Source organism: Schistocerca nitens, chromosome 8, assembly GCF_023898315.1.
Source record: "Schistocerca nitens isolate TAMUIC-IGC-003100 chromosome 8, iqSchNite1.1, whole genome shotgun sequence".
In the NCBI taxonomy this organism is placed as follows: Eukaryota; Metazoa; Arthropoda; class Insecta; order Orthoptera; family Acrididae; genus Schistocerca; species Schistocerca nitens.
The window spans coordinates 498,959,806-499,103,984 of record NC_064621.1 but is presented as its reverse complement, the minus strand read 5'-3'; the positions used below and the strand labels follow the sequence as shown (position 1 = coordinate 499,103,984).

At 39.9% G+C, this 144,179-nt stretch overlaps 1 protein-coding gene across 2 annotated transcripts; it reads right to left on the bottom strand.

The window, feature by feature from the left end:
• Positions 1 to 24,991: 24,991 nt before the first annotated feature.
• On the bottom strand, positions 24,992 to 99,182 carry LOC126199082 (TBC domain-containing protein kinase-like protein). Of its 2 annotated transcripts, none has more exons than XM_049935819.1 (15): positions 98,953 to 99,182; positions 98,655 to 98,858; positions 84,083 to 84,329; positions 77,615 to 77,840; positions 67,914 to 68,191; positions 65,908 to 66,057; positions 62,434 to 62,551; positions 62,182 to 62,343; positions 61,784 to 61,961; positions 61,288 to 61,494; positions 61,047 to 61,208; positions 60,734 to 60,855; positions 57,326 to 57,471; positions 29,295 to 29,454; positions 24,992 to 27,401 (listed from the first exon to the last, which is right to left on the bottom strand). In XM_049935819.1, the coding sequence occupies exons 1-15, from the start codon at positions 98,957 to 98,959 to the stop codon at positions 27,294 to 27,296; spliced, it is 2,475 nt and encodes an 824-aa protein (XP_049791776.1). In that variant the 5' UTR covers positions 98,960 to 99,182; the 3' UTR covers positions 24,992 to 27,293. The 2 variants fall into 2 exon arrangements, with proteins under 2 accessions (XP_049791776.1, XP_049791778.1); XM_049935821.1 differs by having other exon boundaries at positions 98,655 to 98,855.
• Positions 99,183 to 144,179: the final 44,997 nt, after the last annotated feature.

The following is a 144,179-nucleotide window of genomic DNA, read 5'->3' as shown; positions in this document are numbered from 1 at the left end:
TGATGCTAACAGCAAAACTCACCAGTGAGCGTTATACTGGTGCCTTGCGTGATTACTCATGTAATTCTCTTTTACAGATAAACTAATCAGTCATGGACTGTACGGCTGATCACGGCGGAGGTTCGAGTCCTCCCTTGGGCATGGGTCTGTGTGTTTGTCCTTAGGATAATTTAGTTTAAGTAGTGTGTAAGCTTAGGGACTGATGACCTTAGCAGTCCCATAAGATTTCATACACATTTGAACATTTTTGATAAACTAATAACGTAACGACAGCAAACTAATAATGCCATGAAATCCTCTGTATGTTCTTAGGTCTTGTTACTGTTACAACCTGCAATCTGGTGGTGGCCAGAGTGCTGGACTAGGACACCCAGATTTTCCCGCCTGAACCACAGCAGCAACCACTCTCCTCAACATGTCTTCCTGAACTAGTGTCGTTCAGCCGTGTAGCAGCTCAGCCCCAGCAGTAGCAACGAGCTCTTGACCCAATACTGGATGAGGACACTCAGGTGTTATGCAACATACTAAAGTGCACGTCATTTATGTTGGCGGCTGAGTTTAGGTTCGTTCTGCGCATCTGACGTCACAAAACACAGGCAGCCAATGAACAGAGAACGACGTTGCCAGATCTCGACTGCAGTGCAGAGCATGGACGAGTGTCCAGTTTTAGAAACATTCAGTCATAAATAAAGTAATAGAACAAAAGCAATGTCTTGATAGCAGACTTTATTTTATAGAAAGTTTGGAAAAAGCATTCTTTATACCAATTGCTTCATATTCTATTAATTAATTAAACCAAACAAGCAATAAGACTCCTAATTCAGGCGATAGCAGGGAAAGGTGTTTGTATCAATCACACGAACCGCTTTTTCGCAATAAAGAACAGCGGTAATTGTTTATTTCCTATTGTACTTCGACGAAGCGTGAGTAATTCATAGTCATACCAACAGTGTTTGTCAGTATTTTGTGTGAGGTGTTAGAGTATTCATGGGGTTCTGCAGTTAAACGAGTTGCGATAGCGTAACGGTTAAGGTGATGGGCTCAAACCTTGTGTGGAGCGTAATATTTTCATTATTTAAAAACAATATCGAAGTGCGTTACTTCACGAATTATATTCGTTTGAATGCAATTTTTTGAAATTTCTAGTGCTTTGTCTCTTTATTTAAAATAAAGCCAAACGTGCTCAGTGTAAATAAAACTTTTGTTACAGTCGCGAAAGACGGAATATTTCTCAATATTACATACGACACCTATGTGGTACTTAAATGAGATATTGTTATAGAGTAAATTTTATATGAAATTTAGGTATCTCGTCCACATTTCATTCTCAACATTGTGACAACTAAAATCGACCATACGGAAAGTATGCTCTATGGACTTTTACCTCTGCAAACTCTTCAAAATTTCGTGCAATGGTTTACTATATTTAATGCTGCATAATAACTGCGTTGAACATCGAAACAAAATTAAGTCATTTATGGGGGGAAGGTATCAGTCAAGAAGATGTGTAAAAATCTAATTTTTGGGCCAAATAGTTTTAGTGGAATCGAATGATAAGACTGTCAAAGCAGTCGGAACACGATGTGTCTGCACAGGCGAGCAGTGCAGTGACAAAATCGCGCACAGCGCGGAATGCGGGGAGCACGTCTCTGTAGCAGCGAAAGGTTTAATGAAGCCGTGGTGGCTTTACTTCATGAACTGCGCGCTCCCCCCTAAACGTAAGTTTGCGAACTATACTATACTATGGCGCTGCTTCTATTGGCGCGTGCGTCGTTTGCAACTGGCAACGCAGCAATCTCGCGCGTCTGGCCGGGCATGCGCGAGCCTCCAAGAGAAAAGAATTGAACTATAGTGCCTCAGCAGCAACAGCAATCACCCTCGCCGGCCAGGATGGCCGAGCGGTTCTAGGCGCAACAGTCTGGAACCGCGCGACCGCTACGGTCACAGGTTCGAATCCTACCTCGAACATGGGTGTGTGTGATGTCCTTAGGTTAGTTAGGTTTAAGCAGTTCTAAGTTCTAGGGGACTTATGACCTCAGCAGTTGAGTCCCATAGTGCTCAGAGCCATTTGAACCAAGCCAATCACCCTCCACAGTATTTAGCAACGTTCTGTAGTTTGTCAACTGAGGTAATAAGTATACACGAAAATTGATCAGAATACTAGCAAGTCTTCCAGACACTCAAGACCAAGAAAAACATATAAACTATGTTCTGTCTGCATAAGCTTTTAATTATAAAAAATTGCTCTGAGCACTATGGGACTTAACTGCTGCGGTCATCTGTACCCTAGAACTTGGAACTACTTAAACCTAACTAACCTAAGGACATCACATACATCCATGCCCGAGGCAGGATTCGAACCTGCGACCGCAGCGTTCCCGCGGTTCCAGACTGTAGCGCCTAGAACCGCTCGGCCACTCCGGCCGGCTTTTAATTATATACTTGTAAACTACTTGATGATTCTTAACGCCAACTTGGCGTTGCATCAGAGTGGGGGATCCACCACTTCGCAGCTACATTACTGACAAATCCAAAATGATACCGCATTCAATCCATTAAGAAGAACTCTCAGAAAGAAATGAGAGAGAAACTGTAAGTCTGGCTGTCCCAATTATCTGATCACAACTTATCCCAGCTGAAACGTCCACGCCTAACCTGCGTTTTTTACTGTAACTACCTGCGCCCGTGGATTTTCGTCCGTCCAAATATGAATGTTGTACGAGTTTAAAATGCCATCTCGAATGAACGTGTCGTCCTCAGTGAATAGTCTTACATTCGGGAACTGTGGAACGAGTAAACAACGCTGCACCAGAAACATTTCGCAAGCCGTACTCGAAGTGCGCAATCCTCTGCTATAATTACCGGGATTTTCTGCATACTTTATGTATGTAGCTGTTGTTTGCAGACAACATTCCACGCGTTTAGTGTGACGTGTCTCCACCGCTTGCGTCATTTGACAAGTGCAGGGGGTGGAGAGTTCATCTTCGAAGCATTTTTAAACGACGTCCCCAAATGCAGTTGTTAAAACCGAAAGGCTCTGTGTACTGTTTTATATCACTGACTGGTAACAAAGCTATGATTTCACGAAGTACGCGGACTGTTCACAAAAGTGCGGATCTTTGTCCACAATTTTTTTTCGCTTACCTGCTTCTTATTGTGCATAGTCTCCTTCGAAATACTCGCCTCCACAACTGATACACCGCTCCTGACGGCGTTTCCACTTCCGGAAGCAGTCTTGGTACATCTCTTGCTGGCTCGCGAGAAGCGCCGTCTGCGAATTTTCTTTTATCTCGTCTGTCGTTGCAAATCTTCATCCTTTCCACGGGTTTTCAACTCTGCAAATAAAAAAAAAAAAAAGCCTGCAGGGGCCAGGTCTGGATAGCACGCAGGATGTGGCAGCACAGTGATCTCGATTTTTGTGCAACAGCCACGCACCAACAAAGATGAATGTGCAGGTGCCTTATCGTGAGGCAAGAGCCATGAATTGTCTCGCCGCATTTCAGGCAGTTTCCTTCTCACACTTTCTCACGTCCCGACAGTACCATCGATTAACTGTTTGTCCTTGTAGCACGAACTCATGATGAATTAATCCTTCAAAGACAAAGAAAATTATCAGCATAGCTTTGACATTTGACCTGATCTGACGAACTTTTTTTGGTCTTGGACAACCTTCCCCGACCCATTGTGATGACTGAATCTTGGTCTCTACATCATAACCGTAGATCCACGTCTCATCACCGTTTATGATTTTTTTAAGGAACATTTCATTCTCGTTCGAGCGATCCAAAAGCCCTTCACAGTCTGCGAGGCGAAGGTCTTCCTGGTCTTGAGCCGGCCTTTGTGACCGAGCGGTTCTAGGCGTTTCAGTCCGGAACTGCGCTGCTGCTACAGTCGCAGGTTCGAATCCTGCCTCGGGCATGGATGTGTGAGATGTTCTTAGAGATTAGATGAGATTAGATTAGTACTTGTTCCACAGATCACGAATACGACACTTCGTAATGATGTGGAACGTGTCAGGTTAATAAAAGGTGTCTATACAAGATATTACATTACACAAAATATTACATGACACTTAATATTTTTAATATTTTTTTTGTGGGGGTTGGGGAAATTGCCCACTTACGATATCCAAAAATTCGTCTAATGAGTAGAAGGAGTTAGCATTCAGAAATTCTTTTGATTTCCTTTTAAATGCTATATGGCTATCTGTCAGACTTTTGATGCTATTAGGTAACTGACCAAAGACTTTTGTGGCAGCGTAATTTACCCCCTGCTGAGCCAAAGTTAGATTTAACCTTGAGTAGTGAAGATCATCCTTTCTCCTAGTGTTGTAGCCATGTACACTGCTATTACTTTTGAATTCGTTCAGATTGTTAATAACAAATTTCATATATATATATATATATATATATATATATATATATATATATATATATAACTGCAGGATGATCTGGGATGAGCTCCAGCTGAGATGTATATCGCCAAAATTTGCAATGACCCTAATAGCATAAGTAGCTGAACTCAGACATTTCAACATATCCTCAGTGTGTTTTTTCCAGTTCGACCCCTTATCAATGCATACACCTAGAAATTTTGAATATTCTACCTTAGTTACCGATTTCTGATCAAAGACTATTTTTATTAATGGTGTCATTCCATTTACTGTGTGGAACTGTACATACTGTGTTTTGTCAAAGTTTAATGAGAGCCAATTTGCAGAGAACCACTTAATGACTTTCTGAAAAACATCATGTACAATTTCACCAGTTAATTCTTGTCTGTTGGGTGTGATAGCTATGCTTGTATCATTGGCAAAAAGTACCAGCTTTGCAGCTTCATGAATATAGAATAGCAAGTCATTAATATAAGAACAGCAGAGGACCTAAGACCGAATCTTGCGGCACCCCATTCTTGATTGTTCCCCAGTTTGAGAAATCGCCAGTTTTTTGCGTATTATGTGAACTGCTTATTTCAACTTTCTGTCTCTTCCAGTAAGGTATGATTTAAACCATTTGAGCACTGTCCCATTCATACCACAGTACCTGAGCTTATCTAGAAGTATTCCATGATTTACGCAATCAAAAGCTTTTGATAGATCACAGAAAATCCCAACGGGTGACTTCTGGTTACTCAGAGCATTTAATGTTTCTTTAGTGAAAGTATATATAGCATTTTCTGTTGAAAAACTCTTCTGGAAACCAAACTGACATTTTGTTAAAACTTTGTTTTTACAAAAGTGTGAAGCTACTCTACAATACATTACTTTTTCAAGAATTTTGGATAAGGCAGTCAGAAGAGAGATTGGGCAGTATTTGTTGACATCAAACGTATCCCCTTTTTTATGCAGTGGTTTAACAATGGCATACTTCAGTCTATCTGGGAAAATACCCTGCTTCAGAGAGCTATTACATATGTGGCTAAGAATCCCACTTATTTCTTGGGAACACGCTTTTCTTATCCTGCTGGAAATGCCATCAATTCCATGTGAGCTTTTATTCTTAAGAGAGTTTATTATCTTCCTAATTTCAGAAGGAGAGGTGGGTGGAATTTCAATTGTATCAAATGGTGTGGGTAAGGCCTCTTCCATTAACTGCCTTGCTTCTTCTAATGAAAATTTAGATCCTATTTTCTTTACAACATTTAAAAAATGATTATTCAAAATTGATTATTATTTTGGTCACAACCCTCTTCAGTGACTGTCTGCCATGAACACGCAACACTTTTTCATCCACGCTGTGACATAGCAGATGATCGTTTACTGCTTTCCTTGTATGCGGTGTAGATCTTCTATACAGTACCTCTTCCAAATCCACACACTTTGGCTACCCCAGTGACAGAACACCCGGGCACAATTCGAGCATCAAGAATTTGGCAATGTACGAATTCACTTAACTCTGACGTAATGCTGTCACAAATATGCAGCACAGTGTTCTGACCACTTGCAACATATCGAGGGCATTGTATGGGTGCCGTCCATGTGACAAATACAACAACGCAACCTGCAGGCTTGGCTAGCAACTGCATTTATATTAAAGCATGCATTTCTCATAGTGTTTTTATATTTGTGTCCATCCGCTGAGTATGGAATATAACTAGTAGGGTGAATATCTAACCAACAGAGCCCAATACATTATACTGGACAGCAGGTGTTCCACAGAAAAAAAAGCGATCCGAGAGGAAGTGTAATAGAACTCTGATGTTGTCAATAGAGGTATTGTATTTTGAAATGTTCCCACACCAACACTTGCACAATACCTGTGGTAGCACACACTAAAGAACAACACAAGTGCATACACTAGTTATGTGGATTCTGACCAGTAATAAGACAACTGACTATCGCAGGTTCAAAATGTCCACTGTCAACAGCCATGCATGCTGCCAGTCTGGTATGGAATGACTGCTGCACACATGCTAGCAATTCAGTGGAGATATCCGAGCAGATTGAAGTAATGTGTTATTGCAGATGATCAGGTGTAATTGTCATGTCCTTGTAGACAGCCTGTGATTCTTACAGGAAAAAGTCTACAAGTGTCAAATCCAGGGAGTGGGTCAGCCAAGGTACAGGTCCTCTGCGTACAGTCCAATGATTCAGAAACAATTCATAAAGACATGCTGTAGTCTTCGTACACTATGAGCTGGACAACCATCACGCTGGTATCACATGTTCCTCCTAGTCTGCAGGGGAACATCTTCTAGCATCTGTGGAAGATGGTCAGTTAGAGGCTACAATATTTGCGTACATTCAGAATCCTATCTACGAAAAATGGGCCTATGAGCTGACAGTTCACTATCCCATACCTCGTGTTTACACTCCACGGACACTGGTGTTCCACATGCTGACACCAGTGGGAATTGTCACATACCAATAGTGCATGTTTCAGCAGTTGACCTGACTATGATTGGTAAATGTAGCTTTATCACTGAATAAGATATATGATACATCTAGAGTATCCTGTCTTAATTCCCATGTACAGAAGTTAATGCAAGTCTCATAATCATTTCCATCATGTGGCTCTTAGTGGGAGAGATGTGTTAAGGATGGAACCTGTGTCAGTGGAGAATGCATAGGACACTCGTCTGACTTGTGCCAGTTCCTTGTGCAATGGCGTGGAAATTATCATGTAGATCAACTGCAAGAGTAGCAAAACCATTAACTTCTTCCTCTTCTGTTGCCACTTGTTTCCTTCTGTTACATTGTCTAGGTATTAAACTCCCACTTCCATGTAATTGGTTGAAGAGGATGATATAGTTATGTCTATTGGGCTATCTTGCTGCATACATTGTACAAGCACAAACTGCATTCTTCCTACTCTTTCCATATGCCATGAGCATGTTGGCTTTTTCTGCACTGATATATCCCATTGTCTTATCATAACCTACTCCTTGGAATGTCACACACTAACTGACTAGCAAGTTGCAGTGTACTCAAGAAACACACAAGCACACTGTAAGCAGGCATAACAACAACATACCTAGCAACTATGCAGGTTGAATGGCAGAAACAAGTGTTGTGTAAGCTTTTTGAAATGATATCTCATAAATGGCTCACACCAGAATCCTGCAACAAACACAACTCACATTCTGATTTACTATACTTTTAACAACGTAGGAAAAGACAGATTGCTACTTACCATAAAGAAGACACGTCAAGCTGCAGACAGGCACACTCACTTCATTAGCATATATTCACTTAAATGTATCAGTACTAATTTGTTGCACTGTAGTGTTGCCACAGTTGTTCAGTGTTATTTTATACATCAAGTTTAATGATCAAAGGTACAACCGCAACATAAAATCATGAATCTTCTAAATGTTATGAAACAGAAAGTATATGGTTGATCATGCTCGGCATTCACTTACATTACTACTTTACTTTGTGCAGTTTTTTTGCTCTAGATGGGATACTGTGTTTTGTTTTTCACAAAGATTTTGATCTCACTAACAGGGGGGGGGGGGGAGGGGTGGTGGGGGTGACACTGGCAGGAACACAGGAGAGGGGGGAAGGAAACATCGGGAATCAGATGAAAACATGTGTCTACTAGCACAAATTTACAACTTGACCAATTACTCCAACTGAATAACAGGTCTCAAGTGTATCTTTAGTGTTAGTTGTCCACCACTGTAGCTGAATAGGCAGCACACTGGCTTGTCATTCCGGGGGCCCGGGTTCAGTTCCCGGCTGGGTTGGAGATTTTCTTCACTCTGGGACTGGGTATTTGTGTTGTCTTTATCATCATCATCATTTCATCCTCATTGATGCACAAGTCGCCTAAGTGGTGACACCTCAAAAGGGTATACCCACTTGGAGGCCCTCACCACAGGACATTTCATTTCAGTGTTAGTTCACTTGCAGTCACTGTTTACAGCTTACGTTGAGGATCACAATCAAGAGCTGTATATCTGTGCCATTTTTTCTATACAGAACCTACTCTCTAGTCTTCCTTCAGTAATCATCAACTATCGAAATCAATCAACAGACTGGTAAAATAGCTTGCACAGACTGGTGTAAAGTTTTTTATCTCTTTTTGTCAAATTAAATTGTAAATTTTTTATGTCTTACTGGAACTGAAAGGGGGAAAGCTAAACAAGGAAATATGGTACAGTTCTTGTACTAGATATGTGCAGTGTATGTTATGTATAGTTACGTGCCATCAATAGTAGTTCTGGAGCAGTTTTGGAGTTATTGAATGCCCAAGTCCCTTACATCCTCCAATTCTCTTACAATGGCACTGCGCCTACTTGCCCTCATTGATTTCATCCAAATTTATGGTATATGCAGGATTTACCCAGAAGTGAAAGTGACAGAAGTAGGAGCTTCAGAGAGCATTTTGGCAGGGGTCAATCTTTAGCAGGGGTCAGCCAAGATACTAGCCATTTATGTTAGTACAGTTCCCAGGCATCAATTGGTGCACTTAAAAGGCTGCAAAACTGTAATCCAGAGGTTGTCAGGTTGACTTCCTATGTGTAAACATTTTTATTTTCAATTTATATGTTACTTACCTGCACTGCAAAAAACTGAAATTAATGCTCAGTATGTTGCATTTATTAATATTTTCATAAAAGGCATGAAAAATAAAGGCAAAGGAAAGTTTGGGATTGTAAATGAATTTCTAAGGAGGAGTCATAAGGCAAACACAAGAACTTTGTATGTAAAATTTGATACTTTTATTATTGTACAGTTGATGATTTACACCAGTTGGGCTGACATTCATTGTAAGAACAGTGAAAGTTGTAATCTTCTTGGGATCTTACATTCATTATTAATGTCACATTTTTACAACTGTAAGATTACTTTAAAGTTTCTATAGAAAAACAAACTTGGTTTCCATTCACAAAAGGTTCTCTCTCATTGCATGGTTTGGCAGCACACCACAAGTAACACATCATTTCACCAAATACTGGTGGGGATAGCTGGTGATGTATAATGGAATGTGTTTTTATTCAGTCTTCTCACGATGGGATTCTTTTTATCTCTCAATGAGGTATGAGCAGTTATGACTCCTTTTGATCAAATTCTTTACCCAATAAGACATAATAGGATTGCATTAGCTGGTGGGGGTTCTAGAAGCTCACATAGAAAATAACTGAATTAAAACTTCTGTACACTTTAACTACAATCCTTTCTGGAACATTATTTGCACAGTCCTCGCGAATGCTGGAAGTATAGTACTTCCTTGGAAATTCATTTGCAATCCCAAATTTTCCTTTTCCACTGCTTTTCACTCTTTTATGAAATCATTCATAAGTACAATATACTGAACATTACTTCAGTGTATATGCTGTGTAAGTAACATGATAAAAGAAGTTTCTGCATAGGGACTCGACAATATGACCTCAGATTACCATTCTGCCTCTTTCTGCTATGCCTGGAACCTACACTAACCTAAAAATGCAAAAATGCTTAGCCAAGCTACTTCAGTCACTTTCATTTCTACACCCAAACCTACATACACATTTCATAAGGCATCGGTTGGTGCATGGCAGAGGGTAACCTGTACCATTTCTAGTCATTTCCTTTCCTGTTCCACTTGCAAATAGAGCAAGGGGTAAATGACCATCCATACACATCTGTATTAATCCTAATCTCCCTAGTCTTATCTTTGTAGTCTTTGTGCAAAATGTACATGAGTAACAGCAGAATCATTCTGCAATCAGCCTCAAATGCTGGTTCTCTAATTTTTTCTGAGTAGTTCTTGTAGAAGAGAACATTGCTTTCTCTCCAACGATTCCCATCTGAGTTATCAAAGTTTCTCCGTAATACTTCCATGATGTTCGAACCCACCAGTAAAAAATCTAGTAATCTGTCTCTGAATTGTTTTGATGTCTTCCTTTAACCCAAACTGGTATGGATACCAAATACTTAAACAGTACTCAACAATGGGTTGCACTAGTGTCCTATATGTGGTCTCCTTTACATATGAACCACACTTTCTTAAAATTTTACCAATAAACCAAAAGTCAACCATTTGCCTTCCACACTACAATCCTTACATGCTCATTCTATTTAATATTGCTTTGCAATGTTACACCTAGATATTTAATCGACATGACTGTGTCAAGCAGCACATTATTAATGCTGTATTCTGACATTATGAATTTGTTTTTCCTACTCATCTGCATTGACTAACATTTTTCTACATTTAGTGCTACTGCCATTCATCTCATCAATTACAAATTCTGTCGAGATAGCTTGTATTCTCCTATAGTCACTTAACGACAACACCTTCCCGTACACTATGGCATCATCAGCAAACAGCCAAAGATTGCCACTTACCCTGTCCACCAAATCATTTATGTATATAGAAAATAACAGCTGTCCTGTTACACTTCCCTGGGGCACTCCTGACAATAGCCTTCTTCTGATGAACACTTGCTGTCAAGGACAACATACTTTTTTCTATTACTTACTAATTTTTTGAGTCACTTACATATCCTATATGTTTGTACCTTTGTTAACAGTCAACAGTGTGGCACCATGTCATTTCTTGCCTAGTCCTGCATACACCATAAATTTGGATGAAATCATTGATGAATACTAGATGTGGTCCATTTGTTAATGACCTACAGCCAACACAGGAAATATAACTATCAGAAAGGACATTACAGAATATCCAAGATGCCTCCTAAAACTTCCATATTCAAGGAAAGAGGGTGTTAATTAGCTGAATGCTACATCATGTTGGCGTAGTGGGACATTATGCAGCAGTTATGGCAGCGAAGGAGACACATGTTAACCTTGGAGCAAATTGGCATTACACTAGATACTATTGCCTCACTGTTGGGCAGGAAGTTCATGTGTGTGTGTGGCGTAATAAGGTAATGAAAATGGAGAATCATCAGTTCCAGTTGATACAGCCACTGTGGAGAACCTTTTTTCAGTCGCTCAGATGAAAGTATAAGTGATGTTAATCAGACTTCACAACTACATATACATACATTAAACATTCTGTGAGCTACTGAACTATGCACAATGAAGAGTACATTGCACTAATAAAAGCAATTCTTTATCCAATTCCATTTGTGTACTGAGCTAAGCCACATGTTAGATACACAATCTTGGCAGCAAGATAGCTGCATAATCTTCCTTCACTAGAATGTTCCACAAGAACTACATTGTCTTTCTTCTTCTGAAGATGCAGTAAGTTCCCCGAACATTTGTGTTACACTTCACTACACTGTCGTGTTGCAATGCTAGCAGCACATCAGAACTGTTCAGTATCTTTCCTCATTATTTTTGGTAAGGTCTCCAAATGCTGGAACAACCCTCTAGAATTGGTCTCACTTGTATCTTGTATGTGAGTTCATCATCATATAATCTGTGTTTTCTCAGTGCCCTTCCACCTAGTCTAACAATCCCATTTGTCTTCCCCAACACTGATTTCACATAACCACCCTACACCTTATCATTTCATAGTATTAATCCTGAGTACTTATACAAGAAGACATGCTCACGGTGGACACATTAATCTTAATTGGGTATTGCTGCTTCTTTCTCTTTGTTTTAAGCAATAGCTTGTATGTATCCATGTCTAAAGAGAGCTACCATTAATTAAAAAATGTGGTAACTTTGTAAAAGTCTTTTGGATTTCCTTATGTTTGCCTAACAATGACAAAAGCATCAACAACAAATAATATCACTGTGCTATCCATCCTATCTGATAAATCATTTACATGCACTGCGAACATTTGTCGACCAATATAACATACTGGACTCTATTAGTCAAATATCTATCAAGGCAATCAGGTACCTGAAGATATTCCATATGATCATTTCTTTAGTAGTTGATGATGTGCTACATATTTCGTAAATCTAGTAAGACATAATCTACCTTTTTCTATGCATCTGCTATTTGCAAAATGTGTTTGAACGTAGCAAGCTGTTTCACAGCCCAATGATACTTGCCCATCTTCTCCAGTGTGATAACACAGTCAAGTATGTTAGATGTAATGTGCTATTACGGGTGTAATACATTTTTAAGGTAGTGGTTTATGTTCTGACAGGAGAATAATTCTACAACTTCCTAGTAACTTATCTTGCCTCATGCTTAAGTGATTTATAAAAAGAGACTGTGATCAGTTGATCAGTGTGTTGATTACATTTTAAATTTAACCTGTGTATACAGAGTGTCCCATTTATCTTGACCACCCTAAATAACTGTTTGTCCAGATGCAGATTACAAAATGTTTCAAGCAAATGTTCTTTAGCCAACAGGGGGACATCAATCAGCATGACTACCATCATTGTAGCTTTGTTTTTTTACAAAGATATGAACAGCGGTATGACTTTTTTAAATGGCACCCTGCATTTTTTATTCAGTAATTAATTTCCTCTCCTAAAGATCTATTCAAAAATGAATCACAGTGTACCATTCACTGAAACACAACGTTATTAATTACATAACACAACATTGACGTTGACGTTCCCAGCGCTTAGTGCAGGTACTCGGGGTAACGGAACACATCCACATGCTGACGTTGACAGAGGACAAATGTAAACATAAGTAGAATGCACACCCATCATTCCCTCAACCATTGTCAGTTGAAGAGTTGTGTGAGTAGAGAGTACACCAATGAAGAGAAGGTAGAAATGCTACTTACCTGTGGTGAATGTAGTCAGCAGAACAGTAATTGCAATACTGTTTTCTTATGTATGGGTACATTTAGTACAGTTGTTTAGTCCTTTTAAATACTGTTGTGTAGAGTAGACATACAGTGAAGGCTGTTCGTCCTACAAATTGCATCAACATAACGTTTCTTTTATTGTTGTTGTTGAAGGTAGGTGAAATGCTAAGCAGGCAGTGGAACTGTACAGAGAGTGATATCCTGACAAGAACCCACCTTCCTGATGGATGTTTTCTCATCTTGTTGCGATGCTTCAGGAAACGGGAAGTTTCAACCCACGACAATGCAATCATCACAGCACTCACACATACAAAGCTGCCGAAGTTACTGATCTCGCTTCCATTGCTATGAATCCACATGTGAGCACACGACAGCTTGAACACAAGATTGGCATTCCTAAAACCAGTGTACATCTTATTCCTACATTTCACCGGTTCCATCCTTACCATGTACACCTACGTCAAGAATTGCATTGTAATGATTTCCAGAATCATGAACAGTTCTGCCAGTGGGCACAGCAGCAAATCCTCACCAACCCGAACTTCTTCTCCAATGTTCTATTTACCAATGGATGTTCCTTCTCAAAAAAATGACAGGTAAATACAAGGAACATGCATTATTGGTCCAGCGACAACCCACAATGGCTTAGACAGGTGAAACATCAGCCTCAGTGGAGAGTTAACGTCTGGTGTGGGATGCTTGGTACTACAATTATTGGCCCTTATTTCATCAATTGTAGTCGAAACAGCACAGCATATGCCAACTTCCTCAGATGAATTCTTCCTCCTCTTCTGGATGAAGTGCCGCTAACAACCAGGATGCTTATTTGGACCAACATGATAGATGTCCAGCGCATAATGCCTTGCATGCATGTCGTTTTCTGAAACGAAGGTATCCTGCCAGATGGACTGGTCAAGGAGGAACAGTTACTTCGCCTGCTAGGTCTCCTGATTTAAATCCTCTGGACTTTTTTCTTTGGGGATGCATTACAGACATTGTCTCTCACAATATTCCAACAACTCCAGAGGACTTGCACGAACATATCATACTTGGTTGTAATTCTCTTCAGAGGGCAACACTGGAAGCAGTAAATAATTCTTTCATTTAACAAGTGCACCAGTGTACCGATTGTACAGGAGAGTCAAAGCCAATTTATTTATTTATTTTTTACTTGATTTTCATTTTTTTTCTGACAACTCCAGCAAGTGGATGAGTTTGTGATCCCAGTCTCAAAGTCAGTGTTGTGTTATGTAATTAAGAACATTGTTTTTCAGTGAATGGTACACTGCGATACATTTTTGAATAGGTCTTTATGAGATGAAAAGAATTACCAAATAAAAAATACAGAGTGCCATTTAAAAAGTCATACCGCTGTTCAATTCTTTGTAAAAAACAAAGCTTCAAGGAAAGCAATCTTGTTGACTGATGTCCCTCTGACGGCTAAAGAACATTTACTTGAAACATTTTGTAATTTGCATCTGGACAAACAGTTATTTAGGGTGGTCAAGATAAATGGGACACACTATATACTAAGAAACTACAAACAGGGTTTCATTTTTTGCTATTAACATTTGAAACTGACATCAGTTACAAATGACTTGACTGTTATTTGATTCACATTGAATTGTAATAGTTCTCCCTTGGCTGTGGTTGGTGAGAGGTAAAAAGTATATCTTTTAAATGTTACTGGCACAGCTTCTGTCATAAAGACTTACTTGAACTTCAACGATGAAAGTAAGAAATGGATCAAAAAAAAAAAAAAATGAGTTCCAGAAGTTTATATTTCCATAATTAACACATTTATTGCAGGTTGAGGCCTCACAGTGGCCAATTACAAAATCACAAAAATGTCAAGAAAATAAAGAAAAAGTAATTTTTAAAAAATCAGACCACAGACTCATCCTGACCACAGATGCTGCTGGATGTGAATGTTATCATGTGACATTGAAACAGAAAAAATAAAATTTGAGCAAAATTTGAGCTGGCCACTAAAATTGATAGACACCATTGTAAAAACTATGGTAAAGATCTAAAGCATTGCTCCTTTTTAGTTGTCATGACCATGTGAGATTATTTGTCTCAGTTTAGCCTGAGCCAATACATGACGCACAGTGATATATGATGGGTCTAGTCTTGCATCTTACAATGGGGTGATGTAATGGAAGGAGGGACATTTAAGATTTGCTCTGATTTTTGTTTTATTCTTGTTAGGTTACATGGTTAAGTTGGAAGTGTCTAGAGAATTAGTGAATTTTAAGGTATTGTGCTTCAACTCAACACCGTGACAACAAGTGTATTAATTTTGAAGAATAATATGAACAATGGATCAATTAAAGAAAAGTAACGTAAGCTCAGATGAGAAAGTTGTATTTGTAACCATTTATTTTTTGTATGGTCAAGCGACATCAGTAATTAAGATCAATAAGATGTGATTCAATTAAAAAGTTATATATACTTGGAAGTGAAATAATAAACATTGTTCCTACTTGCACAACACTTATGCTGTAGCATCTCCTAAGCAAAGATAATGCTCTGGAGCTACTGACACATTAAAACTTATTATTTTCCAGAGCCAGATCAGGCATCATTCAAATTAAAACTATAATCTATATGCTGTTACTAAGAAAATTCAGTTGTTGTAATAAAGTTTTGATGATAGTGGTTAATATGAGAACACATAGCACTTTGCATAAATCAATAAAATAATTTAAAAAATCTGAGTGATGTATCCTAGTGGCATTGATTATCACTTGACAGTTACAATATCAATAATTATGGAAGTTAAGTTTCAAACAAAACCACAATTTTAACCCACTGTGATCATATTGGTTCCTCAGGGTGTATCAAGTACCACCTTTTAAAATTCCCCCGAGTCTCTTGTTAAGACAAATTGAACATGCCTTATCCAGACATGAGTGTACCTTTTGAAGGAGATATCTCAAGGTCTTTTTGAACTTTTCTTCCTGTCTACATACCAATCATAGCTCATACCACCTTGTATTAGGTAGGGATACAACCAGGAAAACAAGGTACTCTCTTTCGCTGGAGTGGTTGAGTTTGGTTGCTTGAGAAGTATGTTTGAGCCATTAGTGTTCATTAAACTTTCGAACAGCACTTTAATGTTTTTAGTGGTTATGTATGAAAGTCAAAAATAAAAAGTACTAGTCTTGAAATTTCTTTTATTTGGTGTTACCACAATCTGACTTGACTTGTATAACTATTTAGGAGTCTTTTAATGTGTCACATCTGCTGCTTTTTCTGGACACAGAGCTCTGGGGGTTGTGAGGGCACTCTATATAATCTGTTAGAACTATTATTGACAACTATTATCATTAAAACTGAAACCATTACAATGCTATCTGACCAACCAACAGCCAATGTGAACATTCTGCACATTCAGGCACACAGGTAATTCAACGTTAAGTCAAATGTTATGGTATATTCAGAAATTATATTAGTGTTAGGGGCTTCTTGCAAAATGTATAAGGCTTCACAGTAAACATCAAGGCTCAGTAATGCTCTGAAATAATGAATGAAATCTTCGCATCAAGAACACAGAGGTCTACTTCACAAATGAAGTTAAAAATATGCAAACTAGAATCTGTGTCCCCATGAAGGGTTCACTTAGCTAGCTGGCCACAGCTTCACTATATCAGTATTGGTACTTGTGGATCCTCAGCTGTTGTATCTCTGCTTTTTCAACAGCACAGGTTTTACTGAACACTAAGTACAAACCATGAACCATGAACCATGAACCATGGACCTTGCCATTGGTGGGGAGGCTTGCGTGCCTCAGCGATACAGATGGCCTTACCGTAGGTGCAACCACAACGGAGGGGTATCTGTTGAGAGGCCAGACAAACATGTGGTTCCTGAAGAGGGGCAGCAGCCTTGTCAGTAGTTGCAGGGGCAATAGTCTGGATGATTGACTGATCTGGCCTTGTAACACTAACCAAAACGGCCTTGCTGTGCTGGTACTGCGAACGGCTGAAAGCAAGGGGAAACTACAGCCATAATTTTTCCCGAGGACGTGCAGCTTTACTGTATGATGAAATGATGATGGCGTCCCCTTGGGTAAAATATTACGGAGGTAAAATAGTCCCCCATTCGGATCTCCGGGCGGGGACTACTCAAGAGGACGTCGTTATCAAGAGAAAGAAAACTGGCATTCTACGGATCGGAGCGTGGAATGTCAGATCCCTTAATCGGGCAGGTAGGTTAGAAAATTTAAAAAGGGAAATGGATAGATATAGTGGGAATTAGTGAAGTTCGGTGGCAGGAGGAACAAGACAGGGTTATAAATACAAAATCAAATAGGGGTAATGCAGGAGTAGGTTTAATAATGAATAAAAGAATAGGAGTGCGGGTTAGCTACTACAAACAGCATAGAGAACGCATTATTGTGGCCAAGATAGACACAAAGCCCATGCCTACTACAGTAGTACAAGTTCATATGCCAACTAGCTCTGCAGATTATGAAGAAATTGATGAAATGTATGACAAGATAAAAGAAATTATTCAGGTAGTGAAGGGAGACGAAAATTTAATAGTCATGGGTGACTGGAATTCGTCAGTAGGAAAAGGGAGAGAAGGAAACATAGTAGGTGAATATGGATTGGGGGGAAGAAATGAAAGAGGAAGCCGCCTTGTAGAATTTTGCACAGAGCATAACTTAATCATAGCTAACACTTGGTTCAAGAATCATAAAAGAAGGTTGTATACCTGGAAGAATCCTGGAGATACTAAAAGGTATCAGATAGATTATATAATGGTAAGATAGAGATTTAGGAACCAGGTTTTAAATTGTAAGACATTTCCTGGGGCAGATGTGGATTCTGACCACAATCTATTGGTTATGAACTGCAGATTGAAACTGAAGAATCTGCAAAAAGGTGGAAATTTAAGGAGATGGGACCTGGATAAACTGAAAGAACGAGAGGTTGTAGAGAGTTTCAGGGAGAGCATAAGGGAACAATTGACAGGAATTGGGGAAAGAAATACAGTAGAAGAAGAATGGGTAGCTCTGAGGGATGAAGTAGTGAAGGCAGCAGACGATCAAGTAGGTGAAAAGACGAGGGCTAATAGAAATTCTTGGGTAACAGAAGAAATTTTGAATTTAATTGATGAAAGGAGAAAATTTAAAAATGCAGTAAATGAAGCAGGCAAAAAGGAATACAAACGTCTCAAAAATGATATCGACAGGAAGTGCAAAATGGCTAAGCAGGGATGGCTAGAGGACAAATGTAAGGATGTAGAGGCTTGTCTCACTAGGGATAAGATAGATACTGCCTACAGGAAAATTAAAGAGACCTTTGGAGAAAAGAGAACCACTTCTATGAATATCAAGAGCGCAGATGGCAACCCAGTTCTAAGCAAAGAAGGGAAGGCAGAAAGGTGGAAGGAGTATATAGAGGGTTTATACAAGGGCGATGTACTTGAGGACAATATTATGGAAATGGAAGAGGATGTAGATGAAGATGAAATGGGAGATAAGATACTGTGTGAAGAGTTTGACAGAGCACTGAAAGACATGAGTCGAAACAAGGCCCCGGGAGTAGACAACATTCCATTAGAACTACTGATGGCCTTGGGAGAGCCAGTCATGACAAAACTCTACCATCTGGTGAGCAAGATGTATGAGACAGGCGAAATACCCACAGACTTCAAGAAGAATATAATAATTCCAATCCCAAAGAAAGCAGGTGTTGACAGATGTGAAAATTACCGAACTATCAGTTTAATAAGTCACAGCTGCAAAATACTAACGCGAATTCTTTACAGACGAATGGAAAAACTGGTAGAAGCGGACCTCGGGGAAGATCAGTTTGGATTCCGTAGAAATGTTGGAATACGTGAGGCAATACTAACCTTACGACTTATCTTAGAAGAAAGATTAAGAAAAGGCAAACCTACGTTTCTAACATTTGTAGACTTAGAGAAAGCTTTTGACAACGTTAACTGGAATACTCTCTTTCAAATTCTGAAGGTGGCAGGGGTAAAATACAAGGAGCGAAAGGCTATTTACAATTTGTACAGAAACCAGATGGCAGTTATAAGAGTCGAGGGGCATGAAAGGGAAGCAGTGGTTGGGAAAGGAGTGAGACAGGGTTGTAGCCTCTCCCCGATGTTATTCAATCTGTATATTGAGCAAGCAGTAAAGGAAACAAAAGAAAAATTCGGAGTAGGTATTAAAATTCATGGAGAAGAAGTAAAAACTTTGAGGTTCGCCGATGACATTGTAATTCTGTCAGAGACAGCAAAGGACTTGGAAGAGCAGTTGAACGGAATGGACAGTGTCTTGAAAGGAGGATATAAGATGAACATCAACAAAAGCAAAACGAGGATAATGGAATGTAGTCAAATTAAATCGGGTGATGCTGAGGGGATTAGATTAGGAAATGAGACACTTAAAGTAGTAAAGGAGTTTTGCTATTTAGGGAGTAAAATAACTGATGATGGTCGAAGTAGAGAGGATATAAAATGTAGACTGGCAATGGCAAGGAAATCGTTTCTGAAGAAGAGAAATTTGTTAACATCGAGTATAGATTTAAGTGTCAGGAATTCGTTTCTGAAAGTATTTGTATGGAGTGTAGCCATGTATGGAAGTGAAACATGGAGGATAACCAGTTTGGACAAGAAGAGAATAGAAGCTTTTGAAATGTGGTGCTACAGAAGAATGCTGAAGATAAGGTGGGTAGATCACGTAACTAATGAGGAGGTATTGAATAGGATTGGGGAGAAGAGAAGTTTGTGGCACAACTTGACTAGAAGAAGGGATCGGTTGGTAGGACATGTTTTGAGGCATCAAGGGATCACAAATTTAGCATTGGAGGGCAGCGTGGAGGGTAAAAATCGTAGAGGGAGACCAAGAGATGAATACACTAAGCAGATTCAGAAGGATGTAGGTTGCAGTAGGTACTGGGAGATGAAGAAGCTTGCACAGGATAGAGTAGCATGGAGAGCTGCATCAAACCAGTCTCAGGACTGAAGACCACAACAACAAGTACAAACAAAGCACAGAAGATAATAGATCCCAATTCTACCTGAAGCAAAGAAGAACAAAGACCTATAGAGATGGATATCTCTTGGCAAGAAAATTACTGGGAGATTTGCCGAATAACTCAAATGTTAGTGCTGAAGAACATTGCAACTTCTTCTGGCTGGGTAGGACTCTAATATGAAACTCTCTCAATGCACACGTACAAACGCGCGCGCGCACACACACACACTTCAGTGCACTCACAGTACACGATACATGCAATCGAATGGAAAATGGAGACCATACATCATTAGAACAATAGCCACGTCCACGTGCTAGGTAGAATCAACAGCCAGGAATAGCTCAATTCAAACCAATGTGTAGAAATAGTCAAGTATTGCAAGGCCATTTTACTTAAGTCCACCAGAGAACATGTAATACACATCATCAAGCTGAGACCAGTGAAGCCAAGATGCTTTGTGGTAGTTCTTGAATCTGCCACTGTAACTTATCTATGTGAGCTGGCACAGGCAGATGTAAAACTCTGCTACGCACCTAGCAACCTTACTAGATGTCCGCCTAATTATATCAAATGATCAATCAGTACATGTGGTACATTACAAGATCAGCCAATATAAATTTTCTAAATGACAACAATTTGCCGCAGCAGACTGATTTTATAAATTCCTTTATTTTTATACTGTGAGATTTCAGAATAGCAGCCAGATGACGTCATCTTGCAATGATATTTCGACTGACAAGCAGGCCGCCATCTTCAGGCGAATTATTTTACATCACAATATTTATATCAAAAGTTGGTGTATATAACATTGTCATTCCTTGAATCCTTTTCTCAATACACTTTTTAACAACAATGAATACTTTGAACGGATTGATGATGATGCCGGGGTAGTCCCTTCTCCCCTACGGTGGCAAAATTTCTGTGGAAGGCTTTGAGGAGAGGGAACTTAAACCACTGTAACTTCAACCAATAGTCTTGGGGCAATATGTAAAGGATACTTTTGTAGTGCAGCCCCAAAATAAAGAAGAGCTGTCATGATTTTTACACCCTCTAAATTCTATCCACAAGAATATCCAATTTATGAAGGAAATGGGTAAAGGTGGCTCTCTATTGTTCCTAGATCTCTTAGTCAGTCAGAAGACTGATGGACCATCATGGGATTCAGTCTACAATTAAGTCCACATATTCAAAACTATGTTCACAGTCATCTTCACTGCCACCATTGTTTTCAGTCCATGGGCATCCTTAAAATGCTGGTGCAGCAGGTATATGTCTGATAGAGACAGCCTTGCAAATAAGGCAGAATACCAACAACTTGTATTCAAAAACAATTGATATTCTTCAGGTAAGATTAGCACAGCTTTCCTTAGGATTAAATGTGACCACTCAAGATAAAGAAGAAAAGTTGTTCAGGTTTAAGGTGTTCCTTCCAAGTGTGGCCAATATTTCACCTACATTTGGTGGAATCCTAGAGAAACATTATGTTAAATTAACCTTACACCTACCTACAAAGAACTGTGTTGTTCTCAGCTCAGCAAAGGACAATGTGCAACTGCAGATAGCTTAAGTCTACAGAACATTAAGCGAAAGTGGAAACCTGTGAATTGGTCAGACCACACACACAGTACTTGAAAAGTGAATGGAACAAGATTGCCACACTCATCTTTTGTAGCCCAGTAAGTCAGCTCGTAGCTACAATTTTATCTTCTTCAGATATTCTGCGGATTATTTTACCATGCAAATTAATCTGGGATTCAATTATTAGGGAATCAAAAAGAAAATGGTTCAAATGGCTCTGAGCACTATGGGACTCAACTGCTGTGGTCATTAGTCCCCTAGAACTTAGAACTACTTAAACCTAACTAACCTAAGGACATCACACACATCCATGCCCGAGGCAGGATTCGAACCTGCGACCGTAGCAGTCGCACGGTTCCGGACTGCCCGCCTAGAACCGCGAGACCACCGCGGCCGGCTATTAGGAAATCAATTGAAACATATTTGATAGAAGATATTATAAACTGTGATGGCAGCTTTTAATTGACAAAGTATGAGGACCTAGGGATTTCTTTAGTTATCAAAACAAAGACAATTTTATGCTTAATGCCATATCTACTAACTATTAACTTTATTACTTTGATGACTAAATTTTATATCTCCCAATCCAACACATGACATGCTTGCAACATCACACTTATGTATGTGCCTGCACACCTCAGATTCTGGGCATTTACTAGAAGGATAATGTTGTTTTCTCATTCAAAATACGATCACTAACATCATCAAGGGACCTGATGGTAGTGAAATGTACCGCCAGAATCAGTTGTAAATAAAATAAAAACTAACACATACAGCTGTCGGTATTATCATTTTCACATAACATAACAGCTGCTGTTCCAGTACCCATCCGAAGATGGATGTATATAAACTGAATAGAGGGTTGTCAGACAGTCGTGATCTATTCACATGTGGCACTGTGCCAATTTTGATGAGGGGGAATGATGTACAGAATGTCCCAAAAGTAACAATTCATTTTCATTAAAGCATTAATGTAATAAATTACTTTTTCACAGATTTTTGAGAAACTCTCTATAGAAGAAATTTGGTGGTAAAATATTCAAGGAGGTCTGTGTACTGTACATCAAACATATCAGAAAAGAGCCACCAATAAGGATCAATATCAGCCTTCTTGTCAACAAATACAGACACAGAGGAAATGTGCTTAACAAAGAAAGTCCTGGACACCAATCATCATCTGACAACACAGTCCAGAGCATTGAGGAGGCCATTGAAAGGAGTCCACACAATTCGATTTTTTAGATGAGCTATGAGTTGAAGAGTTCACAACCCACTGTCTGGCATACTGCATCCAGGTAATGCACAATCCTGAGGAGAAAGATTATGGACACCAATATAGAAATGTGTGCTGACCTTTTGGAGGCCATGGAAAATAAAACCTGTCACATAATCTCCACTCAGACAGACCACATTTTACACAAATGGTTTGTGAATTGTCACAACTGCCAGATTGGGGCTGGAAAAACTTTCATGAGGTGCTAGAACTGGAGACAAACAACTCTAAACTGAGCACATGGCTAGGGATTACCAAGACTAAGATTTGTCATCCAGTCTTTACTAGAGAATACAATAACATGTACCAGTTACCTCGATATGCTTCAGCTCTCCCTGGAACGGCAAATGGGGTGGTGTATTCTGAATTCCATTGCGTACTCATTTTGCATTCACTGCTTCAGATTTCCTCAAGCTTGTGTTTCCTGGATGATGGATCAGTAGAATCATCGTGTACATGGGCTCCAATGTCACCTGACCACAACACCTTACATCAAGTCCCTTGCATAAAGGCACAGCCGGTTTGAGAACATTTCTCCACCCAAGCAACTTATCATTTTCTCCCCATCTCCCTCCTCCATCATACAATTTCACCTGTGACAGTTTTTGCTACAATTGTGATACACCCTGCACACAAAACTTGCACTTCGGCACCTATGGCACTCCTCTCAGCTTGAAGCCCCAAGTGGTGGCTTGTGTCTTTTGGGCCTTAAACTGGCCCTATGTACAGCATTAAAATCAGTGCCCTGCATTAGCTGTGTTACCGGGCTGTGGAGGTAGTTTACAGCATCACTCCTGATCAAGTACAGAATGTGTTCCACTGTGGAAAGGTGGTATGTGTGTTGACATGGATCTTTAATGATTTCTAATGCCTCACATGTGGCCCTACTGTATAGATATGTGTTCTCTGTATCATGTGTTTCACAAAACTGAATTTTTAGTTTTGGGACACTATATGTATATTACCATTGGCTGTCATGATGATGGTCAGCTGTATAACAATTTTCATATGATTCACCTTGCACACCAATAAACTCGCATACAAGTGGAAATAACACTTTATCAACACATGATAATAGTTCCACAAAAAATGACAATTTATGTGATTTGTTGATTACTTAGCATGATCGCATCAAAAAATTGCTGACTGACACAAAACATTACATGATAAATGTTGCATGCTATGGTCTTTTATACAATGGTATCTGTACCTGATGGCTGCTAGATGTTGAGTGACTGTGGCTTTGTGCACAATTCTTACTTAAAGGAGTGCAGAGTTAAAATTCAAAGATGATATATTTTAGAGTAGCTCTTCCTGGCTGTGTGTTGCTCTGGCTTAGTGTGGTTAAATGGAAAAGAGAGGGAAGGTACATTCCTAATATGTATGGGGACTGTATACATGTTCTAATCTCCTTCTGCCCCCTTTTTCTGTCCTGTTCCTCCTCCCTCTTTCTCTTTGCCAATCACCTCCTCCCCCTCTCTCCATCTCCTCCTGTCCCATCTCTCTGTCCATCTCCTCCTTTCTGCTTTCTATGTCCATTTACTCCCACACCTCTACCTATCTCCTCCTCACCCTCTCTGACTATGAACCTTGTTTTGTTTATTGTTTATTATTGCACATTCAGATTTTGTAATAGTATTCTAATCACAAGCCATAAATTCACCTGTCCTGTTAGCTAATAACAAAGTAAATTTGTCATGTACTTTTTCATATTTTTGGTAACCCCTTTACATATTACACATTTATTTATATATTACATGTCTTTAAAAATAAACATGTGTATTCCAATGTAGCATTGTGCCAAAATTTTGAAGCAATCAGTCAAAAACTTTCAGAGATTAACGATTTTGAACTAATGAACATTTACATTTTTATTTATGTAGACAGATCATAAAAGACTGGAAAAGCATAGAATATAGATACACACTAGGCAAAGACATTATGATTCTATTTTATGAGGAGGATGGTTTTCCAAAAAACTGTCAAGAAAATTGAAATATTTCACAAACTAACATGTTTTTCTAGGAATGTTATACATTTTTGAGAACATAAAAATTAGGACTACAAGACAACAAGTGAACCATAAATTTTAAATATGTTTTCAAATAAATTATTTGTTAATAAACTATTTATACTGTTATTATCAGCAGCTTGTGAGTTATACACCACATAATGAGGTTTTGAAAAACATAGCTTGGTTCTGAATTTGGAGATTTCATTTCACATACTTCCAGTACAGGTACAACGTATGGTACAGAGCTGAGGCGAAAAATGTTACCATTTGTGTTAGGAGTGGGATTATAGTAAGTGCAAGTATTTAAACCTTCTGTTTTTGAACACTGAAATTAACCAACAGTTGGTGGGTGTTACAAGGTCTCCACTTCCACAGTCAGCAGTTACGAAATGGGTAGCTGAATTCAATTTTGGGTGTACTCATCTTGACGGTCATTCATGAGAAGTATATCATGGACCAGCAACTACATGTACCATCAGGAAATTGTACAATACAGTACTGTATTAAAGACACATGAAATGGCTGTAGCAGTTGTTATAACACAATGGGTAGGGCACGTTTTGTGTGGAAACAGAACAGTGAGGAACCAGCTGCCTCAATTCTCTTTCTGCTTTCCTGAACAAAATTTTTTTGCATGCAAAGATATTCACACTTTTTTATGCTGAAAGAGGCAGTGCCAGAGAGAGAGAGTGTGTGTGTGTGTGTGTGTGTGTGTGAGAGAGAGAGAGAGAGAGAGAGAGAGAGAGAGAGAGAGAGAGAGTGGAAATGAAACATGCAAATGGGTTGAGGCCATACATAGGCTTGGGGGGGTCTGGACCTAGGCTTATGGGAATAAGGGAAACATCAACTGGACTCCTCAGAATATTTGAGCTGCCAAGGTATAGTGGAGACAGTAGCAGCAGGAAAGAAAGGCAAAAGAAAACATTGTAAGCAAGAGAGGAGATAGGAGCAGTGAGATATACTGGAAATCAATGGCGGAAAAAGGGGAGAGAGACATAAAAAACAGCAGTGAGAGGGTCCTGATTTTAACTTATCCCTAAAACTATAATCATAACAAGAATTTCCTTTTTTTAATGTTTTCTATCATTCCTTAGTTGCTTCTATATTCTTGGGACCACCACCAAGAAGATCACATATCATAAGTAAAAATGAGTACTAGTTTAACTTCATGAAATTTTTGCTACAGTAAGTTGTTTCTAATGTAAAAGACAGAAAATAAAAAAAAATCTGTAATGTAATAACAAATTTGCAGTTATACACAGAAACAAATCATCATGTATTGCAGGCAACTCAAGACACTTTACAAACAAAAAGAGCAAAATGCATTTGGCACCATATGAACAGCCTTTCATTTAGTTACATAAAATGAACCAAATCCCAAGAATTTTTTATTGTTTACCATACTTTCAGCCTTCATCAAAACCACTATCACATTCTTCTTGTATCATAATACCTCATACATTTCTATACATATCATTTAAACATGGGGAAAACTGGTATGTTAGTACTGTAAGGAAAATGACATACAACAGAAAGAACTACTGTGATACACAAAGACAAATCTGTTTTCAAACATATTTAATGATATATGTGTGTTAATAACAAGTAAATAATTTCAAGAGGAAATTAACAACTACTCTATTTTTTCTTCAATATATCTGCCATAGTAAGCACAGCCATCAGTATATTTAAACCACTGACCTAGTTTTTAATCACTGAAGAATAATTAAACTATGTACAAATAGATTTATGAGTATATCCCTTACTTGCATTTTTCAAACAGGGAATAAATAATTCATCAGCAGAAACATTTGCTGAAGCATATATGCAAATTTCCGCAGTTTATATAACATTTACACTTTGAATTTCCAAAAAAATATGACAGTTTTCTTTGCTTTCAAGACTCTTTACATACAAATTTTATTTCACCAACAACTGAAACTATTAATAAATATACAATTATAAACATATATTAGTTTTCAGCTCAGTCATTAAGAATACTCTGCTTCTCTTAGAAGACTCTTTTATAGCTTACAAATGGAATGGAAAAATAAGGAATAACTGTGACCATCTCAAAAGACCAAGTATTTTGTTGTTCACAATAATCATGTATTACATTGGTAATTTCAGTGAGAACCATATAAATCCCTTGATTCACAACTGTTACACCATTGTGACCTTGAACATTACACTGTGTAGTTTTCTTCCGCACATATCAAGTATACCACTGGCCAGATTACTTTCTCCAATAATGTATCACATGAATTCAGCAACTATCGCACTTTGCAAGTGCCATGTTGTGCCGTCACATGGCTCCTGGAACCAACAAAATGTTGGAAGAACGCAACACCTGTACTCCTCCGTGCAGGACGCAGACCCGTGGAAACCCACACTGAACCAACATGTGTCCAAACTGCAGAGAAAACCTTTATCAGTTACATTTGATATAAATGGTACACAATGTAAAGAAACAATGAGTAAACTACAATTTAACTGCCTGATTTACAGTAGAAATATCTTTCAGTATTTCAAAGTAACAGCTACTGCCATGTAATTTTCAGCAGTGTTACTAGAAATGTCAATTAAAAAGGAATACAACGATCAAGAACATAATTTTAAAATCACAAAAGGAAATGAAGTTCATAGTAACACCATGAAAACTAATGCATTTTTCTTTTCTACATAATTATGATGTCGTGCACTGTGTTCATGTTTGATCAGTGTGAAGTCACACAGTAGCTTGGCTTGTGCTTAACCAACCACTTTTTCCAATTTATGATCCCACCAACCAGTTTTCACCATTGGCAGATGGTATTTCTGGCTTAAGTTATAGTGTATAATTTGCACCACATCATGCCTTTGGTTTTAATTCATGTGTGTGATGTATTGCACAGCTAGTTTCACAAGCTTCCTTACAAAGTTTGCACTTGGGTCTACTACTGATTTCTCAATTCTGGCTTTTGTACCACTCATTTTGATGGGTTGCTACTGACAGCCATATTTGGTTTTGTTTTGTATTTCAAGGGTACATTGGTTAGGCTTGACCAAGTCTTTTTATTGTCTGCTTTGTTTTGCTTGGATCTATAAAAATGGTATTGTCCACCAGCTATCAATGTGAGTTTGCAGTACCAATTCTTCATTTATTACACTTGCAGAAACTCCAAGGTGTTGACTGCCATCAGATCAATTTCCTCACTTTCTGTCACATAGGCTACTAGTGCATGATTTTTTCTTCTCCCACTGTCTGCCTAAAATGCCGAAGTCCTTTGCCACTTGATTTTTAGGGTAAATACAATCTGTACACATTACCCAGAGGATTTAATAAATAGGGCGAGAGGGGGGGGCAGAGTTGGGGGGAGTGAGGGAGAGGGGGGAGGGGAGGAGGGGGGGAGTGGGGGAGTGGGGGGAGTGGGGGAGAGGGGGGAGTGGGGGAGAGGGGGGAGTGGGGGAGAGGGGGGAGTGGGGGAGAGGGGGAGAGGGGGGTGGGGGAGAGGGGGAGTGGGGGAGAGGGGGAGGGAGAGGGGGAGTGGGGGAGAGGGGGAGTGGGGGAGAGGGGGGAGTGGGGAGAAGGGGGAGTGGGGAGAAGGGGGGGTGCGGGGGGAGTCACATTGCAAGATTTCTCACTTAGCGTCGATAAATTTACAATTCTCGTTTCCAACAGAAAGTTCTGTCTTTCAATACTGCACCACATTTTCTGTGAAATTCATTATTTGTCACTCATTATAATGGGTTCCAGGCATTTCATGATTGAAGTCAGGGCCCTTTTCTGAGTTGATCCACACCAAACACTGATTAGCTTTCCATCTCTTTATGTTCTCCAAACTCAAACTTCAATCTGAAGCTGGTCTTACACAGAACAGTTACTTCATTAATTGTCATTGTTGCCGCAGTGATACGATATCATTTTCCTTTGAGTAATCATGAATTTTATAAGCATCTCTGGAACTTGAACATATTGTGTTATTGGCCTGTAAATCACTGTTCCTTTTTCCTTTTGCTCCATCCTCCTGTTCAGTATGCTTTCCCGTTGTTAGCCATTCACCAATTTTTCATGTCTACGGTATATCGTAGTGAAGTTCAGCCATTCCTGCATGCAGGCTGGTTACTGCTAAGGGATGCATAGTTCTTAACTATCTTTATTCTTTTTCTGATAATTTCAAGTGTGACTTTCAACCTGTTACATTTTATTTTTGAAAAATTTCCATTTCAAAAATCTAATTTACTTTTATTATTATTATTATTATTATTATTAGTGGCAGTAGTAGTAGTAGTTGCTCAGCAACTTATGTTCTATAGAAACTTATACCTGAGAAGCATTTGGTCCACGTGATCCAACCACTGTAATAACCTTGCCTTTGTGACTATGAAGAATACTGTTCTCAGGCCCTGGAGGTAACTGATTTTCTGATAAATTTACAGTTGAAAATGGAATATTGATACTTGATGGAATTGCACCTCGGTTGTATCTAAATGCAAATTAAGGAGAGACAACAAAAATAACTATCTGTAAAGCAAAGAAATTTTGTTTGCATTCTTGTTTCAGTTACTAAAAGTAAAACTGAATTACCTTCTAAGGTCTGGATTAAACAGTCCACGGGTGTACTGCCGATCCATAGTGTCCAACGGGCACAATACTACTGTGATCAGACGTGTCACCATCATGAGGTGCCCTCATGAACTGAACTCCTGAGGGTGTTTGGCTGACTTACATCCCCTTCCACTGCAAGCTGTTCCCTCCATGGTCCACACCCAAGTGTGTGCATCAGCAGTTGTGGAGATACTTGTGTCTCTGGTAGTGCTGATGTAGGTGCTCTGTCTGCCCTCATCATCAGGTTGTGTTTGCTGAGTGTCTTTTTAATTAGACACGCTGCTGGCTCCCAAGACTAGCTGAGATTATAATTGCACTCCTGATCGATAAGATTATCCCTGGTACAAATTTTGACAGCTTCTTTAATGATACTGTCCCAATATTTGGAAGTCTGTAATAAAACCCTGGTACATTCTTAATCAATAGCATCATTCTCTGACACAGTGCTCCATGATCTCCAACTTGTTGGGGTGCTGCTGGTGTTCTTGGCATTGATCTTCAATGGTATGCATTGTTTGTCCAATATATGACTGTCATTGTTAGGAATGGCCACACTCTCAATCTCCAATACTACCGCAACTTTTTGCTGTACACTTTGTTGAAAACATAAGGCACTGCCTGATAATGCAATAATACTCCACATTAATGCTACAGTCCACACTGCAGGCATCATCAGCAATTTTGTATAGCAGTGGGGTGGGAAATCCTTCCCCACCCACCCAATTCAGCAGACCTCAATTCATGTGGCTTTGACCTCATTACTCAACTGAAGAATCCAATGTATGGGAGATGCTTTGCAAACAGGGTGGATTTCCTCATTGCATTTCAGTGACAAGTGGCATTCATCACCATCCTCTTCGTTGGCAATGCTGGTGGATGCACTGGAAGACTATTTTGAAGGACAGTAGTGGATTCTGACTCATTTTGTTCCATTTGTACTCATGCACAACAAATTTAGAGAGTTCAAATGTGTGTGTTTCATTTCAAACTTTGCCATTACCTCCTGTAATGGAACCCTATTTTATGATGGCATTCAGATACACACAGCCTTACCGGTTCAATGCTCATCCTGAAATTCCTGTGTTGTTGCATTATTGCAAGATATACCATAATTGTCATGACTCAAGGAATGACCCTCATATATGACCCACTGGCACAGAATCTGATATACCCTGGCCTTCCATGAACCAAGGTCAACTTTGACATTCCCAAATGATGACAGTGTTTTATTTAGGGTGTTTTTGGGTGTTTTTGTTTACTGCTGAATGAGAAAACTTTGCTTCTTATATACCTGCAGACATGGCTGTTATCTAATTCTGATAGGCTGTTTAGGATGAAGGGGAGGGATGTTAGAAGTCTTTTTTGGTGTTTTTATTATTTTTTTTCATTGGTGGAAACCCGAGGTTTTGATTGGTGTCTGCATTACTGCTTGTAATTGGTGAAAACCGGCGAATGGAAAACCAGGCGGCAGCTGTGACACGGCGTTGTTTTCCTCGACATGGAAGTTTACAGAAAGCCTAATGGGCCATACTGTGTATGGGAAGCCAACCAGTACTGACAGGAACCTGCATGCCTCCTCACATCATCTCCCTATGCAGAAGAAATCCACCCTGCATACTTTAACCAAGAGGGCTCACAGGATCAGCGATGAGGAACACCTAAATGGTGAACTAGAAAACCTCAAGTTCACTTTTTGTGCCAATGGTTATGGAATGAAAGGAATAGATAAAGCTACGGTGACAATGAATAAGGGCAATAGAGGAGAGCAAAAGAAACACAAAACATCATTGTTACCTTATGTTCACAGTGTCACTGAACAGGTGGACAAAATTCTCTGCCGATCGGGCATCAACCAATTTTCTGAAGCAGCAACAGAATAAAAGATGTTCTTCAAAAAAAAAGAGATACAATTGACAAAATACATGCTGCTGGGGTTTACAAAATCAGATGCGAATGTGGATTAGCGTATGTAGGCGAGACAGGGTGACCAATCACCACATGGATATCTGAAAACAAAAGATATATCCTACTAAGACAGCACACCAAGTCAGCAGTGGCAGAATACCGGGATGAGTGCGGCAAACAGATTGATTTTGGTGAAGCTCGCATACTGGCGAAACAGCCTCTTACTTTCAGGAGAAAAATCAGAGAGGCAATAGAAATAGCCAAGCAACCGGCCCACATGAACAGAGAAGATGGCTACCGACTTCTGACATCTTGGCTGCTAGCAATAACAGCACTAAGGAACGATAGTTCATTTGAAGCAACACATACAGCCACACAGGAGACTGCAGCGGTCACAGGTACGTAGAGCACTGGCGCACCTCGGCCAGTGCTAGAAAGCGGGAAAACAATGCCATGTCACAGCTGCCGCTTGGTTTTCCTTTCGCCGCTTTTCACCAATTACAAGCAGTAATGCAAACATCAATCGAAACGTCGGGTTTCCACCAATGAAATCAAATAATAAAAACACCAACAAAGATTTCTAACATCCCTCCGCTTCATCCTAAACAGCCTATCAGAATTAGATAACAGCCTTGTCTGCAGGTATAGCAGAAGCAAAGTTTTCTCATTCAGCAGTAAACAAAAACATCCTAAAGAAAGTCACTTGCCACATGGACCGAAACATTGGTAGTTTTACATATATATTGACAATGTGGTCACAAACTCTGAAAATTTTTTATTGAATGTGACAATGGCCGTGGAAGCCTACATTTACAGTTCTGATGTGTCACAGTTCCTGGGGCAGACATTCTACATCTGAGATGGTCTGTGCCCCATGTACTAGTCTTTTTAGTACCCCATTCCTTTGTGCACGTTGGTGGCAACTATCTCTGTGCAAACACAGATCAGTGTGTGTTTTCTTCTGATACACACCTTAGCCCAGTGTGCCATCATCTCTTCTCTTGATCATAACTTCCAGGAATTGTAGTCTTCCTTCTCCTGCAGTCTCCATAGTGAATTTGAGGATGGGCTGCAGAGAGTTCAGATGTACAAGGAAGTCAAGGAGTTTTTCCATTCTATTGGGCCAGCTGACAGAAGTGTCATCCACATAACACACAAAGCAGGTGGGTTTCCAGTTGGATAATGTCAGGGTCTCTTCCTCAAAGTGCTCTACACACAGATTCGCAACCACTGGCAAGAGTCAACTGCCCATTGCAACTCCCTCCATTTGCTCCATTAAACAGAAAATATATGGATGTCAGGACATGCCTGAAAAGGTTGCAGGTCTTCTCATCAAATTTCTGATCGATAAATTCTAGTGATCCATGTTGAGACAACCTAGTAAATAACAAACCAACATCAAAACTTGCTCTGACATCGGAGTTCTTCAGCCTGAAGTTATTGAAGCATTTTACAAAACCCACAAAATTGTGGATATGATGTGGGCATTTACTCACATAGGGACTTAGTATCTCTATCTGCCAGCAAATATGTAGGAGCTCTGACATTGGCGACAATGGGATATAGTGACCTCCAATCTTTGTGAACCTTGGGGAGTGTGTGAAGCCTTGGCAATACTGGTTCTTGTGGTGCTAGTTTTTAATGACACCCTCCAGTAACTCTGATTTCTTGAGAAGCACCCGGGTCTTCTTCTCACCCTTTTTGGTAGGGTCAGGTTGATCTTCCTGTAGGCATCATCATTTACAAGGCCCTACATCTTCTTGGTGTGGTCCTTATGGAAGAGAACAGCCTTTATGCTATTTACCGACATGCTATCAGGCAAAATCAGGTGTACATTGAAAAAGCACTGCATAACAATGGCCTTTTGCTTCCCCAATAAAACACGTGCATTATTGGGATATCAAAGATGACCTAGTTTGTGAAAGGCTGGGGTATATCAGATTCTGTGCATGTAGCAAAACATATACTGGGCAAACTGTGCACATCATTGAAAATCGATGCCAAGAACACCAGCAGCATGCTCGACCAATGTATTCCAACAAGCCAGCAGTCACAAGGCATTGTTTGTCCAAGAATCATGCTATGGATTATGAATGTACCACAATTTTAGCATGGACTTCAAAATACTGAAACAGTATCAATACAGAAGCCACTGAAATTCTCACAATGGACAATCTTATAAATCAGGACTGTGACTATAATCTCAGCAAGGCTTGGGAACCCACACAGAGTCTAATTAAGAAGATGCACAGCAAACACAATGATGGGGCGACCAGGGTAGACAGACCAGCTATATCAACACCACCACACATGCCAACGTAAGCATCTTCGCAACTGCCAACATGCATTCTCGAGCAATGACCACAGAGGGAAAATCTTGTATTGGGAGAGGATATAATTCAGCTGCATGCCCTCAGGAGTTCAGATCGCCAGCACACCTGATGATGCTGGCATGTCTGATTGCCAAAATACTGTGCCCATTGGACACTATGGACCAGCAGTACACCCGTACACTGTGCAATTAAACTATATGCCAGTTGAAATTCAAGAATCAATTCTTAAGACTTGCTCATAAATGAAATATTTGTTACAAACAGCATAATATGCAATTTCATTATGCAATTCACATTTCTCATCAAAAATGAGAGATATGAGATCTTAAATGCTTATCTACATTAGTCCCTCAAATTATGTAGTATTTAGCTTTTTCAGTGTGATAATATTCAAGTTAATACACTGTGTTTTGCATAACATACATAAAGAAAGAAAGGTAGACATAGATAAATATATATATATGTGTGTGTGTGTGTGTGTGTGTGTGTGTGTATGTGTGTGTGTGTACCGCACATTTTTGTTCTTCACTCAAGAGGGCTTTGGCCAAAACCTGTAATGTGTAACGGTCTTTTCATTGTGCATGTCTGCAACTCAACAGGCCTTCTTCACAATGAGTAGCAATCTATCTTTTCGTAACACTGTTAAAATGTACATACAAATATAAATACAGGAAACAGCAACAAATACAGAAAACTGCAACCAGTCACTTTTTGGAATATCTGTTTATTTACATGAACTAATTTTTGAGCCTTTACAGTTTCCATCTTATTTCTGGACACTGGATCTGTCACAAGCAGGCAGATAAAAAACTCTAATGTTTCACAGTAAGAGGGTGAGTTGTGTTGAAAAACAAATTCTTTTACTTACTGCAACACTAAGGGTAGCATTGTAGTTTGTATGGTCCTGGCAACTTCCATTTTGATTGCCTACACACCACATACTAAATAATGGTACCACACTGACATTATAAGCAGAAGAATTCATTTTTTGACACAACTCATGGTGATGCATTCAAGTTTTCTTATGTATCATCTTCTCAGAGATCCAGAGCCCAACATCACGATACAGAAACAAAGATGTAATTTCCATGTGCCCCATCTGAAGCTGAACCTGGAAAGACTGGAAAACTAGTTTATGGGAATTAACAAATATTCAACACACATCCATGGGTTCTAGAACATCCATAATGGATAAGCTTCAGCCATGTTATATATATAGGCTATATTAGGAATGAAATACATTGCATCAGAGGTGAAACAAATCAATTACTATAAAATACAATGACTGCTCAAAATTAAATTAAACAAACTACATATCTAGTAGCCCCCCATGAACCATGGACCTTGCCGTTGGTGGGGAGGCTTGTGTGCCTCAGCGATACAGATGGCCGTACCGTAGGTGCAACCACAACGGAGGGGTATCTGTTGAGAGGCCAGACAAACATGTGGTTCCTGAAGAGGGGCAGCAGCCTTGTCAGTAATTGCAGGGGCAACAGTCTGGATGACTGACTCATCTGGCCTTGTAACAATAACCCAAACGGCCTTGCTGTTCTGGTACTGCGAACGGCTGAAAGCAAGGGGAAACTACAGCCGTAATTATCCCGAGGACATGCAGCTTTACTGTATGATGAAATGATGATGACGTCCTCTTGGGTAAAATATTCTGGAGGTAAAATAGTCCCCCATTCGGATCTCCGGGCGGGGACTACTCAAGAGGACGTCGTTATCAAGAGAAAGAAAACTGGCATTCTACGGATCGGAGCGTGGAATGTCAGATCCCTTAATCGGGCAGGTAGGTTAGAAAATTTAAAAAGGGAAATGGATAGATATAGTGGGAATTAGTGAAGTTCGGTGGCAGGAGGAACAAGACTTTTGGTCAGGTGATTACAGGGTTATAAATACAAAATCAAATAGGGGTAATGCAGGAGTAGGTTTAATAATGAATAAAAAAATAAGAGTGCGGGTTAGCTACTACAAACAGCATAGTGAATGCATTATTGTGGCCAAGATAGACACAAAGCCCATGCCTACTACAGTAGTTCAAGTTTATATGCCAACTACCTCTGCAGATGATAAGAAATTGATGAAATGTATGACGACACAAAGCCCATGCCTACTACAGTAGTACAAGTTTATATGCCAACTACCTCTGCAGATGATAAGAAATTGATGAAATGTATGACGAGATAAAAGAAATTATTCAGGTAGTGAAGGGAGACGAAAATTTAATAGTCATGGGTGACTGGAATTCGTCAGTAGGAAAAGGGAGAGAAGGAAACATAGTAGGTGAATATGGATTGGGGGGAAGAAATGAAAGAGGAAGCCGCCTTGTAGAATTTTGCACAGAGCATAACTTAATCATAGCTAACACTTGGTTCAAGAATCATAAAAGAAGGTTGTATACCTGGAAGAATCCTGGAGATACTAAAAGGTATCAGATAGATTATATAATGGTAAGACAGAGATTTAGGAACCAGGTTTTAAATTGTAAGACATTTCCAGGGGCAGATGTGGATTCTGACCACAATCTATTGGTTATGAACTGCAGATTGAAACTGAAGAAACTGCAAAAAGGTGGGAATTTAAGGAGATGGGACCTGGATAAACTGAAAGAACCAGAGGTTGTGGAGAGTTTCAGGGAGAGCATAAGGGAACAATTGACAGGAATGGGGGAAAGAAATACCGTAGAAGAAGAATGGGCAGCTCTGAGGGATAAAGTAGTGAAGGCAGCAGACGATCAAGTAGGTAAAAAGACGAGGGCTAATAGAAATCCTTGGGTAACAGAAGAAATATTGAATTTAATTGATGAAAGGAGAAAATATAAAAATGCAGTAAATGAGGCAGGCAAAAAGGAATACAAACGTCTCAAAAATGATATCGACAGGAAGTGCAAAATGGCTAAGCAGGGATGGCTAGAGGACAAATGTAAGGATGTAGAGGGTTGTCTCACTACGAAAAATTAAAGAGACCTTTGGAGAGAAGAGAACCACTTGTATGAATATCAAGAGCTCAGATGGCAACCCAGTTCTAAGCAAAGAAGGGAAGGCAGAAAGGTGGAAGGAGTATATAGAGGGTTTATACAAGGGCGATGTACTTGAGGACAATATTATGGAAATGGAAGAGGATGTAGATGAAGACGAAATGGGAGATAACATACTGTGTGAAGAGTTTGACAGAGCACTGAAAGACCTGAGACGAAACAAGGCCCCGGGAGTAGACAACATTCCATTAGAACTACTGATGGCCTTGGGTGAGCTAGTCATCACAAAACTCTACCATCTGGTGAGCAAGATGTATGAGACAGGCGAAATACCCTCAGACTTCAAGAAGAATATAATAATTCCAATCCCAAAGAAAGCAGGTGTTGACAGATGTGAAAATTACTGAACTATCAGTTTAATAAGTCACAGCTGCAAAATACTAACGCGAATTCTTTACAGACGAATGGAAAAACTGGTAGAAGCGGACCTCGGGGAAGATCAGTTTGGATTCCGTAGAAATGTTGGAACACGTGAGGCAATACTAACCTTATGACTTATCTTAGAAGAAAGATTAAGAAAAGGCAAACCTATGTTTCTAGCATTTGTAGACTTAGAGAAAGCTTTTGACAACGTTAACTGGAATACTCTCTTTCAAATTCTGAAGGTGGCAGGGGTAAAATACAGGGAGCGAAAGGCTATTTACAATTTGTACAGAAACCAGATGGCAGTTATAAGAGTCGAGGGGCATGAAAGGGAAGCAGTGGTTGGGAAAGGAGTGAGACAGGGTTGTAGCCTCTCCCCGATGTTATTCAATCTGTATATTGAGCAAGCAGTAAAGGAAACAAAAGAAAAATTTGGAGTAGGTATTAAAATTCATGGAGAAGAAGTAAAAACTTTGAGGTTCGCCGATGACATTGTAATTCTGTCAGAGACAGCAAAGGACTTGGAAGAGCAGTTGAACGGAATGGACAGTGTCTTGAAAGGAGGATATAAGATGAACATCAACAAAAGCAAAACGAGGATAATGGAATGTAGTCAAATTAAATCAGGTGATGCTGAGGGAATTAGATTAGGAAATGAGACACTTAAAGTAGTAAAGGAGTTTTGCTATTTAGGGAGTAAAATAACTGATGATGGTCGAAGTAGAGAGGATATAAAATGTAGACTGGCAATGGGAAGGAAAGCGTTTCTGAAGAAGAGAAATTTGTTAACACCGAGTATAGATTTAAGTGTCAGGAAGTCGTTTCTGAAAGTATTTGTATGGAGTGTAGCCATGTATGGAAGTGAAACATGGACGATAACTAGTTTGGACAAGAAGAGAATAGAAGCTTTTGAAATGTGGTGCTACAGAAGAATGCTGAAGATAAGGTGGGTAGATCACGTAACTAATGAGGAGGTATTGAATAGAATTGGGGAGAAGAGAAGTTTGTGGCACAACTTGACTAGAAGAAGGGATCGGTTGGTAGGACATGTTTTGAGGCATCAAGGGATCACAAATTTAGCATTGGAGGGCAGTGTGGAGGGTAAAAATCGTAGAGGGAGACCAACAGATGAATACACTAAACAGATTCAGAAGGATGTAGGTTGCAGTAGGTACTGGGAGATGAAGAAGCTTGCACAGGATAGAGTAGCATGGAGAGCTGCATCAAACCAGTCTCAGGACTGAAGACCACAACAACAACATATCTACTAAAATGAACCCTCACCTCCAGGTGAATGATGGGTATTGTTTACAGAAATTAAGCATAGAAAACTACACTAAATTTTGTATCTACAGTCATTCAAATTGAAACTACTGTGAACATAACCACTGATGTAAAAGTGTCTTAAAACCATGGTAGAATAATGGTAAATAGGCTAATGATCACATTAAAAATCTACATCTATACCCTGCAAGCCAGTGTCTAGCAGAGGGTACTTTGCATATCACAGTCACGTCCTCCTTTTCTTGCTCCAGTCACATTTGGTTAGCGGGAAGAATGATGCTGATAAGGTTCCGCGTGGGTTCAGATATCTCTAATTCTATCTTCTTGGTTTCTTCGCAAGGTATGTAGGAGGAAGCAATATAATGGTTGATCCTTCTATGAATGTACATTCTTGGTGTTTTAACAGTAGAGCATACTGTTATGTAGAATGCCTTTCTTGCGGCATCTGCCACTGGAGCTGACTGAGCACCTCTGTGACACTTTCACTCTCATTAAATGATCCTTTATCTAAACACGCTACTCTTCTTTAGATATTCTCTATCAGTCCTATCTAAGACTGAGGAACAATACTCAAGCATTGGCTGAAGGAGTGTTTTGCAGGCTACTTCCTTTGATGAAGGACATTTCCTGAGGATTCTACATACAAAACTTTGTCTAGCATTTGCCTTAGCTGCGATTAATTTTAAGTTGTTGTTACACTTTAAATTGCTCCTCGCACCTGCTCCTCCATATTTTATGGAAGTAACTACTTCCAGTGATTGTTCTGCAGTCATGTAATCATACAATGAAGGGGCTATCTATGTATTCGCAGTATGTTATATTTTCCTATATTGAGGGTCAACTGCCACACTCTGCACCAAGCGTCAATGCTCTGCAGTTCTTCCTGCTTTTCACTACTTTTTTCTACAGTTGTGACTTCTCTGTATGCAACAGCACAATCCATGAAAATCCTTATGGAATCTTCTCATGTGGTCCACTAGGTCATTTACATATAGTGTTTTTCTAAAAGAATGACCCAATTTTGGACAGTAATAATTACAAAACTTAGGGCATGTTGGTGAGGAAAAGTGTTGTTTGAATGGGTGTGGCCTGGAGTTTCAGAAAATCGCCATTGGATGTCAATCAATGTCTCTTCTCAGTTTACAGTCAGTCAGAAGAATGATGGCATCCGCTCAACAAAAGGCATATTGTATGCTGCATTTTACAAAGAGTTAGTCAATGATTTTGATCCAGTGTGTTTGCCATCAGCATTCTGGCATTGATCTGCCTGCACACAAAAACATTCATCATTGGTATCGCCAATTTGAAGAGAGAGGATGTTTGCACAAAGGTAAAAGTCAAGGACAACCTCACACTTCAGATGATATGCTGGAAAGAATTTGGCAAACATTTGAGCGAAGTCCACAGAAGTCTACTCATCACACACGTAGAGTACTGGCAATGCCTCATACAACTGTCAGGCAAGTGTTAAGGCATCGTTTGATCTATAAACCATACAGGCTAAAATTAGTGTAAGCTCTTCGGGTTAGTGTTAATAAAAGGAAACAGGTTGATTTCAGCAATGCTCTACTAGAGAACATTTAAGATGATACCATAGTTAATTTCCTGTGATGAAGCAACATTTCACGTTAGTAGTAAAGTAAACTGACGTAATGTGGACTCTAGAACCCTCCTGACATAACTAAGAACAAAAGACACTCATCTAAAGATGGAAAAGTGTGCAATACTTTTTTGAGGAAAACACAGCAACAAGAATGCAGGGGGAATTTAAAGCAGACTGAGGTGGCAGTGAGAATTTGGATCAAGGAGGGAGGCATGCCAGGGTAATCCACGCAGTTGAGTGAACTGCTATGCCAAGGTGGCTTAGGGATAATGCACCTGCCTAGTAAGCAGGAGACTGGGGGTTCAATCCCAGGACTTTGTACAAATTTTCACTTTCCACTTCAGAGTGCATATATAAAACTGAATCGTCAAATGCTGCAGAATTGGCTTTTATCCACAACTGCATGAGAGCTCCGACGACTTCATTTTCCAACAGGATGGAGCTCAACCACACTGGCACAACAACATACATCTGTTTTTCAATGACACACTGCCTCAATACTGGATAGGGCAGATGGGATCCTAAGAGACTGCCCTGCAATCTTGGCCTCCAAGATCACCAGACATGATCTCATGCAAATATTTATTTATTTATTTATTTATTTATTTTGGTGCATATGTCAAGGAAGGAGTGTTTATCTCCCCTTTAGCCTCGTGACACAGAATAGGCGAAGAACAGAGTAACAGCTGCCATAACTTCTGTAAAAACAGATACACTGCATAAAGTTTATGACAAATTTAGCTATAGTCTAGATGTTGTTCATGCTGCTGCTGGTGGACGCACAAAGCATTTGTAATACCAAAGCTAAAACTTAAAGATATTTTGAGTATTTAGCAATTTACCTCATGTTTGTAGTAAGTTTTTATCAATAAATAGTGAGTTTTGAAATCAAGTTACACTTTTCAAAACACCCTATCTATTGTGAAAAGTAGAAGTCCTATAACTGTTCCCTAGGGCACACCAGAAGTCATTTTTATGGCTAAAGACTTCAATCTGTTCAGAATAATATGCAGTATTCTGTTTTCCAGAAACTTTTCAACCCAATCCATAGTTCATCTGATATTTCATATGCTCATATTTTGTTCATTAAGTGGCAATGCAGAATTGTATCAAACACCTTCTAGAGTCAAGGATCATGGCATCTACTTGCTTGCCTGTATTCTGGGTCTCATGGACAAACAAAGAGAGCTGGGTTTCGCACGATTGTTGTTTCCAGAACCCATGGTTATTCCTAGAGAGGAGATTTTTGGTCTCGAAAAATGTCATAATGTGTGAACATAAAACATGTTCCAAAATCCTAAAAAAGACCTATATCAGAGATGTAGACCTACAGTTTTGTGCATCTGTTCAATGATCCTTCTTGAAAAGAGCGATGACCTGTGCTTTTTAAAATCATCAGGAACGTTTCATAACTTCAAAGACCTGTGGTACACTGCTGTTAGCAGAAAGGCAGATTCTTTCCCATACTCTGTGAAGAATCAAAATGGTATCCCATCAGGTTCGGGGGATCCCTTCTGTTGAGCAATTCCAGCTGCTTTTCTATCCATTGGGCACTTATTTTGAGACCTGTCATTTTGTTCTTTATGTGACAATTTAAAGGAGGAACTACAGTACAATTTTTCTCTGTGAAACATTTTTGGAAAAAGACGTTTAGCATTTTGGCCTTTCTGTATCATCCTCCGTTTCAATGCCATTACCGTCACAGAGTGTTTGGACAAATAGCTTCAATCTGTTTACCAATTTAACGTAAGACAACAATTTCTTTGTATTTTCTGCCAAGCCAGTAGATAGAATTTTACTTTTGAATTCATGGAACACTTGATGTCTAGCCCTAATTACATTAACTTTGGGTTCATTTAGTTTTTGTTTGTCTGTGAGGCTTTGGCTACACTTAAATTTGCAATGGCACTCTCTTTGCTTTTGCAGCAGCTTTCTAACATGGTTGTCACACCACAGTGGGTCTTTTCCATCACTTGAAATTTTGCCAGACACATACCTGGATGAAGCATATTGTATGTTATTCTTGAACTTTTGTCCATTGATGCTTAGCATTGCCAGTGCAAAAGACAAAATTTTTGTGTTGACCTGTCAGGTAATCTGAAATTTGTCAACTGTTGATCTTCCTACCTTTCTTTGTACTCCTATTTACAGCTGTATTCAGTGATGCTATAATGGCCTTATGATCACTAGAACAATATCACTCAACTCTTTGTCCCTACTACCTTTCCCCATCACTTGAGTCTCCCAGTCTATAGCTGACAATTTAAAATCTCCACCTAAATCTGCAACAAGACAGGGAAATGTACACGAAATATTCTTCAAATTTCCACTCAGATGTTCCACCACTACTGCTGGTAAGGCAAGGGGGTCTATAAATGCACCAGATGACCTGTAACACTTTTCTTCACCCAAATTATTTCACATTCTGTATCTTTGCTAATGCCACTTGATATTATCACACTTTTTATTGTGATAAACACACCTCCATGATTGGGATTTAACCTATCTTTGGGAGACACTCCTTTAGGAGTTTGGAATTTCATTGCTATTGAAATTTGGTTTCAAGCAGCTTTCTGGGAAGTGTTACCATTTATAAGTGAGACTAGTTCCTGGACCTCTCTATATATGTTCCTGCAGTGAAGTGCTACATATCAACATTTTTTCTCCAATCTCTTATCGCGAATACTACCCTGTCTAGACTATGAACATGTCTTTTTGGGCCTTTGGAGGAATTTCCCTATCCTACAGAACCCCTACCCTAGTAGCTGCTACCTGAGTGTAGTGGATGCCTGACCTATTAAGGGTAGTCCTACATTTCTTCACCCTGTAGTGAAGGTCAGAAATCCACTTTCTACATCATCACAGAACTGTCCAAGCCTCTAATTTAGGCCTTCCACTTGGGTCCATACCAGAGGACTGCGATTGGTTCTGGGAATGATCTACAAAACAATAGCTCTGTTTCCACCCCGTAAGTGAGGATAGCTGTCTTCACTAGGTGTCATTCCTGCCAACATGAGCCGTGATTTGCAGCCAGGTGCACCAAGTAAGCTCAACAGCTGCCAGCAAAGCCTCCTCCATATCTCAGACAAGATGTCCTGCGAAGCAAACACAGTGGATACTGCTGTTCTTTTCCTACACGCACAGTATTTCTCTTAGGGTCTCCATCACATGCCTAACACTGGACCTCCTAATGACAGGCAATCCCACCCTCTGCACTTGCCTGCATTTCTCAGGAAGATTGACCACGGTCCCAACAGGCAAGGTATCCCATGCTGGCTTGTACATACTTTCAGCAGAGGGCAATACCTCATCCATGGAGCTGATATCAATTTTTGCCTTCTGCCCTGAGATTCGGAATTCCATCACCATCTGCAAATCATCAACAGGCAAGTGTGACTACAGGCTCCAGAGGTGTCAATATCGTTCACTTCAGTGCCCCAATGCCACTGCTGCTCAGGGCAGTAGCATAAAGCTTGTCAACCACGGCCAACACAGCTTCCAGCTGTTTAAGGACTGTGGCCAATTCCCCCTTGCATTCACAAACATCATTTGCAGTCCCTAACCATCTATGAGGGTGTGCAGAAAAGTAATGTCTCTGAATATTTTATGTGAAAACTATTAACATACTTTAAATAAAAACATCTTTATTCTTCACATCCACATATTTGAAGCCACCTGCCACTAAGGGCTCTGAATTGCAGTGTATGACATGGCACTGTGTAACCTAACTATGTTTGCGAGTGAGAAACCATTTCAAATTCGAAGAGTTTATCCATACATGGAATACTATCTCCTTCAGCATGACAATGCCAGATTGCACATGAGTGCTGTGACATCTGCAGCAATCCAATGCCTTGGGTTCACTGTTGTCGAGCATCCTCCATACAGTGCCAACTTTGCTCCATCTGATTTTCAACTGTTTCCAAAACATAAAGAATACCTTTGAGGACTTCAATTTGATGGTGGTGAAGTGGTGCAAGCAGAAGTGAGGTTGTGGCTCCATCAAAAAAGTCAAACATTCTTCAATGGCAATGTCAACAAACTTGTCTCTTACTGGAAGAAATGTTTTCATCACCTTTGTGACTATGTTGGAGAAATAAATATGTAGACATGAAGAATAAAGATGTAGAAGCTTTAAAAGTTTTCACATACAAAATTTGGAAGCTTTGCTTTGCAGCACACCCTCTTATACCAAGTGTTTGTCTGTATCACAAGTAATATAACACTAATCCAAAAGTTGATGGTTGCATTCTATGTTCTGCTGCTGGCCTATCTAGTCAGTCAATGCTACCCAATGAAGAAGCCTCATACAGAGATATGCATCAAAAATTAGGAGGAAAAAATTAAAAAATAAATAAATAAAAAAACTTAAAGTGGTAAACACTAGTCCACTAATCCACACAGTAAAATACACATGTGGAATTTACTTCTTCACAGAAGCATGTGAAAAACAAGAGACTAAATTAGATTACTATGTATTATAAAAACTGCTACATCTACAGGCACATCCTCTCAGATCCACGACTGCTGTTACACTGACTGTTCAGGCACTGTATCCAATGGTCATATGATCCCAACTGACTTAGCCACTGTGGATATCTGCTACCTACAGTTTTAAAAAGGAAACAAGATTATTGTTTAAAATCCTATTGATGATGAGGGCAAAAGGAACTGAGTAAATCTTGAATTGGAGAATGATGGGGAAGTTAATCAACCACATACTTCCAAAGAAACCATTCCAGCAATTGCATTACATAATTTAGGGAAAAAAATAGAAAACATAAATCTCGATGGCCAGACAGTGATTTGAACCAATAACCTCTAGTAAAGTACGAGTCCAGTGTTTTGTAGTGTGCCTTGCTCAATCTCTAGTATTTTAGAAAACAGGTCAATATTTCACAGAATCATCTTATTTCTACCAAAGTTGTCTCACTGATCTACATATACAGACTGAAGTGATAAGTGAAAATTTGCACCATGGACAAGATTCACACTCAGGTCTCCCGCTCCCTATGCAGATGTGCTAACCACTACGCCATCCTTGCACGTGGATTTGCACATCTGGGTAGATTATCCTAGCATTCCTCCCTCCTCAATCCAAATTCCCCTTCACAGCTGAGCCCACTTGGTAATCCCGCTAAACTCAAACAGCATTGCAGAAACTCCTCAATTGCATTGGAATAGCACCTCAGTATCAAATGAAACATGATTCAGTATAGTTGGAGAGCATCTGCAATGCTATTTGAACTTAGGAGGAATACTAAGTAGGCTGAAGCCTGAATAGGACTAAGAACTGAGGAAGGAGGCATGCTAGGGTAAATCCGTGCTGTAGTGCAAAGCCACTGTGCCAGTGTGGTGTGGCAGTTAGCACATCTGCTTAGTGAACAGGAGACCAGGGTATCAATCCTGGTCTTGGTACAAATTTTTATTCGTTGCTTCAGTCTGCATATATGCATCATAGATGTTTGGGACTTGAAAAGGTCTATCAAACCATGTACTTTCATTTGATTTGTCTCACTGTCTGCTGAAATAGAGCAAGCTCAAGAACTCAAGCACCCTGGAGCTACATACAGAGATACTGAGAAAGTCATCACAGAAGAACTGCCCTAAGTGTTATTGTAGAGTCTCGAAGGACATGGAGACCCTAATCATGTTATTGCCTCCAGGTCAAGGTGATATTTGCAAAATAAAGGCGTTTGTGATAGGGACTTGACAAACTGATAACTCAACAGGACACAGGATTTGCAGATACTAGGAAAACTAAAAGTCATTCAAGATAATGCAGGATTGATTTTAGAGAAGAATTTTAATTGATGGGTATGCACCACCTTTTTGCATAATAAAAGAGGTCGTGTGAAGCATGCAGCAACTCCTGCTGTCACACCTTCACAAGAGATCTTATCGAGAAGCCGAGAAAATTCTGGTAATAAGTAAAGTCATGTAGCAGATCGAAAGCATCTAACTAGTCACTTATTGACCAATCAGGTGATGCAAAATCCACTTTTCTCACATAATATCTTATGAACCATTGAGATTCCATATACCCACATTTCTGAAAAGCATCTGACACGGTGCCCCTCTGCAGATTTCACGAGGGCCAAGGATACAAATTATGTCCCCAGCTATGCCAGGGACTTGATACGGCTGATCATATTCTCTGTACATGGAAATGGAACACCGTTTAAGGATAGTACAGAGAAGGCAAATTGTCAACTTTAGTTAACTGAGAGAATTTTAGGAAAGTATAGCTTGTCTCTTAAGGAGACTATATACAGAACACTAGCACAACCCAGTCTTGAGTTCTGCTTGCAGAAACTCATAGGTGTGCTGCTACGTTTGTTACCAGTGTGTTATGGAGATGCTCCATAACCTCAAATAGGAATCTACGGAGAAAGACGGCCACCTTTTCGCGAAACACTATTGAGAAAATTTAGAGAACTGGCATTAGAAGCTGACTGCCGATGATTATACTGCCACCAATGTACATTTTGCGTAAGTACCACCAAGATAAGAGAAATTATGTAGGCACATAGCCAGTCACTTTTGCCTCGCTTTATTTGTGAGTGGAACAGGAAAGGAGAGTAGTAGTAGTGATACAAGATACCCATTGCCATGCACCATATTGTGGCTTGTGGAGTATGTACATAGACGATGATGGAGAAGAATACATGCCAATGATTTTCGTGTCTTGCAGCGAATAAGTGGAGACAATGATTTTGTTGTAGATGTTGCAAAGGATGTTCAAGAGGCTATTGAGGATGTTGAATGTGTTGTAAATTTTGGGGATAATGAAGATGTACAGATGCATTTATTTCTTAAGGGCACATATTTGTCACGACGTGTGACAGTGCTGTTCCTTCAGAATGCCATATGTATGACATCTGTACAATGTTTAGTTCTTGTGCAATAAATAATTAAAAGTGTTCCCGGACTTTATGTTCACCCTGTATTTGATCAGTGAAATATACATAGCATTTTCTGTTGAAAAGCCTTTCTGAAAGCCACATGCATATTATTAGTATTTCATTTTTATAAATATGTGAAGCCACTCTTGAACTCATTACCTTTTCAAGAATTTTGGGTAAAGCTGTCAGAAGTGATACTGGGCAGTGTTAGCATCAGACTTACCTCCTGTTTATGCAATGGTATAAGAATAGCATATTTCAGTCCATCTGGGAAAATACTCTCAGTGAGCTACTACTTGTGTAGCGGAGAATCCAGCTTATCTCTTGGGAACAAGCTTTTAGTACCCTGCAGGAAATGCCACTAATTCCATGTGAGCTTATACTTTTGAGTGAATTTATTATTTTCCTAATTTCAGTTGGAGAGATGGGTTCAATTTCAATTTTATCAAATTGTTTAGGCATTGCCTCTTCCATATACAGCCGTGCATTTTCTAATGAAAAGCTGGATCCTATTTTATCTGTTACACTTAAAAAGTGATTATTTAAAAATATTTTCTACCTCTGACTTTCTGTTAATAAACTTTACATTGAGTTCGATAGAAATACAGTCTTCCTGTGCTGTTGTTTGCTCTGTATCACTTTGAACAATATTCAAAATTGTTTTGTCATCAGAGGTGCTAATCTCTGACATAATGCACCTACTTCTGGGCTTTTTAATAACTTTTATTAATAGAGTGCAGTAGTTTTTATAATGATTGACTGTTTCTGGATCATTACTCCTCCAAGCAACAAGATACATCTCCCTCTAGTAAGCTATGACTTTTTAGATGGTTTATTACAATTTTGTTTCACTGTTTTCTTAGGGAAACTATTTTCAAATACACTCACAAAGATATCATGCAATAGGTTAAATTTTACATTAACATCAGGTTCCCTGTACACTTCATCCCAGTCTAACTGTTGTGGGCTTTCCCTACAATTTGCGGTTGTTAAGTCGTTACCTGAACGCACTATTTCGGAGGTCTATTTTGCATTACTGTATGTAGCTGTGCATCAAGATCGGAAACATTATTCTTAACAGGAAAAGGTTTTATTTGGTTAAATTTATCTTGGACTGTAACAACATTATCTATCAGCACATCGCTTCCCCGCACTACCCAAGTATGATAAACAGTAAAGGACATCAAACTGAAAGAACCAAGTAATACTTCAAGGTCATTCCTTCTGTCAGACTCTTTCAAAAACTCTACATTGAAATCACCACAAACAATCTGCTTCCTGCTTTCTGACAGAGAGCACTACAAAGAATCCAATTTTTTCAAATAGTTGAAAATTTGCCAATGACGACCTATAGACAGCTTCACTTATAGAAGTACCATTATTTAGCTGAAGCTCACAGGAACATGCTTCTATATGTGCAAATTCCCCACACTTAAGCAAGTATTTCATAACTGTTAAATGTAATCAATATCAATATCAATAAATGGTTCTAAGTTTGTGGCCTAAGAAGAATTGACCACAAAATTAATGGGATATGGATTAATTTGTTATTATATGATAATGTTAGGCAGATATGTAATTAAATGTCCATTCCTCAATGTATTATTGTGTGGCTACATACTGTTACTTTGAAAATTAATTCGTTTTCATTATTTTCATTAACTAAACTCTGTTTGAAATCCATTTATTCCTTGCAGACAGTAACTCAATTAACAGGAGAACAAGTTGGCATGGTGAGCAGTTAACATAAACATGCTACAGACAGAATTCATTAGTGTATATCTGCCTAGCTATGCACATCATCTCGAACTTTGTTTCAGTTATGATTTTTCTGTGTTACTTGTTTTATTTCACCACTGCATACCAATGTTGTGTTGATGCTGTCATCTTATTTGAGAAACAAATAAGAAATAATTTTTGTTCTTAATTTGGCAAGGTTGGTTGGTTGGTTTAAAGATTAAAGGGACCAAACTGCAAAGGTCATCGGTCCCTTGTTTCATAAAACTATCCACCAGTCAGGCGAAGCACTAAAATAAAAATTCCGGGGGAAGAAAAGCCCCATGGTCAATGGTAAGACAACACGGAAAACGGAGCACAGCAACAAAAACAACATAGAGAACAAAGGCAGAAGGAATTAAAACTGCACAGCAGAGGACTGTGGCTGGCTGATCACGAAAATAATAGGATGAGCCAGCCACTGTGCAACATGTTAAAACCTCCAGCCTAAAAGATTAGGGTGGAGTCGAATTACAACACAAAACTAAGTAAAAGATACAGCACAAAAGAGGGTGACGCAATAAAATTAGAGGGACCTATAAAAGCCACTTGCTCAAATAAAACTTAAAACACGATCTGCCATAGAGACATCGTCACCTAAAAGAGATGATAAATCACCTAGGAGATTAAAAGTTCACCTGAGGGCAGTTAAAAGAGGACATTCCAACAATATATGGGCCACCGTCATGGTTTCACCACAGCGACAATGAGGGGGGTCCTCTCGACGCAGCAGATGACCATGCGTCAGCCAAGAGTGACCAATGCAGAGCCTACAGAGAATAACAGAATCCCTGCGAGAGGCCCGTATGGAGGAACCCCACACGGTCATGGTCTCCTTTACACGCCGCAGCTTGTTGGGTACAGACAGAGTGCGCCATTCGTCTGCCCACATCCCAAAAACCCGACGGTGTAACACCGATCGGAGATCAGTTGCCGGGAGGCCGATCTCCAACGGCAGTTTGCGGGTGGCTTCTTTAGCTAACTTGTCGGCGTGTTCATTTCCCGCTATCCCAATGTGTCCCGGGGTCCATATGAACACCACTGAACGTCCACGATGTTCAAGAGCATGAACGGACTCCTGGATGGCAACAACAATGGGATGGCGTGGGTAGCACTGGTCAAGAGCCTGTAGACTACTGAGAGAGTCACTGCAAATGACAAAAGACTCTCCAGTTCTGGTACGAATATGCTCAAGGGCACGAAAAATGGCTGTTAGCTCTGCGGTGTAAACAATGCAGCCATCCGGCAAGGAGCGCTGGTCTACATAGTCCGCATGAGCATAAGCGTACCCCACACAGCCATCAACCATCAAGCCATCTGTATAGATAGCCTCCGAGTCGCGGAATGCGTCGAGGAGAGCAAGAAATTGGCGGCGCAAGACTGCAGGAGGAACTGAATCCTTTTGCCATTGTGAGAGGTCCAGCCTAAGCTGCGGCCGACAAATACACCAAGGTGGAGTATGTGGGTAGACCTGAAAAGCAGATGGAAGAGGCAAAGACTCGAGGTCACTAAGGAGTGACCAAACACGGATCCCAATGGTATGGCCTGATCGAGGCCACCGGTGTAGAGTATGGACTGCCGCATTAGCGAAAAGGAGACGGTAGTTAGGGTGATGAGGCGAACAACGAACGTGGGGAGCATAGTTGGCTAAGAGTTGTAGACGCCGAATGTGGAGCAGAGGAACCCCAGCCTCAGCAAGTAGGCTATTAACAGGACTGGTGCGGAATGCTCCTGTCGCCTGTCGAACCCCACAGTGGTGAACGGGGTCCAGCAGTTGCAACGCTGGGGGCGACGCTGAGCCATACGCCACACTCCCATAATCCAGTCGGGACAGCACAAGGGCTTTGTAGATCTGCAGCAACGTGTTATGATCTGCACCCCAAGTTGTGTTGCTGAGGCAGCAGAGGGCATTCAGATGCTGCCAGCACTGACGCTTGAGCTGACGAATATTTGGAAGCCAAGTAAGCCGAGCATCGAACAGCAATCCCAGAAAACGGTAAGTGTCAACAACCCTGAGCATGGCATCCTGAAGATAAAGCTGAGGGTGGGGATGGACAGTTCGACGCCGACAAAAATGCATAACACAAGTCTTCGCAGGAGAAAATTGAAACCCATGGGCTGGGGCACACGCCTGTGCCTTGCGTATGGCTCCCTGTAACCTACGTTCTGCAACACTAATGGTGGAGGAGCTGAAAAAGATGCAGAAATCGTCAGCATATAACGTGGGTGAGACAGACGACCCTACTGCTGCTGCAAGGCCATTAATGGCCACAAGGAAAAGGGGCACGCTCAATATAGAGCCCTGTGGAACGCCGTTCTCCTGGATATGAAGTGAACTATGGGATGTGCCAATTAAAACGCGGAATGTCCGAACAGATAAAAAATTCTGAATAAAAATGGGGAGAGAGCCCCGGAGACCCTACCCGTGCAACGTAGCGAGAATATGGTGCCGCCACGTCATGTCATATGCTCTGTAGAGGTCGAAAAAGATGGAGACGAGGTGTTGGTGCCTGGAAAAAGCAGTGCGGATTGCAGACTCAAGGAAGACCAAAGTATCGGCGGTGGAACGGCCCTGACGGAAGCCGCTCTGGCACTGAGCCAGAAGACCCCGAGACTCGAGCAGCCAACACAGCCGTCGACTCACCATACGTTCCAGTAGCTTGCACAGAGTATTTGTCAAGCTGATGGGCTGATAGCTATCCACATTAAGCGGGTCCTTACCAGGCTTTAGCACCGGAATGATGGTACTTTCTCGCCACTGCGACGGAAAGACACCATTGCCCCATATGCGGTTGAAGATGGCAAGAACACATCGCTGACAGTCCGGGGACAGGTGATTGAGCATCTGATTGTGGACGCCATCTGGCCCAGAGGCTGTATCAGGGCACTTTGCCAGGGCGCTTTGGAGTTCCCACAAACTAAATGGGGCATTATACACCTCAGGGTGGCAAGAAGCAAAAGAAAGCCGTTTGCCTTCCTCCCGGCGTTTGAGCGCGCGAAACACAGGCGGGTAATTCCCCGACACAGAGGCCCGAACATAGTGCTGTGCGAAATGCTCGGCGATTGCATCAGCATCGGTGGATACCGCCCCATTGATGGTAAGCCCTGGGACATCTGTCGAGTACTGCAATCCAAAGATGCGCCGAATCTCCATCCACACCTGGGAGGGTGAAGTACGGGTACCAATGTTGGAAACGTACCTCTCCCAGCACTCCTGTTTCCGCCGTTTGATAAGCCCCCAGACCTGAGCATGGAGACGTTTGAATAAAATGAAGTTCTCCAGAGACAGGTGCCGCTTATGTCGCTGAAGAGCCCGCCGACATTCTTTAATGGCTTCAGCGACCTCTGGAGACCACCAAGGCACTGACTTTCGCTGGGGGCACCCTAACGAACGAGGAATGGCACGTTCCACAGCGGAAACAATCACTGCAGTCAGTGTCTCAACCGCCACATCGATGGTACCGTGGGGGAGAGATTCAACAGTGGCAGCAGAGGAGAACGTGTCCCAGTTTGCCTTGCTAAATGTCCATCTAGGCAAGCGTTCAAGGGAGCGACGCTGTGGTAGTGAAAGGAAGATGGGGAAAATGGTCACTACCACACAAGTCCTCGTGGACTCTCCAGTGGACCGATGGTACAAGCCCTGGGCTGCACAACGACAGATCTATGGCCGAGAACATGCCATGCGCCACACTGAAATGTGTGGAGGCGCCAGTGTTTAAGAGGCAGAGGTCGAGTTGGGAGATGAGATTCTCGACCTCTCTGCCTCGGCCAGTAACCTTCGTTCCACCCCGCAGGGGATTGTGGGCGTTAAAATCCCCCAGGAGAAGAAAAGGCGTGGGGAGTTGGGCGACAAGTGCAGCCAGTTCGGTCAGGGAGACTGTACCACCTGGAGGGAGATAGACACTGCAGACGGTTATGTCCTGGGTAGTCCTTACGCGGACAGCCACAGCTTCCAATGATGTTTGAAGGGGCACAGGAGCACTATATACAGAGGTAAGGACATACACGCAGGCTCCACCTGACACACTATTGTAAGTGCTACGGTTGCAGTAATAACCCCTGTATCCACCAAGGACAGGGGTCCGCATTGCCGGGAACCAGGTTTCCTGGAGGCCAATGCAGAAAGCAGGCGTCATGCTGAGAAGCTGTCGTAGCTCAGGGAGATGGCTAAAATAACCGCCACAATTCCACTGGAGGATTGTACAAAGCGTGTCCTGTAGGGGCATTAAGGTATTGAAAAAGCAAATTACTTCACAGAGTCACATGCTGCCACCGACTGAGTGACTGACGTCGCAACTGCCATCGTTTCTGAGACGGCGAGATCGAGGTCATCAGGGGACGCAAAGAGCTCGACCTCATCCTCAGAGGCTGAGCTAACAGGAAGTGTTGGTGCGGGAACCACTGGGTCCTTAGGCTTCTTAGAGAGCTTCCTCTTCTCTCTCTTGTCTTTGGGAGGAGGGTTCGCATGCTGGGAGGGCTTTCCTGATGCATTGTCAGGAACAGAGGAAGAGCGTGAAGCCCTTCAACCAGCAGCTGGTGGCTTCCTCAGCCACTGGCTTGTGTCTTGCGAGACACTGGTAAAATCCTTGGAAGGGACTCCCCCAAGGGACCCCTTCTGAACTAGTGAGGCCTGAGGAGGCTGTTGCCTCTCCAGCTGAGCAGCCGGAGGAGGCTGTTGCTTCTCCAGCTGAGGAGCCGGAAGAGGCTTTTGCCTCTCCGGCTGAGCAGCCAGAAGAGGCTTTTGCCTCTCCGGCTGAGTAGCCGGAGGAGGCTGGTGCCTCTCCGGCTGAGAGGTGGGGATGGATGTCCCCAGTTGTTCGGGGTCCACTGCCCCCAAACTGGGTGTTTTGGGAGCAATGGAAGAGAGTGTGGCCCCTACCAGCGGTGGGGCAGGCGTAACTTTACTGTTCTGTGGGCCAACTGAGAAGGGAGTCGTTGCAGGAACTGGTGGCGGCAGAGTTGCAGCAGCATAACTCCTCAACGTAGATGTGGGGTTGAGCCATTCTAGCTTCTTCCTTGCCTCTTGGTAAGTTAAACGGTCCAGGGTCTTAATTTCTTGTATCTTCTGCTCTCTTTGGTAGACTGCACAGTCTGGCGAGCAGGGAGAATGATGCTCCCCACAGTTAACGCAGGTGGGAGGCGGAGCACATGGAGCATTAGGATGTGAAGGTCATCCACAATCACAACACGTGGGGCTGGCAGTGCATCTGGAGGACATATGTCCGAACTTCCAGCACTGGAAGTATCGCATAGGGGGCGGGACATAGGGCTTGACATCGCACCGGTAGATCATGACCTTGACCTTCTCGGGCAAGCAGTCACCCTGAAAGGCCAGGATGAAGGCATCGGTAGCGACCCTATTATCCTTGGGCCCCCTAAAGACACGACGGACAAAGTGCACACCTCGTCGTGCCCGGTTCTCCCGTAGCTCGTCATCAGACTGTAGCAGAAGATCTTTATGAAAGATAATCCCCTGGACCAAATTTAAGGACTTATGGGGAGTGACGTTAACGGGGATTCACCGAGCTTCTCACAGGCGAGTAACACCCGTGACTGTGAAGATGAAACTGCTTGTATCAAAATAGCCCCGCTCCTCATTTTGGAAACAGATGCCAGTTCCCCAAACTTATCTTCAAGATGGTGAACAAAGAAGAGAGGCTTAGTCCCCAAAAACGAATCCCCATCGGTTCTGCTGCACACAAGGTATCGCGGTGAATATGGCTCCTGTCTGTCCGCAGCCCTACGTTCCTCCCATGGCGTGGCTAGGGAAGGGAACAATTTGGGGTTATATGTCACAGCATTAAATTCTGTCTTACCGCGCTTAGAGACGTTGGCGGTCGTGCGACCACCGGATTGAGACTTCACCCGCTTCATTGCGGGGCATCCGCCCCGATGCCACCCACTCCGACCAGGGGCTCTCCCCACGGGCGCCGCCCAGCCACAGCAAAGACCACCTGGCAGGATGGCCGTTGCCGGGAGTCCTGATGCCCCAGAGAGATGAGCATCGACTCCTTGGCTTACGTGGGGAGGTGTCAGCTCAGGCATCGGCAGTACGATCCCTGTGTTGTCAGGGGGCTACAACCTAGAGGGTACATGACGACCCCACCACAACGGGCTGGCTACCGTGCTGGATTTTGTGTGCCATGGGTAGTCCATAGTGATCATGGGTGCAGATGGTGACGCACTAAGGGCGTAACTTACACAATCCATCAGGTGTGTAAGCCCAAAATGAGGGATGGAGGGTGCAGTGACGACGCCAAGACGATAAAGAGTGCCAAGGTCTTAGGGCACAGAGGACTCATGGTGCACCACGTAAGGTGTCCTTCCCAAAAGGCTCGTACTTCTGTTGAATTTGGAAAAAATGGAGGTCAAACCCCGATGGGGACCATCACATTAAAGGCCGAAACAGTTGAGACTCCTTTTAGTCGCCTCTTACGACAGGCAGGAATACCGCAGGCCTATTCTAACCCCCGAACCCGCAGGGGGTTTAATTTGGCAAGAAAGAGTTGCAGTGGTGAAGGTAGAAAGTACTTCATGATGCAGAAATCAACATGGCCCCATACAAGTTAACAGTGGAAATGAATTCAGCAATGGAAAGTCAGGATGCATTAACCTGGACGGGAAGTTCATGGGAGTAAACAAACAAACACAGCAACATGTCACAGATGCATAAGTCAACCCAGAATTCCAACAGAAAACTACACAATGATACAGCTGTCTGTAACATCAGGAGAACATGCAGATCTACAGAACACTAGGGCAGAAGCTAACAGGCAATTAGGGCCACATGAATTTGCAGTTTTCAGAGAAGTGAAAAAGATTTTGCAAAGATTTGAAAAATATCCATGAAGAAACAAATGTTTGTGCAATAGAATCACCCAATGTAAGAAGCAATAAACAATGCATGTCAGGGTATCACATATTAGGTAACCAAAGTGTGGAAAGCCAGCAAAAGGAAAGTGACCATATCTCAACAGAATGACGATAAGCCCGAGCAAGATTCAGAGAAATATCACCACAAGTGTAGGTCAAGTTGACAAGGCTTCTGCACAGATTACTGGTGTGCAAGATCAGGTGTTAAGGCACATACAACAGGAGACCGCTGTGATAAACAATATAACAGGAAAGAAGTAACAGTAACACTGTAAACACACATTTCCCTCTAGCTGCACTAACAATGGACAGTCTATTGCAGATATAGGGGTGCACATCTAATGTACAAAATATGAAATATTCAGCCAGTTTACTGACTGCACAACCTAGCACCATCACCTAATGTAGCATCCTGTCTCTGGTCAGTCACAATATTATCGTTATAACGTACCCCATTGATGTTCCTCTAGTTGGTGGATTTAATCCTGTCATGTTCTGTTAACTGCAAATGCTGCACTCAAGTATGTTTATTTTTGTAATTAATAAATGTAAAAAACATCCATCAAGTTCACAATGAGGAGCAAAATAAAATTAAACACTACAAATCTGTATTGCTCTCAGGTGTCCAGCCATTGCTGTTACATCATATTTCAACAGTGTATCTTGCCTTTGTGTTCAGGTGGTAACTGCAGAATGAACATCTTTATTACGTTGGGTTGGGTTGTTTGGGGGAAGAGACCAAACAGCGAGGTCATCAGTCTCATCGGATTAGGTAAGGACGGGGAAGGAAGTCAGCCGTGCCCTTTCAAAGGAACCATCCCGGCATTTGCCTGGAGCGATTTAGGGAAATCATGGAAAACCTAAATCAGGATGGCCGGACGCAGGATTGAACCATCGTCCTCCCGAATGCGAGTCCAGTGTGCTAACCACTGCGCCACCTCGCTCGGTTTTTATTACATTGTGCCTCTTTTATAGTCTTATTGCTCCCCACCCCTTCTCTCACTACCTAGTCACATGCCTTGTCACGTGGAGTAGTGGGAGGACACGATCCTGAATGCTGGCTGTGAAATCCAGTTGCTTGGTGTTTCTTTATTGAAGAGTAAAGGCACTGTCTCTATTTATCAGGCTGTTGGCTAGTTGTATTTCAACTGCCCCCTTTAAAACACAATTAAAAAATGACAAGGTTTGTATTAGCATTGGAATCTTTTTGATTAGGCACATGATTATACGGTAGGACTTTTCAGCTAACAACACACAACTTAGTTTACCTGTTGATATAATATTCAAGACATTTTTAAAATTCGATTGGTCACATCTAACTGGTAATGTACAGTAATAAAAGGCTTCAACTGCAGATAGATAAAATCAGTATCATGAGACTACTGGAAGAAGAGGGTAGAAATAGCTTACAAAAACATTTCAGTAGTTACATTATTCTTGTAACTCATATTTTCCCTGTCATATTTTCTTAATTGCCATAAATCTTATGGCATGATTCTTTCTCATCAGAAATTGTGATCTTTAAGGAAACATCTGAGAAATTTATAGTACAAAGTTTAATATCTCGATATCTTCTCTATCCATAACTTTTATTTTTAAATCATTTTAATGTAAGTATTACTGATGTGTAGGAATAAACCGACACTGTATATGATTCAAAAGGATACTCATCTGGAGGTCGCACATCCACAACAACAACTTTTGATTTTGAAAATTTGTTTTGCTTTATGTCCATTAGCTCTAATAAATTGGCTGCACTTATACGAGGACAGAACTCTTTCTGCAGCTCAGATAATGGAATTGGGCTCATCTCCTGCAACAAATTAAGCAATTTAATTTAGTTAGTTATTTGTATGTTCCATGGATCACAATTGTGATAGCTTGCAGTGATATGGAATGAGTCAGTTTTACACATATAGTAAATCTTCTCAGTGGAAAATGTGGATGGCAACATGGGTGCTGACCATTTACATGATTTCTTAAGGCTTTTTCCCCAGTGTGGAACTGAGGGTAAGTTATCTCTTTAGTAGTTACATGGAATATCATTATACAAGATGAAAGTTATAGTGATTATGACTATATACTCTATTTTATTTATATCTACATAGTGCATGCCTAATGTCATGGCTGCAAGCAATTGACACAAATTATTTACAGAAGAATAGAAATATTGGTATAAGCTGGCCTCAGGAAAGATCAGTCTGGGTTCTGGAGAAATGTAATAACACACAATGCTATGACTTATCTTAGAAGATACACTGAAGTAAGGTAAACCTGTATTTACAACATCTATAACTTTCAACAATGTTGATTGGAATACTCTCTTTGAAATTTTGAAGGTAATACAGGTAAAATACAGGGAGCAAATGGTTACAAACAACTTTTACAGAAAACTAACAGAAGTTGTAAGAATTGAAGGGCATCAAAGGAAAGCAGTGATTGAGAAGCAAGTGATTGGGGTTGTTTGGGGGAAGAGACCAAACAGCGAGGTCATCGGTCTCATCGGATTAGGGACGGACGGGGAAGGAAGTCGGCCGTGCCCTTTCAAAGGATCCATCCCAGCATTTGCCTGGAGCGATTTAGGGAAATCACGGAAAACCTAAATCAGGATGGCCGGACATGGGATTGAACCGTCGTCCTCCCGAATGCGAGTCCAGTGTGCTAACCACTGCGCTACCTCGCTCGGTGAGAAGCAAGTGAGTGACAGTTTGTAGTCTATTGCCTACAATATTCAATCTGTTCATTGAGCATGCAGTGAATGAAACACAAGAAAAATTCGGAGAATGAGTTAAAGTTTGGGGAGAAGAAATAAAATCTTTATGGTTTGCTGATGGCATTGTACATCTGTCAGAAGGAGCAAAGGACTTTGGAGTAGACGTGAATGGAAAGGACAGTGTCTTGAAGGATGGTTTAGTATCTACAAAGGTGTGACAACGCCACTTCACTACACGTACAATGTGGATACTTCATGAGTTGACAGTGGCTCGATAATATCCAAACACAATCCCTTAAGAGAGAAATGAACTCAGTGTGATCTATGCGATGCGGAGTGTCAAACCCATGTAGACACGAGCATGGGAAGAACCCAGAGTGAGGCTGGTGCAGAGGACCAATGGCTAAGCCTCAGCACAACACATGACACAATACGCTAGGTGAGGACCGGGCCTGTCTAAATCCAAGTTAGCACTGGTCTGCCCAGCCTACTGTTGCCTGTGGGTAAACACCTGTACCAGCAGGTCTGCCCATACTGTGTGTTGTGTGTGCCCTCCATGGCAGGTTTCTGCACTATCCCACTGTGCTGGGTAGCCAGCTCTTCTGTCTCCATCGTGATGTCCGCTGGTGGGGACACTAAAGAAGGACATAAGATGAACATCAAAAAAGTGCAACAAGGTGAAACAATGCAGTTGAATTAAATTGAACTGAATGAGGTGATGCTGAGGGAATTAGATTAGGAAATGAGACACTGAAAGTAAAGTTTTGCTGTTTGGGATACAAAGTAGCTGATGATGGTCACAGTAGGGAGTATGTAAAATGTAAAGTGGCAATGGCAAGAAAAGTATTTCTGAAGGGGAGAAATTGCAAAATCAAGTACAAATTTCAGTGTTAGGAAATCTTTCTGAAGGTATTTGTCTGGAATATGAAACTGAAAACAAACAACAAGCATTCTGGAAACAACAAGCAATTCAGACAAAAAGCGAACAGAAACTTTTGAAATGTGGAGCTACAAAAGAATGCTGAAGGTAAGATGGGTAGGTCATGTAACTAATGATGAAGTACTCAATGGAGACGGGGAGAAAAGATATTTGCAGCATACTTGACTAACCGAAGAGATTTGATAGGACATGTACTGAGACATCAAGGAACCATCAGTTAGTATTGGAGTGGAGTGTGGGGGTTAAAATTATAGAGGGAGACCAAGTGACAAATGTGGTAGCTGGGTTCAAATAGATGTAGGTTGCATTCATTATTAGGAGATGAAGCAGTTTGCGCAGGATAAAATAGCATTGAGAGCTGAATCTAACCAGTCTTCCGATTGAAGATACAACAACAGCATATTCACATGTCTAACACACAATCAGATGTACCATGGTATTATCAGTTCAACTCCTTAACTAATAAAAATAATACAAATGCTAAGTTTATGTGCAGAATTATTAGTATCTCTGAACTACAATGAGTATTCCTTACAGTATGTGCAGACCTGAAGTCATTTTATGAGCAACTAAGAAATTCACTCTGATTCATATTTAATATGCTTGACAGGTTTGGTATTCCTATCTTCAGCTCAGCATGCGTAACAATAAGAGACACTGATTTGGGCAATTCTATGAAGCAAGATGGGTGAATTTCCATTATGTGTAGTGTCACCGAACATAACATTGTTATGGCGTGATTATCAGATTTTGTCACTAGTTTTCTAGTATACTCAACATTACACGAGAATGAGTTCAAGACTTGGTAGTCAGAGGTAATAGAAAAACTTTCTGATACCAGCAATCCATGCGTGTGAGTATGTACCTATATTTGTGACAAGGAAAGTGTAAATTGGAAAGTCTGTGGATAGCAGTTTTAAATAATCCAGAAAGTAAGAGGCTTCAGTAACACTAAAATTTCTGGGTAATAAGATGGTGCTGTGAGACTGATTACGTTTTTAGTGAAAAGCTTAAATCTGGGAATTATGGAGTGGCTCATCACATAGAAATCCCTATGTAGGCTACCAGGAATGTGTGCTTCATAGCTAAGAAATATTTCCTACTATCCAATTGACTAGATATATTCATAGTTCTGTGTCACAATTTCGAAACACCTACCTAGTGATCTGCTATCTAGTATTGCCAACTTTGATTATGCTCATTTTCTCACACCTCTTCCCTCCAGTATAACCTCTTATTTTCTGTTACTACATGAAAATGAATGTATTTTGATGCAGTTAATACAAACAATAAGAAATTATTAAGAGTATCAATTTAACTTATAGTGTGCATCATACGTGATGTTACAGAAGAATAGCTTTATGTGCCATCTGTACAAGAAGTTATAAGAAAGATTGTAAAATTATTCTCAGTTTTTCTTACCAGATCAGGGTTCACATTTGTTTCAGTTTTTACTGGCAACTCGTGCTGTCTGTAGGTAACACTACGGGGCGTGTTGCAATACATCTCAATTGAATCATTAACACAACGTTCCATGTCTATTTCTGAAAATATGTAATCAGTGTCATGAGTCACTCAATTGGATGTTTTTAGAATTGACAAATATGGTGAGCAAGAATCAAAAATAACAAACCAAGAATGATGTATACTTCCTACTGAATTAAGATAAATTATGTTTCTGCATACAGAAGTAATGCACAAAAAAATTATGTGCTTTCTTATATTTACTCTGTACCTGGTAAGTCAGAGAACAACAGAATACATTCATTGAAGCCTGAAGTTAGTAATGTATCTCTCAGTTGCTTCAATATTGCTAAGCCCACAAAAAGTGGAAAAGAAGCATCTCCAAGCAGCAGTTTGTCCCAGAGGTGAAGGATTTTGTGCAATGGAAATACATCTGTAGGAAATCAAACAAAAACATTGTATCATTTTATAAACTATTTTTTCATTACTATCATAAGATTAAGGCCACTTACGTGAAAACATTGTGAGAAACCATGGTATTGCAAATAATTCAGGTATGAATGATATACCAGCAAGATGATTTGCAAGGTCCGGATCGTGGAATGCTATTAGATGGGAAAATTTTGCAAGATATTCCTGTATTACTGCTGAATTATCTTTCAGAAAGAAATTGTGCAGATATTTTGGTATAAATGCTGAGAGACAAGCATAAGCTTGAGCTGCAAAAGTTAAAAATATCTATGTTATATCAAACAATGGAAACTCCAGGCTAGAATATCAAGAACGTAACAAAAGATAGATTGCTACTTACCATAAAGACAACACATTAATGTGCAGAAAGCCACAATCAAAAGACACTTACATATAAGCTTACAGTCACAGCCACAACCTTATATCACACATTTTATGGTCCAAAACAGTCTAATTTTCTATAAATAAATTAATATTTGTTCATTAACTGAAACAAATCTATGACTCACAATGTAGCTATCAAAAAGTTAAAATTACCTTCATTATTAAAATTGAGATACAAGAAAGGTGCACAAAGAGAATCCAATCCCTGCCAATAGACATACTGTGGGTGACTTACCACCCAAGCTTTCAATATACGCTTGAATTTCTTATGACCCTCCATTGAGGACAGTAGTTCATCATACTGGTGGCAGCGTGGAATATCCACTTCGATCTGTGAAATTGAGTGCACCAGCTATATTACACTGTTATGAGGTGTACACATTCACAAAAAGACAGAGATTTGAGAAGTTGATACAAGACCTTGTTCATTAGCTAACTACCTATGTACATTAAACTTTAAGTTTAATCTGAGGAATGTATAGTAAGCAAAATGTGCTATATGAAAACAAAATCTAAAATGATTATCATCATATTTTTAACGATGAACGTACCTGTCTGTCTGTATGCGTAGGCGTTTCCTTATCAATTGCCGTGTAACGGCCCTGAATATCACCTACGACTTCCAACACAGCAGCCCACATATCACCACGGAACAGAGGTGGAATATCTTTGCGAGCTTCCTTAATAAGCGCAGCTTTCTTATATGGGTACCCCTGTCATGTGACACTTTATGTACTACAATATGTAAAAACACACAAAAACTGCAGTAAATACATTATTAAATCACTAAAAATATTACTCACTTCAAGTAACCTATCACACAAAAGTATCCGATGAAGCTGGTACTCTGTGTCTCGTTCTCGGATAACAAGTGGTAAATTGGCAGCATCTGGCTGTGGATCTTCACCAATAATGTCAGACCTACAAAACATGTAGAAGAGTATTTTTATTGTGCAATAAAGTGATAACCTGGTTGTCTAGAAAGTAATAGCTCCCTGACCCATGCATATTTTTTTTTTTTTTAATAAACACAGAACAATTACACAGCAATCACTTAATTTGGTGTTCTGTATTAATGCTATAATCTGCAAAGTAAGTATCAGTATCCCATAACAAGCATCATTTGTTTACTATAAACTGGAGCTACACTTAGAATGCACCAAACTCCAACACACTTACCCTACAGAGAAATGTAAGTTCGCAGTAACAGTAAGCTAACATTTACAGTGACAGTAATAGTGTCATTAGTTGGAATATTGTGTTTCTGCAAAGTGTTGATTAATGGAAGAGAGACGGAATATTCAAGGTGTTTGTTTGCATTGTCGTAAGTTTGCTTGGTCAGTGCAAAAGCACCACAGAAATGTTCAACAAATTTCAATGGGAGACACTACAGGAAAGTCAACACATGTCATGTAAAACTTTACTCTCATTATTCCAAGAGCTCACACAAGATGAGAGAGATATTACTTCCTCCCACTTAAATCATGCTAAATAATTACAAAGGAAATTAGAGAAATTCAGGCATATACAAAAGATATCAACAATGCTGCATCATTTGTGAATGGAACAGGAAGGAGAAAAAAATATTTTTATACACTTTGTACCCTTCATGACATTATATGGCTACTTGTAGAGTAATGATGTGGATGTGGATATGGATATGTCCATATAAAAAAAATGTGGCAGGCCTAAGATCAAATACACACAACTTTCCTGACAGCTACTCAATAACTAACTCTTCACATAACATCAATTCCGCGCAATCTGGTAAAAAAAGCTTCTGCAAAGAACCATACAAATGTTCACTTGGTTCCTCCTTTCATGCTGTATGACCGGCCCCAACTGAACAGCCCTTTCAGGAAGATTAGCTGCTTTGGGCAGCTACACTGTTCAACACAGGTTTGTATCCTGTTGATACTATTGGCAAGTGGGACTTCCCAAGGCATAGCCTACATCTCAGGAGGAAATGGAAGCGTAAATTGGCTGGGACGATGGCAAAATCTTTGAGTGTGTGAGAGGGATGGGTAGGGGGCACTGAAACTCATGGGTACCACTGTTTCAGGCTAATATCAGTGTCTAATGATTCAATGAATGAAATTAAGCATAATGAGAAGCTCAGACAGGCAAGAATATCACGGGATTAAAAAGCAGAGTTTATGAGCTTCTTGTTTGTTTAAAAGTTTTAGAAACTGAGGGTGGAAATAATGTACTATGCCTGTACATCAATAGTTACAGATATGGAAAAGGTAAATGTGTGTGGATATAAGTTTTCAGCACATGGAAGTATATACTCTTTCCAGAGAGGAAGAGTTTCCATTTGTGTTAAAATCTATCATAGTTTGAAAAATTTAGAAACTAAAAAGTTTTGTATAGAGCCTACATACAGAAGCATCCACCTGTGAGCTTCAGCTAAATAATGGTACTTTTATAATTGCAGCTGTGTATAAGTCCCCATTGGCAATTTTTCAACTCTTTGAAAAAATTAGATTCTTCGTAGTGCTATCTGTCAGAAAGAAGGAAGCAGATTATTGTTTGTGGGGATTTTGGTGTAGATATTTTGAAAGAGTCAGACAGAAGCAATGACCTTGAAGTATTATTTGGTTCTTTCAATTTGAAGTCAGTTAGTGCTTATCCTATTTGGGTAGAGCAGAAAAGCAATGCATAGATAGATAATATTATTATAGACCAAGATAAATTTTAACAAATGAAAACCTTCCCTGTTAAGAATGGTCTTTCTGATCACAATACACAGCTTCATAAAGTAATGCAAAATAGTCCTCCAGACTAGTGTGTTCAGTTAACAATTTAACAACCACAAATTTTAGGGAAAGTCCACATCAGTTAGACTGGGATGAGATGTACAGGGAACCTGACGGAAATTTAAAATTTAAACTGCTTCATGATACCTTTGAGAGTATATGAAAAAAATAAAATTATAAACAGCCGACCAGTTGCAATGGATCAAGGATTCTTTCAGAAATATGAGAACAACGACTGGTACTTACAATTTTACATTAGTAAGGACTAACGTACCATCGCCGTTTTTACAAATGTCGGCATAGATCCATTTGTCAAAAATGAAATATAGCCCTAGAATTAGGGTTTGTCACGTAAATATAAATTAGTACATGGATCTTGCAAAGCTCACAACCGACTGAGTGTAATCGGCGTTACTCTGAGGCCAGGGCAGGTGGCGCTCATGGCGAGAACCATGTGCCAATTGGCATACAAAGGCAACGTGTAAATTATCAGTATTAATAATATTATTATATCAGTATTAATAATATTGTTCAAAGTAATACAGAGCAAACAACAGCACAGGAAGACTTAATTAATTATTCTAAACAGAAAATTTCACTTTCTAGAATGTTTCAGTGAACTTTGCAAATCCCTTTTCGCATTAAATTGCTCTTCTACAAAACAGTACCAATAATTCTGCTACTGCCCAATTACAGAACTGGTGGCTACATAAACTTACTTCACTGCCTTTGTCCCTTTCAATTTTTGTCTTTTACATTAATATCTAAAATTGAAGAGCTCAGTATTCTAACAATTTGTAATCATGTAATGTGGACATCTATAAATAGGTGTCACACAAAATCCAGTCTGTCTGTCAGGAGTTACCACTCATTATGCAAACAATCTGTGTTTCACCATGTGCTGTTCAGACAAGTCTGTGTCAGCTAGTCAAAACTGAACATATATGTGTGAATATGGGTCAGTCAGTCAGCGACTTTTAGTTATGTTGTGAAGTTGTTATGCTTTTTATCTCTGTTGCCACTTGAAAAATACACATCTATAAGTGATGTAACAGTGAGGTGCTGATGTGTGACGTATCAGCTATCCTAATGACCAACTACAAGTGCAATCAACGAAAGAAGTGAATTTGACTGTGTTGTGATATTAAATTAATACTTACATTAAATTACTATTGATTAGCTAATGAAGATTTCTGAAAGTGAACTTCCACAAGACTCACAAGACACTGTAACAAGTCGGTAACTTTTAGGTGGGAGGGGCATTGGGGAGGGAGGGTGGAAGGGAGGGGGGGATGGGGGGATGGAGGGAGGGAGGGAGGGAGGGAGGAGAGAGTGTGTGTGTGTGTGTGTGTGTGTGTGTGTGTGTGTGTGTGTGTGTGTGTGAGAGAGAGAGAGAGAGAGAGAGAGAGAGAGAGAGAGAGAGATGCCTTTTTCTTTCATAAACAATGTACAGTAGTTTTTTTTCTTTTACAATATCTATTTGTCAAATGACTCTGGCAAACATGGAAGTGTACTCACTTTACTTCAATTAGAGGGTAGTATGAAGTTGGTGGTACATGTGCCAGTCTCTGAACAAGTGTGTCCAGAGGCAGTGGAACAACACGTAAATCCAGCATTGAAGTTCGGTCTCTGATCTGTCCAAACACTGTGCCTTCCAGTATCACCAGACTGCCAGAGAGATAAATATGCAATTACTTAAATGAATAAATAAATTAAACATTGCACTTTTACTAGTACATGGTACGAAATAGTGAACATTTCACTTCTATTTTAATATATTTTGTTTCTTCTCTCTTGTTACAGTTCCTGTGCAATTGACAGTGAAACAATTATAGTTGTAAAATTCACTGTGTTTTGACAAGCATGACAGATGGAATTTGCTGCATTAAAGAGACAATCTAGGAGCAAAGCTGAGGGACCTAAAGTATTACAGACAATTTCACTCAGATTAACTGGACTGAGATGTGTGTCCTGGTGTTCCTAATTGCAAACCAAAAAAAAATTTTTTTTGACCATCTTAGTCAACCTGTTTCCTTCTCACTACTTCTGTACCAAAATATATTCAGGAGAAAATATTCAAAGAAAGTCTAAAACTAGCTAACTGTGTTATTGCATGTTTGACAAGAACACACATACAATTTATTGTGCAACCAGATGTGAGCATATGTCGAGCAAATACTACACAAAATACTTGGCATGTACAAACAATATGAGAGAAAAATTAATTTCCATGCATACATTTCAACATACATTTACATCTTCATGACTACTTTGCAATTCACATTTAAGTGCCTGGCAAAGGGTTCGTCGAACCACCTTCACACCATTTAAATATTGTTCCACTCTAACTGTGTGCAGGAAAAATGAACTACGATGTTTGTTCAGGCACCAATGGGAGCAAGAGCTTGAATTTACTGGATCTGTATCCAAATTTTTACATTTTTGAAACACATTTGCTATCACCAGAAAAGGAATTATTGTCACTTTAGACTTGTTTTCTCTTCAGTGTATTTCAATTATTAAATTATGTCAAACAACCCAAATAAAGTAACTTTTAGTTCAACATAATAAAAAAAGAAAAGTAAATTGATGTATTTGTATCTCATCAAACCTACCATGCACACATGCTTCAAATTTGAGTGTACAACTAAAAGTTGGTGTGTTAGATGACACTGTGTGCTGCCAAACACACATTGTGGTAGTACCGAGACATACACACGTGTCTCTCATGTTCAGTTCATGAAGGGAATAATACAGGAAGTGCTCAACAACGATAAAACGTAGTAGATGCTGTCCATTGTCCTATACCTGTCATACATGTAACAAGGTGGCCTGTAATTCTGCAACACTTCTATCAATGAGTGCTCAAGAGTTCAGTAAAATTCTGAAAGAAGACTACATTGAGCAGTTATATGTGGGTGCTTGGAACCACAGAAGGACATCCACTTACTAACAGCTCAAACAGAAGCAAAGGAGAAGAGACGAAACACAAATTTATAAAAGAAAAGAAAAAGAAAAAAAAAGCAGTTGATTAAGTCTTCTGGTTTATCAAAAATTCTTACATAAGAAGCAAGATGACAATCAGGGATAGGAAAAAGTGAAGGCAAAGTATATGGTACTTAAAGAATGGTACTGAAACTCTTTGGGAGAAACACAGAAAGTATCAAAGAATTCAAAAGTAAGTTAAGAAAGTTACTTTCAAACTCCTGAATTACATCATCTCTCACCAACTAAAATCTGGACTTATTATTCCTCCCTAATATAACATGTACATCTTAAACTTGCTTTTTCCTGACTTTTCTGTTTCTTTTTCTCCTTGTGAAGAAATCCCAAAAGCAAGAGATGTTAAAAATTTCAGCTACATATTTTATTCTTGTGTAATTGCTCCTGTCATTCTTGCTTTAGTGATTACCATTTGGATGCAATTCCAATGTCATAAACCTGGTGAATTCTCTCTGTTTTCACTTTTTAAAAAAGTTACGTAAGTTTACTTATCCAAAAAATAAAAATAGGATGTGAAATACCTTGGAAGTGATAGAATTGGAGGTTTTGTACGTATAAGACCCTGCTTTCGCAGTTCTGCCTGTACATCACCGCCTGCCAGTCTCCACAAATGGTACAGCTCTTTTAGGGGCCTTTCCAACAGAGGGTGTGGTCTAGATTGTGGAACAGATTCCGTAACAGATTTCTGTTCAGTATCTTTAAGGTACGGATGGCACATCAGTTGACGAGGCATTGGCCGTTGACTTGTGTATATATTCAGGCATTTGGACAGAAGGTCTAGGAAATCAGCGGGCACTGTCTGGAATAAAGAGCATATGTTTACACATATCAGTCAGTACCTAATCTCAATATTTATGTTCATTTCTATACTATGAAAACATATCATTAGCAATGGGAACTATTTTACAGTATAAGTTTTGACTAAAGGAAAAAAAAATATCAAAAACTAAACAAACTTGATGTAAATTATAAACAATAAATCTCACAAATCAGGAAACTACTTGTATTGGTCTGTGCAGAGTTTGCAGTATTAGGCACTGATGATGATGATGAGTTGGGTTGAGGGGGCGCTCGACATCACAGTCATCAGCGCCCTGATGAAAAGTCAACATGTAATCTCATGGGTGGGGACAAAGGCTGTCACCACATGCAGAGCAGTTTATAACATACTAAAGTCTGCTGCCCTTCCCCACCAGTTTAGGGATGAGGCCTGATAGTTCACAAAATTTCATCACTCTGTTAACACTGGTATCGGTATTTGTGAGGACAGTGGGGAGATCTCCAGCGAGACCAAGGGCTGCCCTATTAGGCACTGAGCAGTTGTGACAAGTACTGTGGTACCAGTGTCACCTTTGAAAATTTTATGAACAACAACTACACAGCATTACTGAGATGGGACATAAGTATTGTTTTAATATTTGCCATTTGTTATTGCTATAACAATAACAGTTGAGAAACTGACCACACACTTTGTTCACAGTGAGTGTTTAAATAAGCACAACTGTGAAAAAAATGGAAACTTGACAGTTTTTTGTTTAACAATTTTTCACAATTTTTGTAAGTTGTTATTTTGTCAATAACAATGACTCAAATCATTTCCTTCAACTTTTGGAAATCAATAAAATTAAAAAAAAAAAAAAAACTCTTTACAACTGGTTTGTAGAATTCCACTGTGAGAAGCTCGATCAAAATTGGCTGCTGTTCCAAACAACATTCTCAAGGCATTTGTCACAGCCATCAAACCGCCACAGAGTATAGTGTGATTCATCACTACATATCACTGATTTACTGTCATCCACTGTTCAGTGGATGACAGTGACTTTACACCACCTTAAGTGTCACTTAGCAATGGCTACACAAATCTGTGGTTTATCAGGAGCTGCTTCACCACTGCAAGCCATTCTTTTTAACTCATTACAAATGTCAGTCATTGTGTTACCTGGACTGCTGTTAAATGGAATTCACTTGAAATCCCTTCACTTATTTCTGTAATACTCCACTTGTCAGTCAGTATATGAGCTCTGTCTGGTTTTGGTTTAGCTGTGGTTGTTCCTATGTGTCTCTACTTCACTATCACATTAGCAATGGACAGAGGTGAACAGCTTTGAGAGGGTCGAAATCTCCCTGATGGACCTGTTACTCAGGTGACATGCACTTTCTAAGTCACTGGGCTCTCCTAACTGACCCAGACTGCTGTTACTGTGTCTCTACTGACAACACAGTACTTCCTCCCTCCTCCTCCCCCCCTCCCCCCTTGTAATCATAGATGCACATCTTGTGAGACCTAGTCATCAATGGAACTGAACAAATTCTGGCTCATTGAAGGAAATTAGACAGGAATTAAATGGGACAGTTACAATTTAATTTTGCAGCTTAACTGAAACAGCCAAATCTGTAACCTGACCTTTCACAGGCATTGCTCATACTGACTTATCTATCCAGGCACGGCTCGCAGCCCACCCTCACAACTTCACTTCTGCCAATATCTCTCTCCTCTGTTTGGCACCCAGTTGTAAATTGGCACCAAGTTTCAAAGCAGCACACACTCCACTGTAGAGCGAAATATTCATTCTGGAAACTATCCCCTATGCAATGACTAAGCTATTTTTCCCAGCAGTTTTAATCTACTGAGGTATGTGGAGAGCTACACAAAGTTTGGAAAGTAGAACAGTGGTACTGGTAGAAATAAAGCTGCTTGGATATGTGCCGCAGCACCAGGCTGCTGGCAGGGCAGCTGTGTGGGACAGCCACCAGAGGCCACCTGCTGTGGGCCATGACTTGTGCACATTGCACAGCATCTGCCACAAGTGCAGTGCAGCAGGCACTTGCCCTCATATTGTGTTCATACTTGTTGTCAGCAACTACATGTATTAGTTGTCGTTGTGGTCTTCAGTCCTGAGACTGGTTTGATGCAGCTCTCCATGCTACTCTATCCTGTGCAAGCTTCTTCATCTCCCAGTACCTACTGCAACCTACATCCTTCTGAATCTGCTTAGTGTATTCATCTCTTGGTCTCCCCCTACGATTTTTACCCTCCACGATGCCCTCCAATACTAAATTGGTGATCCCATGATGCCTCAGAACATATCCTACCAACCGATCCCTTCTCCTAGTCAAGTTGTGCCACAAACTTCTCTTCTCCCCAATCCTATTCAACACCTCCTCATTAGTTATGTGATCTACCCATCTAATCTTCAGCATTCTTCTGTAGCACCACATTTCGAAAGCTTCTGTTCTCTTCTTCTCTAAACTATTTATCATCCATGTTTCACTTCCATACATGGCTACACTCCATACAAATACTTTCAGAAACGACTTCCTGACACTTAAATCTATATTCAATGTTAGCAAATTTCTCTTCTTCAGAAACGCTTTCCTTCCCATTGCCAGTCTACATTTTATATCCTCTCTACTTCGACCATCATCAGTATCAGTATTAGTACCTGGGTAGTTTCTACGTTTGTGCCTATTTTATCAACTGTTGTTCACTTGTATGTGGAAGAAGAATGAAGTTTATTTCATCATGGCCATGCTGTTGTTCATGCCATACAGTATGTCAACTGACGATGAGTGTGGTGTCCACTTCTGCATGCGCAGTCTGTTTCCTTGTTCCTTTGATTCTTCTGTCCATGGAGACGGCAGTGCTTCAATCTCTCTTCAAGCAGCTGTAGGCTTTTAAAGTTGCTCTCATGAACTTATCCGCCATATTGATTATGCAGGCTTCCACGCCATTAGCACAACCACGGCCTTCTCCCCCTTATCACAACGCAGCTGAAGAGTGAGAGGCTTATAAGCAGCGACTACGACAACACTTCCTTCTTTTGGCGTCACTGATGCAAACATGTGTAATGCTTTGTTCCTTTCTTGGATTTCTCCTCGGATCTAACAGCTGTTGGGTCAGTTAGCACTGGTCCATGAACACATGTCACTTTTGTTCAATGTGATGTGCAGGTTGTTGCTAAATCATCACCATAAATGCACATGTGTCATCACAGCAGGAGTAGAGCTCTGTTATTGTCATGAACAGCTCCACCAGTACTACCATGCTTGGGTGGCTGAACTTCACAGCCTCAGTTCCATATGCCAGTTTGTTACAGATTTTCATCATGATTCCTTTGCTGAATCTATGGCCTGTGATGCCATCATTCAGATGGCTCCTAACAAGGGTGTATCAATGTGCCATGCAGTGCAAGAATCCATCTTTGGCAGAAGTGTTAAATACTGCTCAATCTCATGCTGCTGGTGATCAGATTGAGGTTTGGTGTGATACTGCTGCAGCTGCTTCTGTTCCTGGTCATCACACATTTCAATTCCTGGGGGTAGGATGATGTGGCAGCCATTTGCATGCCACACTGGACAGCAATGTGCCCAACAACTAGCACTGGGTGACTTGCAACAACTGTAGGAGAAAAGGACATATAGTATCCGTGTGTCATTCCCAGGGCCCTTCTACGGACATGGACATGGGTTTTAATTCTGTGCCTCCAGTGCTTACGAATCATAACAAACTGTTTACCGGGAGTGCGAGTGATGGACAAAGTGTTCAGCTTATAAGTGAACATGGGTGCAGCAGTGACTGTACTGAACTAATAAACTTATGTGCATCTTACATCTGTAGCTTCGTCTCAGGTTACTTGACATTTGGTGAGTTACAACAAGCAGCATATTCCAATTTTGGGCTAATTTATGGCTGCCAGTATGTATAAATTTGTGGTTCATTCCTCGACTTTTTTGGTAGTGGATGATCTGGTACCGGAAATTTGTTTGGTCTGGATGCTTTCAAGGCTTTTAGTTTTTCCATTTCATATACGATGCACCTCATTCACAACCAGGTCATTATCAGCAGTTAGATTCTCTGAGTTCTCGTCTCTTTTCTCAGATAGGTTAGGTTATGCTATTAATTTTGCAGCACATATTACCCTGCGACCTATGGTGTGGCAGTATCTTTTTCCTATACTTTGTGTGATCAAGTGAAATCACAATGTGATAGGCTGACATCCTTGGGGGGTCTTAAGCCTATTACAATGAGTGATTTTCTACCCCCCTCGTGATTGTTAAAACAATGACTGGTCTCTGAAGCAACTTGAAAGTTTCAGTTAATGCTCAATCTATCACTGACAACTACCCTTTGCCCTGTCTAGGCGAGTAATTGGCTAAACTCACCAATGGTCACTTTTTCTCCAAAACTGATTTACCTGAAGCCTATTTACAGGTTCCACTGGATAAGGGTTCTAACCAGCTCCACGCAATTATCATGCCTCTCAGTTTTTACCAGTATCACTCCCTTTTGTTTGGTGTGGCTAGCACCCTGGTAATTTTTCAGTACTTTTTTGGAACAACTGATGATGTTGGTTCTGGGATGCACCAACTATCTCAATGACATCATCATGAAGGGTGCATCCACGGAATAGCATTTAATTAACTTGCACACCTTTTCATGGTCTTATATACTGCTGGGTTAAAATGCAACTTGGTCAAGTCACTCTCTTCCTGCCATTACTGTGTATTTGGCATTTGACATTCCTCGGTATGGGGTGAAGCATTTACACCAAGTTACTGCGGACACAGCTTACTGTTGCTGCACAAATGTCAAAGAACTCCAAGCATTTTTCAGTAAAATTTTCTGTAACAATGTCAAACAACTCCAAGCATTTTTTGGTAAAATTATTACTCCCACTAATTTATTCTAGGTGCGGCCACATCAGCCCATCCTCTCCCCAAGTTGCTTCACAAGAAAGTTCCTTTTCAGAGGACTTATCAGCCCATCGGCCTATGTTTTGGCCTGGCATTGTACATCTTGTCACGGCCTGCTCTCACTGTGCTACCCAACAGACAGTGCTGTTGGCAATGCTTTCTCTGTGTCCCAGACCACAATGCCCATTGGAATGCATCCACGTTCATTTCATGGGACCCTTCCTAAATTCTTCCTGGCTGTTGATTACCATCGCTTTCTCTAAATTTACATATGTTATCAATCCATTGTCCTCCATCATCAGCTGGGGCTATGATTCAGGGCCTCTCCAAAACTTTTTCTATTAAAGGATTGCCTTATACACTTGTGAGAGGTAATGGTCCACAGTTTTTGTCTCAAGCCTTCCGTGATTTTTTGCACCTACCAAAACATTCACCACACAACTTCTCCTCCATTGACCCCTCCCACCCCCCTCCCAAATCTAACAATGAGACAGTAAGTTTTGTCCATACATTCCATCTTCAAATGAAGAAGTACATTTAACACGGCTCTACAGACAAAGCCTCGACATGCTCCTTGAATTCCTACAGGTTTACACTGGTGGATGTTTGGAGTCTGGCAAAGGTGCTCCAAGATCCAGCCATGTGCCTTCCAGCATATGGTCATACCTACCCCGCAACACCCATCGGTGCCACCGTCATCATGGCTTGCTCCTGACTCTATGGTCCGGGTTTAGGGGTTTGGCTGCTGAACAGAGTGGATTCTAGCCATGGTCCACAACAACTGTAAAGGCTGCTGCTGCCTCATACAGTGCACACCACTGAAGGGCTGGTGGCACACCATCATGACCAGCAGCATCCTCGTGCCACAGTAAGGGCTGCAGGTCCACAGCTGCCCATGCCCTCAGCGTCTGTCCTGGGTTTGCAGGGCATCTCGGCTGTCCTCCTTGCTGATGTCAGCATCTCCTGCTCTCTTCTGGGGTCCTGGGATCCACAGCAACTACCCACGACCCCCACTGCATCCTGTGCCTGATGCTGGGCCTTCCCACGATGGCTTCACCATTGGGTTGGCAGGTGTCTTCAGACACTTCAACACTGGTGTCTGCAGTGCCTCCAACAGAGTTGCGAACACCTTCAACAGCAGCACTATTCAACCACTTTGAGGAACCAGATGTTGAGATGTAACCACCTTCCTTGTCAATGGACCTCTCTTACGGTACCTCACGGGGAAGCAGCTGCTCCGCATGTCTACGCCCATGCTACTTCCACCCTACTCAATGGTTCCAGCCTGAAATTTCCTTCTGCTGCTGCCATCGCTGCAACATTTGCTGCAGAGACAGTGCATGTTTCAGAAATCACTGCAAACACTCACACTGGTGGTGAGCCCTTTTGCCAAGGGGGAGGGGTGCTATAAGCCTGTACACGACACATGGATACATGCCGAGACACTAGGCCACCAGCATGCCACCCTTCAAATATTCCACCAAAGGCATCTGCCTGGGCCAGCCACCAGAGGTTGCCTGCAGTGGGCCACGCGACTTGTGCACATGGCACAGCAGCCGACATGCCATCTACCAGAGCCCTCCTTTTGATAAGTGCTGTACAGCAGGCAGTTGTCCTCATATTGTATTCATACTTAATGCCAGCAACTGCTTGTATCAGTACCAGGATTGCTTCTATATATGTGTCTATGCTCTCAACTGCTGTTTGCTTGCATGTGGAAGAGAAATAAGCTTTGGTTCGTTGTTTCCACGCTGTTGTTTACGTCTTACAGTGAGGGTGGGTCAAGATTCACAGCTAAGGAATCTTAAGAGCATTGACCATGAAAGCTAAGTTCTGCATTCATTACTAATAAGACCATTTTTATTAAATTTCAGCAACTGCTCTATTTGTTAATATGTAAATAACCAGCATGTACGCAAAAACACAAAAATACTATGTTTACAGCCAGTAAACGGATTCATTCCACATCATTTCAACAGAAATTGTCAATTATCTATGGGAAATAGTTAACTTATCGACTACTTCCGTGTGTGTGTGTAGGGGGGGGGGGGGGGGCACGCATGCGCGTATTTTCCTTTCTTTTCTGAAGAAGGTTTTGTCCAAAAGCTCTGTCTGTAACAGTTTTTTAGTTCCTGTGTGTTTAAACTGTGTGAATTCCTATGGGACCAAACTACTGAGGTCATCGGTCCCTAGACTTGCACACTACTTAAACTAACTTATGCTAAGAACAACACACACACCCATGCCCAAGAGAGGACTCGAACCTCCGGCAGGAGGAGCCACACAATCTGTGACATAGCACCAAAGACTGTGTGGCCAATCCGCACGGCTTTAGTTCCAGCCAATCTGCAGCTCAACATATCATCTTTATGGTGAGCAGCAATGTATCCTTTTCATAACTGTAAACTTTTCTAAATTTACGAGATATTTAAGTTTACGAAGTCACACCAACTTGGTATCCTTGGTAGTAGTGCAAAACTTGCTACGGTTTGATTTAATGATCAGCCTCTAATTTAAGATAGCTTGAGAGTGCGTTTTCTACAAGCATTTTCTACACAGATACACATAATACTGTGTATCTGTTTTTCAGTATTCCTTATATTAAACAACTTATATGGGATTCTTCAACTCATAGTAACAAAAGATTAAAATTATTGTTAAAAATATAATGCATTTGAAATATAAAATAGATTACACAAATCTGTGAGAATTTCATGGAATGTATACTCACTAGCAATCAGGCATGGGTAGGCACTAGATGAGGTGTTAACAGCAAGATGCTTCACCGTGAGCTGTCAGAACTGCAGTAACACATCAAGGCACAGATTCTACGAGGATCTATACATCTTACAGTGCTAGCAACAGTTGTTTTTGTGTTTTTGGTGCAGGATTTAGTGATCATATAAAGGGTACTGACAGTTTCCAAAAAAACACTTCATCAAGTTAACATGGTTGTGATCTAGGGGAGTCTCCATTGAGCTACCTGCATGCAACTGAAGAGGGGTGATGTGCAACAATGTCATATTAAAACAGACCTTTTCATCAGGATACTCTCATGTCAGAAAAGGATGTAGACAGTCTGTAAAGAAGTCCACAAAGTGTTTACCTATCGAGCGTCAGTACAGATGGCCGGTGAGGGCTAATTAGAACCATGTGAATGCAGCCCAAGCCGCTATCCTGGATGCAACCTTGTTGACAAGCAGCTTCAGGGGACATATGCCATATTTACAAGCTCATCAGTTCACTACAGTTGAAACTAGGATTCATCAAACAATGCGACATGCCACCATCATTCCCTGGTCCACCGACAAAGTTAACTGGCCCATGCCAGTCGTCGAGCTCTTAAATGTGGTGTCAGTAAAGAGGGGATTTTGGTGTCAGTTGCTGAAGTCTGTGGATGCATTTTTCTCTGTACAGCCCTATAAATTTGGCCCCTGACACTCCACATTCAAATTGGCAGTGAGATGTAGACTGTTGATCACCCCTTGTGGCTCTATGGCGATGACATGACTGCCACTTGTCAAATATTTATACATGTACTGAGTGGCCAAGTTATGGGAGGGGTGTCCCATTTGAAGATGAGTTGTTTACGATGCCAAAATGTTGTGGCTTCTTACAGCATGTTGCCCAAGTATAGACATGATAACTGAAGGAGTCGGCTACTGCGAGATATGTAGTGAACATGGCAGCATGTCACGAATTGACTGACAATGAATGTGCGGTGATAAGTGCAGCAAGATGTGATGGTCAGAACAGTTTAAGATAACATGTGAATTCAAGTTCCAGCGATCATCAGTCTATAGGGTGTATTTTCAATATCGCAGAGACAGTGTTTGCTTATATATAAACTTTGCTGTCACTTAAAAACTATTTACACGTTCTAAAAACTATTTAAATGTTCTTTGTATCATAACCATGAAAGATGACTCTATAAATAAGAATTAAGTACTCCTGGAAATTTATGTTGTTACAAGGTATTGTCTGATGCATGCTGCTAACTGAATTCAAAGGATATTATATGCTAATGGATCTCTCTTTACCAATAGTCTTAAGTACTCATCCAAATTTAATTCATTAATTTTTCTGTGATATTTTCAGATCAAACATTTAATTTTTGCCATCAAATTGAACATCATAGTGTTATCGTCTGACTCGGGGAAGTGTGTTGCTGAATTACTCAGACATGCTGAATTACTCAGACATTCATATTTATCACTCTCTGGTTATTCTATACAAGAAGGACAACAACGTTGATATTAAAAGTTGGTAACTATTGTTGTAGTTCAGCTTTTGCTAAAGTATACAATTATCTCCAGTTTCCTCATAACCTCTGCACTTGGTGTGGCCCTCATCCACAGACATGCACTTTGCTTGATTAATTTATGTTCAACATTACTATACATGCATTTTTACCATTCATAAACATTTCTTAGTAACAAGGCTTCATGTGTTACACAAATGACTACTACAGTATTCAAACCAGTACATCTGCATGAATGGAAAAATACAATTAACATCAGTTTCTAACCTGTTGTAACTGTTCCCAGCAGTTATGCTCTCTTGCTATCTTCTCCACAACACTAGGACAATGCAGCAAACTAAGAACCTTTCTTAGCCACTGAGCCAGGCGTAAACCAGCCCAAAGTGTTTTACCCATAGCTTGTTCAAGTAGTATCATACCTAATGACCAAACATCCACTTTTGGTCCTGACTGTGCACCAAGCAACACTTCTGGAGCCATGTATTTTGGATGGCTGGAATGGTAATTCAAATTATTTCCAGTGTTAGTGGCACAATGAAGCAAAAGATTCTACAATAGATATGTTATTCACTAAACAGCGACTGGCTCAAAAAAAAACAACACACATTTCTAACAGAATTTCTATTCTGAATTTCTTATTTTAAATTCCAGTCACTTTTATGAGACTAATCTATTTTTACAATAAATTACTGTTGTACAATACCTTATGGGTGTCCAACAATAAAAAAGGATAATTATAAATGAATTAAGCCAGAGATGTGGAAGTAAAACAAATGGCTTCACACTTCAAGCAAATTTTGAGAAGCTCATGAAGGCAATGCACCACTTCGAAGATCTCCCTGCATCTTCGAAAATGTATATTGTCTCCTCTTGCACCAATCATGGCATCCAACCTTTCACGTATGTTCCTGATTAATGCTACAATATCCTCTAGATGAATCTCCTCTTTATTCCAGGAGGGTCTCTCAAAGGTCCAGTAGGGCCTCTAAATACTGCTGATGTGCCCTTAAATCCACCTGTTTCCATACATGTTCAACAGGACATAGTACAAATCTCCACTTCACCCAACAACTCTTGCACAATTCGAGATTACAGAAGTGTCCAATTCCATCCGTATGCTTTGACCCACGACGTCATCAATATGGCGTCCATGATGTCACTACATACACACAGCAAAATACACAAAAATACTTATATATAAATCAATAACATCTCGCTCCAAAAATACAATCAAACTAATGGGACAACTGCGGGAAATTGGGGGTTTAGGGAGAGGACAAGCTAAATATAACAGTAAAAAAACATACCATGATCCCAAAACACACAACAAAATACAAGGTCCGGCAGAAAAACCTCCCCTTTAAGGAAAGCTAATAAAAACAAAACCAAATAAGGTAGAACAATTTTATTTATACTAAATAAAAGTACATATTATGCCATTTTAGAAAATACTCTTATGGTCTTACTTTTTAAATAAAACATCCCTTAAATGGCTTCCTGCACTGTCGACACACTGATTGAGTCTTTCCCTGAAGTTATTCATTACTCTTTGAGTCATTTCAGGTGGAATAGCTTCAACCTCTTGTGTAATTGCTTCTTTCAGGGCTCATAAAGATTGTGGGCGTTGTTCATAAACTTTTGCTTTTAAATAGCCCCAAAGAAAGAAATCACAGGGCGTTAAGTCCGGCAATCGTGGGGGTCAGCCAATGTCTCCACGCAACGAGATCACATGTCCAGGAAACATTTCCTTCACCAATGCCAGTGACTGCCGCGCTGTGTGGGCTGTAGCACCATCTTGCTGGAACCACACGTTCTCTATTTCACCAAAAAGCTCCCTTAGTTGCGGTTGGAGAAAAGTCGCGAAGCATGGCACAATAGCGTTCACTGTTGACGGTTAAATTCCTGTCACTTTCTTCGAAAAAGTAAGGACTGATCACTCCGGAATTGTAAACAGCACACCATACTGTTACTTTAGGGCTATGAAGTGGTCGTTGATGAAGTTCTTGGGGATTGTGTTCACACCAGTACCTGCAATTTTGGCTGTTCACTGTTCCGGCAAGGTGAAAGTGTGCTTCATCAGAAAAAATCACAATATCGTTGGGACGAATGTTCTGAAGAAGGTCTTGGCACAAACTTACACGGACACCACAGTCTCGTTCACTCAGTTCCTGCGTAGTTACAATTTTGTAAGGATGCATTTTAAGATCTCGATGCAAGATTCTTCTCACACTTCGATCAGATATCCGTAATGCTGCCGCATGCTTTTTAGCGGATCGTCGAGGAGATTGTTGAACTGAAGCTCTAACTGCATCAACATTTCCGGGGCCTGTTGCAGTCCGTGGTCGTCCAGGTGGTTTCCTTTTTAATGCGGAACCTGTCTCACGAAAGTTAGCAACCCAAGAATAAATTGTTTTCTTATCGGGAACAGGGTCCCGTCGTCCGAGCGCAAAGCGAACGCGAAAAGCACGTTGAGTATTAATAGGCGATTCGCCATTGCGAATAAAATCTTCCACTACGAAGGCACGATGTTCACCAGACCACGCCATGGCGTACACTGAAAACGGCACGTAGGCAGCTACTTAACGACGCGCCCTCCACCACTCTGCTCCTTCTACTGTCCGCTGCACGTTACTTTGTAATCGGGGAGTTTTTTATGCCGGACCTTGTAGTTACAAAATCTACAGGAATCTGACACTTCCCTTGACGTATACAGGGTGTTACAAAAAGGAACGGCCAAACTTTCAGGAAACATTTCTCACACACAAATAAAGAAAAGATGTTATGTGGACATGTGTCCAGAAACGCTTAATTTCCATGTTAGAGCTCATTTTAGTTTCGTCAGTATGTACTGTACTTCCTTGATTCACCGCCAGTTGGCCCAATTGAAGGAAGGTAATGTTGACTTCGGTGCTTGTGTTGACATGCAACTCATTGCTCTACAGTACTAGCATCAATCACATCAGTACGTAGCATCAACAGGTTAGTGTTCATCACGAACACTGTTTGCAGTCAGTGCAATGTTTACAAATGCGGAGTTGGCAGATGCTCATTTGATGTATGGATTAGCACGGGGCAATAGCCGTGGCGCGGTACGTTTGTATCGAGACAGATTTCCAGAACGAAGGTGTCCCGACAGGAAGACGTTCGAAGCAATTGATCGGCGTCTTAGGGAGCACGGAACATTCAAGCCTATGACTCGCGACTGGGGAAGACCTTGCACGACGAGGACACCTGCAATGGACGAGGCAATTCTTTGTGCAATTGATGATAACCCTACTGTCAGCATCAGAGACGTTGCTGCTGTACAAGGTAACATTGACCACGTCAATGTATGGAGAGTGCTATGGGAGAACCAGTTGTTTCCGTACCATGTACAGCATATGCAGGCACTATCAGCAGCTGATTGGCCTCCACGGGTACACTTCTGCGAATGGTTCATCCAACAATGTGTCAATCCTAATTTCAGTGCAAATGTTCTCTTTACGGATGAGGCTTCATTCCAACGTGATCAAATTGTAAATTTTCACAATCAACATGTGTGGGCTGATGAGAATCCGCACGCAATTGTGCAATCACGTCATCAACACAGATTTTCTGTGAATGTTTGGGCAGGCATTGTTGGTGATGTCTTGATTGGGCCCCATGTTCTTCCACCTACACTCAATGGAGCACGTTATCATGATTTTATAGAGGATACTCTACCTGTGCTGCTAGAACATGTGCCTTTACAAGTACAACACAACATGTGGTTCATGCACAATGGAGCTCCTGCACATTCCAGTCGAAGTGCTCATATGCTTCTCAACAACAGATTCGGCGACCGATGGATTGGTAGAGGCGGACCAATTCCATGGCCTCAACGCTCTCCTGACCTCAACCCTCTTGACTTTCATTTATAGGGGCATTTGAAAGCTCTTGTCTACGCAACCCCGGTACCAAATGTAGAGACTCTTTGTGCTCGTACTGTGGACAGCTGTGATACAATACGCCATTCTCCAGGGCTGCATCAGCGCATCAGGGATTCCATGTGACGGAGGGTGGATGCATGTATCCTCACTAACAAAAGACATTTTGAACATTTCCTGTAACAAAGTGTTTGAAGTCACGCTGGTAAGTTCTGTTGCTGTGTGTTTCCATTCCATGATTAATGTGATTTGAAGAGAAGTAATAAAATGAGCTATAACACGGAAAGTAAGAGTTTCCGGACACATGTCCACATCACACATTTTCTTTCGTTGTGTGTGAGGAATGTTTCCTGAAAGTTTGGCCGTACCTTTTTGTAACACCCTGTATAGGTCAACCGCAGCTGACAATACCAAAACACCAATGCAAGCAGCAAAACCTACGGACCCCAGCCACGATATTCCCTGGTGAAACACAGTCAAGCTGCATAACACTTTATGGTGGATTCTTGACATGTAGCATGTCATCTGGATTGAAGATGGCTTCTTGTTGTTTTCTATGGATAGTTCTCCCACAGGTGAGTCCCTCAAACTTGATGGAGCAGATTTCATGTTTCAACAGAAGTGGTGTGATGGTTGCAGAGAAACTGAAGTTGTAAGAAGTGACCATCTCTTGCCGATACTGCTTGTCTTAGTTCCGACAGTGATTTCCTAGCATAACTTCCAGTTTCCCTGTTCTCTTACAGTTCTGGAAATTGTGGAAGGTGTAGTTCTCAACACATCTCCACCATAACACATGCTGCAACCAACTTCCACTAAAGCAACAGCACATGTAGTTTATTCAGGGCTTAAGAGAATACTCACTCCAGAAATCTGATTCTAATACTCACAGAAGGATCCTAAAGACACACAACTGAAAAAGAAACAATACAAGGTGGAACAATAAATGCTGTAAGAGTCAGAAGCATTGCCTCATATTCAGTAAATCTGTTATTAAGGTTTTGTGGGAAAAACAATTGAGGCTGGTGCAATAAACATAACATACCACACATAAAAATATGGAACAAGGTACTTCACTTTGACTGAATAGATAATTACACATTATTTATTATGTGGTGCATTTTTCATGCCAGTCTGTGTATTAGTAACCCAATTACAAAGTGAGTTTGGTTGCTTTCTGAATTAATATTTCAACCTTTTAGCTTACTGTCACACACAACATGGTTACCTAATTGTATCTGCAGTTAAATATACATAATGTTCAACAGAACACAATTACTACTTGGTTTTACATATAAAGAGCAACATTCAGTAAAATACAGTATTTTATGAATGTCAGATCACACTTGCAGTCTCCATCAAGTATCTGAATATTCACATAACATACTGCACACACAGATAATGAGACATCCACCACAGTATTCATGGATATATAGCTTCTTGACTGCTCATCTTCACGTATGATCAGTACGATGGTCTTGGCATAGTAAATCTTCCATATAGCCCTCTTCAACTATCTGCATATAGCCCTCTTCACTATCTGAACTACCTTAATCCCTTCTCTGCCGAACACCACTCAAAATTTTCAAAATTTATTTTTGACTGCTGCTTTTTTCATTTTTGAGTCCCTGTTTGACCACAGTTTCTTTTCTGACAGGTACCACAATAGACCAATGTTAATTCTACTTAGCACACTAATAGTCATCTACTAATATGTGTCTGCTCAATTTGATCAAGCAAGGTGGCACAGTTGTCTTGCATGTCAGAGAACAACAGATCAAATCTCTGTTCGGTCATCCTGATTTAGGTTTTGTGTGAGTTCACTAAATTGCTCCAGTAAATGCCAGGATGATTTCTTTAAGAAAGGCATGGCCAATTTTCTATTTGTCCTTTCATAATCCAAGTATATGTGCTGCTTAGCAAAACCACAGTCAGCCGGTGTTAAACTCTACCCTTCCTTTCTTGTTTTGCTCATTTTGCATTACAGCAATTCTGCAAGTGGGCAAAACTTGCTCTCGAGGAGTTATAACAACATTCTCAGCACCATCGTATCCCACTCTCACTTGAGCATACCATTAACCACCAAAGAATTCATTACCCCCACTTAACTTCTCATAGCTCTAAAAACTTGCATAGCTAATCCACTTCACCTCCTGAAATAGTTACAACCTAGTTCTCATCGCATTAATCACACTATTCCCAAGCATCATCCCCAGAATCCTAACCTGGTTGTAAACCTGTACTCTCATAATATTGTATATGATAGTCACAGTCCTTTTGTAAGGCCTCACTTTCAGTCCATATCGAGTCTTATCTTATTGGACATGTCGAACACCTGCTTTCTTTTAAGCAACCCTTCTTTGGAAACATTTCTTCACCAATAATTCAACTGACCACAATTATGTAGAAGCAGACAGTGGATCTTCTTTCATTCTGCTCCAACTTCCCTCCAATCTACAGCTGCTTCAATGCCTATGCCATTTGGATCCTCCGCATTAGAATTTGATCCTAAAAACTGCAGGTGGGAACTCAATTTTCAGAGCACAGCCTCCATGCACACAATCTATCTGGTCTAATCTGCCTGATGTTATATCTCAACACATGCTGCAATATGAAAATAATTTTAGCATGATAACAAAGAACTGTGATTGGTAGCAGTCTCTATAAAACACACACAAAACCTGCTGATAAAAAGTAATCTCAGAGTTCTTTTGCAAACTCATGGAATCTCTATATGACAGTTTCCCAAGAAAATACCACTGTTGGGCATAAAATAGCCACACAATTGTTGTTCTATACAACATATGACTCAAATTTTTATAACACTACTCACCCTATGGGAAATGAAACATCAGTTCCTTCTCCAGTCATGTAATAAAGTCCATAATTGAAGAGCTTCACATCTCCTTTATCATCAACTAATATGTTTTCTGGACAAAGACTTCGATGGACAATCCGCAAAGTATTCAGGTGATTTAAAGCATCAACTATTTGCATAGTAAATTTCTGTAATGCATTGAGTGGGAGAAACTGTCCACTTAAAGGTTTGGGATGATACTGACACACCACCATCGTCCTCTCTGTCAACAAGTATTGATTAATGCCAATGTTAGAAAAACAGAATTGTAACTATACATAGAATTTCTTAGAAACATAATTTAATGTTGCAGCAATTTTACTTTAATCATATATTAAACATTATTCTTTGACATATGAGATTAATTATAATCTGTTAATTTATGCATAGCCCACTTGCAAATAAAGTTAACATTACGTTAAGTGAATAGCTCTCACTAACTGAAACATGAATAACTTTTAGTAACCGAAGTACCTAACCTTATAAACATTATCTTTTAGTAAACAAATTTATACACAAATAATCTTAACTAAAATATCAGTATCTTTTTCACTGTTGTGTTACAGTTTCAATGAGACATGATACAGCTCACTTTCGGCAATGCGGCAGTGTTTAGGCTACTATTACAACATAACTATTGTAAAAGAACAGGTAATGTAAAATCTTCAGGGTAATTTGGAAGTTGCATTGAAATAATTAGAACATAAAAGTGTTCTAATTGCAACTACTGTGTTGGTGCAAGATCATGTATCAGCATTAACATCATATTTAAAGTATTGTGGTAAGGTTCACTGGGTGTCTGAAGACTGAATCTTCCACTCCCTATCAAAGTGGGCAACTGTTCTGAAACTTCCTGACAGTGTAAAGGACTGTGCTTGGTGAGACCCTTGCCTGAATAGGCAATCACTTTACCCGACAAGCAATCCCAATAGATCAGCTAAAAGTACAAAATGTGATTGCACCTTCATGTAATAACAGAGCTTCTAAGATTAGCCAACGTCATGAATCCCTTAAGACAGAGATTCTACTCTGAAATCACATTAAGCTCCACTAAACTTACTTTAAATATCAATGACAGATTTTTACGAATAAAAAATTAGAAATGTATTAGACTACCTGATTATCTAGTAATAAGCAGTGTCCCCAAGCAAATATTACGCAAACATTAGCAGATGAATGGTATGAAAAACCATTAGACTCTTTCAAAGAGAGAGCTATTTAGCTAACTGTAACCCATATTAGTCCTACCTAATTCTATGACAAAATATATTAGCACAGGTTAGTGAAATTAGTGCTAATGAACATGAATGACAGTTAACCTGCAATAGCAATAGTTTCTGACAAGCACTTATCCTTGTTAACTTACACTTTAATTCAAAATTTTGGAAGGTCCTTCTTTGTAATGAAATCTAAAGAGCATTAAATATGAACTGCTAAATGAATCTGTTCACAGCATTTATCATGTTGAAAGTAATATGGAGTCTTTCATCCCAGACCCAATTAATGAACAGCAACAAGTCAATATAATTGTCTAATTCAATCTACTGTCCCTTGTTCTTTAAGGGTGGCTTGACATAGTTTTCTATGCTAATCAATCCTGCACAAGTCTCTCTAACTCTGCATAACTACTGCAACCTACATCTATTTGAGCCTCCTCACTGTATTCAAGTGTAAGTCTCCCTCAACAATTTTCACCCCCTCCCTCCCCATATTCCCTTCATTACCAAACTGAATTTCCTTGATACTTCAGTGTGTGCCTTCTTTTAAACGGGTTGCACCATACATTTCTTTTTTTCCCCAATTTAATTCAGTACCTTCTCATTAGTTACTACCCATCTAATCTTCAGCACTCTTCTGTATTACTGTATTTCAAAAGCGTCTATTCTTTTCCTGTCTAGTGGTTACCCCCCTCAATTTACTTCCACATAAGACTACATTCCACCAATACCTTCATAAAGGACTTCTTCATGCTAAAATTAAATTTGAATTAAACAAACTTCTTCAGAATACTTTTCTAACTATTGACATTATGTTTTTTACATCCTCCTACTTCATGCATCACCAGTTATTTTGCTCCCCAAACAGAAAAATTCTCATCCTACTTTTGGTATCTCATTTTCTAATCCAAGTCCCTCACCACCACCTGATTTACATTGACTGCACTCACTTGCCCATGATTTACTTTAGTTCATAGTTATAAACTCTTTTCAAGACCCTACCCATTCCATTCAATTACACTTCCCAGTCCTTTCCCATCTCTCACTAAATTATGTTATCGACGAGCCTAAAAGATTTTATTTCTCCTCTCTGAACCATAATTCACTTTCTAAATTTCTCCTTGGTAAGCTTCACATGCGTGTGGAACGATTTGAAGTGGAATGATCATATAAAATTAATTGTTGGTAAGGCGGGTGCCAGGTTGAGATTTATTGGGAGAGTCCTTAGAAAATGTAGTCCATCAACAAAGGAGGTGGCTTCCAAAACACTCGTTCGACAAATACCTGAGTATTGCTCATCGGTGTGGGATCCGTACCAGATCAGGTTGACGGAGGAGATAGAGAAGATCCAAAGAAGAGCGGCGCGTTTCGTCACAGGGTTATTTGGTAACCGTGATAGCGTTATGGAGATGTTTAGCAAACTCAAGTGGCAGACTCTGCAAGAGAGGCGCTCTGCATTGCGGTGTAGCTTGCTTGCCAGGTTTCGAGAGGGTGCATTTCTGGATGAGGTATCGAATATATTGCTTCCCCCTACTTATACCTCCCGAGGAGATCACGAACGTAAAATTAGAGAGATTCGAGCGTGTATGGAGGCTTTCAGACAGTCGTTCTTCCCGCGAACCATACGCGACTGGAACAGAAAAGGGAGGTAATGACTGTGGCACATAAAGTGCCCTCCGCCACACACCGTTGGGTGGCTTGCGGAGTATAAATGTAGATGTAGATGTAGACACGTTTGCTTAATCTTCAAACTGAATAACACTGATAACAGTCTACAACCCTGTCTTCCTGTCTTCTCTAACACTGTTTCCCTTTCATGTCCTTTGACTCTCATAATTGCAGTCTTTTTTCTGTTCAAGTTGCACATGATCTTTTGCTCCCTGTATTTTATACCTGTAAACTCCAAAATCTGAAAGAGTGTAGCCTATTCCAGACAATTTTTTCAAAAGCTTTTCTAATTCTACATATGACATAAATGTGTCTTTGCGCTCTATCTCTTTCTTTTAATGCATCTTTAAGGTCATTCATAAGGTGAGTATTCTCTTACATGTTCCTACATTTTCCCTGAACTCACACACATTCCCCCAGAGATCAATCTCTACCATTTTTTTCCATTCTTCAGTGAATAATTTGTTTCAGAATTTTGCAACCATGACTTATTAATCTGAACTCTCAATAATATTCATACCTGTCAGCACCTGCTTCCAAAGCAGTTTCATTACAAACAACATATAGAAGAAAATACCTTTAGTTGTTTCATTTATCTGTGCTGATGTGAGAAAATGGCATTTTAACAAAAAATTAAAAATTTATGGTGCTGTTGCCCTTTGTGTTGACCACATTTATTTTAACAATATTATGAGAAGAACAGGTGCCATTCACCATATAGCAGAGATGTTGAGTCACAGACAGGCACACAAAATGACTATCAAGCAAAGCTTTTGCCAAACATGCCTTCATCAGAATTAGAAAAAACCACACACACACACACACACACACACACTGCGACTCAGCATCTCTGCTATATGGTGAATAGAAACCATTCTTTTCAAACAATGGAAAATCCAGGGTGGAATGTAACAATGTTGTAAAAGGAAAGTTGCTACTCACGATATAAGGGAGATGCTGGGTCGCAGATAGATTATTGTTGATGAAGGCCTTAATGGTCGAAAGCTTTAATTGTGAGACACTTTTTGTTGTGACTGTTTGTGACTCGGCTACCCTTTTCATAATACTGTCACTACTGCACCCTGTATTTTCAACTGTTTGATTTTTCTACACTTATTTTAGGTATTTTTACTAATTACTGGTGCCTTTCCCACAGTTACTCCATGTCTTTTGGACATATCGACCCTTAGTACCAACACATTTAGTACTCTGCTATTCACAAAAAAAGCACTGTTCCTCATTCATAAAGACCACAAAGTTAGTTTCCTGTTCCATGGATCACTCTACATGATAAATTATAATGGTGTGAAACAAGTCACTTTACATTCACAATGCAAATTAATTTGTAATTTTTTAAAGAAACATACAGAGCTGAGTTGGTAATTTCTAGCAACCACTTTTTACACATTGCAATTGGAACTACACTTCTACAGAATAGAAGGTTTTGTCATGGAGGAACTTTTTCAGTTTCTTTTCAGATTATTTGACTTTGCTGTTTGTTTGTCATTTTATATCCTTAGGTAACTGATAAAAAATTTCTGTTGCAGTATTGTGGACCTCTTTCTGGGCTAAAGACAACTGTAATGTCGAATAGTGATTATCAATTTTCCTTCAGATATTGTAATTATGCACAGTATCATTCCTTTTGAACCACAGTGCATTATTTACAACAAAGTTCATGAGGGCATAAATATTATGTAAAGCAATAGCCAGAATGCCCAACTCAACAAGATTTCTACAAAATGCTCATGGGTGAGCACCATGTGTTATTTTTACAGAAGGTTTATAAGCTATTTACTCACTTTCTTTCTTAAATATGAGTAAACCAGGGCATTATTTAATGTGACATTGTTGAAAAAATGCAAATATGTCTAATTACTTGACTGTCTCTCCCCATTCTCATCATTACATTACATTAATACTTGTTCCATAGATCATGAATACGACATTTCGTAATGTGGAACTTGTCTGTTTAACATAAGTTTCCATAACTTTTTTAAGAATTACTACTTCATATCTAAAAATTCAGCTATTGTGTAGGAGTTGTCATGTAGAAATTCTTTTTATTTTTTTAAAATAATGGTTGGTATCTGTGAGACTTTTAAGTTTTAATGCTCTTTGGCAAATGACAAAAGATTTTTGTGGCAGCATAATTCATCCCCTTCTGTGCCTGTGTGTGTGTGTGTGTGTAACTGTTTCACCAGATCATGTGTTTCTTACAATTCAATTTCTCATCAATGCACACACCCAGAAATTTTGAATACTCTACCTTAGCAACAGATTTGTGTTCAAAGCTTATATCAACGGTGTTACACCATTTACTGTACAAAATTGTAAATACTGCATTTTGTCAAAATTAAGTCAACCCATTTGCAGAAAAGCAGATAATACTCATATTGTGAAAGACATTATTTACAATTTCCTCAGCTAATTCTTGTTTATTAAGTGTGATTACTAGACCTGTATCATCTGCATGAATAACTATCTCTGGATCTTCATGAATGTACAGAGGCAAGTCATTATTATGATTACAAGCTTTTGTGCAATGAATACTATTTATCTTAATGAAGAATTACCCAAAAATATGATGCCATATGAAAACGGTGAATGAAAACAAACACTGAACCCTAGGGGCACTGTTCTTGATACCTCCTCAGAGGACACTGCTGATTTTTGCAGCCTATCTGTACTACTAATTTGAACCTTCTGCATTCTTCCAGTAATATGAATTAAACAATTTTTGCTGTTTCACTCACATCACAAAACTTATACTTATCTAGAAGAATTTCACAATTCAAACAGTCAAAAGTCTTGGAGGGATCACACAAAAATCCCAATGGGTGGTGTTCAGTTATTCAGAGCATGTAATATTTGATCAATGAAAGGACAGAGAGCATTTTCTGCTGAAAAGCCTTCCTGAAAACCAAACTGAGATTTTTTCAGTACTTAATTTTTACAATATGTGAAGCTACTCTTGACACATTACTTTTTAAGAATTTTGCATAAAGCTGTCAAAAGTGAGACAGGGCAGCAGTTGTTAGCATCAGACCTATCCCCCCCTCATTTATGCAATGGTTTAACAATAGCATATCTCAGTCCATCCTGAACAATGTCCTGTTTCAGTGAGCTACAATATATGTGACTGGGAAAAAGCTTTTAGTACTCTGTAGGAAATGCCATCAATTCCATGTGAGCTTTTACTTTTGAGTGAATTTATTATTTTCCTAATTTTAGTAGGAGAGGTCGCTTGAATTTGAATTTTATCAAATTGCACAGGCATTACCTCTTCCATATACAGCCTTGCATTTTGTAATGAATAGTTGGATCCTATTTTCTCTACAACACTTAAAAAATGATTATTAAAAATATTTTCTACTTATGATTTTTTGTTAAGAAACTTCATTGCATTTGACAGAATATTAAAATGTTCCATGTTTCCACACTATTTAGTATTTCCTCACCCTCTATTACATTTATCAATGGTGAAATACCCCTAGAAATGCTTATGTCTATGTCCATGTTCATCTCTTACCCCCCCCCCCCCCCCCACGCAATGACTAAGTATCAGAAAATTGGTTCAGTGCGTGTATTGCAGTTAGGTAATATGTGCTTCTTTCAGATTTAATAACTTCCTGGTTTGTTTTACTTCTGATAGATTCAAGTGTAAATATTTATCAGTGTGACAACTGGAAGAGAAATTAGGTGTATGTTGCAAATAAGCTTCAAAACTCACACAACATAACTGCTGGCATCTGGGTAGTCATAAACAGTTTTAGAACCTGCAATGACAAATCCTGTATGGATGACACTATGAAAGACACTGGCATGCACATAAGAGACCAACTGGAAATTGTAAATATTTTTAATGAATATTTTTTCTTCTGTAGGGAAAGCTATAAATGACAAACATAAAAACATGCACTACAGTTTTAAAGGTAACACATGTGACCATAGTATATATCTAGCCCCCACAAACTGTGCAGAAATAATGGGCATCATTAGCTCTCTAAAACCGTCTAATTCAGCTGGGCATGATGGCCTAAAAATTAATGTTTTAAAAGCCTGTACCTATGTCTGTAGCAGTCAACAATATAATAGAATCAGGCACCTTTCCACGCAGAATAAAAATAGCACAGACAACACCCATTTTTAAGAAAGGTGACAACAACAAAATAGAAAACTACAAACCAGTCTCAATCCTTCCTGTCTTTTCCAAAATAGTTGAGAAAGTTGTATACAACAGGATTATAAACTTCCTTAACAAACACAACATGATGTTTGAAAAACAAAATGGATTCCTCAAAGGTAAATCAACAAGCACTGCAGCTGCTCAACTAATTGAAGAGGTGTTAAGGGGTATCGAAAGCAAGGAACATGTGACAGGTGTATAGCTAGACCTGGAAAAAGCCTTTGATTGTGTGAATGTTGACATCCAATTAGACAAGCATGGGCATTAGAGTCACTGCTTATGACCTAATAAAGTATTATATAAGCAACAGAAAACAATTTGTTCTGCTTAAAACAGAAAGTGGTGTCTATAAATCAGAGACCATTAGCCCACAAAAATATAGAACTTCATGAAAAACAACAATAAAATAATCAACCCCACAGTAGTGGCTAATAAATTTAACAATTACTTTTCTAATGTTGCACACCACCTGATTACCAAACATTACAACTCACAACCACAGAGCAATACACTCCAGTCAGATACAAAAATTCTTACAAGAACCCTATTCATGTCTCCAACGACACCTGAGGAATTATCTGTCATTATAAAAAGGTTACCCAATAAGTATTCAGCAGGTACTGATGAAATACCAGATATTATCATCAAAGCAAGTGTAACATCTATCATCGAACCACTAATGGATATTTTCAATTCATCATTCGTGAGTGGTATATTCCCAAAAAATCTGAAAATGGCAAAAGTGACACCACTGTACAAGAAAGGGGACAAACATGAAGCTGCATACTATAGACATGTATCAATATTGTCAGGCTTTGGTAAAATTCTTGAAAAACTATTTCTTAGAAGGCTGACAGCCTTTCTAAATAAAGAAAACATAATAAGTGATGTGCAACATGGATTAAAAACTGGCAGATCAACACAGTCAGCTCTTTATACCTTCTTATATGAAATTCTAACTGCAGTAGATAATAAGCAACAAGTGTCTGGCATATTTCTTGACCTTAGTAAAGCCTTCGATGTAATTGATCATAATACTCTGTTGCAGAAGCTAGGTAATTATGGAATACGAGGCCTGCCAAACAAGTGGATACATTCCTACCTTCATGACCATCAACAGATCACTCAAATAAAATACAAAGACATAAAAACACAAAAAAATTGTAATTTTTACAGTAATGCACAAAACATTACATATGGAGTTCCTCAAGGGTCAGTCCTTGGGCCAAATCTTTTCATTCTTTATGTTAATGATTTGCCAGAAAAAATAACTAAAGGGACAACAGTACTTTTGCAGATGACACAAATATCCTAATCAAATCACGTGATGAGGAAAGCCTACAAAAAACAGCTACAGGTATAATACAAAATTTGACACAATGGTTCAGAACAAACAAGCTAATAGTAAATAATGAAAAAACAGTGACAGTCAATTTCCACAATTCACAGAAGCTACATCCTGCAAGACCAGTTTTTAAAATTGATGGAAAAACTGTTTCATATGTGAGCGACACAAAATTTTTAGGTATACACATACAGCAAAACTTAAAATGGGAGACATCTTAACCATGTAAATAAAAAGCTAAATACAGTTACAAACGCAGTAAGAATCCTCGCACAAAATACAAGCTGTGCGTCTGTGATCACAATGTACCATGGCAGTAGTCAGTCACTGCTGATGTACGGCATTATCTTTTGGGGGAACTCCGTAGGTACAAACAAAACATTTAGGCTACAGAAAAAGATTGTTAAAATAATAAACCATGCAAAGTACAGAGACTCCTGTAGACCAATATTTAAAAATCTCAGTATACTGCCTCTTCCTTGCTTATATATGTATGAAATATTAAATTTAAAAAAAGGAAGTATTTTAAAAGGTGGAAATATCTTCAAGTATAACTGTGATTACCACCCTCATGATTCTAGGCAGAAACATTACTTGCCTGTCAATACAGTAAGTACAAACATTTGTAAGAGAGGAGTGTATCATACTGGCATAATGCTGTACAATCACATGCCATCCTATTTGAAACATATACAACATTTACAAAAGTTTAAAGTGAAACTGAAAGAGTACTTGCTTGACCACTGCTTCTATTCTGTTTCCAAGTTTTTAGAGTACCAGAAAAGTATAGTGTAATTCCTCAAATATTCTTAATAAGTCTATCATTTTATTTTATTATATTAAATTTGTCAACAATATTCAACATGTATTGAATAATTTTTAATTATTTACCCTTTCAAAATAACAATGTGAATGATGATGTATATACTGTACCAACCTGACTTGTCCTACATCGTTTGTGCAAAATATGTACCTAAACACGATTTACAGGACCAATAAAGAAATACAAATACAAATATAAAATATGGCGTGCCCCAGGGCCCGGTTGGGCCCCCTTCTGTTCTTGATCTATGTAAATGATATTAAATACTGTATTATAAATTCCAAAATTGTTCTGTATGTGGACTGATGACCATAGATGTTAAGTCCCATAGTGCTCAGAGCCATTTGTTCTGTATGCCAATGACACGTCCATTGTGTGTAAAAAGGAATCATGTAATGAACTAGAGGCTGAGTGTAATAATGTGACAAAAGAAATTGTTCAGTTTTTTAATGAAAGCCACTTAAATGTAAGCACCAGTAAAACATGTTTGATGGAGTTTAACAAAAGTAGTTTGAATAATGAAATTAAATTATACATTGGCAACGAATTGGTAAAGAAAGAGTATAGTGTAAAATTCCTTGGCGTAACAATCCAAAGCAACCTGAAATGGGACACACATATTGACTCCCTAGCAACTAAGTTGTCAAAAAACATATTTGGAATCAGTACAATTAGCAAGTTCTGTAGAGACACTGTAGTCCTAAAGACTGCATACCATGCTCTTTTCTCCTCTCACTTGAACTACAGTATTGAAATTTGGGGGGCAACAATCAAAGCTAATCTAGATAAGCTACTCATTCTGAAAAAAAAGGGGTGTGAGAATAATCTGTGGAGTAAAATATAGGGAATCTTGTGCAACTTGTTTCCAAAAACAGATGTGTTAACTGTTATAAACAAATACATTCTAAAAGCCATATTGCTTGTGAAAAGATTGCACCCAAACACTTATTCAGATTTCCACCAGTACAATACAGAAATAAAGAAAGATTTTAAATTGGCAGGCACAGAACAGCACTTTATGAAAAGGGGCCTCAGAACGCAGGTATAAAATTAGCTAATGCACTGCCTAGTGCAGTCATGGCTCTTCTACAATTAAAGTGAAACATCAGCTTAAGAAATTTTTAGTAAAAAACCCTTTCTACACATTAGAACAGCACCATACTTATATGAAGAACAACAAATGCTTTGTGAAATTAGTAAACATGCTATTTTGTTGTAAATTAATGACATATTCAGAAGAATGTGTCGGAAATACGGAAGCGTCCGATGCCACCCATCTGCTTTGACCCATGATGTCACAAATATGGTGGAAACAAAAACAAACACACACACTTTCCATAAGAAGCCTAATGACACTAACGGGACAAGCGCGGAAAATGGGGTGTTTTGGGTGGGGGGGGGGGGGGCAAACTAAATATAAACAAATTTAGACGCCTTGCATAGCTACAACGTGTAAGTGAAGACAGCCATGCATGAATACCCACCCACCTCCCCAGGGGTCGTAACCCCTGCAACCCATAGAAGATAAAGATGCTTCAGTAGCTGATAAGTGTTTTTTGTCTTTTTTAAAAAAAAATCTCATGGGACAGAACGAACAGATCAGAAAGATAAATATAATAAACTAAAACAGAAATTGGAGGAAACAGATAATTAAAAAAGTAATAATTGTTTTAAAATTAAAAAAAAAAAAATCTCACGAGATAGAACGAACAGATCAGAAAAGTAAATAAAATAAGATAAAACAGAACTGGAGACAGCCACACACAAACCAAACTCCGCGCCGTCATGACGTCACACGCGACAACACCCTTACGTCACGGGTCAAAGCCGACGCATGGGATCGGACACTTCTGTCGACCCGAATGTGTCTTGTGTATTGTACAAATAACTTTAATCATTACTGTTTCTTTGTACATGTGCAGTGTACCATTCGATGTTGAATTAAGCTATTATTATTATCTTCTTTCCTTTCTCAGACCTTAGGTCTGGTTAAAAATGGAAAGTGACGTGGACCTTGATCAAGCGTGACTTCCTTTTAACTGTACGGTATATGTTACATTGCATTTAGGAACTTTCGGGTAATTGAACATGTATCAATAATTACAGATTTCTGTAGTTGTATATATACGTTTGGATGTAGCTGTATTGCGTTGATGTACTGGTGGATATTGTGTGGTATGACTCCTGTAGTTGATAGTATAATTGGTATAATGTCAACTTTATCCTGATGCCACATGTCCTTGACTTCCTCAGCCAGTTGGATGTATTTTTCAATTTTTTCTCCTGTTTTCTTCTGTATATTTGTTGTATTGGGTATGGACATTTCGATTAGTTGTGTTAATTTCTTCTTTTTATTGGTGAGTATGATGTCAGGTTTGTTATGTGGTGTTGTTTTATCTGTTATAATGGTTCTGTTCCAGTATAATTTGTATTCATCATTCTCCAGTATATTTTGTGGTGCATACTTGTATGTGGGAACGTGTTGTTTTATTAGTTTATGTTGTATGGCAAGTTGTTGACGTATTATTTTTGCTACATAGACATGTCTTCTGGGGTATTCTGTGTTTGCTAGTATTGTACATCCGCTTGTGATGTGATCTACTGTTTCTATTTGTTGTTTACAAAGTCTGCATTTATCTGTTGTGGTATTGGGATCTTTAACAATATGCTTGCTGTAATACCTGGTGTTTATTGTTTGATCCTGTATTACAATCATGAATCCTTCCGTCTCACTGTATATATTGCCTTTTCTTAGCCATGTGTTGGATGCGTCTTGATCGATGTGTGGCTGTGTTAGATGATACGGGTGCTTGCCATGTAGTGTTTTCTTTTTCCAATTTACTTTCTTCGTATCTGTTGATGTTATGTGATCTAAAGGGTTGTAGAAGTGGTTATGAAATTGCAGTGGTGTAGCAGATGTATTTATATGAGTGATTGCTTTGTGTATTTTGCTGATTTCTGCTCGTTCTATAAAGAATTTTCTTAAATTGTCTACCTGTCCATAATGTAGGTTTTTTATGTCGATAAATCCCCTTCCTTTCTGCTTAATGTGAATCTTTCTGTTGCTGAATGTATGTGATGTATTCTATATTTGTGGCATTGTGATCGTGTAAGTGTATTGAGTGCTTCTAGGTCTGTGTTACTCCATTTCACTACTCCAAATGAGTAGGTCAATATTGGTATAGCATAGGTATTTATAGCTTTTGTCTTGTTTCTTGCTGTCAATTCTGTTTTCAGTATTTTTGTTAGTCTTTGTCAATATTTTTCTTTTAGTTCTTCTTTAATATTTGTATTACCTATTCCTATTTTTTGTCTGTATCCTAGATATTTATAGGCATCTGTTTTTTCCATCGCTTCTATGCAGTCGTTGTGGTTATCCAATATGTAATCTTCTTGTTTAATGTGTTTTCCCTTGACTATGCTATTTTTCTTACATTTGTCTGTTCCAAAAGCCATATTTATATCATTGCTGAATACTTCTGTTATCTTTAGTAATTGGTTGAGTTGTTGATTTGTTGCTGCCAGTAGTTTTAGATCATCCATGTATAGCAAATGTGTGATTTTGTGTGGGTATGTTCCAGTGATATTGTATCCGTAATTTGTATTATTTAGCATGTTGGATAGTGGGTTCAGAGCAAGGCAGAACCAGAAAGGACTTAATGAATCTCCTTGGTATATTCCACGCTTAATTTGTATTGGCTGTGATGTGATAGTATTTGAATTTGTTTGGATATTAAGTGTGGTTTTCCAATTTTTCATTACTATGTTTAGTAACTGTATCAATTTAGGATCTACTTTGTATATTTCCAATATTTGTAGTAACCATGAGTGGGGTACACTATCAAAAGCTTTTTGGTAATCAATTTATGCGTAGTGTAGTGACCTTTGTTTAGTTTTAGCTTGATATGTCACCTCTGCATCTATTACCAGTTGCTCTTTACATCCTCGTGCTCCTTTGCAACAGCCTTTTTGTTCTTCATTTATAATTTTGTTCTGTGTTGTATGTGTCATTAATTTCTGTGTAATGACTGAAGTTAATATTTTGTATATTGTTGGTAGGCATGTTATGGGGCGATATTTAGATGGGTTTGCTGTGTCTGCTTGATCTTTAGGTTTCAGATAAGTTATTCCATGTGTAAGTGTATCAGGGAATGTGTATGGGTCTGCAATGTAACTGTTAAATAATTTAGGTAGATGTGAATGTGTTGAGGTGAACTTCTTTGGCCAGAAATTTGCTATTTTATCATTTCCAGGGGCTTTCCAATTGTGAGTAGAATTAATAGCTTGGGTGACTTCATGTTGCAAAATTATCACTTCAGGCATTTGTGGTATCATCTTGTATGTGTCTGTTTCTGCTTGTATCCACCGTGCATGCCTGTTATGTTGTACCGGGTTTGACCATATGTTGCTCCAGAAGTGTTCCATGTCTGTTATGTTTGGTGGATTGTCTATTTTAATGTGTGTGTTATCTATTGTCTGGTAAAATTTCTTTTGGTTTGCGTTGAATGTTTGGTTTTGTTTCCTTCTATTTTCACTTTTTTTGTATCTCCTAAGTCGTTTGGCCAATGCTTGTAATTTCTGCTTCTTTTCATCTAATTGCTCTATCGCTTCTTGTTGTGAGATTTTACCTAACCTTTTTCGTTTTTTTTCTGACATTTCATTTCTTATAAATTGTGTTCACTGTCCGATGTCCTTTCTCAGTTTTTCTATTCTGATCTGTAGCCTGTGTTGCCATGCTGGTTTTGTGGGTTTCTTCTGTGTGTTGGTTGGTTCTGATCTCTGCCTAGTGTGTATATTTAGTGTAGTGAGTGCTCCTATATAAACCAGTAGTTGTAACTCTTCCATAGTTGTGTTTTCATTTATTTTGTTGTGTATGACTGTGTTGATAGTTTTTATTGTTGTTTATTATTATTATTATTATTATTATTATATCACATCCTGTAAAATACGTTCTGTCTTACAACACACACACAGAAGCATCTGGCAGCGTGTCAACTCCTACCCCCACTCGTCTTTAAAGCACTAACTAACAATATGAAAGGCAAGGATCTATCTACAAATTCATAAAATTGATAGATCCGGAAAACAATATGCTAGAAACATGGTTACATGCGATTTCATTGAGACCTGTTGAGAATGGTTAATTATAATTCACAGAACTTATGGCCTGCTAGAAACTTCAACAAAGAAGACACACACAACTGATGTTACATACATATTGCTCTCCAATTCCACGAGATGCAGGCATCGAAACGGTATTGTGAGTGATAAGAATTAATGGAACCAAAACCAATCATTAAACTAACCATGTTTTCCTCTTATTATGTCCACGTATGTACACAAATGCGGATGTTTGATGGTTTTGAGAAACTGTGCTCTTCCATAAATAGTTATAGAATTCGGCGTCAATGGCAGTCCATTACTGCCACACATTTCGCCTGGATGGCTCCTGGCGAAGAAAGTGATGCCTCCAAAGAGGCTTCCAATGTCATCTTGATGCTTCTTATCTACTACGGAAATTGTGAAAAATTAGTTTACCTTATAAAACTGGAATCAAGCATTCCCTATAACGAAACTAAACATCTGAGAGATGAAATAAGTCACCTGTCATCACGTATATGAAATGTCACCGATGACAGTAAACGTCTTCAACAACAGAGAAAGACGTTCATAAAAGACTATAAAATTAATGAACATGCGAGTGGCTATTGTTTAAAACACATCACCCACTGCCAAGGAATCCAATCTTAACAGATGACTAAAAACTGTAAAAGTACACAGTACACATAACCTAGAAATCGGCAACATGATGAAATCAAAACATAGCGCCACTATACATCAAAGACCAAACAAACTTCCCGCTGCACGCCCACTTTGACAACATATCGACAGTGGTCAGAGATGTTCACCTTCGGGTATAAACAAACCTAATAACCAATGCAGTGATTGTCGACATGCTAGTATGTAAGTACGCCCCACATTAGCTAAATAATTCATTTACACGCGGTTGATATCAGGGCCATATTTATAGAAGTTTAATTTTAACGCATCTGCCAGTACTACAGTTACATCCGTACTTCGAAACTATAGGCGTGAGAAAATACGTCCAATCAAAGTAGTTCAACCAGTGAATACCTATTAGTGGACAGAAATATTTATGCGATTACTATTCTTTTGTCACTCAAAGCTACGATACTGGTACCGATACGTGTGTCTTCATCGTCTGCCATAGATTCTAAAGGTCGAGTCCTCCAAATTCTTTAGTCTGCATATAGACAGCAAACCCAAGAGGCATTACTACCTTCAAGATCTGTGCAAAAGGTTAAGCTCAGCAACATTTGCCTTGAGAATCATATCAGACAATAGGGAGATGACCACAATAAAAAAGCATACTTTGGCTATTTCCATCAGCTTATGGCATATGTAGTAATTTTCTGAGGAAATCAACAGATAACAAGAAAAGTGTTCAATCCTAGGCACTCACGCAGAAATTTGTTTTGAGATCTTCAAATCTTTACAACAACAGCTGAATATATTTTTCCCTAATGTGCTTTGTTTAAAAAAATATCACCGTATTTAAAACCAATAGTTTGTACAATAATTATAACACCAGAAGAAAAATTGATAGTCATTATGATCTAAAAACAAATATAATGGTGCAGATGCGGTTTTATACAGTGTCACCCAGATTTTTAATGCCCTCCCACGAGTAATAAAAGAACTGATTGGAGACATACCCAAGTTTAAAGCAAAGCTGATGCAGTTCCTTCTAGATGAATGTTATAGTATAGAAAAATTTCTATGCCAAAATCCATAATAGCTCCTGAGTATGCTTAAATCTATTTTTGTGTTCTTTATGGCCTAATCATCAATCTTTGTCTATGTACAATGTAATTTAAAACAGAAATGTATGTGTATATCTGTATGTATAGCTGTGTATTCATTCAAAAGTCAAGTATGATAACTTATATGTAACGTTGTATGGTAGCTTATCTATTCATGTTATTTATATGATAAGAACATTGTACTTGTGCACTAAACAATAATTTGTAAAAATTTGACACATTCTATATCCAGAGATACATTCTCATATGGATTTACAGAACTCGAAATAAGTAAATAAATAATGGTTAGAAAATAAACTAACCCCCATTACTGTGCCAGCAAACATTTTTCATGTTCCTTATAATCTTCTTTAATAAACTCTTGAGATCAACTAAACTGCTCTTGCAGATCGTGTGAGCGTTTTATTTCACAAATAATTTCAGTTATCTCATAAATAAATTTCATTTCTCGAAGAAATAATTTAATGCCATTCTCGCTGGAAAACTCTCATCTATGGACTATTTTACTTGAAGTAAGTAACAATATACTTGCTTGATAGCCGAAATAATTTTATTTATCACCTCACGAATTTTTGATGTTTTATTATTTTTACTGTCATGTACTCCTGTTATTTTAAATTTTGAACATTTTGATTGTCATGTACTATTGTCTTTAAATAGGTTGCTTCAAATTTGTGTATTGAATATCCCAATGTGTGCCATATTCCAGTGTTCAATTACATCACCTTAAAGCGCTAAATCTATGGGCTCTTTGGTAGATATTTGTAACTGCAATGAATGATAATTTTATGTAGTTAACTATAATGGCCAACCCTGATGCTATGAGTACAACCTGCTGCTAGTGTATAAATGACAGTGGGTCCGTGTAACCCTTAACTCATGGGGTGTGGCCTCTCAGACTGGGTGAAAAAGTTCGAACTTGTTGTCGAAGGCCAGCTCTAGCAGAATGATTCTGTATTCCTCCTACTTTCTGCATATTGCCAACTCCATAATGTTTTGTTATCAGTTGCGTTATACACTTCTTTGTGCGTTGTTCATATGCCTTATTGACTCATGCTGTGGTCTCCTAGAACGCGTCTCTTGAATTATGTACCTATTTTCTTCATTATAGTACAAAATGAGTGTACAGGAACATGCCATAGTCCATTAAATTTCGGACTTGCAGCTGCGCAAATAAAAATTGAAGATACACACGCTTATTACAGCCATACAAGTCAGCTGTGTCCGAACATTGTATTGGTACAGGGTATTCCATGAATTACAGTGATGCGAAGATTTTAACATCCACCTCTTCTTTTTGGGAATCTGTCTTCAAGGAAGCTATAGAGATTAGATTAGCTAATAATTTAATAAATAGCGATAATAGTTTTAATTTGGACAAAGCATGGAATCCGGCTCTTGGGGTAATTAAACTGCAGAGAAGTCGTCATGGTGTCACCGCCGCAGATCATACATGGATATTGTATTGGTACAGGGTATTCCATGAATTACAGTGATGTGAAGATTTTAACATCCACCTCTTCTTCTTGGGAATCTGTCTTCAAGGAAGCTATAGAGATTAGATTAGCTAATAATTTAATAAATAGCGATAATAGTTTTAATTTGGACAAAGCATGGAATCCGGCTCTTGGGGTAATTAAACTGCAGAGAAGTCGTCATGGTGTCACCGCCGCAGATCATACATGGATATTGTATTGGTACAGGGTATTCCATGAATTACAGTGATGTGAAGATTTTAACATCCACCTCTTCTTCTTGGGAATCTGTCTTCAAGGAAGCTATAGAGATTAGATTAGCTAATAATTTAATAAATAGCGATATTAGTTTTAATTTGGACAAAGCATGGAATCCGGCTCTTGGGGTAATTAAACTGTAGAGAAGTCGTCATGGTGTCACCGCCGCAGATCATACATCGATAAGCGAATCGAATGTCTATATGCCTTCGCCACAGGCGGCGCATGTGTAAACGTATTTCTCTGCCACTGACCAGCATATGTGACTCGCATGCGCAGTACCGCCACGGTGGAGCATATAAGGCAGCGCTTGGCATTTTGTCGTCAGTCTTGTGACTCACTCTGAGGATGGCCAGACGATACGCGGCCGAAATATCAGTGTAGGAAATTTGATTTTCGCTGCTGCATGTCCGAAATTTAATGGACTATTCATTACGCTGCTAGAAGATGAAAATGCACAGGAACATGCCAGTTTTAACTATCCTAAGTTTGATGAAATTGTTAATTGGTGGATAGTGAAGATGTCAATAATACAGATCCAGAAACAGACTAAAATGGACGATTTTACAATAGCCAGTGATCACAGTCCTGCTAGCAAACATGTCGGTGATTCAAAAGAATTTCAGGACATCTGCAGTGGGGACATCGTTGTTTCTTCAATAAATTACTTAATATGTTAGTTAATATCAAATGTATTCTGAGTAGTGATACAGAAAAATGTAAATGCCAGGGCTGAATCTCAATTTCGAAGACTTTCTTTTTGTACCTGTCGAGTGTAATATTTATTTGCAAGTTTAAATTTTGGAATTTAGTCTTATGTAAACATTTACTTGCTACAGAGATACTAAATGTTTCAGAATGTCAGATTCTGTTCTCTTACAGCTCGTTTATGTGTACTGCTTAAAAATATTTGATTTTGTATGATAACGGCCAATTCACACTATCCTCATGGTACCATCACGTTATGGCGCATTCACATCAAGGTATGTTCACACTGTTCGTCACAGCACTGCTCATCAAGTCAATACAAGTCATGTGACCTCAACTCATATTGCTGTCCTCAACGGTTCTTTTTGTGGGAACTGCGATCTTTGCAGGATGTTTTCAACTGTTTTTATGCATACAGTGTACATACACAACACGGTAGCTTATATGTATGGTTGCTGGAGTCCACATTTGTACGAAAGTGATATTTATTGGAGTCAAATGGCTTGCAGCTTGCAGCGATAGCTTGTATATTATAGGAGGGAGACAGAAATGCAAAACAACACAAAGAAAATGCATAGGTTCGAAAAAATCTTGTTACGTGGTATAGAAGGGGAATTTCACACGTTATACAGGGAGTTTGAGGAAGAGGAATCTGAATTTGATACTTTTCAAAATCAAGGCATCAGTTTCTCATTTGTTATGTCATATTGCACCTGCAATTACTAAAAGGAACACTGTTTTATGAACTCCCATCATGTTCCATGATAATTTTGTTTAAGGCTAACTTTAGTTGCTAGTCCAGTGCATTTTTTTGTGTATTAGTCACATCTCCCTCAATACCTTTCTCTTCAAGACTGCTGTGAAATCGTTTATATTGTACAATTTTATACTATCTATGGCCACAGATGGTATTAGGAATGGAGCAGGAAGTGAAAAATATTTCGTATTATTGATATGTTTTTTCAGCATCACTGCATTGTTACATTGTTTCCTTTTTAATAACTTATGTTATATTGTCTGTTTTATGCCACAGATCTGATGGAGTTCTTCTGAGACATATCATGAAATAAGAAATAAAATGATTTTGATGATCATGTCAAGTATATTATCATTTAGTGCAAATATGGAGATGTTTCTTAGTGGCTTTTTATTTAAAATGTTATTATTGTACATAAAATAAATAACAATAAACGATGTAGAAAACAATCTTTTATTAAACTATATGTTTAACCAAACACTTCACTCAGAACTTTACGATGAAAACAGACAAGTTAGCAAACTTTCGAAGAATTGTCAGTAATGAGACCTGTGCAAGAAATGTCAGGGTATTTTTATGTCTCATGTCCTACAACCTACACAAGGGAGATCGTTGGTGGTCATGTATAGTAACTGTCACTATATGGAAAAAGAGCAGCTAATCTTGAAACTTCGAGATAAGTTGCCAGTGGCACAAGAAGAGTTAGCACAATGGCGAACTGTGGTTTGTGATAGTAATATTATGGCTAGATTAGAAGACTGGATTACAGCTAAATCTTTGAAATCAGTGTAAAGATGCAGCAAGTCTGATAACTGCAGCGTGGTCTCTTCCAATAGCTGCAGTGCTTTGTAGACTGGACACAAAAGCATGTAAGCAACTCAAATAAGTTCAGAAGATGTCTAACAGTACAGGGCATACAGTCCTAGCCAAGCTAGAAAGGAAACGATTAAGACAATCAAGAAGTTTGTTTCAGTAGACAATAGTCTTGAAAGAAGAATGTCAGAACAGCTACAGACTCTTTGGGTGATAATTAACTTGTAGATGGTATTTTAAGCCACATGCGGGGCTCAAATGACAAAAAAGATCGTGTAATAATAGTAAGGCGTACATGTAACAGTTTCGATGGCAGCTTCAATTATACAATTCAGGATAATATCAGGCATACTGTGAAGAATGTTCTGTGTTATGAGGGCTATTCGGAAAGTAACGTCTGATCGGGCATGAAAATAAAACCACGCCAAAATCTGATGAAACTTTGTGTAGATGTGTTGGGCAGTGTCTCTAGTATGTCTGCCAATTGCATCATGTCACTCTTTCAGTTCTGAGTGCGAAGTGAGCTCAAAAAGATGCCTAGATAAATGGTGTCTTCCTCTATATGTGAGGGCTTGGTGAGAGATTCGATCTGATGTCATGCAGCCCACATAACATACTGTCAAGTGGTCCTTCCTCATGAAAAATCTTGGCTTCAGTCCGCATGGCAATTAAGATACTCTAACAGCATTTTCGATGAGAAGCATTTGATCATCCACAATACAACCCATAACTGGCACCCCCTGAGTTTCATCTCAGCCCACATAAACCGCTGGTTATGAAGACAACATTTTGGCACAGATAAAGAAATGTAGACCAGTGCAGACAATTGGTGAAAAGTATAGGTGGCTGCCTTATGTAATCAGGCTATTGGGAAGTTGGTACAACACTATGACAGATACCTAAGAAGAAGTGGCAACTATGTTGAGAAGTAGGTGGAAGTTGAATCTAACTATTACAAATAAGATATTTTTTATTTTCACAGCAGTTTCCATTTTGCATCCAATTGGCCCTTATTTCTAAATAGCGCTCGTATTTTAAAGCAGTCGCTGGTTACTGTTTGGAATTCTCTGTTTTGTTTCAGATTAATTTCGGTATTTTTCGTAATTTTTCTAATAGCTTCTTTTTACTTTGATGAGAATGAGGCAATGACTGGTTTTCATTCATTTCTTGTCTATTTAAAAGGGTTATTTATATTAGGCCTATATGAACATCTGCATAATGTTTACATTCTTGTCTTTATCTAAGGATCCACAGAGAATTGTCTCTTTGCAAAAATTTTTGTTTGAATTGTATTTGGACAGGAGAGAAAGGAAAGGAAAGGGAAGGAACGAGTGTCAGCTATATCAGTACTTTGTGTGGAATCAGCAGAGGTGAATGAAAACTTGTACTGGACTAGGACTTGAACCTGGGATGTCCTGCTTCTTTGGCAGTTGCGTTAACCACTTCATCATTCAAACACCACGTTTACTGAAAATGCATGGACTATCTCCACTCTATCCCTATCTAGTGCCACCTGTCTGCAGTCCTCATCCATAACCTCCATGCTTGGTAATTTTAGATTCCCATGTGGAGGTCGAACAATATTGTGCATCCACACTGACGATTGTGGATTAATTGCCCATCAAGAGGAATCAACTGTATGATTGTGTGATGTTTGTTCTTTCAGACATGTCCAAAAGAAGAGACATCAAGCATTCATGTAATCTTCGTAAAAAACTCAAATGTGTCTATTTTAACTTAAGTGTAATTCAATGAAATGATTGAACACTGTGAAAGAATGTTCTATTACAGTGCTAATTGTAACTATACAACAACTTCAAAGACTAAATTTTACAGCTTCCATGAAATACTTTAAAATGGATAAGAAGAAGTTGCCCAACAGAAAGTTTTTAAATTAAACCTTTAACTATACATCATTATTTACATGAAATTCTGTATCCTGTAGCAGATTCTTGAATGCGCATGTACTCATTTAACTGACTCCTTGAAGTTTTTTATACACTGTCTTCGATCCTAGTGTTATATTCAAGATTTTAATTATTTTCGAGAAAAACTATTGGTAGTGACAAAGGACATAACTGCATATACATATTGTGAATTGGTTTTAAAAATGTGAAGCTTTTTGAAGATGTCTCTGTAGAATATTCTGGAATTAATACCATCTACAGTTCTTATAACACACTTCTCTATTCTCGTACTTTCCCTGTACATTTCCCAAAAACTGATTCTATAACTCATTAGTGAATGGAGATATGCGGAATAAACGAGATAATTCATTTTTTCATCACCTACACCAGTAATCAAATATATCACAAACGAAGCTGAAGTAAGGTGCTTCATTAATTTTAGACAAGCCTTTCTCAATTGACTGTGATCTGTCTGTAGTGTCAAAAACGAAACACTTTCTACTTTGTGAACTTCACTGCTGCATAAACCTATTTTTATAGCTCGCTGAGTTCTATCAGCATGACTAAACTATATATACAGAGTTTTGTCAAACTTCAATGATAGTTTATTTGCCTTGAAGCATATCTTGATGTTTGTGAACAATTCGTTACATGAAATGATAATTAAATGGCTGCAAACAGGCGTTGATGTACTTCATTGGACACACACACACACACACACACACACACATATATATATATATATATATATATATATATATATATATATATATTCGTTACATACCTTTTCCTTAAAGGAACTGGTTTTTCTTCTTATTCTTATACTTACATCTTCTACAAAGAAAAGAAAATTGTATATTCTGAAACTGCAGGTGAAATACATTTATGTATTTTAGAAATAATACATGAGCCAGATTAGGACATTGTGGTACACCATGCATGACTGCTCCAAATTATGAGTGCCTTTTGTTATGTAATTCATAAGGAACCGATAAACTTCGTTTCCCATCATTCAGATAAGATCAAAATCATGAACTGGGCTGAGTATAGTATTCCACAGTATTTTAGCTTTTGCATGAGGTTATCATAACCATACAATCAAAAGCTGTAATAAAGTTACAAAATACTCCCAATAGTTGTAAATTGAAATTTACTGGTTTTAGCATACCATTTGCTACTTGTCAACTGACAACAGTTTTTGAAATTCAGCCTGCTTGAAAATGAGTATGTTTTTATGTACTAAATGTTTACAAGTCTGTTGTACATGATTTGGAAAATTTCTGGTAGTAATGATATGGAACAGAATTTTTTTATATTTGTCTTCTTTTTATTAACTGGATTGACAGAAACACATGTAAGCCTCTCAATCGAAGTACAAATGTGAAAAAAATTATTACTTAAGTAACTCAATAAGATACTAAGTTCAACTGAAATATTTCATTATTTAAATCCAAAGATTTTATCATGACCAATTAAACACTTCTTTCTTGATGAGTTAGTGAGACTGAAACCTTCCTTGTAAGATGAAGTTGAATTTTTCAAAATTGGGCTGGATTGCGTTTCTTAAAACTATAAACTGTGATATAAGAAAGTATTCAAACCTAAATTATCTGTTACTGATACAAAGAAGATCTTAAGAGTGTCCACAGTTTTTGGGCTATTTTTATCAGCTATTATCCACCTTTAAAACAATTGCTTCAAGTTTTTGATTCATTTTTTGTGTCTAGCCTTTTCCTATGTTCCAAATAATGCTTATATTGTTACTTTTTCCTTAAAAGTACACATATTTTGATGCTCTAATGACTTTTCTTATAATTATACTTACAGTTTCTGAAGCAGTTTCACCCTGAACCTCGATGTTTAGTAGCTTCTCTTAGTTTTAGCTGACATCCTGATTCCATTTGTAAGCTAGGACTTAGGTGTATTTAAAATGATACCACTGTTCTATTTCCTAGGAAAACAGTTAACAGAGTATCCATTTCTATTATATCATAATTTTCATTAAAATGAGGTATGTTACATACAGTGTTCCAGTTTGTTTCATGTAAATTTTTCTTGAATTCCTTTTACAGTTCTTAGCCCCTGACATTAAATAACAAGAGCTGATCAGCATGGTTTAAGTGTTTATTAACTATGGGAATTACTGACTCTACAATCTTGATACATCTATAAAAATGTTCTCAATAGCAGTGTTGCTGGTTCCCATAAGTCTTGCTGCCAATTATGCAGGTGGAGCTCCAGGGTATGAAAACTCAAATTTTACTTCTCTGTGCAGCTCATTGCTTCTGCAGTTTCAGTGTACATTATTGTATTTCATTTACTATAAGAATTAACATCATTTTTGGCTACTGTGGATGTCATTGTGTTATTTACAGTGAGAAGGCTAAGTAATTACTTGCCAAGGCTGTCCTACAAAAGAGGTGGTGCTACATTTATAAAAGTTGAATACAAGACCAAAAATGTTGTAATAAGTTAATTTTATTAGATGAGAACGAAGAAGCAAGGACCCGTGAGGCATCCCTGTAAAATACTTCTCTTATAGTTGTAACTCTACAGTCTATCAGTGCACCTCTACGAACCATGGTTTTTAGTACAATCTGCTGTGGTAAACCATCGCGAAATGTGTCTAAGGGGATAATAAGCTGTCTGTAGATTTTATCTTGGAGTTAGCTTTTGATGTTATTTAGTAGTTGATCATGAAACGGAAAGAAGATGTAGTGTGTAAACATTTGGCTACAGTGTCATATTGTCTCTCACCCTCCCCCTCCGGAAATCTTGGTTGTGGTGACAGGTTGAGCTATCACGATATATTATGATATCGCATGAAGAAGAATAAAATATACTACCTAGAGGCTCAGCAGTGTGCAACGCTGGCTGAATTGCTTTGAAATTTACATGAAATTCTTTTGGCTAATAAATGAGAACATTTAAGAAAAATTCAATGTCTTTGAAAACCATATGACCTTGACAGGGATGCGGTATTGATTTGAGTGAATTACTAACACTGACCGGTATTCAAAGTCTGACTTTGCAAAACATCTGACAATTTAAATTACATTACTCAGAAAAATTACATCCTTTTGTACTAATTGAGTCACAAAGAATGAGATTTATACAGCAAGTATTATGTAACCTCACTAAAAAAAGCATAAAGACAAATCATGAAATTACATACATCTGTGTTAACAAATCTTAGGAACATTGCAAAAGGGGAAAATCTAACTAGGTATTACATCAAATCTGTTTACATATTCTGGGATTACTCAACAACTGCTAATTATCAGTCAATTCTCCTACACTAACGCGCTGGCAAAACGAGAGTCACAAATAGTTAACACCTTTACCTTGCTTGCAAGAAGTCTTCTGCTTCCACATTTGTATTTCCAATAACACACAGTAAATAACACGTAATTCCCGTATTACGATCCAACACTTGATGGCTTAACAGAGCACATCACAAACACTGCCTACTCCATCCGCTTTCGCTCACAGACAGATACCCATCATGTGCGCCAAGCACTCTCGTACTTCAACCATGGAGGTAAAAATAAGAGGAGTGGTCATGACGTCAGAAACTTGAGAAGCTGACCCAAGTGAGGATCCGACATTTTAGCTACCGCAAAACATTCGCTTCTGGTGGTTTGATTCCGTGTAGTCGTGAAGTGTTTTGATAAAAAATGTCAGCTTGCGTCGCTTACGGGTGTACTAATTGTTCTGATTGTAGTCTGAAGTTTAAACAAATCACATTTCATTCGTAAGTGGACTTATTTAAGAGCTATTTTCTTATATATACTTGAAATTCGATTGCACTGTAAAGTTTTACAGTATGGTTCTGTTTCTGTAATTTGACTTTAGATTTCCTATCAGTCCAACATGAAGAGTTCCCTGGAGGTGAGCAATACACTTGGTTTTCATTGTTTGGTTATTCCCAAGCAACTGAAAAGTCCTGGTAAGAAATATCCTGGAAATGGGGACTAATGTTTTAAAATGCAATAATTTAATATAAAAGTAATATAACTACATGAAGTTCATTAAATCTTCAGTAAAATGTGTGGAACACCTGTTACAGTGGTTAAATTATACGTACTTAAAGAGTTACATATCTGTTAAAGCAAAGTTCCCTATCTAAGTCCAGACCATTTAGATCCTTACAGTAATCACTGTGTTGTCGTGTTACCCCGTAAATTGCTGTTATTTGTCACCCTGGATGTCATTTGGTAGGTACAATTTAAAAACAAAGCAGATGTGTAAACTACAATGGGCCTGACAGTCTTAAACTCAGTTCTTTCCCTCCGTAATTTAACGAATCTTTCACTTTGTTGACATGACAGCTGGCTTGTTTATATGATCCCTGCATACATCTATGGGACACCACAGGAAATAAGGTAAATTTCTTGCAAACTTGAACATTTAAAATTTTCATTTGACTTGAAAATGCAACGAATACAAATTGGTGCCTCTAAACTATCAATCATTGCTTTTGGAGTTCTGGCTTTATCAATTATCAACACAAAAACAATGAAAGTGAATAGAAATGGATTATGAAAGCACGCTGTTCATAGCACATATTCATCGGTTATTCAAAGTGTATAAGCAAAAAGGAATTACAGTACTGAGGCCAGAAGAGTCATTTTTTCGTGTCGTATTACTATACCGAATACGCATTTTACTATATAAAACAAATATCGCGTGCATACGACAGAAATAACGAACAAGAAACAATTGTAAACACTGGCTTCAAAACAACGTACAGCGTAAGTATGTAGCGCCATCTCCCCTTATTCTACCTCCATGACTTCAACGCTACTATCTCAGACCAGACACAATATCTTTGGCTCTGCAGTGGTGCACAGTCAGGAATCCGCTGTATAGAGCCCATCAGCGACATATACCGTTTATCATATAATAGGTCCAATTTAGTTTACATTTGAATCATTACAATATTGGGGCGCCACATATAAGTGTACCCCAGTAGACTCTTTCGACGTAAATCTTCCTGTGCACACTCCGATTTCTCTTTTTTTTTTATCGTGATGATCATTTCTGCCTATGTAGATAGGAGTCAATTTTGGCATTCAAAAATGGTTCAAATGGCTCTGAGCACTATGAGACTTAACATCTGAGGTCATCAGTCCCCTAGAACTTAGAACTACTTAAACCTAACCAACCTAAGGACATCACACACATCCATGCCCGAGGCAGGATTCGAACCTGCGACCATAGCGGTCACGCGGTTCCAGACTGAAGCGCCAAGAACTGCACGGCCACTAGCGGCCGGTTGGCATTCAAAGAGGAAAGTTGATGACCATAATTTGTGAAAATACCTTGCTACAACAAAAAACGTTTTTGAATTAATGATTTCTACAACAGCTTGTTGCGATAATATAAAATGCACTGCCCTTCTTTAAACTTTTAAGATGTCCTCCATCAAACCCATCTGATAAGGGTCCCATACTGTGTAACAGTGTTCTAGTAGAGGACGGGCAAACATGGTGTACACAGCCTTTTTAGTAGATTTGTTGCATCTTCTATGTGTTCTGCCTGTAAAACATGGTCTTTGCTTCACCATTCCCAAAATTTTATATGTAATCGTTCCAATTTAAGTAGTTCAAAATTATGATCCCCACATATTTAGTTGAACAGAGAGCCTTTAAGTTTGTGCCATTTGTTGTATAACCAAAATTTAATGGAATATTTCTAGTAGTAGTACTCAAGTGGCGCTACTCACACTTTCTTTTTGTTCAGGATCAACTGCCACTTTTTGCTCCACACAGGTATCTAGTATAAATCATTTTGTAATTCGTTTTGATCTTTTAATGAGTTTATCACTCAGTAAATAACAACCTCATTTCCAAACAATCTCAGGGAGCTGCTCAGATTGTAGACTAAACTAAATACCTATATGCTACACAACACAATTAAACTGTTCTTTTTCAAAACCCAATAATTGTTCCCTGTTTCTGCGCATTAGTTTGAAATGTGGCTCAATCTTCCTCTGTATTGGTACAAAATAGTGGCGCCTACGACGTCGCCCCTGGTGTCGGCGATGCTGCAGACAACAAGATGTCGACACATGCGAAAAAAAGGCTAGAGCTCAGAAGTTCATGTGAGGTTTAAGCTGGTTTAATGATTGCACATTGGCATCAAATTTCACGGCAATTCTGCACAACGCGATCGCGAATGTGCAACACGATGGGAAGGTCACCAGTCGCCTTCTAGCCGACATTTCACCCCTTCTTTTGACGTCTTTGCCATGGGGGTCAGAACCGCAATTCCCAGCACTGAAATCACACGGTTTTCTTATAGTAGGCCGAAGAAAGCGTTTCAGACACAATGCCGCTCAGAATCGACACGAACTGATCTCAGGAGGTGGCATAAGGGGCCTCAATGAAAGAACCCCTCTCCTTGGGCCGTTAATACCCGTACATTTCGCAGTCGAAAACGACAGTTCGCAGTGCAGAGAGTAACAGGACGATTTCCTCAACAACTTCAACTCTTGTAGTCCTGTCTTCCTCAGTTGCGTGTAATATTACGGTATATCGATAATTTTTACTTATGGACCGCCTGACAGCAACTGAATAAAACACAATTTTAGTGCCATACACGTTTCGCCTTTATTTTCAGCAAGGCATCATCAGTGGCCTGGAATATGTACGTATGTTTGCTATTTAATCTACATTTTTGTCACTATACCTATAGGTTATAAACAGTTATGGTGGTTGGGATTTCCTATTAAGCAGTAATGTTTTGAACTGTACTTGCAGCTTGCATGGACAATTTCTTACACATTACGCTCCTGTTACATTTTTGGTGTTGTTCTTCTTCTTATGAATGCCAGTTTGCGGTTTTTTCCCCACATTCCACAGCACTATGAACTGAACGCTTGTTCCAATGCAATGTTTTGGTTTCTGTTACCGGCTGCCAAATGTTTTTGCCAAAGATCTAATGTTATTGCCAAGCTTTCGAGTGTAATTGTTGAAGTATCTGTGATCTGTTCGTGTGTGCATTTGTGTGTTTGTGTTTGTGTGTGCGGGACTCCATCACGATATCCTTACAGAAAAGTTGAATCGTCCGGTGGGTGTTAGTAGTGTCAAATGTTGAGGAATTACCATATATTGATAATTTTTACTTATGGACCGTCTGACCATGCGCATACACACACACACACACACACATACACACACACAAATGCACACACGAACAGATCACAGTACTTCAATAATTACACTCGAAAGTTCGGCAATAACATTCGATCTTTGGCAAAAACATTTGACAGTCGGCAACAGAAACCAAAACCAGTGTTACCAATTTAGCGACTATTGTCGCTAGAAACGGCGACTTTTGCCTTCGTCTTAGCTACAAAAAAAGAAGTTTTAGCGACAAAAATTATTTAGTGACTTATGTGGCGACTTTTGGAGTACTGACGACTTTTGAAGTACTAATCAAAACTATTTTGGGCCAGTATTTTCATTAACAAAACTAAGATTTTAACTATAGGATGGGTATTACACTGACTGCATTCTAGATTTACTAAGTTGAATTAAGTTCTTAGCAGATCATGTAGCATTGTTCAGCATTTAGTAAACCTGAGTGTGGGAATTGCCTACAGAGTAAGAAAACTTTGACTATAGAACAATTCATTACCCACTAGCCTGTTATCGTCGATAGCGTATCGATCTATAATTATTCAACTTTTGAACTCCCTTTATTTTTCGAATTGACAAAAAACATACGTAATATTAAGTATAATAAAATACATTTCTGTCCAGCAACCTCAAATTTTTCGAAATGTTAACTCCCAGTTAAATTATTACCACATGCACAGTGTTAACGCAAGAACAATTCGGTGGGGGCATCTCAGACATTATTACGTTTTAAACAATGAAGAATAGGACTGAGATCGAGTTACCGAGTGAGTAGATTGTTTCAAGACCTCTAGTTCGCCTGAGTTTTAATGTATTTTCAGTGATTATAAATTGGTGAAACTTAGGTTGTGGTGGCTTACATAATGGATTTACTGCAGAAGAAGAAGCAGTACGCTCAAAAATATTGGGATGTGTGGGAAGCAGAACCTGAATTTAATGGGTGGCTGAAACCAGACTTATCCAAGGCAAGATGTCAAGTATGTGCAACAGAGTTTTATGCTAAATTGTGTGATATTAGAAAGCATTCGCAAACTATTAATCATAAACAAAAAATTGATTTAAAAAAAACACAAACTACCTTACCTATGAAAATTACTCCGAAAACTACAGTTAGAATAGCAAGCAGAGCGGAAGGCGCCCTTTCTCTATTTATTGCTGAACATTGTTCTATTTTAGCTGTAGATCATTTAGGAATACTGTGCAAGAAGGTGTTTTCCGGTGATGAGGGCGCTAAAAACATGCAATTACATTGTACAAAGTGCACTGACATTATAACTGAAGTTTTGGCTCCATATTGTGCACAATCTTCGGTTGAAGATATAGGTAATTAAAAATACAGTGCACTAATAGATGAATGCACAGATGTATCAATATCTAAAATGCTAGGTATCGTTATACGGTACTATAGTGTAAACAACCAAACCATTAGATCAGCATTTCTCAAACTTGCTTTAGCAGAAACTGCAGATGCAAGAAATCTGGCTGCTGTTCTTGTGAATTCTTTGAAAGATCTCAAACTTCCAATCGCTAATATGGTAGGAATTGGCACAGATAATGCCTCTGCAATGGTCGGAATAGACAATGGGCTTTTCGAACAACTCAAGAGAGAATATGGTTTGAAGCATTTGGTATTGATCCATTGCATTTGTCACTCTCTTCAGCTTGCAGTTTCGCACGCCTCAGTGAATGCCATATCTAGAAACTTAGAGTTTCTTGTAAGGGAAACCTACAATTGGTTCTCCATTTCACCCAAAAGACAAGAGGAATATAAAAAGGTTTATGAGACAATAAATTGTGGAAAACAGACACTAAAAGTTTTGAAGGTCTGTGCAACACGTTGGCTTTCAATTGAACCAGCAATACGAAGAATTCTGGAGCAGTGGGAAGAACTAAAGCTACATTTTTCACTTGCCATGGTTCAAGACAATTGTGACACTGCTGGTCTTTTGTACAAGATGTATTGTGACAACTCAAATCATTTTTACATGTTTTACCTTAAACATGCTTTAAAAGACGCACAAATAGCAATAAAAGCTTTTGAAGGAGAAGACAATGACCCCACTAAATTACTAGATACACTTGTATTTATCATGCAGTCACTCAGACAAAACATAGTTTTTCCAACTGTTGATTTGTTGACAACACCAGTTCCAAGCGAATGTATGTACGCAAATCCGAACCTTGGCTTAATGTTTGAACTGAGTCAAGTTTGTCTGAAGAAAATAAAGTTTATTTGAAGAAGAGATGCATTCAGTTTAGTCTGAAACTCATAAAAGAAATTCAACAAAGACTGCCAAGTAACGTTACGATCCTGAAAAAAATGTCAATGCTGAATGTTGAAGGAACACTAAAAGTGAATAAAGATAATGCTGTAGCGGATGTAGCCAAAGAATTGGGTTTTACTGGCGATTTCATAGACGGTATGCTGCAAGAATGGCATAATATCGACTTCATTAGGTGGAATAACACTACCAACACTGTTTGATTTTGGAGTGAGGTTTTGCAGTATAAAAATGCCGCAGGGGAGAATCCTTTTTCTTTGATTTCACAGCTAGCAATCACTGTTCTATGCCTACCGCACTCAAATGCAGAAGTGGACAGAATATGCAGTTCTATGAACATTATAAAAACTAAACAACGTAACAGATTATCGTTAAAGACAATTAATGCTTTGATCATATTGAGAGACCAGCTGAAGAAACAAAATAAAGATTGTGCATCTTTTGACATACCGTCAGACATATTGGAGCTTATTGGAACGAACAAAAGTCACTCTTTTGCGACAAAACCAGTCGAACTGCAACATCATCTTTTGAGCGACGTTCAACCCTCTACATCAGCAACAGTTCTGTCAGAGCATGAAACAGAAGAGTATTTTATGTGTATGTTGTTGCAAGCGATGCGCCATTTAATTAAGACAATATAGCAATTACGCATGAGACAATTTTTATTAATATTTTATTACCCCCCCCCCCCCACCACCACCACCACCACCACTGGCTTATTGCACCATTCACAGCACGAAATTTTCAGTACACCCCTAGTAAAATCAGTTTTAGCGACTTTATAGCGACTTTTGATATTGAATCTAGCGACTCGGGTTTTTTAGAGTTGGCAACACTGACCAAAACATTGCATTGAAACAAGAGTTCAGTTCATAGTATTGTGGAATGTGGGGAAAAACCGCAAATTGGCATTCATAAGAAGGAGAACAACACCAAAAATGCAACACGAGCGTAATACGTAAGAAATTGTCCACGTAACCTGTAAGTACAGTTCAAAACATTACTACTTAATAGCGAATACCAACCACCAGAACTGTTTATAACCTATAGGTACAGTGACAAAAATGTAAATTAAATAGCAAAAATATGTACGTATTCCAGGCCACTGATGATGCTGCCGACCGAAGTGGCCGAGCGGTTCTAGGCGCTAAAGTCCGGAACCGCGCGACCGCTACGGTCGCAGGTTCGAATCCTGCCTCGGGCATGGATGTATGTGATGTCCTTAGGTTAGTTAGGTTTAAGTAGTTCTACGTTCTAGGGGACTTATGACCTCAGAAGTTGAGTCCCATAGTGCTCAGAGCCATTTGAACCATTTTGAACTGATGATGCCTTGCATAAAATAAAGGCGAAACGCGTATGGCACTAAAACTGTGTTTTATTCAGTTGCTGTCAGATGGTGCATAAGTAAAAATTATCAATATACCGTAATTCCTCAACAACGTTTGACACTACTAACAGCCGCCGGACGATTCAACTTTTCTGCAAGGATATCCTGATGGAGTAGCCCCACCGAGAGTGATCTGACCCCTTTGGAATATAATGCGACTGCACTTTTGGCTCTGGTATACAAGGACATTCAAACCATCCGTTGAAATTTGAACATGATCCAAAGCAGCAAATGGTGTCCATGCTTTTTCAGCCCTCCTTATTCGCTCCCTCCTGTGCTGTGATAACAGGGGGTTGTTACAATGACACGTATGTCAATAACACGGCAAAGGGTTCCTCTATGGTACCGCCCCCCTCCCCCATCCCGGTTCGGTAACAGTCTCGGTGCCCCTGCGCACCTCTGTTGCGCACTTCAAAAACGTACCTGTACAGAGACTTCGACACCATTGATGTGAATGGCGATGAGATGGTCACGCCGCAGAAGGGCGCCGAAAAGGAAGGCTGAAAATCATAAACACCCTTTGCTGCCCCGGATCGTGATCAGATTTCGCCGAATGGGTGTAAGGTTGCAGTTCCACTTCAAGAAAATTTACGGAAGAAACAACAGCGTTCATTGCATATGTACAAGTTATGGTTGAAATGGTTCAAATGGCTCTGAGCACTTTGGGTCTTAACTTCTAAGGTCATCAGTCCTCTAGTACTTAGAACTACTTAAACCAAACTAACCTAAGGACATCACACACATCCATGCCCGAGGCAGGATTCGAACCTGCGACCGTAGCGGTCGCCCGGTTCCAGACTGTAGCGCCTAGAACCGCTCGGTCACCTCGGCCGGCTACAAGTTATGCAACGTTCTGTGCTACCAGCGGGTTCTAATGCAACCTGATGTAGCTTGCGGAAAATGTTAAGAGTGCCTTGTGTCTGGAGCTTCGAACCAAAGTACAACTTTTCATATTTATTTAGAAATCATTTCCGGAGGTGAAAGAAGCCTTTAACAAGAGAAAAATACTGGGATCAGCAGGAACGGAAACCACAAGGAAAACAAAATACACAAATTCCGAATTGTTTATGGTACCATTAGCAGAACATTGAGCCTTGAAGTACGAAAAGAGACCATCATGAAATTTAACTTGGGTGGGGTGGGGTGGGGTGGGGGTATAAAGAAAGTGGCGCTACGCACGGAGGAGCAGTTGTAGGCTGTAATTATCGTCTGGTAGCGAAACGTAGTAGACACGCTAATGTGTTAAACGTGGAACCCATTTACACAGGAAAAAAATAATTCCGATTTCGATCAACAGGTGCAAATCTAGCGCTGTACGCTGTTTTTATGACGGTATGGCATCTGCGCTGTCATTTGACAAGCCATAACACGTGTGAACAGTACGGCTATCGAGAAGAGAGAGCATGTGCTGTTCGTGACGCTTTTTTGTGTGAATGATAGCAGTTATAGTGCTGCGTTGGGAGAGTATAGCTGATTAAAAGGTCTGAGGGGAAGCCCGACGTCGTCAAATGGTTTACAGAAGATGATCATAGAATTCGAAAATACGGGTGAGCTTGGTGTGGTGCCTGGAAGAGGAGAGCATCCTATCCCGGTAGAAGTTATTGACGAGGTTGCTGTTGCTGTGGTAACTGACCACGCAGCGCGTGTCCTAGGTAGTGTTAGTGTCCGAGCAGTGTTGCGATTGTTGTCCACCCCATCGTCGGCAGCACGGAAGTTTTGCGGTCTATTTTACACAGGTACTCGTACTACACCATAATCCAAGCGACGTTCTGAATTTGCTTTTCGGTATCTGGCACGGATCGAAGTGGATGACATGTAGCTGGATAATATTCTTAGACGTAACGTGGCACATTTTACACTACAGGATGCAGTGAATAAACAGAACAGCCGAATTTGTGGTTTTGTTAAACTGCTTGTTGCCTACAAAGAGCCGCTGCAGTCGCCGTATGTGACTGTGTGGTGTGGATTCACAGACATCTTTATTGTCAGTACGTTCTTCTCTGTAGATACTACACCCAGAGGGACTGTCAGATATACCGAGCCGTCTGCACGTTATCTAGGTACACCATGTGATTCGTACTTTGGAAAAGTGCAACTGAGTGGATACTACTGCAGGCGCTACAGTGTGGAACCGCGCGACCGCTACAGTCGCAGGTTCGAATCCTGCCTCGGGCATGGATATGTGTGATGTCCTTAGGTTAGTTAGGTTTAAGTAGTTCTAAGTTCTAGGAGACTGATGACCTCAGATGTTAAGTCCCATAGTGCTCAGAGCCATTTGAACCATTTTGGACACTACTGCTTTCTTGCAAGATGGGGCAACAACCCATGCCGCTCACCCAGTGAAACATCTGCTTGATGCAACCTTCCAAGAACGCGCTATCTCCAAAGGTTTTCCAGATGCGTGATCTGCAAGATCACCTGATCGGAATCCATGTGACTTTTGGCCATGGGGATAACTAAAAGAATGCGTTTACCAGGGACACGTTCGGTCTCTGCTTGCTCTGAAGGCCAGTATAGGGGGTTACATTACTCGGATTCCACTGGAACTGCTGGGAGTACCTGTTGATCACGTCGTTTTATATATGCAGCATCTTGTCCACGGCTCCGGTGGTCGTACTAAACAAACCGGATAAGCGGTAGTTTATAATAAAATCATAATTACGCCTTTCTCAGTCGTTTGATCTTTTCTGTCCACGCCCCGCTCCTAATCCATTACATATGGAAACATTTCTGTCTTTCTTACATTCACAGTGCCAGGTTTGCACATAGGGGCCGAAATCGGAACTAATTTTTATGCAGCGTAATTCACTTCCGCATTAACGCATTCACATATTACTGAGTTTCACTGCCATATGTTAATTAAAGCCCACAGAGGACTCTCTGAATAGCTGTATTTCAGTTACAACCACCTTGTATAGAGTGTGTTTATGTGATATCTTATAGAAACGAAAGCTGGGTTAAGAAAAAAGAGAGAGAGAGGAAATAAAATTCAGGCAGCAGAGATGAGAAAGATGAAGGGCTCCACAAGAAGAGGCATGGTTAAAAATGAAGACATCAGAACTGAATTAAATACCTTCATCACGAATGAAAAAATTCAGGAATAACCTGAAGATTGTAGACACGTCATGAGAACGCCAGGTCACAGAATTTCTACGAAGATTCTGAACTACAAGCAAAATGAAAAAATAGATATTGGAAGATGTCCAAAAACATGGTAATGATTTTGTTTGTGAGTTCGAAACAGGCAACTGTCTTATCCTTAAAAGGAAGATTATGATATCCTTTGAATTGGTAGTGTAGTACATACCTACTTTTTTTATTTTCTTGGTGGCCAATACTTGTGCTCAATATTAAAGGTAAGTTTAAAAGTTCCTAACATGCTGTGTATCTTCCATAGTTCACTTTTCTAAAGCAAAGTTATAGATGTTCCGCTTCTGTCATTCCAAATAGCTGCAGCTCTCGTTATTTTTCGTTCTGTGAAACCCGAGGGTAGTTAGAATCTGTTTTAGACAGAGTCATTTTAGCAGATAAGCTCATTCTGTGTTATGTAGAGTTTTTTCTCCAGTACCTTGGAATTTATGTGCTGATGAAAATTTGCATTTACAGCAGATAAAGCATGTCATGTATTCTCTTGTAGATATTTAATACTTGGCACTTCCACAGCTTCGTGGCAGCATTTACTGTGGCGTGAATGTTTTCGTGTTTTCAGAATGAGTATTCAGATGAGTGAATTATTGTCTGGTCGTGACATTTCGATGAAATATTGTTACCGCTGCCCGTAGCAAAATCGCGTAGAAGGTTACGTGTCGCTACACAGCCTAAGGGCATGTGACATGACATGATCATGTAATCATGTACTGTGCTGGATAAAACGTCAGAATACACAGCAGAAATATGTAAGCTGTTGGCTAATTGAAGCGGAAACTTGCGTTTTTAGGGATGCGGCAAAAGCTCATTTTGTCTTGGCCTCCGCTTCATGCCTCCATTCACACCGAATGGAAATGTTTGAGAGATGCGTTCCCCTCTTTACTCATATGATTGGTTCTCTTTGATACTTATAGCAGAAAATAAATTAATTATCGACTTTTCATACATTTCTTATGGCAATAAAGACAAATTACACTTATTTCACCAAATTTGAACTTCACTATGAAGAAATACGTACTGTTAATCACGAAAAAGACCTTTCCAGAACAGTTAAAACAGGAAAGAGCTGTACCTTAGCTTAAGAAAGGTAATGCAGAAGACACAGAAAATTTCCAGCCCATTTCCCCGCTGTCAGCATTCTCAAAATTAACAGAAGCAATTGTGAAAGACAGATTAATGAATTACCTGAATAAATACAATCTTTTACGCGAATCACAGTTTGGTTCCCGAAGTGGCAAAAATACGTAGTCAGCCATAGTAGAATTCACAAATATTGTACTTGATGCTCTTGACAAAGATGAGTGTGTCACAGGCATATTTTTGGATCTTTCTAAGACGTTTAATACAGTCGACCACAAGATTCTATTAAATAAATTAGAAGCATTAGGAATAAGAGGGGTAGCTAACGACTGGTTTCGATCATACCTAAGAGATAGGGTACAAAGAGTAGAGGTAATACATACTCCAAATAGATCCAAACATTTAGTAAAACACGTATCAGAACCAAAATACATTAATATAGGGGTTCTGCAAGGTAGCATATTAGGACCAATACTGTTCCTGATATACATCAATGACTTTCCCAGTAGTGTTGCCCATGGTGAAAACATCCTCTTCACTGATGGCAGCAATATTATAGTTACTGAGAAAGCAAGAGACCTCCTTGCCAAGAAGGCAAATGAAACTCTCAAGGAAGTTTATGATTGGTCAATAAATAATAAAGTGACATTGAACATAAAGAAAACCAATGCCATGAATTTCAGTTTGAGGAGGAAAAATGACAATGTTAAATTAAATTTAGGTGACACATCGATAGACTATGTAACAAATGCAAAATTTCTAGGAATGAATATTGATTCTCAGTTGAAGTGGTGTGAACACACAAATGTACTTGCAAACAGAATGTCATCAGTATGTTATGCCCTTTGAAACCTATCATCAGTGTGTAACATGCAGTGTCTTTTAGTTAATATTATTCATATGTACACTCAATTCTTAGCTATGGAATTATTTTTTGGGGAAAAAACGCACAAAATATGAACACAATTTCCAAACTCCAGAAAGAAGCCATAAGAATAGTAACCAAAAATACTAGTCGAGCTCATTGTAACGATCTGTTCAGAACACTGGGGATTTTAACCACTCCATGCGAATACATTTACCAGTAGGTTGTACACAACAAAAATAACATTGGTAATTACTGCACAAACAACTCTGTCCATAACCATGCAACAAGAGATAGACTCAACTTATATTTACCAAGAAAAAATAAACATAAAACTCAAAACAGCATTTTCTACCAAGGAATAAAACTGTACAATAAATTATCAAAAGACATTAAAGAAATTGGCAAAATACACTTATTTAAAAAGGCAGCTAAAACGTGCCTCTTATGCAATACATTTTATACATTGAAGGATTACTTAGCTAAAACAGATCAGGGGTCTGAGAAAAAATGTTATACAAATAAATAATAATAATAATAATGATTATAAAATACCCAACGTACCACATGACACCTTCATTTTATGTTTATTCCTTCTTTTTTTTCCTTTCTAAAAATACTTACCCTTAAGCTATGCATAGCGCAATACTAACACCTCTTCCTCTTCCTGAGCTCAACATCTGACTCATTATGGAGGGATGCTGACTCAGTTTTTCAGGATAGTAAATGGGATGTTGCGGTACAGAAAACTGCCCAGAGATTACAAGTGTGTAGCTATGCATAGCGCAATACTAACACCTCTTCCTCTTCCTGAGCTCAACATCTGACTCATTATGGAGGGATGCTGACTCAGTTTTTCAGGATAGTAAATGGGATGTTGCGGTACAGAAAATTGCCCAGAGATCACAGGTGTGTGTGTGTGTGTGTGTGTGTGTGTGTGTGTGTGTGTGTGTGTGTTTGTTTGTTTGTGTGTGTGTGTAAAAACAATGTGTGTATAGTGTGTGCAGTAACTGATAGTGAGATATGAGTGAACAATGTGGCATTACATTATTTAATAAGTTATTTGTAAAAAAGTATTGTATACCAGGAGTAAATCTAATGATTGTCTCCAACTAGAAGTGTGTAAATACGTGTGTATACGAATTAGCTTATTTTAAATTGATCTAAATTTGTAAATACTTTGACATGTGCTATATCCTTGTTAAAAGAGATCTACGGGTGAATAAAGCTAATACTACTACTACTCCTACTACTAGATACCCTGGTGAGCCCAAATATTGACTGTTTCCCATCTTGAAATTGAATGCCCCCTGGTGGAGCTGAGGGCAAGCGATGAGGTAAGGCAAGTATATAAGCAGTTCAGAGACGAATGGCGAATCAGTCTAGCGACGAGACAGGCCGCAAATCATGGAAATATGCTAACATAAACGATTTTGTATATGAAACAGTGAATGGGAAGGAAAGGGAAAGGGCGGATGGGGCACTAATGATTCCCATCCACGGAGGGCAATGTGGAAATGCAGTGGCGAAAGCTCAAAATTTGTGTCAGACAGGGAACTGAACCCGGATTTATCACTTCTCATGAACGGTTGCCTTAACCGCTTCGGCCATCCGGACACGGTCGCTGACCAACCCAAATTCCAGGTGGCATAGGTTCAACAAGTCGTTGGAAGTCTCCCGCAGAAATACTGAGCCATGTTGCCTCAATGGCCGTGCATAATTGCGAAACTGTTGCCGGTGCAGGATTTTGTGCACGAATTGATTTCTCGATCATGCCCCACAAATGTTCAATGCGATTCATGTCAGGCGATGTGGCTGGTAAAATCATTACCTCGAATTGCCCAGAATGTTCTCCAAACCAATCACGAACAGTTGTGGCCTGGTGACATGGCGCATTATCATCCACAAAAATTCCATCGTTGTTTGGGAACATGACGTCCATGAATGGCTGCACATGGTTTACGAGTAGCCGAACATAACCCTTACTGCTCAATTATCGGTTCACTTGGACCAGAGGACCCAGTCCATTCCACGTAAACGCAGCACACACCAACACGCACACTTTGCATAGTTCCTTGTCGACAACTTGGATCCATGGCTTCGTGGGGTCTGCGCCACACTCGAGCCCCACCATCAAGTCTTACCAACTCAAATCGAGACTCATCTGACCAGGCTAAGGTTTTCCAGCCGTCTAGCATCCAACCGATGTGGTCACGAACTCAGGAGAGACATTACAAGTGATGTAGTGGCGCTAGCAAAGGCACTCGGGTCGATCGTCTGCTGTCATAGACCATTAATGCCAAATTTCGCCACACTGTCCTAACGGACACGTCCTAACTTGATTTCTGCGGTTATTTCATGCTGTGTTGCTTGTCAGTTGCACTGACTACTCTACACAGGCGTTGCTGTTCTCGGTCGCTAAGTGAAGGCCATCGGCCACTACGTTGTCCGTGGTGAGAGGTAATGCGTGAAATGCGCTATTCTTGGCACACTCTAGACACTGTGGATCTCGGAATATTGAATTCCCTAACGATACCCGAAGTTGGATGTTCCATGTGTCTATCTCCAGTTACCATTCCGAGTTCGAAGTCTGTAATTCCCGCCGTGCGGCCATAATATAGTCGCAAAGCTTTTCACGTAAATAACCTGAGTACAAATGACAGCTCCACCAATGCAGTAACCTTCTATACCTTGTATACGCGATATTCTCGCGATCTGCACACTTGGATATCACTATGCCATGAATTTAGTCACCTCAGTGTATGCGAGTAGTGTCTATTCTGTCGGACATTAATCGTATATACAGGATGTCCATAAAGTTCCTTTACAACTTCAAAATTTTATTACAACGGCAGTTGTAGAAATAGTTCAACAAAATTTCTTTTGTTGTAATCACTGTTTACTAAAGGTTTTATATATACTAAAATTTTGTGTTTCAGATACTCTGTTGATGGAAGGAACTGAACCTCTGTAAAATGGCAACTCCTCAAGAGAAAGCACAATGTGTGTCCTGGTCTATTGAGACAAAAGCGGATGTTCAGAACGAAGTATGGAAGAGATCCACCATCACGCTCTTCAATTCGTGCATGAAACAAAAAATTTCTGGAGACAAGGACAGTGTTGGATAAAGGGAGGAACGGGCGACCAAGAACATCCGAGGAAAACATTGATCGCGTTTTAAACGTTTTCACTCGTTCACCTACGAAGTCCATCCGCACAGCTGCCAGACAGTTGCAACTACCACGTTCAATTGTGCATGAGGTCCTCCACAAGAACTTACGGTTGTACGCTTACAAAGTGCAAGTGTTACAGACACTTGAGCCAAATGACAAGCCAAAACGGACACTGTTAGCATTCAACATGCTGGAACGCTTTTCGGAGGATGAAACATTCCTCAAACGAGTTTGTTTCAGTGACGAGACAACTTTTCATGTTTCCGGGACATTAAACAGACACAGTGTGAGCATCTGAGGATCTGAACACCCCCATGTGACTAGGGAGCTTCACCGGGATAGTCCAAAAGTGAATGTGCGGTGTGGAATCATGTGCAACCGAACAATTGGTCCATTTTTCTTCAACAAGTCAACAATTACTGCAGATGTTTACCTCGACGTTCTGACCGAATATGTAGCTCCACAAGTGATTGACTTACAACCAACTATCATTTGTCAGCAAGATGGTGCACCACCACGTTGGGGACTGCATGTTCGTCTGTTCCTCAGTGAAACATTTCCAGGCAGATGGATTGGCAGGGATGGGTCAATTCCTTGGCCAACGCGCTCGCCAGATATCACTCCGTTGGACTTTTTTATGGGGGTATGTAAAAGATATCGTGTATCAAACACAGATACGGACCATTGCTGACTTGAAGCAAAGGATTCGTAACACCATTGCCACCATTGATGACACTATGCTACAGCGAACATGGCAAGAAATCGAGTACCATCTTGATGTGCTTCGTGCAACTAAAGGCGCCCACATAGAGGGGTATTAAACATTGTCAAAAAAACTTTTATAAGCGCTGATTACAATTTAAGAAATGTTGTTAAAATATTTCAACAGCTGTCGTTGTAATACAATTTTGAAGCTGTAAAGGGACTTTATGGACACCGTGTATATATAAGCGACTTCGACGAGAGCAGTGCATGGGGGCTTAATTAAATAAAAATGCAAATAATTTTAATTTTAGTCGCTGTTTGTCCGATTACGAAGTCTCGTAACCGGTTGGCCCTGACTAGTATTAGTACACAATCTGACTGCATAGAATAACAACAAAGAATGAAAGGAAATTTCCGTTACCACAATTAATTAATTAAGTCCCCAGCAACTATAAAAGCTACGAAACAAAAACTAAGGAACAACAAAGCACAAGTGTAACTGTTCTGTGTGTGGAAGTGTGATTCAACGTACACATCTGGCACGGTTCTTCCTCAATAAGACAAGATATTTTAAATACCATTTACACTGAATTAATTAAATAAAACTGAAATACTATAATTGCACATAGAAACCCGAATTACAGTCTAATACATGAACACAAGCCAGATGCTTTGTTGACTGAACCTGTGACCAAGAGGCATTGTTAGTTAGGAAATTAAAAAAAAATGTTTTTTACCTTCATATATATTGACTAAAAATACACTCTGATCATTACAACATCTCCATTCGAACAACATCTGCTGTCTAGCCCATCAAAACAACTGCACACGACATGGCCTCAACTAGTACAGCTATCGACATCCTCTCAGCAAAGCACTAACCACCACAACTTCTGAACAAGCACTGCCAGTGGAGGCGGCGGAATAATACTCTTTGGCGCAATCTCTGGCGCTGTGACTCAATGTAGCCACCTTTCAGCAGATTGTTATGGTTGTGACATTTCGATAAATTATTCCCGCTGCGTCAGACGGTTAAAAGTCGTAGCTCATCCTAAGGGCATGCGATATGTGGGAACGAGCACCTCGGAAATGGCGAAGCTGATCGGTTATTCGTGTACTGCTCTTGCGAGCCTCTACGGAAAATTATTGAAAGACGATGAAACGAAGAGTAAACGGCATGGTGGACTTCCGCGCCTCATTACAGGACTTGAAGGCTCTGTACAGCAGGATAGGCGGCGATCTCTGGCAGATCTCACGGCAGAGTACAATGCTGGTTCAGCACAAGTGTTTCGAAGTACACCGTCGACGCACATTGTGGAACGTGGGGCTACGCAGCAGACAATCCCTACGTGTCCCTCATCTTCATCCAACAACATCGTCAGTTAAGATTGCACACTGCACGCAATCATCGAGATTGGACTGTAGATCAATGGTGATGTATCACCTGCTCGGATGAAAGACGTTTCTTGTTAGGCCAGGTGGATGGTTGTGTCCAGATACGCCGCCACAAAGGCGAAACACTGCTCGAAATATGCGCTAATCTGTGGGCTCAGTATAATACTATGAGGGACATCACCTGGACCACAATGGGACCTACAGTAGTAAATGAAACCACCATTAGAATTGTGGAACACGTGAACATTACTGTGGACCATTCATGCTTGATGTCGTTCCGACGGCGATGGCATCTTCCAGCAGGACAACTCTCTGTCTCACAAGGGCGGAATTGAGCTACAGTGGTTTGAGGAGCATGTTAGTGAACTCCTGCTGATGCCTTCGCCATCAAATTCACCCGATCGTAACGTGACAGAATTCATCTGAGACGCTATCGGGCACTGGCTCCGCGCTCGCTAACTAGTGACCCGTAAGTTAGAGGGATCGCCTAACATGTGGGTAAGCACCTGGTGCCGCATATCTCCGAAGAGGTATCAAGGTCTTATCCAATCGATGCCAAGATGCTGTATTCCATTCCAAAGGTGACTAATACGCTATAAAACAGGTAGACATAATATTTTAGCTCATCAGTGTATTGTGGAACTATTTTCATGCTCGTTTCAATGAATGATTAGGGCATTGCTATTAGATGGCTGCAGCGTAGTCCGACTGTTTCTAGAAATCCGATGTCCTTACGTATCAGGCTGTAGTGCAACTGATATATGCGACGTTTATTTATGCTATACCCACGTCGGTTTGTATTGGTAAAGGAATTTCTTACTCGTCTGAAAGAACGTTCATAATTGTGCGTTATTTGTTTATAGCTTATTTAACCTGACCAGACTGGCCCTTTACGGCCCTTCCTTACACCTGACCAGGAAACTGTCACACTGATTTTTTTCTCCTTTTTGACAGCTATTGATAGATATTTTATCTTTCTACAAACTCTTATGTTTCTACTATCCCAAATCATTTTTTTCTTCTTTCTTAGACATTCATATTACGTTATTGCAGTGCATAGCATTAGTACATTCACACAAATGTGCACTTCACATTGTGTAACGTGAGAGGATAGGAGAGGTAGCTGTGGGTGCGGTGGGGAGGGGTGGGGGAGGGGGTATTGGGAGAGAGGGGACTCTGAGGAGACGTAGGAGAATAAGGAGGGGGGGGGGGGCTGGAAGGATGATCGACATAATGCATGTCCGCATATTAATTTTGCTAGTAATACTGCAACCAATTTTGTCAAAGAGTCATTCTTAATTTTACCTGGTTGTGTGTTATATTTTTCTTTTCTACAATATACGTGTTGGGTGCGTTAATTTTGTTGCGTTATTAGTATGTCTCGTTTTCAATTGTTTCTTCTCCCTTTTTGGCATTTCCTGTTCTTGTGGGATTGCGTTTTTTCTTCATTAAATGTCCAGCTGTCCCTGAAATTTGTCTTACGCTACCAACTCTTCACAAACATCTTTTAAAAGCAGTGTCCTCTTGACGTCAGCGGTTTCATTTACGCCGTGATTTTTTTTTTGTAAACTACATGTAGTTGCTACTATTTTTTCTATATCGACTTACACACTGTTTACAGCTTCTTTCCAAATGTCTGAACGGGTTTCCCACATACTGGTTCCTGATGCTACAGCATTACAGTACGTATTCTTATCAGCCTTAGATAATTAACATATCTGATAATTAGGGTGCAGAAAGAGAACGAAATTACGACGGTTTCAGACTTATACCTGCAATGGAATTTTTACATGTAGTACAGTCAGTATTCGCAACGTTGGGTGTGCATGACAATTTGAAACGTGACAGGCAACTAAGAGTCATACATGCAAAATGGAAGCATCTCAGGTGGCCTGACGTTCCCATCGCACGTTAATAAGTAACAGCGCTGCGACTGTCACAAAACTATTACGTTTGTCACAATATAAGTCAAACAGTCGCTGGTCTTCAGAGTCAGCAGTGCAGTCGACAGGAATCTTGGACTAGAAGGGAAGACTAAGTGCCAGATTGTAGCTTGACACTTGTTCAGACGACCAATTCGAAGAACAGCACTTGCCAACGGCCAGTGTCACGGTTCCTGTCCGGCGCTGGTAAACCATGACATGAAGTGATTTCAGGATACCCAGTTGTGCATACCGGAACCGATTTTTATTTACGTTTATATATTTTTGTACAAGAAATCTATCTAAGCCAAGTCGTAAAATTGGCAGATGACCTGGCAAAGAAATCACTTCTTAGCCAGGCTCGACGATGTCATTGTTATCAACAATTTTTTTGTTTTTTGTGTAGGTATGTATCGCACAGTAAATTAAATTAACTGTCAATTCACTCTGCTTGATGTGTCGGTGGCTGAGGCAACCGACAATCAGACGTCTACAAATAGGTAACACATCAATAAGTTTATTTACAATATGTACACTGAGGTGTTCCCTGGAATAACAACTTTAAGTCCATTAAGCAGTTTTTAGTTTCCCACAAATACTGAATGTATACTAACAAGTATTTCTGTTGACAAAATATTACAGTTAAACCTCGATGTATAGAAGACCTGCTGTATCGAATGTTTTCTTCGTTCCCTTCCCTTGGAAGCCGAAAACCTTGATATTTTGAAGAAATAAGTTTTTGAAAGGATCGTGAAGGGCAGATTTTACCACTATACATCGAAATTCGCTGGACAAAGAATTTATATTGGAGTCACCTCTTTACATAGAAGTCTTTCATATGGTAGCTCGTAAACAGGGGAATCACAGACCCTCCCCTCACTGCGTCGATGCGTCAGTGAGATCTGCGTCGCATTGCAGTTCCCACGCCCTTCGTACAGGTGCGATTTTAGGCAGTGTATGGTTTGATTGAGTGTGAGCTCGTAAGCATCAGCCATGGGCTCTAAGCGGAAATGTCTGACAATCCCTAAAAAGCAAAAGTTAATTATTGCACTGAAAGTACCAGTGAAGAAAAAGAAAGACGTAGCTGCAGAGTTGGGGAATCCGGCATGCATGCTGTCGACAACACTCAAGAACGAAAAACGCGTCATTACCACAGAGAAGGGGTTATCCGAAACGACAACGAAAGATTGAGTTTCTAGATTCAGAAGAGTGTTTAGTGCAATGGGTCCGACAACGGACGAACAGTAATGTGAACACTGGAGGGTGTATTTTGAAGCAAAAGGCAAATTATTTTGCAGCAGTGTTGTGATACGATACTTTTCGTGCGAGTAAACGATGGCTAGAAAATTTGAGGAAAAGGCGCAGTATTTTTTTTCCGAAAAGTGAATGGGGAAAGTGCCAGTGTAGATAACAGAACTGCAGTGGAGCCTTCAAGATTATAAACCGAATAATTTTTTTTAACGCAGATTAACTTAGACTTTTTTTACAAACATCTTTCAGACAAAACTTCGACTTTCCGAGGAGAAAAATTTCACAGGGGCAAGCTAAGCAAAGATCGTGTTACTTTTCTGTTAGCAGCAAATATGATAGACATATAAAAAACTCAAGCCACTTATGACTGGAAAACCTAAGAAATCGCGATGCATTTCCAGATACTTGTCGTTCCCTGTGGAGTACACTGTGAACAAGAAAGCATGGATTTTCCAACTATTTAAAGGATTTTGATAGGAAAATGACTAGTGAAAATCGAAAAGTTGTGTTGTCTGTGGACAACTGCGCTGTGCGCAATGCTATCCATCCGTTAATATCCGTGACAGTACAATTTTTACCACCTAACGCTACGTCGAAATTGCAGCCCTAGATCAAGGAATAATATAGGACGCCAAAGAAAACTACAGGTATGAAGTGGTCAGATTGACAGTCTGCAATATTGAAGATGACAACCCTATAACTATCAACATTTTATATGCCATGAGGATGCTGGATAAAGCGTGGAAAAACATTAAGGAGCAAACGATCGTCAGTTGTTTCTGAACATGAGGATTTTCAATGACCGATGGAAATAAGCAGCTGGAGGGTTTAATACTTTAGCTTGTGAAATTTTAGTTTGATTGTGACACTGGTTTACTTTGATTTATACAGTACTTTTTACTTTATACAGTACTTACAGACTACACCGTCTGTCAGTATCCCTGAGTCTGAAAGGACAAAAGTGATGACTCACTTTAACACCATTCACGTTCGTTTTGAAGATTTCATGGACGAGAACAACGATGTCATAGTAGCAGGATCACAAACAGAAGTCGAGACTGAAACTTCCTGGCAGATTAAAACTGTGTGCCGGACCGAGACTCAAACTCGGGATCTTTGCCTTTCGCGGGCAAGTGCTCTACCATCTGAGCTACCCAAGCACGACTCACGACCCGTCCCCACAATTTCAGTTCTGCCAGTACCTCGTCTTCTACCTTCCAAACTTCACAGAAGCTCTTCTGCGAACCTTGCAGAACTAGCACTCCTGCAGAGTGAAAATCTCATTCTGGAAACATCCCCCACGCTGTGGCTAAGCCAAGTCTCCGCAATATCCTTTCTTCCAGGAGTGCTAGTTCTGCGAGGTTCGCAGAAGAGCTTCTGTGAAGTTTGGGAGGTAGAAGACGAGGTACTGGCAGAACTGAAGCTGTGGGGACAGGTCTTGAGTCGTGCTTGGGTAGCTCAGATGGTAGAGCACTTGCCCGCGAAAGGCAAAGGTCCCGAGTTCGAGTCTCAGTCCGGCACACAGTTTTAATCTGCAAGGAAGTTTCATATCAGCGCACACTCCGCTGCAGAGTGAAAATGTGAAAATCTCGTGCTAGAAGTCGAGACTGTTGACTCACTGATGACAGCGAACAGAAAAGAAGGTGGCAACAGAGACGAAGAGGAAGGGAAGTGGGACGTCGAAGAAGGACCGCCAGTGACGGCCAGCCAGGCCAAAGCGGCTCTCGACACAATCAGAGCGTACGTAGAGAAGTGTGAGGAGGCAGAGGATAGTGTGGTCGATCGATTGGTCGATTTGGGGAAGGAGATCAAACAGCGAGGTCGTCGGTCCCATCGGATTAGGAAAGTCTGGTGATGGAAGTTGGCCACGTCCTTTCAAAAGAACCGTCCTGGTATCTGCCTGATGCGATTTAGGAAAATCACGTAAAACCTAAATCAGGATGGCCAGACGCAGGTTTGAACCATTTTCCTCCCGAACCTGAGTCCAGTGTGCACTCCACTCCACCACCTCGCTTGGTAGGATAATGTTTTCTCAGCCATGGTAGCCATATACAATGAAATTGAGTCACAGGTGATGAGAAGTCTATAGCAAGCCAAAATTATGGTTTACTTTTAAAGCAATGATATCTGGAAATTTTTATGTATGTAACACACATTATTTTACTGAATTCGCTGGAGAATGGGCTATTGCTGCAAGATCAGAAGAAGCATCGTCGCCCAATGAAGCGTTCAATGAGACTGCTTGCAATACAGCCTTCATCAAGGCTCAATAGGCCTGAGGATCGAACTGAGACCCTACAAACAACTGATCTGATTAGGGACTGCCGTTGCCAGAAGCCGCCAGACAGGCGTCGGAGCTCGAGGGTAGATCCTCAGATGTCACTGTCTTTGCTGCAAACCTCTGTTGGATACTGTCAGCACAATTCGCCATGTGGCCGAGAAGTACAGTTGGGTCGCCAGCACTGACTAGTCGTCTGCCTGACTAGCAAGAGCTCTCCATTCCTTAACCGTACTGTGATGTTCATGGCTGCGGCGAGAATCCTGAGAATGTACTGCAGTCAAGGACCATGGATTCGACATTCACCTTGCTCCCTAGACTTTGGCCTGGGGCATTGCTGTACACTGTACCACATCTATATACGAATTTGGTTGTGACATGCACTGCTGAATTTGCTGCTACTCACCACCAGTGTTCCTGCATGCACAGAGTAAAGAGATCAGAGCAGCCACCCTGGCAAGCTACTTCACTCTCCAGCTGGGTCGAAACTCGGTCTCGCAAACTGACATGCGGCCGGCAGAGTGGCGTGCTGAATACGTGCTCCTCCATATTTGCATCCAGTGACGCCGGTTGGCTGAGGGATGCCAAGGAGGCTGGTCGGTACCGGCGTTCATGGCCTGTTTGAGCGGACTTCAGTTTAGTTATATGGTCGACATTGCACAGCAATACCGACACCGTTACAACAAGAAACCTATGTGAATACACTGAATAACTACCAGCCGCCCATAATGAAGGCTATAAATGATTATTTGGAATTGGCATTGCAGAAATGCCATTCCTAATTGGTGTTCAACAGTCTGGCGTTCTTCGTCAATTACTGAAATCTGAAGTGGGCACTGACGTTTGGAGCAATAAAATCTGTAGCACAAGCCCAGACCGAGATATTGACTTGACTGCAAGTAGGGTACAGCCTTTCTTCTCCGAGGCATTAGGAGGGGGCGGGTAGCAGGTCCATTGTTCTGCCCACTTTTTACCCCTGGGAAAGATTCTCGGTACTGAATTGAGCTAGCGCCGTCGTTGATGGACTGGAACGATGAAAAACCCCTGCTCCTGCAACAAGGAACCTCGAGGACTGGAGTACAGTGCTCTACACACTAAATCACTCTGGCCTTGGAGCAATAAAGGTAAGCGTTGAAATTCGTTTCTTATGTCAAGAGCATTTCGAAACATCTATGTGCAGTTATGTACATGAGTAAGATATCAAACTAATCTTCATCTAAAAAGGAGAGTTATATAAACCAACAGAATTCTAAAATAAACATTGATCGTGGCAGATGTCGTGAAAGAAGAACCAGAGACAGAAGCCAACAGGCAATAGGTCAAAGAATAAGGCATTCCAAAAGTAGTGTGTGAGTAGACGAACACTCAATGAGCAGTTCAATGAAAATATCAGCACCAAGAGAAATGCTTACTCTGTTATCGTTTTAGGTCACTTAGACCTGAGCCTTGAGTGAGTATGGATATGATTCTCAGTTATCTCTGAACGCTGTACTCAGATAAAGTATTCAAATAATGATGGTAGTCGTGCAGCAGATGATTTGAACTAAGACTTAATGTATGAATTTGTATGTAAAACTTGAATTAACTCATTTAATTCGATGATACACAAACGAAGTTGAATGCTGTTACGTTTTTTAAAATGTTCCTGTACGTATTGAAGTATGATTCGTCTCTAGTGTGACTACTTTATAATGTTTATTAGAGGGATGTATTTAAAACTAAATACAAAATAAGTTTTTTTGTAAATAATAGATTTCAGCTATCAGTCGTCCTTTCTAAATTTTATTGGCAGATCTAGATTTCAGCTAGAAACTAGCCATTCTCAATGTACTATCGTTTTGATCAATGCATGTAATGCCTGTTGGTTGAGCTTCATCCACAGTTCATTGAATACTATTATTATGATTTACAAGTAATATAACAGTCGCTGCATGCAACAGCCTTCTGAATGGAAGGTAACCTGATGAAATAAATTCTTGTCATACTTAAGACTATCACAAGCTTGCTCCATGTACGAGTTACATAATCTCATGGAATGACAATGAAGACCTCTGCTTGTTCGCATAGTTTCATGAACCCTTTATTGCGCAGTATTTGGTGATTATAATCCAAAAGTCGAGATGGCCAGTCCAGTTATAAGTTTAAGCACCCTTGCTTAGTAGCAACCCATTCTCGTCTTTCCATTATATGCACGAATCTGCCCTTCCAAGTCACCATTGCAGTACAGTCAGTGACAGAATTCGCGAGACATCTCACCTTTTCGCTGTGCACTGCATAGCATTACCGTCTCCTGTACAGCATATGATGCACGGAGACGGAGTGCTACCAACATCCTTTCTACAGGTGTGAAGTCCTTAAACTACCCAAGCTTTGTCAGACTGCTTTAGATCATGTGAGAGAGTACAATGCTACTGATTAAATTATCTCCAATGTTTATCTATTATGTTTAATGAAATAACGAAAAACGATATTTAGTATGTGTTGTAGTAATACAAATCAATTAGAACTCATCGTGAGAACGGTATGAAACAAGCCTTTTATAATAAAATTGAGCACTCCAAATCGTCACGAATTCAGAAGATATTACACACTTTTAGCCTCGAAATAGTCTGTACCTACGTTCATCTCACAGTCATACTCAAACAGCATTACAGGACTACTGCGAAACTACGAAAAAGTGTGCAGTAGTGATAGGTACATACGAATCCAGTTCACAAATCATTCAGTTCAACAATTAATTCAACACAATTGACACAGGCAGAAAAAACAGGCATTAAAAATGCAATCCTGCAAGTGTTTGTCCTTCAGATCTACAGGTTACAGAATCAAGGCAGCGAAAATGCTTATAGGAGACAAGTTTTCTTAAGATTTACTCACTGACTGTCGATCTGCCAACTAGCAACTCTTCAACAGAAGAGGCAAAAATTTTGTCACCAATGAGATTGGAAACGAAAACTAAATGAGTCTTCCTCTTTTTGGACAAAGACTTTATCATTACGCTAGCAGTCAACTGCAGCACATTGGGCTCCCTTGCTGTCCTAATGACAGCAAAGACGGATGATTCACAATGTAAATGGAGAAATTAGTTGCATTTACTGTTGGAACGAGCCTCTGGGCTCAGAAACATAAATTTGCTAAGTCGATGTCTTCCCTTAAGTGAGAACCGTTCAGAATATTTAAACGAAATATCGAGTGAATCTGATAAGTTAATTCTGAACTCAAGAAAGTAGATCACGGTCAGACAGCTGCCAAATATATTATACAGTGTTGTTAGTTCTTTATTAGACTAGCGACAGGCAGAATACATTTACTCAGCCAGTGCGATTCTTGACTGGCTTGCACTGGGGAAGCTTGCAATTCGGAGGCACAATGATCCTAGCTGCTGAGAACCAAACCCCCTAAAGTATGGACCAATAAGTTTTATTTGTAATTCTATAAGTATGATGTGGGTGTAAAGTGCAGCTATAAATGATATCCAGATGCACCATCTGCAACTCGAACGTCATAAATAAAGAGCAGGGGAAATTATTTGAGCAAAGCTAACTGCAAACAAAAAAAAAAAGCTCATTCACTGGAAGCGATTCGCTTTTTTAAGATCACCGGACGCTATTAATATTATGAGTAAATAACATTCTTTTCTAACATTACACACTTGAAAACAAATTTTCTTTTCAGATGCTGTCATTAACATTACCTCTAACACTTTATAACCCAAATTTATTTAATCGTATGGCTAGGGTCCCCCGTCAGACAGACCGTTCGCCGGGTGCCGGTCTTTCAATTTGACGCCACTTCGGGAACCTGCAGTCGATGAGGGTGATAGGATGATGATGGGGACAGCACAACACCGAGTCCCTGGGCGGGGAAAGTTCCCCGACCCAGCCGGGAATCGAGCCCGGGTCCAAAGGATTGACAATCCGTCACGTTGACCACTTTATTTAAGTGGACCATACGCGTGTTTTTTTTCTATTTTTTTTTTTTTTTGAAATGATAATTTTCGTTGCGTTTTGGTCTGGGCGGGCGTCATAAGACATCCATTCAAGTTGATCGTTGACTCCTTTACTCAGTTTATTACAGAGAGCCAGCGCCTCTCTGACCGAACACGCTGAGCTAGCGTGCTGGCATAACTCAAATGAAAAGACAACATAACATCGATGTCAAAATGTGAACATGCACCAACAAATTCTGTAAAGTTTCCAATAATGATTAGCAGGGTTGCCAGGCTTTCACCTTGCTTGCCCAGCCTGGGCACGAGTGCCAAAGGACTCAGTCTTGCTGCACATTTCCCCCACCGCCACGCTACACTGTCTGAGCTGGAGGAAAGGGAAGAAGGGAAAACTGCGTATTTGCTACATTTAAGTGGCAATAGAGCCGCACTGCATATGACTTGGTTTTATATTTCGCATTTGTCAACAACATAGATCACAAAAAAACAATTTTCAGTATTATTTATGTTAGGGGCGCTGAAGACACAATATAATATTTATGTGGTACAAACTGTCGGCATATGGGCAGATACAGACAATTTCAGAGTTCTGCACATAATCGTGACTTATTTAGTTCCATAATCGAAAAAAGGTCTTCCACGCAAATATGTCGATCGACATATTGTAGCACTTTAGTAACCTCAGCATGGAAACTTGGAAACTCTACCTGATGACCGGAATGTAGACGTCCTGCACAGTTTTAATGTAAAAATATTTGCCATTATAATTGTAATTCCCTTCCAGGTCAATCAGTTGCCTCTGCGCATGCGCATGTGCATGCACATGAACTGCAACGGCAAACGGTCTCAAAAACAGATGTACGATTGTCAGCGTCCTCAAAACCTTTATAAAACTAGCCTTGTAACTCTTTCAAGGCCATAATGAATTCTTCAAACCTCGCGTTTTCTTTAATGCTAGAGAGCTTAGGGAATGTCAGAATATGTCCCTTCTACAACGCGATTTTCTTTTTAAATGCATCCCCATCAAATCAAAAAGAAGTTACCTTTCAATGTCTTTTTGTGGGCAGTGTGCAGTCAAGTCCACTTAAAACGCGAAGTCTGCAATCCATTCCGGATGTTCTAATTTTCGTTCCTGCACTCCCTTTTTCCTTCACAAACTCAACAATAGCGAGTTTTAAATCGAAATATCGATCCAGGCATCACCCTTCACTTAACCAGTGTTCTTTGCAGTAATACATGAAGTCTCCAAACTCTTCGTTCAGTCCCACTGAAAACTGTTGCAACTGACAATGGAATAATGCTAGGGAATTCAGAAATTTTAATCTTTGTACCACTCATTTCTTAACTTGCTCCATGCATGTAAATTTAGCACAAAATGTTTCTTGGTGTACCGAACAATGAATCCCATCAGTCAATCTTAATTTTCTGCTTTTTCATTGTCAGCTAATTCTTTAGATTCCTTCCGCATGGTACTGTAATGTTGTTTCATAGGAAATACGCAGTTCCCCTCGATTGCGCAAACTGAAAATTCTCGTCTCTCTCTCTTCTGTCATTCCCATTCACTTTAAGGGATTCGATAGACCGCTAGATTGCCCCTTTTTGTGCAAACAGCCACCGGAATCGTGAACGTCCTTCACACCACAAACAAATAGTGAAGAGTAAACAGCGCGGGCACCACGATTCTGCCGAACTCAGAGACTGGTGCCGACCGAAAAATGCCGCACCACAATGCTAAATCAAACGTACTTTCCAGAAGGATCGAGCAAAGCCGAGCGGCCCGCAGATACTGCTCGTGTGCAGTTTGGCACGCAGTGGCCGGCCCTGATGTACAGTTTCAAATAAGAAAAGCAAACTGCGAAACCGAAAAATAGGACTCAAAAGATGTGAAGAAAATCAAATAAGTGAATCAGTACAGTGCAATTTCGATTCCAGCTACTGATAGTATGAAAGGAGAAGCAGTTGCCACCAGAAAATGGAACAAAGTATATAAAACACTGACAGTAACGTCTCAAATACGATATCCTTTACGTAAACTATCATTCAATCTATAGAAACCAAAGGGAAGAAGAGTAACATTGACTCGTAGCGGTGTGCTTTCACCCTAAAAGCCAAAAGCGCTTGATAAACGAGCTTTTCAATTTTCGGGCAACTTAAGACAGAGAGAAACCTGAGTATCAGGCAGAGGATAGCCTAGGTGAGTGTACGACCGAATTTATATACCACTCCTCGCAGCTGACGCATTAGCTGGTCGCATGTAAAGTACACCAGTGGCAAAAAACAGTCAATACCGTCACTGCGCGATAGTGATGTAAATTTTACCGATGATGGTGTCACTAAAGCGGAGTTACTAAATACAGTTTTCCGTAATTCCTTCACGAAAGCAGACGAAGTAAATATTCCAAAATTCGAAACCAGAACATCTGTTAGCATTAGTGACATAAAAGTAGATATCTTAAGTGTTGCGAAACAACTCAAATCACTTAAGAACGGAAAGTCTTCTGGTCCAGAAGGTATACCAATCAGGTTCCTGTCAGAGTATACATACACAATAGCGCCTTTCTTAGCAATCACATACAATCGCTCACTTGACGAACGGTCTGTTCCTAAAGACTAAAAGTAGCACAGGTCACACCAATATTCAAGAAAGGAAATAGGTGTAACCCACTGAATTACAGACCCATATGACTGACCTCAATTTGCAGTAGTATTTTGAAGCATATACTGTACTCGAACATTATGAATCACCTTAAAGAAAATAACTTATTGATACATAACCAAGACGGATTCAGAACATATGGCTCTTGTGCAATATAGCAAGCTCTTTATTCCCATGAAGTAACGAGTGGTATCGATAAGGGATTTCAGATCGACTCCATATTCCTACATTTCCAGAAGGGTTTTGATACCGTTGCTCACAAGCGACTATTAATCAAATTGCGTGCATATGGACTATCGGCTCAGTTTTGTGTCTGGATTCGTGATTTCCTCTCAAAGAGGCCACAGTTCGTAGTGATAGACGGTAAATAATCGAGTAGAACGGAAGTGATATCTGGCGTTCCGCAAGATAGTGTCATACGCCCTCTGCTGTTCCTGATTTATATACATGATCTAGGTGATAATCTGAGCAGCCCCCTAAGATTGTTTGCAGATGACGCTGTAATTTACCGTCTAGTAAAATCATCAGACGATCAATTCCAATTACAAAATGATCTAGAGAGAATTTCTGTATGGTGCGAAAAGTGGCAATTAGCACTAAACAAAGAAAAGTGCGAGGTCATCCACATTGTACTAAAAGAAATCCGATAAATTTTGCGTATACGATAAATCGCACAAATCTAAGGGCTTTCAATTCGACTAAATACCTAGGAATTACAATTACGAGCAACTTAAATTCGAAAGACCACATAGATAATATTGTGGGGAACGCGAAACAAAGACTGCGCTTTGTTGGCAGAACACTTACAAGATGCGACAAATGCACTAAAGAGACAGCCTAGATTACAGTTGTCCGTCCACTGATGGAATATTGCTGCACGGTATGGGATCCTTACCAGGTAGGAATGACGGAGGACATCGAAAAAGTGCACAGAAGGGCAGCTCGTTTCGTGTTATCGTGCAATATTTGTCAGAGTGTCACTGATATGATACGCGATTTGGGGTGGCAGTCACTGAAACAAAGGCGGTTTTCTTTGCGGCGAGATCTATTTACGGAATTTCAATCACGAACTTTCTCTTCCCAATGCGTAAATATTTTGTTGACACCCACCTACGTAGGGAGAAATGATCATAATAACAAAATAAGAGAAATCAGAGCTCGAACGCAAAGATTTAGGTGTTCCTTTTTCCCACTCGCCATTCGAGAATGGAATGGTAGAGAAGTAGTATGAAAATTGTACGATGAACCCTGAGCCAGGCACTTAAGTGTGAATTGCAGAGTAACCATGTAGATGTAGATGTAGATGTAGCTCATAGTTAATTTTCTAGTTGTATCACACTCACGACACCTATAGGCCATCAACATATTCACGAGAATTATCGAAGTGTAATTACCAGAACAGAGTGCTACATTACATGCTACGGTACTTGCGGCCAAATCAGACACAGTGGACTACGCTAATTGCAATTTCATTTCAGATGAAGACAACAGGAAAGGCTTAATAACGCTTTCAAGATAGACCCTGAACACAACTTAGCTTCTGCTACACTTACTCACCAGGCTTTGCCTAAATGAAAGGTTGAGGATCACATAAATAAGGCACAATGACTCGAAGAGATCCTCAAAGACAAGTATTTGGAGTTTGTTCGCCATGTAGAGGTGATTTCAAACGGGAATACTTACAGAAGCAATTGATTAGGTTTGGTCACGAAATGTTTAATTTATTCCATCAACCTCATTTCCCCAAATTCCTTACCAGTGTTCGAATTTTTCAAGTTATTCCATGGTGAAGTCGAAAGTAAGATGTCTAGCCTCCACTTTATCTATTTGCAGAACAGTTGATATTTTTATAACGCTGCTCGTTGATTTATTGAATATGACAGAAAAACATAAGAGAGAAATTAATCATCTACAATATATGCTCTCACAATTACTAAAACACTGCTGGTGCGTCTTTTGTTATATGCCGACCACAAGGCTGAGCAGTTGTTGGCATCAGATGCCATCTGCTTTGGACATATCACTGGGACGCAGTGGAGAGAGAGCCGTCAGATTCCTCTCATATCTTATTTCTTTTCCAGAATGTTCATTGGCTTTTATCACTTCGTAGATGTTTGTGAATATAACCAGCCTCTAGAAAATTAGTGTGCGATTGTGTTCTTTAGCTTTGCACGGTTGATAAATTACGTTCTGTGGCCGTACTTCTCACTCCATTTTTAGTCGAGCTAATATGAAAACCCAATCCTACAACAGATGTCTAAGAGACAGATTAATAAAAGGAATATGGGAAGGTGCTGACGTGTGTCTCACTATTTGCGCGTTGACGGAGACATCCGCCTGCTGTGATTAAAAGTCGGCTGAGATTGGTTTCCACCAGTAATTTCAGTGTGAGCGTAAGGAGAGCAGAAGTAATTGCAGTCACTTTTATAATTACCTCCTTTTAGTAGAATCTTCATAGATAATTCGATACGCCTCTTAGCTGGGCAAGAAATTAGCCAGTCAGATTATCACTGTAGTCTACACAATCGTCTTGAAAGATGCGGCAACTGTCCCAGTTGCACATTTTTAGCTATATTATATGTTTCGACCACTTTGGATCATTGTCAGATCTAAGTAGTTGTGTCAGCAACCCGCCCTCTTTACTCAGAATCACATATCAGTATACTGTATTCTGATACGTGATTCTGAATAGACAGGCTGGGTTGCTGACGCAACTACTTAAATTTAAAGATGATTCAGAGTAATTGAAATCTAACTAAATTTTGATTGTAATCTAACTAAAAATGTGCAATTCAGACAGTACAATAAATAAGAATTATCTTAAGTCATATTTTATTGAAATAACAGTACTTTTCGTCTGCAGCAATGTTTTCACCTAACCGAGTTCTCACTCCAATCGTGTGCCGTACAGGTCACGGCGGCTCTCTTTGTCCCCCTCAGACAATGCAGAACCTTCACGTAAGGTATTCAGAGAAGGCTCTGCCTTGGGCACTCGCTTTTCAAACTCTTCAGCGGTCCATCACGCCAGGCTTCTAATGAAACGTGCTGTGGCAGACAGCCTTCTAACAGTGAAGACACGCCTCTTGCAGACACAATGGCTCTAGCAACAAGGAGACAGCTCAGAATTCGGCGATAGTTTATGCCCCCAAGCGAAAGTCTGGTGCCACTCAAGAGTTGGCAGCCTACTGATTAAGCAGGAAGTTATTCCCTTTCCAAACTCGGAAACGCCAAGGGTGTTCACAACAACCATGAGAATTATGTGTGTTTTTAAGATGCTTTTGAAAATAGTCCGAATGGTAGGGGAACATGCGAGCATTTGCTCATGTCTCGTATGCTAATACCGAGACAACAACTGACCTTGACCACAAATATGTGGCTTGGATCTTTCTGAGGTCCATAAGACCTTTTCCGATAGGTCAACAAAGAAGCATCAGCCCTGGTTGGCTGATGAGGGTCTTTGACGAAATTATTTTTGGTGCGACGCCAGGGTCAGAGAAACGGAAAGTACACTCTGCATTCGGTTTCAGGAATTCGTACAGAGAGCATGCGGGAACTTTCAGTGTCGGGGATCAGTGGAGAGCAGCAATTTTCTGGAGAGCAGTTGGTGTTCGTGCGAGATCAGAGGCGGCAGACAGAGTGGTGAGTTTGCTGAGACGGGATCGTGCGAAGCTTAGGAACATTGCTATCAAATTGGAGTCGTTTCGCAGGCGTAGCCATGAATCTGAATTCGTGTACATTTAAATTCTTTCGCGATCTGGAACTCAACTGTTTATTACAGCGAAGCTGGAGCTACAATGACTTGCTCGATAACTTCCATATGTACTGATTCTGGTGCATCTCTAACCATTCCTTAACACCTTGGGTAACACAGTTATTTCTGCCACATCACTTATAACGAATTCAGTCGCGATCTCTCGAAGTGATGCCCCTTTTATACTACGTTTCCCAGTACCTTGCGGACCCACCATATCTACACTCCTGGAAATGGAAAAAAGAACACATTGACACCGGTGTGTCAGACCCACCATACTTGCTCCGGACACTGCGAGAGGGCTGTACAAGCAATGATCACACGCACGGCACAGCGGACACACCAGGACCCGCGGTGTTGGCCGTCGAATGGCGCTAGCTGCGCAGCATTTGTGCACCGCCGCCGTCAGTGTCAGCCAGTTTGCCGTGGCATACGGAGCTCCATCGCAGTCTTTAACACTGGTAGCATGCCGCGACAGCGTGGACGTGAACCGTATGTGCAGTTGACGGACTTTGAGCGAGGGCGTATAGTAGGCATGCGGGAGGCCTGGTGGACGTACCGCCGAATTGCTCAACACGTGGGGCGTGAGGTCTCCACAGTACATCGATGTTGTCGCCAGTGGTCGGCGGAAGGTGCACGTGCCCGTCGACCTGGGACCGGACCGCAGCGACGCACGGATGCACGCCAAGACCGTAGGATCCTACGCAGTGCCGTAGGGGACCGCACCGCCACTTCCCAGCAAATTAGGGACACTGTTGCTCCTGGGGTATCGGCGAGGACCATTCGCAACCGTCTCCATGAAGTTGGGCTACGGTCCCGCACACCGTTAGGCCGTCTTCCGCTCACGCCCCAACATCGTGCAGCCCGCCTCCAGTGGTGTCGCGACAGGCGTGAATGGAGGGACGAATGGAGACGTGTCGTCTTCAGCGATGAGAGTCGCTTCTGCCTTGGTGCCAATGATGGTCGTCTGCGTGTTTGGCGCCGTGCAGGTGAGCGCCACAATCAGGACTCCATACGACCGAGGCACACAGGGCCAACACCCGGCATCATGGTGTGGGGAGCGATCTCCTACACTGGCCGTA

Excerpts from the sequence above, each read along its gene's own strand:
- LOC126199082 (XM_049935819.1), bottom strand. Across the intron at positions 62,344-62,433 it reads TGTGTGATAGGTTACTTGAA|GGGTACCCATATAAGAAAGC; the intron begins GTGAGTAATATT and ends GTCACATGACAG. Across the intron at positions 61,495-61,783 it reads TCTCAATTTTAATAATGAAG|CTCAAGCTTATGCTTGTCTC; the intron begins GTAATTTTAACT and ends TAACTTTTGCAG.